Genomic DNA, 133815 nt, shown 5'->3' with positions numbered 1-133815 from the left:
AACTGACTGACTGACTGACTGACTCACGTATACTAATTCTAACCTACTTCCAGATGAGTTAGAGACTTGAAATTTGGTACACAGATAGCTTTCCACGTGTAACCACCAGGAAAATCCCGAAAAGTGAGAATTTTTCATTTTCAACCCCTCAAAAAAATTCCCAAAAAATCGCGCATTCTTCACCCCTGCAAGGCATTTTTTGTAAGCCCGATAGCGGGCGAACCGTTGGAGCTAGCTCGGATCTGACGGAAAATTCATGGTCCAGGAATGAAGTGAACTACAAAAAAGGTCTATTGACTTTTTACTCTATCTTCCATGGTTAAGCGACAAAACGCTCGAACATTTGAAATTCCAGAGATTTTTTTCGATAAAAATAATGTTTCAAGCCCGATAGCGGCCGAACCGTTGGTCGTAAGCTCAAATCTGATTGACCCATCAAATTAGGAAATTGCGCGATCTACAGAAAAGGTCCAGTAATCTTTTGCCCTATCTCGATTGGTTTGGCCGAAAAACGTGATTTATGTACAATTTTGTTGTAACTTTTACGCGAAACTTTTGTTTTTGGGGTCGATAGCGGCGAAAACCATTGGTCGGAGGTCAAAATAAGACTAACGTTTTATTTAGGAAATAAGATGACCTACAAAAAAGGTCCAGTGACTTTTTACTATATTTCCCTTAGTTTGACCGCAAAACGCGATTAAGTGAAAATATTGGACATTTTCGCCTAAAAATTTACATTCCGGGCTTGATAGCGGCTAAACGGTTGGTCGTAACTCAAAACAAATTTTAAACGGGATTTAGGAAATCACGTGATTCTACAGAAAAGGTTCAGTGACTTCGGGAGTTTGGCTGAGCGTTAGCTAAGCGTCAATAGTAGATAGGGACAGAGGAATATTTATTATGTTCACAGACACAATACCCTCTAAAAAAGGCCCAAGTGTGTCATTAACCCCCGGTAATATTAAACCCCCCCCCCGGGATTTCCTGGTATGACCTGATAACCTCCTGTACATTCAACCCCCTGATGTGTTAACCCCCCTGGTAACATTAAACCCCCCCAGGGAATTTCCTGCCATGACCTCATGTCCGAATTTTACCAGTCCACCAAATCTCTTAACCCCCCCCCCCTGGGGAAGATCCTGGTATGACCAGATAACCCCCTGGAGACTTATCCCCCGGTAACGTTAACCCCCCCTGGGAATTTGTTCATATGACCAGACAATATCCTGACGAAATTAAACCCCCTCTTGTCTTAACCTCCTTAACATTAATCACCCACCCAGGGAAATTTCTCGCCTTGACTAGATAGTCTCCTGGTGATATTAAACCCCCTGTTCGACTTAAAATACTGCCTTGAGGTCGGTTTTTATTATGTTTATACTAAACAATTCAAGATAGCTGACCCGTGCAGACTTTTCTCCCGAGCTCATTTCTGGCTAAACCATAGGTCGTAGATCAGATCTGAGGGCAACAATCGAAAGACAAAATTAAATTTCCGACAAGAAAGGTCCAGTCACTTTTTGTCATATCTCTAACGGTTATCTAATATATATACAACCGCATGTGTAACTGACTGACTGACTGACTCACGTATACTAATTCTAACCTACTTCCAGATGAGTTAGAGACTTGAAATTTGGTACACAGAATAGCTTTCCACGTGTAACCACCAGGAAAATCCCGAAAAGTGAGAATTTTTCATTTTCAACCCCTCAAAAAAATTCCCAAAAAATCGCGCATTCTTCACCCCTGCAGGCATTTTTTGTAAGCCCGATAGCGGGCGAACCGTTGGAGCTAGCTCGGATCTGACGGAAAATTCATAGTCAGGAATGAAGTGAACTACAAAAAAGGTCTATTGACTTTTTACTCTATCTTCCATGGTTAAGCGACAAAACGCTCGAACATTTGAAATTCCAGAGATTTTTTCGATAAAAATAATGTTTCAAGCCCGATAGCGGCCGAACCGTTGGTCGTAGCTCAAATCTGATTGACCCATCAAATTAGGAAATTGCGCGATCTACAGAAAAGGTCCCAGTAATCTTTTACCCTATCTCGATTGGTTTTGGCCGAAAAACGTGATTATGTACAATTTTGTTGTAACTTTTACGCGAAAACTTTTGTTTTTGGGGTCGATAGCGGCGAAACCATTGGTCGGAGGTCAAAATAAGACTAACGTTTTTATTTAGGAAATAAAATGACCTACAAAAAAGGTCCAGTGACTTTTTACTATATTTCCCTTAGTTTGACCGCAAAACGCGATTAAGTGAAAATATTGGACCATTTTCGCCTAAAAATTTACATTCCGGGCTTGATAGCGGCTAAACGGTTGGTCGTAACTCAAAACAAATTTTAAACGGGATTTAGGAAATCACGTGATCTACAGAAAAGGTTCAGTGACTTCGGGAGTTGGCTGAGCGTTAGCTAAGCGTCAATAGTAGATAGGGACAGAGGAATATTTATTATGTTCACAGACACAATACCCTCTAAAAAAGGCCCAAGTGTGTCATTAACCCCCGGTAATATTAACCCCCCCCCGGGGATTTCCTGGTATGACCTGATAACCTCCTGTACATTCAACCCCCTGATGTGTTAACCCCCCTGGTAACATTAAACCCCCCCAGGGAATTTCCTGCCATGACCTCATGTCCGAATTTTACCAGTCACCAAATCTCTTAACCCCCCCCCCCTGGGAAGATCCTGGTATGACCAGATAACCCCCTGGAGACTTATCCCCCGGTAACGTTAACCCCCCCTGGGAATTTGTTCATATGACCAGACAATATCCTGACGAAATTAAACCCCCTCTTGTCTTAACCTCCTTAACATTAATCACCCACCCAGGGAATTTCTCGCCTTGACTAGATAGTCTCCTGGTGATATTAAACCCCCTGTTCGACTTAAAATACTGCCTTGAGGTCGGTTTTTATTATGTTTTATACTAAACAATTCAAGATAGCTGACCCGTGCAGACTTTTCTCCCGAGCTCATTTCTGGCTAAACCATAGGTCGTAGATCAGATCTGAGGGCACAATCGAAAGACAAAATTAAATTTCCGACAAGAAAGGTCCAGTCACTTTTTGTCATATCTCTAACGGTTATCTAATATATATACAACCGCATGTGTAACTGACTGACTGACTGACTCACGTATACTAATTCTAACCTACTTCCAGATGAGTTAGAGACTTGAAATTTGGTACACAGATAGCTTTCCACGTGTAAACCACCAGGAAAATCCCGAAAAGTAAGAATTTTTCATTTTCAACCCCTCAAAAAAATTCCCAAAAAATCGCGCATTCTTCACCCCTGCAGGCATTTTTTGTAAGCCCGATAGCGGGCGAACCGTTGGAGCTAGCTCGGATCTGACGGAAAATTCATGGTCAGGAATGAAGTGAACTACAAAAAAGGTCTATTGACTTTTTACTCTATCTTCCATGGTTAAGCGACAAAACGCTCGAACATTTGAAATTCCAGAGATTTTTTTCGATAAAAATAATGTTTCAAGCCCGATAGCGGCCGAACCGTTGGTCGTAGCTCAAATCTGATTGACCCATCAAATTAGGAAATTGCGCGATCTACAGAAAAGGTCCAGTAATCTTTTGCCCTATCTCGATTGGTTTGGCCGAAAAACGTGATTATGTACAATTTTGTTTGTAACTTTTACGCGAAACTTTTGTTTTTGGGGTCGATAGCGGCGAAACCATTGGTCGGAGGTCAAAATAAGACTAACGTTTTATTTAGGAAATAAGATGACCTACAAAAAAGGTCCAGTAACTTTTTACTATATTTCCCTTAGTTTGACCGCAAAACGCGATTAAGTGAAAATATTGGACATTTTCGCCTAAAAATTTACATTCCGGGCTTGATTAGCGGCTAAACGGTTGGTCGTAACTCAAAACAAATTTTAAACGGGATTTAGGAAATCACGTGATCTACAGAAAAGGTTCAGTGACTTCGGGAGTTGGCTGAGCGTTTAGCTAAGCGTCAATAGTAGATAGGGACAGAGGAATATTTATTATGTTCACAGACACAATACCCTCTAAAAAAGGCCCAAGTGTGTCATTAACCCCCGGTAATATTAACCCCCCCCCGGGGATTTCCTGGTATGACCTGATAACCTCCTGTACATTCAACCCCCTGATGTGTTAACCCCCTGGTAACATTAAACCCCCCCCAGGGAATTTCCTGCCATGACCTCATGTCCGAATTTTACCAGTCACCAAATCTCTTAAAAACCCCCCCCCTGGGAAGATCCTGGTATGACCAGATAACCCCCTGGAGACTTATCCCCCGGTAACGTTAACCCCCCCTGGGAATTTGTTCATATGACCAGACAATATCCTGACGAAATTAAACCCCCTCTTGTCTTAACCTCCTTAACATTAATCACCCCACCCAGGGAATTTCTCGCCTTGACTAGATAGTCTCCTGGTGATATTAAACCCCCTGTTCGACTTAAAATACTGCCTTGAGGTCGGTTTTTATTATGTTTATACTAAACAATTCAAGATAGCTGACCCGTGCAGACTTTTCTCCCGAGCTCATTTCTGGCTAAACCATAGGTCGTAGATCAGATCTGAGGGCACAATCGAATTAAATTTCCAACAAGAAAGGTCCAGTCACTTTTTGTCGTATCTCTAACGGTTTAACCGCAAAATGCCCTCAAAGTCAAAAGTTTTTACGAATCCGGAAAAAAATCTATGAAAAAGGTCAATTTTTAAATCCCTTGTCATTTACTTAACACTTTCACTGCCGCCTCCTAATTTTGACAACTTTCTTACACTGCCGCCCATTTTTAAACGATTTTTAAATATATATAATTTTTTTAACTAATTATAAGAAAACCATAGGACTTACATTTTTTTAAAGCTAAGTTCTTCCTCTTTCTACACAGATGCTCATGCATAAATATTTTCAAACAGAAAGTCTTGGTTGAAAACTTAAAAACATAACGTTTTTTGTAAAAAATAAAAAGTTGACCAAAAAACATCACCATGTACTAGTCTGTAGCATAATATATTTTTTATTATTTTTTTTCTGTATTTAGAATTGTCATTACTAACACTATAGCTACACATGTTTACAATTAAAATTTACTTATGCTGAAATATTTTTTTTAGTGTGGAAAGTCTTGAATAATAAAAAATAAAAAAATAAAAAATAAATAAAATAAAATAAACAATAAACTGTAAAATTCTGTAATAAACCAATTATTTACAAAACACAAGAATAAATGTTTTTATTACTAATTTGCTTATATTTGTTATTTGAGTAAAAATACAATGTCAACAAACTTACTTGCATCTCCAAGAAGTCCATCAGTAGTAAAATCGGGATCATTATCTGTGTCATCTTGGAATAAATCATCACTTTCACTGTCACTTGAACATCTGAGTAACTCTTCTAGAACTTGATTGTCTTCAATACTGTTACGATTCATTGTATTTACTCACAAAACAATCATAAACAAACGTAATAGCAAGCAAAACAATAACGACGCAGACGACGAACTACGGTAGCAGAACGACAACAAATAGCCGACGCCCGACGCGAAGCGGTAAACAAACCACTTTTTTTTCCGATGTTACAGATGACTGCCAACAACATTTCATAGATTATAATACATAGAGTAAGAAACAAAAACATCGAATTAGCGAATGACTATCAATGCCGAATTTCATAGTCGTTTAAATGAGTTTTTATTACTGTAAAAGTCGGCGCCGTCAAATGACGTTGTCGGCAGTCTATAGAACTCCTTGCGCGACGTCAAATTACGTTGTCGGCAGTGAAAGTGTTAATGTCCGGACTTAACCAGTCACCGAATTCCGCTTATCCCCGAATTTGCAAGCGTTTACTTTGGGGGCCTGGGGGCGTAGCCCCCAGCGAGCCGAAGGCGAGTCTAATATACTATACAGCTGCATGTGAAACTGACTGACTGACTCACTGATATATAGATACAAATTCTAACATAGTTCTAGAAGTGCTAGAAACTTGAAATTTGGCACGCAGGTACCTTTTGCCGTATAACCAATAGGAAAAGTCTGAAAACCGGGAATTTTTAATTTTAAACGCCTCAAAAAAATTAAAAACCGTTTGAAACTGGTTAAAAACTGTTGTAGTTTTTTGCTTTCGAGCCGTCTAGCGACTAAACCGTTGGCAGTAGCTCAAATCTAATTTTTAAGGGGTTTTAGCAAATTTTATGATCTACAAAATGGGCACATTATACTTCCCTGCATTTCTACCCGTCCACCCGAAACATGCTCTCAAATTCGAAAATTTTGTCAAATTTTGACGATTTTCGCTTGTAGATTTTTGTTTGAGGCTCTGTAGCGTCTAAACCGTAGGTTGTAGCTCGGATCTGATGAAAAATCGTTAGTGGGGAATGAAGTGCTCTACAAAAAAGGACCAGTGACTTTTTACTCTATCTCGATTGGTTTGGCCGCAAAACGCAATTAAGTGAATTGTTTTTGGAAATTTTCGCCTAAAAATTAACATTTCGGGCTCGATAGCGGCTAAACGGTTGGTCGTAGCTCAAAACAAATTTTCAATGGGATTTAGGAAATTGCGTCATATTCAAAAAAAGTTCAGTTACATTTTGCCCTATCCTCAACGATTTGGCCGCATAACGTGTTTTAAAGTATTGATTTTTTAAGTTATACGTGAGATTTTGTTTTCTGAGCTTTACTGTGGACAAACCCTTAACTATAGTACATTTTTAAAATTTAATTTTAATACAAAATCGCGTTCTACAAAAAAGGTCCAGTGAGCTTTTGCTCTACCTACATCGGTTCGGTTAATAAATGTCAATATTTAGTAATTTGTATGACCAGGTAATCCCCTGAGTAAATTAAACCCCCGCAAAATTCATAAAAACAGCCTAGTGCAGTCTTTTGTCCTATGCTCTGTACTGCCTAAATCGTAGCTCAAATCTGATGGCATAATCGAAAGACAACATTAAATTTCCGACAAGAAAGGTCTAGTCACTTTTTGTCGTATCTCTAACGGTTAAGCCAAAAAAATGGCTTTCAATTCAGAACTTTGATTAAAACTGGAAAACTCAATTTGACCATTTTAGGTGATTTTAAGATCTATTCGACCACAATTTGTGGGAATTTGTCCAGTTTTGTATTTTCTGGTCAATAATTCTTCCCCAGGAAAAAACCACGTATTCTGATAACCCTCGATAATGCTAATCCCCCTCTCTGGAATTACTCCTGAGTAAATGAAACCCCCTGATCAACTTAATAATCTGATAAAGATAAAAAATTGTGTGCAAATCACACCGGTTCCTGATTTAGTTTGTATTACTATGATAACGACTAGTATAACGTCTATTAGCTCACATCGCGAATTGGCTGAGCGTCAACGAAGCGTCTAAAGTACATAAGAACAGATTGAAGTTGAACTATGTTCACAGACACAACAACCTCTAAAAGAGGCCCACGTGTGTCTTTAACCCCCGGTAACCTTAAACCACCCACAGGCAATTTTCTGGTATGCCCAGATAATCTCCTGAATAAATTAAACCTCCTGATGTGTTAACCCTCCTGGTAACATTAAACCCCCCAGGGAATTTCCTGGCATGACCGAATTTTACCAATCACCATATCTCTTAACCCCCCTCCCCTTGGGAAGTTCCTGGTATGACCAAATAACCCCCTGATGTCTTAACCCCTGGTAACATTAAACCCCCCCCTGGGAATTTCCTGGCATGACCTCATGTCCGAATCACCAAATCTCTCTTATCCCCGAATCTGCAAGCGCACATCATGGGGGCCTGGGGGCGTAGCCCCCAGCGAGCCGAAGGCGAGTCTAATATATATACAACCGCATGTGTAACTGACTGACTGACTCACTCACGTATACTAATTCTAACCTACTTCCAGATGAGTTAGAGACTTGAAATTTGGTACACAGATAGCTTTCCACGTGTAACCACCAGGAAAATCCCGAAAAGTGAGAATTTTTCATTTTCAACCCCTTAAAAAAAATCAAAATGGCGGACGCATTTTCTCCCCGTGTAGACCTTTCGTAGGCGCTCGATTGTGACTTAACGAAGCATCCTATCGAAAAACGGAGCCCACTTACAGTATTCTCCTTGAAAACTCTCTACAAGTTTGCAATTTAAACTTTTGCTCTATCTCTTAAAGTGTATATACAGGAGGCGCGAGAAGTTGAAAAACGTATTTTTTGAAAATTTTCAAAAATTTCTAATAAAAAAAAACAAATTTTTAGAAAATAAATAATAACACCATAAGATGCATCGTGAAATTCTACACCAATAAACAGTTTGAAGTGTCTCAATATGTTTACCCAATCCCGAGAAATAAATAATTTTGTGATATAGTAGATAGGGACATTGCGAGGATGGGTGGGGGAGGGGGGGGGTTAACGTAAAGATAGTCCTAGGTTAACTTTTTTGGTGTGTCGATAGATAGGGAAAAATAATTCAGAGGGGTGGGGGACGGTCCAGGGGTGGAAAAAATTTCGTCATTTTTTCGATATCTCTTACCGTTTACGAGATATTTGCAAAAAACTGTCATTTTTTGCTATTTTTTCCACCCATCTTCATTCGCGTTTTCCAAAAGTCAACAGCAAAATTCAGTTGCTGCTTTCCGAAGTGATAGTTTTTGTGTCGGGACAACATTAGGGATCCTAGTGAAGAGAATTGATGGCCTTAGCGACTTCTGTACGGTAACGTAGGAGTTGATATCCCTAGATGTCTATGAAATCCAAACTTAACTTTTACGTTCCTACTCAGTCTATATTGACTACTTGAATAGCCGTACTCTTAAACTTGGCTGAATATTTTCGGTTTTATACTAGGCTTTATTTTTTTGTTGTTTTCCTTAATGGATTGACTGTTTCAGTAAAAAATATATTGTATTTTACGTTTAAATAAAAGTTCACGTTCATCGTTCTTAACATCCAAGTGACTACTTCTATTCTACTTCTTTGCTTTCTTTTCTTTCTTATTACGCCATATTGTGACCAATTTTCTTACTTTTCTTTTGTGTTCTCGTTGTTTTTTATCTTATATCTTTTTATTATTTTTTTACTTAGTTAAAGCTTATAACTTCCTTTTTAACTTTTTAATATTTATTGAAATAAGCTAAATTGTAGATAGAGGCGGGCACTGTTGTTGACGTCCAAGTGACTATTTCTGCTTTCTTCGCTGTACTATTAGGCAACATTTTGCCCTTTTTTCTGACCGTTTCCTTGTGTTCTCGTTGTGTTTTTTGTGTTCTTAATTGAAGCTTATATTCCTTTTTAATTATTGTTTAATTTTTTTATTCCTTTTTATTTGACGTTTAAAAATGAATGCATTCCTCGAGGGAATGGTAAGAGAGGTTGAGAGTGGGGACTATCTTAGTACTGACCATATGGATAGGTTCGGAAGCATACTGGATGAAAACACTGAGTATCATCCTGTAAGCTGTTCGGCCATTGCTGCAATGGAAGGTGTTTCGGCTGTCGCTACACCTCACATACAAATTCTGTTCTCGGGGAAGATCGACGCCAGTTCTATCGGTCATTGGATTGTGGTCTTCCACGATGGCAGTAATTTGTATGTGTACGACAGTCTGAACAGTGCCCACCTCACTGCCAGACCAAACTAAGCTGCTCTCCCTTCTGTTCCCGGACCTATCCATCGTCTCCAGCATTTATTTCCCGTCCAAAGGCAAGAAAAAAACGGTTTTTGACTGCGGCGTATTCGCCATTGCTAATGCTACTTCACTTGCCCTTGGCCGGGACCCAGCCAAACTGCGCTATGATATACCATCAATGCGCCCCCATTTGGCTGAAATGCTGCGCACGGGTAGACTGGATATGTTCCCTACGCTATCAGTGTCCTCTCCTCCTGAGCCAATAATCAAAGATCCTAATTCTACTTGTTTAAGCATTGTCGAATCTTTACCGCCATTAGAAATAAGTACCATGTCCGTCTGTGCTCCAGTTAAAAAGGGGCCGGGTAGACCTAAAAAAGTGAAACGTGGCCGCCCTAAAACTCTTTCAACCACTAAGGAGGAGCAGATAAAAAATTCAAAGAAAAAGTACTCCTCAAACAATCCTCAAGTCAACAGGGACGCAGTGAAAAGATATACTGAACAGCATCCTCAAGTCAACAGGGATGCTGTTCATCGTTACACTGAGCAGCACCCTCAGGTCCACCGAGATGCTGTTCAGCGTTACACTGAGCAACATCCTCAGGTCCATCGAGATGCTGTTCAGCGCTACACTGAGCAGCATCCTGAAGTTCACAGGGGTGCTGTTCAGCGTTATACAGAAAAACATCCTGACACAAATTTACAAAAAGTACAAATATTTCGAATAAAAAATCCTAAATTGACAGAATTAAGGCACATTTCCAACATACTAGCACGACGTGTAGTTGAACATGGCCCAATGGCGTATTGGAAAATAGATAATTTAGTCTATATTAATTCTTACAAACTAAAAAAAATAAGTTTATGGGACGAAAACATTTCAAAGTGTCCTCATTGTCATGCAAGGCTGTTCGATGAAGAGAAGGATAGGAAGAAATGGTGTTGCGGTGAGGGATCTTATAAAGTCCATAATTTACCTCCTCTGGACGCCAGTTTCTATTCTAACCGTCTGTTCATCGAACGAGCCCGTGCCTACAATGACTTGTTTGCCTTCTGCGCTCTCGAGGTGACTGGGGGGTACCGTCATCCTTCAGGCCTCGCCTTCTTTAAGATCGAAGGTAAGATGTACCACCAGGTTCACAGTCTGGACGCTCCAGGTCAAAAGTTTAGGACCAAGGGAGGTGATGTCCAGTTTGTGAACCGGTGCCGCCTGTACATAGATGATGGCGAGGAGCGCAAAAAACATTGCCATGGGTAGATCATTGAACTCAGAAGTCATTGATGAAATTAATACATATCTTCTTTCCTGTAATCCTTTCATCAATGATTTCCGTAGATTGAGTGATGAGCCTTCAGTCACGTACCGCTCTGTTCTTGGAGATAGGCAAACAGGCATTGAAGTGCACGCTGTATTGAGCAATGAAGACACCATAACTGATCCAAGAAAATTGACCATCTGGAAGAAGAGTGATAGGCGTCCGTCTTCCGTTGACCTCTTTAGCCCCTTAATGGGGCCTATTCCAATATCCGTTGCTCTATCCTCAAGGTAATTTAGGGTGGCATATTGGGCGCTTAGACAACCACGGGGGGAAACTTTCACAATACAATTACTCTAGATGTCTCCTCCTCTCCGATCCCCGTTTCTCGCATTTCGGCAGGCTGTCTCAAGCATGGCAGGTCGAGATGTTCGCGAGGTACGAGGAGGAGCGTCTAAGATTTATTCGTTTCTCCCAAACGCGTTCTGCTGCTCAAAATTCCTTGAGGATAGGACCACTGGACGAGCTCCTTGAAGCTCAACGGGGTAGGCAAGCTGGTGGGCAGGTTTTAGGCGACATCACCCGCGATGAAACAGTCTTGGGTGAGGGTGGGGTGCAGGCTGGAAAAGTTTACCTCCCAAGTTCGTTTACCGGTGGACCCAGATACATGAAGGTACATTACGAGAACGCAATGGGCCTTGTGTCTCGTCTGGGTTCACCTACGTTTTTCCTGACGTTCACCTTCAGTGCTACTTGGGAGGAAAACAAGAAGGCCTGCCCTCACAACAGCGGGCGCAGTGACCCCTCAACAGCCTGCAGAATCTTCCAAATTAAACTTGGCGAACTCCTCCGAGATCTGCGCAGCGGAGAGCAATGTTTAGCCGTCCGGTTTACATCGTCTATGTCCATTGAAATGCAAATGAGGGGCCTTCCTCATGCCCACATTGTGTTTAAAATTGACGGCGATGGACCGGTACAGGCACGTGACATTGACTCCGTAATACGCGCAGACATCCCTTCGGAGGAGGAAGCCGCTGGAAGACTCAGGAAGTTGGTGCTGAAACACATGATTCATGGTCCATGTGGTACTGACCACCGCACCGACTTCCTGTGCTGGGACTCTGCAAAGGGGCACTGCAACAAGTTCTACCCCAAGCCTGCCTGCCAAACCACCCACGTGGACGAGAGGGGGTTCGTCCAATACAAACGAGACTACACAAACGAAGGCTTTATCACATCACGTAGGAGACAGATCAAAGTGCATGATGGCTGGGTCGTTCCGTACAATTCCGCATTACTGCTCAAATACGAGGCGCACATAAACTTGGAGCTTGCTTCTACTCGTCGCGTAATCAAGTACCTCTTTAAGTACCTCATGAAAGGCGGTTCTCTCCAGAACGTAACCGTCACTCCCCTGGGGAAACAAGAGGATGAGGTCGAGCATTACGTGACGAAGAGAATGGTGGGTGCCAGCGACGCATGCTGGCGTCTTCTCGACTTTCCTGTGTCAAAGCTCGAGCCCACCGTTGACTGTCTTCCCGTGCATTTAGAGGGCAAAACAAAGTGTTGTCTTTCGGCCGAGACAGCTCTCTGATGCAGTCACTCAAGCAAGCTCCAAGCTTATGGTCTACTTCAATCGCCCGCACCATGAAACTTTTGACAATGTCACGTACCAGACATTTTACGAGAAGTTCATGGTGCACACTAAGCGCCCACGTACTGCGGAATTGTACGAACACCCCGATGGCCATCACTTTGTAACGACTCGCCAGCGTGGTGAGAAGGTATGTAGGTTGATGTGGGTCTCTCCCAACCGAGGAGAACAATACTACCTTCGTATTCTACTTATGTCTACACCTTGCCGTGGTTACGTTGATCTTCTGGCTCGTGGCGGTCCTGGTTGCCGGACGTTTCAGGACGTAGCCCGCAATCTCGGCCTGGTGGAAGACGAAGAAGAATACAATCACGCGCTGCGCGAGGCATCTACGTTTATGACTGGACCTAGGCTCCGTTCCTTCTTCGTGATCCTCTGCAACATGGGAGCTCCCGCTGCTCTTCTGTGGGAGTCTTTCAAGAACCACCTTAGCGAGGATCACTTAGAAAGGAACCCTCTCGACCCTGAACTGGCGGTGAAACTTACCTTGATAGACATCGATCGGAGCCTCCGCCAGCAGGGATCGTGCTTGAAAGATCATGGACTCCCCTACGTCGAGGATGACACGACTGAGTTAGGTAGAGAGCTACTCAACTACGGCGAGAACCTCCAGCGAACCATCGTTGAGGACTGGGTGCCCAAACTCTCCCCAGACCAGCGCCGTGTGTTTGAGTACGTTCGCTCTCTGCTTCTCAACCCCCGTGACCGACGCACTTCTAGAATCATATTTCTGGACGGTCCCGGGGGGTTATGGGAAGACCTCTCTGATTCGTGTCATCCTTGCGTATGTCCGTGGTTGTCGACAGGTTGCACTCGCCGTGGCTAGCTCAGGGATTGCTGCAAGGAACATGGCTGGAGGAACAACAGCACATAGCATGTTCCGACTCCCTCTAGACCTAGGTCACGGCACAGGTGTGTGGAACATCACCAACGGGTCCCAGCGAGCAGAACTCATCAGAGCAGCACAGCTCATTGTGTTTGATGAGGCCCCCGATGGCACACCGCTACATCTTCGAGATGATCGACAGATCCCTCCGGGATCTCATGAATAGTAGTGTGCCATTCGGGAATAAGATCTTCATCTGCTCCGGGGACTTCCGTCAGATTGCGCCCGTCGTTGAGAAGGCTCGCACACCAGCTGATGTCGCGTGCGTGTCACTTCGGGCGTCACATCTGTGGCGACTGTTCACACTATTTTCCCTGACGACACCCCAGAGAAACTAGTGGTTCCATTGACTACTCCAACTTCCTCCTTGGAGTAGGCAATGGAACAATAAATCCTTTACTTTTTGGAGAAGGCCGCGAGAGAGAGTCTCTCATTCCCCTCACTGGGGTGAGATGCCTCACTTCTCTCGCGGACTTAATAACGGATGTGTTTCCTCCTGGTGTTCTGCGAGATCCTGATCTTTGTGCGAGACGGGCAATACTCTCAACTCTGAATGTGAACGTCAAGGAGATCAACGGTCGCATCCTAGACCTCATGGACGGGCGCATTCATGAGTTGAGAAGCGCGGACACCGTGGACAGAGAAGACGACGACGGGCTGGATGTGGACGTAAATCTCCTCAACCAGGCCACTGGCAAAGGAGTGCCAGATCACGTCCTGCGTCTCAAGGTCGGCTCCGTATGCTTAATCATGAGAAACTTAAATATCGGTGATGGACTCGTGAACGGCACCAAAGTCATTGTGACGGCGATCAGCAGCCGACTGATCACCGTCAGACTTATCGGCAACACGCAACCTATCGGAATTCCCCGGATTACGTTCAGGTTCGCGTTTGCCGAAGGATCGCCGCTCCGGGTTTGTCGCCGTCAGTTCCCCCTCATGTTGGCGTACTGCATGACTGGTCACAAGAGCCAAGGCCAGACAATTGAGTACGTCGGAGTCGACCTGAGAACGGACTGCTTCACTCATGGCCAGCTCTACGTCCTGTTGAGAGCAGAGTGAGACGTCCAGACGACATCGTCGTTCTTGTACCAGACGACAGAATAGTAGAAGGAGTCGCCTATGCAAAGAATATTGTATATGACGAGCTCCTTCTAAACACTGATTAAAGTCTTCGGCAGTAGGCTAGGGGATCTGCCACTTAAAAAAAACTCCCCGTCGTGATTTGACCTAGCAGTAGGCAAAGGGAACTGCTTTAACCAAAACTCCCTGATGATTTCATTAGCAGTAGGCAAAGGGGACTGCTTCACCAAAACTCCCTGATGATTTCATTAGCAGTAGGCAAAGGGAACTGCTTTACCAAAACTCCCTGATGATTTCATTAGCAGTAGGCAAAGGGAACTGCTTTACCAAAACTCCCTGATGATTTCATTAGCAGTAGGCAAAGGGAACTGCTTTACCAAAACTCCCTGATGACTTTATTAGCAGTAGGCAAGGGGATCTGCCAGAATAAAAACTCCCCGTTTTGTGTAAATATGTAAATAGATATGGTCTCTAAGTTTGCCGGCCTCCCCGTGGCGAGACTGGATACGCCAACCTCAATATCTGAGCGTTGGTAAACCGACGGGCAAACAACTGATTTTCTGTTCTTTTCAAAATTCCAAACACATTTTATTCTATATTTTTTAAACCACTATTCATATTCAACACACACAAAATCAACCATCTCTTTTGCTTAAAAACGAATAATGACAAATTAATTAAACAGCAATATTCTTTTCATCCTAAAAAATAAACCCAATTCTTTTACCTCAAAGTCAATTCACCATTCATTAACATTGTGTAAGTCATTGTGTTTTCATGCCATCAACCATCTGACATATTTAATCAATACTTTAACAATTTAACAACCTGTTCTACCATTGCATTCAACCATAAGTTATGCCATAAACATAACTAACTATTGCACTTAAAACCAAAGCTGATTTAATAAGCTACTTGTTGTTATAAATGTGTACATATACATGGTCTCTGCGTTTTGTGCATCCCTGTGGCGAGACTGAATACGCTAACCTCAATGCCTGAGCGTAGGTTAACCGACAAACAGCCAACTTACTTTTACTCATTTCAAAATTCATACATATTTTTGTACTGAAATTCCAACCACCCATTTATTCCATCAAAAGCATTTTCTTCATTTAAAACCACCATCTCTATTACCTTCAAATGATCAAATGCAATAGTTTATAATATCCTTGATATCAAGCTCATAAATCAGCCTCTTCACCTTTTTTTCACTGAAATCCTATCTTTTTCTCCCTACCTGAATATTGAACAACTACTATCTACCCCCAAATACAATTGAGTCTGATAAAATTACCCACTCTCAAAAAATTGCCTGATTTCAAAACTGTACTAATAGAAAATTAGCTAATACCTAAATTGATCTCGAACCCGAACTTAAAGTAACACCCCTAAGGGGGCCTGGGGGGCTCCCTACCTGAATATTGAACAACTACTATCTACCCCAAATACAATTGAGTCTGATAAAATTACCCACTCTCAAAAAATTGCCTGATTTCAAAACTGTACTAATAGAAAATTAGCTAATACCTAAATTGATCTCGAACCCGAACTTAAAGTAACACCCCTAAGGGGGCCTGGGGGGCGGAGCCCCCCGGCGAGCGAAAGCGAGTCTAATATATATACAACCGCATGTGTAACTGACTGACTGACTGACTCACTCACTCACTCACGTATACTAATTCTAACCTACTTCCAGATGAGTTAGAGACTTGAAATTTGGTACACAGATAGCTTTCCACGTGTAACCACCAGGAAAATCCCGAAAAGTGAGAATTTTTCATTTTCAACCCCTCAAAAAAATTCCCAAAAAATCGCGCATTCTTCACCCCTGCAGGCATTTTTTGTAAGCCCGATAGCGGGCGAACCGTTGGAGCTAGCTCGGATCTGACGAAAAATTCATGGTCAGGAATGAAGTGAACTACAAAAAAGGTCCAGTGACTTTTTGCTCTATCTTCCATGGTTAAGCGACAAAACGCTCGAACATTTGAAATTCCAGAGATTTTTTCGATAAAAATAATATTTCGAGCCCGATAGCGGCCGAACGGTAGGTCGTAGCTCAAATCTGATTGACCCATTAAATTAGCAAATTACGTGATCTACAGAAAAGGTCCAGTGACTTTTTTGCCCTATCTCTATCGGTATGACCGCAATACGTGATTATGTGCAAAATTTATGTAATTTTCACGTGAACATTTTGTTTTTGGTGTCGATAGCGGCAAAACCATTGGTCGGAAGTCAAAATAAAACAAAGGTTTGATTTAGCAAATGAAGTGATCTACAAAAGAGGTCCAGTGACTTTTTGACCTATCTACAATGGTTTCGACCGCAAAACGCGTTTAAAATGCAATTATTTTGTGATTGATACGTATAAATCTTGTTTCTGGAGTCGGTATCAGCCGATCCGTTGATTGGAGTTTAAATCTTTATCATTCAGTAACTAGAAAACTATGAGATCTATAAAAAAGGTCCAGTAGCCTTTTGTCTTATATCCTTTAGTAAGCCTGTAAATCGCTTTCAATGGTAAAATATTTATCGTGTTTTTTTTTACAAAATGCACATTTTGGTTGTTTTAGATTTTTTGCTACTATGATTTGTTCAATTCATTTTGGTTCCGGATTTAACAATTATTACTACGTTACCGAGTGATTACAACCCCCCCCCCCCAGGGAATTGGCTGAGCGTTAGCTAAACGCCAATAGTAGATAGTGACATAGAGAATGTATTTATTTTAACACACACAACAACCTCTAAAAGAGAACCACGTGTGTGTTAACACCCAGTAACAATAAACCCCCCCTCTGGAATTTCCCAGTATGACCAGATAACCTCCTGAGTAAATTAAACCCCCTGGTGTCTTAACCCCCGGTAACATTACCCCCCCCCCCCGGGATTTCCTGGTATGACCAGATAAGCTCCTGAGTACATTAAACCTCCTGAAATGTTAACCCCCCCGGTAACATTAAACCCCCCCAGGGAATTTCCTGGCATGACCTCATGTCCGAATTTTACCAATCACCAAATCGCTCTTTTCCCCACCAGTGCAGACATTTATTCCAAGCGTTGTACCGACTAAACCATAGGTCGTAGATCAAATCTGAGGGCACAATCAAAAGACAAAATTAAATTTCCGACAAGAAAGGTTCAGTCACTTTTTGTCGTATCTCTAACGGTTAAGCCGCAAAACGCCCTCAAAGTCAAAAGTTTGGGTAAATCCGGAAAATGAACCTATGGTATACATACGTCCTCTGACTTTGGTTAAAACCAAATTCTTCTTGTCTCCAAATTTCGCGAACACATAACTTAACTCTTCTACCACATCAATTGACTAATATTGTACACCACACATCTTTTGGCTGAGCGTTAGCGAAGCTTTACGACCCGTAAGATTCTCGAGAACGGATACATAAAGTTTGGAAACATCACGTCTGAATTTAACCAATCACCGAATTACGCTTATCCCCGAAATTAGCCAACACCCAAATGGGGGCCTGGGGGCGTAGCCCCCAGCGAGCCGAAGGCGAGTCCCATATATATACAGCCGCATGTGATACTGACTGACTCACTGACTGACATATATATACAAATTCTAACATACTTCTAGAAGTGCTGGAAACTTGAAATTTGGCATGCAGGTACCTTTTGCAATATGACCCGGAGGAAAAGTCTGAAAAACCGGATATTTTTACTTTTTAACCCTTCAAAAAAATTAAAAACCGGTTGAAACTGGTTAAAAAACTGGTGTAGTTTTTTGCTTTAGAGCCGTCTAGCGAATAAACCGTTGGTCGTAGCTCAAATCTAATTTTTGAGGGGATTTAGCGAATTGTCTAATCTACAAAATAGGCACATTAGATTTTCCCACATCTCTACTGATCAACCCGTAAAATGCTTCCAAACTCGAACATTTTGTCGAATTTTGGCAATTTTCGCTTGTAGACTTTTGTTTGAGGCTCTGTTGTGTCTAAACCGTAGCTCGTAGCTCGGATCTGACGAAAAAAACGCTAGTGTGGAGTGAAGCGATCTACAAAAAAGGACCAGTGACTTTTTGCTCTATCTCCATTGGTTTTGCCGCAAAACGCGATTAAGTGAAAACATTTTGAAAATTTTGCCCAAAAATTTACCTTTCGGGCTCGATAGCGCCTAAACGGTTGGTCGTAGCTCAAAATAAATTTTCAATGGGATTTAGTAAACGGCGTGATCTACAAAAAAGGTCAAGTAACATATCGCCCTATCCCCAATGGTTTGGCCCGCATTACGCGTTTTAAAGTATCGATTTTACAAGTTTTACGTGAGATATTGTTTTCTGGGTTCCGTTGCAGACAAAAATTTAGGTTTAGGCCAATTTAAAAATTTTATTTTAATACAAAATAATGCGATCTACAAAAAAGGTCTAGTGGTCTGTTACCCTATCTTCCATGGTATAGCCGTAAAACGTGATTATGTTGAAAATTTCACTTAAAAACTTACCTTCCGGGCTAGATTATGGCCGAACCGTTGGCCCTAGCTTAAATGTAAAATTTTTTGTAACTAGCTATTGATAGGATCTACAAATAAGGTTCAGCACCTTTATATCGTTTATCTTTCCGTAAGCCTGGTAAATGCTCTAAAAAGCAAATTCTTTGTCGTCAATTTTAGGGGTTTAAATCCTGCAACTACAATTAGTGCGATTCATGCTGGTTCCAGATTGACCTTGTATTAATACGTTAACGAGTGACTAAAACCCCCCTCCACATCGGGAGTTGGCTGAGCGTTAGTGAAGCTTCAAAAGTAGATAGGGACAGAGTTTTTTTATTACGTTCACAGACACAACACCCTCTAAAATAGGCCCACGTGTGTCATTAACCCCTTGTAACATTAACCCCCCCCCCGGGAATTTGTTCATATGACCAGGTAATATCCTGACTAAATTAAACCCCCTGATGTCTTAACCCCCTTTAACATTCTGCCTGATAGTGCTTGAACGGTAGGTCGTAGATCAAATCTGAGGGCAAAATCGAAAGATAAAATTAAATTTCCGACAGGAAAGGTCCAGTTACTTTTTTCTCGTATCTCTAACGGTTAACCCGTAAAACGCCATTAAAGTCAAAACTTTGATTAAAACTGAAAAATTAAATAAAATAGGTCCAAGATAATTCCGAATTCCGCTTATCCCCGAATTTGGCCAACGCCCGAAAGGGAGCCTGGGGTGTGTCGTTAACCCCCGGTAACATTAACCCCCCCCCGCGCAATTTCCTGTTATGACCAAATAATCAACTGAGTAAATTAAACCCCCTGATGTATTAACCCCCGGTAGCATTAAAACCCCCCAGGGAATTTCCTGGCATGACCTCATGTCCGAATTTTACCAATCACCAAATCTCTTAACCCCCTCCCCCTGGGAAGTTCCTGGTATGACCAGATAACCCCCTGACGTTTTATCCCCAGGTAACGTTAACCCCCTCCCTGGGAATTTCCTGGCATGACATCATGTCCGAATTTTACCTATCACCAAATCAATCATATAACCGAATTTAAGGCACTTACTTTGGGGGCCTGGGGGCGTAGCCCCCAGCGAGCCGAAGGCGAGTCTAATATATATACAACCGCATGTGTAACTGACTGACTCACTCACTCACGTATACTAATTCTAACCTACTTCCAGATGAGTTAGAGACTTGAAATTTGGTACACAGATAGCTTTCCACGTGTAACCACCAGGAAAATCCCGAAAAAGTGAGAATTTTTCATTTTCAACCCCTCAAAAAAATTCCCAAAAAATCGCGCATTCTTCACCCCTGCAGGCATTTTTTGTAAGCCCGATAGCGGGCGAACCGTTGGAGCTAGCTCGGATCTGACGGAAAATTCATGGTCAGGAATGAAGTGAACTACAAAAAAGGTCTAATGACTTTTTGCTCTATCTTCCATGGTTAAGCGACAAAACGCTCGAACATTTGAAATTCCAGAGATTTTTTTCGATAAAAATAATGTTTCAAGCCCGATAGCGGCCGAACCGTTGGTCGTAGCTCAAATCTGATTGACCCATCAAATTAGCAAATTGCGCGATCTACAGAAAAGGTCCAGTAATCCTTTGCCCTATCTCGATTGGTTTGGCCGAAAAACGTGATTATGTACAATTTTGTTGTAACTTTTACGCGAAACTTTTGTTTTTGGGGTCGATAGCGGCGAAACCATTGGTCGGAGGTCAAAATAAGACTAACGTTTTATTTAGGAAATAAGATGACCTACAAAAAAGGTCCAGTGACTTTTTACTATATTTCCCTTAGTTTGACCGCAAAACGCGATTAAGTGAAAATATTGGACATTTTCGCCTAAAAATTTACATTCCGGGCTTGATAGCGGCTAAACGGTTGGTCGTAACTCAAAACAAATTTTAAACGGGATTTAGGAAATCACGTGATCTACAGAAAAGGTTCAGTGACTTCGGGAGTTGGCTGAGCGTTAGCTAAGCGTCAATAGTAGATAGGGACAGAGGAATATTTATTATGTTCACAGACACAATACCCTCTAAAAAAGGCCCAAGTGTGTCATTAACCCCCGGTAATATTAACCCCCCCCCCCGGGGATTTCCTGGTATGACCTGATAACCTCCTGTACATTCAACCCCCTGATGTGTTAACCCCCTGGTAACATTAAACCCCCCCAGGGAATTTCCTGCCATGACCTCATGTCCGAATTTTACCAGTCACCAAATCTCTTAACCCCCCCCCCTGGGAAGATCCTGGTATGACCAGATAACCCCCTGGAGACTTATCCCCCGGTAACGTTAACCCCCCCTGGGAATTTGTTCATATGACCAGACAATATCCTGACGAAATTAAACCCCCTCTTGTCTTAACCTCCTTAACATTAATCACCCACCCAGGGAATTTCTCGCCTTGACTAGATAGTCTCCTGGTGATATTAAACCCCCTGTTCGACTTAAAATACTGCCTTGAGGTCGGTTTTTATTATGTTTATACTAAACAACCTACTAATGGTTCTAATATATATACAGCCGCATGTGAAACTGACTCACTCACTCACTCACTGATATATAGATACAAATTCTAACATAGTTCTAGAAGTGCTGGAAACTTGAAATTTGGCACGCAGGTTCCTTTCACGATATGACCCGGAGGAAAAGTCTGAAAACCGGACTTTTTTACTTTTAAACCCCTCAAAAAAATTCCCAAAAAATCGCGCATTCTTCACCCCAGCAGGCATTTTTTGTAAGCCCGATAGCGGGCGAACCGTTGGAGCTAGCTCGGATCTGACGAAAAATTCATAATCAGGAATGAAATGAACTACAAAAAAGGTCCAGTGACTTTTTGCTCTATCTTCCATGGTTAAGCGACAAAACGCTCGAACATTTGACATTCCAGAGATTTTTTCGCTTAAAATAAAGTTTTCGAGCCCGATAGCGGCCGAACGGTAGGTCGTAGCTCAAATCTGATTGACCCATCAAATTAGCAAATTAAGTGATCTACAGAAAAGGTCCAGTGACTTTTTGCCCTATCTGCATTGGTTTGGCCGAAAAACGTGGTTATGTGCAATTTATTTGTAATATTTACGTGAACATTTTGTTTTTGGTGTCGATAGCGGCAAAACCATTGGTCGGAAGTCAAAATAAAACAAAGGTTTGATTTAGCAAATGAGGTGATTTACAAAAAAGGTCCAGTGACTTTTTGACCTGTCTACAATGGTTCGACCGCAAAACGCGTTGAAATGGAATTATTTTGTGATTGATACGTGAAAATCTTGTTTCTGGAGTCGATATCAGCCGAACCGTTGATTGGAGTTTAAATCTTTATCATTCAGTAACTAGAAAAACTATGAGATCTATAAATAAGGTCCAGTAGCCTTTTGTCTTATATCCTTTAGTAAGCCTGTAAATCGCTTTCAATGGTAAAATATTTATCGTGTTTTTTATAAAATGCACATTTTGGTTGTTTTAGATTTTTTGCTACTCTGATTTGTTCAATTCATTCTGGTTCCGGATTGAACAATTATTACTACGTTACCGAGTGATTACAACCCCCCTAGGTAATTGGCTGAGCGATAGCGAAACGTCAATAGTAGGTAGTGACAGAGAACACACACAACAACCTCTAAAAGAGAACCACGTGTGTGTTAACACCCAGTAACAATAAACCCCCCCTCTGGAATCTCCCAGTATGACCAGATAACCTCCTGAGTAAATTAAACTCCCTGATGTCTTAACCCCCGGTAACATTAATCCCCCCTGGAATTTTCTTGCATGACCAGATAACATCCTGAGTAAATTAAACCCACTGATGTCTTAACCCCCGGTAACATTAACCCCCCCCCCCCCCCCCGGAAGTATCTGGTATGACCAGATAACCTTCTGAGTAAATTAAACCCCCTAAACAACTTAAAAATAATGACTCAGGGTTGGGTTTTTGTTATATTTACACTAAACAATTCACAATAGCCCACCAGTGCAGTCCTTTCTCCACAGCTCCGTACTGGCTAAACCAGACGTCGTAGCTAAAATCGGACACCAGAATCGAAAGATAAAATTAAATTTCCGACAAGAAAGGTCCAGTCACTTTTTGTCGTAACTCTAACGGTTAAGCCTTAAAAACGCTTCCAAAGTCAAAAGTTTGGGTAAATCCGGAAAATTAAACTACGATATACAAACATAATCTCTGACTTTAGTTACCATCAAATTCTTCTTGTCTTCTAATTTCGCGAACACATAACTTAAATGTTCTAAGATATCTATTGATTATTATTATACACCACACATCAATTGGCTGAGCGTTAGCGAAGCATAACGACCCGTAAGATTCTTGAGAACCGATACATGAAATTTCGAGACCTCATGTCTGAATTTAACCAATCACTAAATCCCTCTTATCCCCGAATTTTAAGCACTTACTTTGGGGGCCTGGGGGCGTAGCCCCCAGCGAGCCGAAGGCGAGTCACTATAATATATCATGCCCAGTAAAAGAAGTCTATGAAAGAGAAACTCAATAAATTAAGTGGCAAAGTAATGATGTTTTAATGAAGAATGAGATGACAGCTTGCTACAGTCTGTGGAAAAACGTTAAGTCTGAAGAAAATAAATTAAGATACAATGCTGCTCTTAAAAGATACAGGGATAATCTTAAAACTGAAAAAGCTAAGTGGTACAACAATAGGATTGAGGAATCTGATAACAAACTAAAAGTCATGGAATATAGTTAATGGTATAAGAGGAAAAGGCAAAACAAATTCTGAAAACATGTGCATCATAAATCAAAATAAACAAATATACCATCCAATTCAAATATGTGAGCACTTTAATAAATTTTTTATCAACATTGCAAATGAAATTAAAGATGATCTACAAGTCAATCATGATGTACATGTTCATGCCCAAGTAGAAAACAACCTCACACTTGACAGTTTAAAAAAAATTGATAGGTTATGGTTTATATCAAAACGTGTTGAAAACTTAGATTAATTTGGTTTAGAAGAAAAAGTTGAATTCTATGTTACATTTGTTTTTAGTAGCCCTAATACATCGAGTCAGTAATACAAAATTATGTATTTGTAAAACATTAATTGACCACTTTCTTATATGAAACCTATGTTAAGTAGGCTGTCATTATCAATTAAAAAAATATTAGTTAGAAGAAAAGTAGGTTTAAGTATTGGAAACAAAGGTTTAGCTCCTGTCTGTAAGTAATTTCCATTGTCATTCCAAGTGAATTCAACAAAAAAAATCTTTCACCCATGACTTAGATTTTTATAAAACTTAGTATTTTAATGGAAAAGACATTTCTTAGATACTTCCACAATAAATTTATTAAAAATAGGAAGTATCTAAGAAATGTCTTTTCCATTAAAACCCACCTACTTCCACCAAGGATACAAAGCAGAAAATGAAAAACTTAGTATGTTTGTTCTATATGTAGAGATAAGTAACGCCGCCTTTACCTTTAGGTGCAATTCACACTGAACGAACGTCGGGCGGAGACGTGGCACGGACTAGGCAGGGACCAGGCAGTTATGTGGTGTGTGCAATGCACACTGGCAACCACAGACGCGCAACAGTCGTGAGAAAACTTGTCAGTAGAGTGGTTATTTCCATTTGTTATTGTAACACTGAAGATAATTTGATTGTGTAGTAACCCTAGGCAGTACCTACTTAAAATAAGTCTCACAATTTATTACCACAAAAAATAGTTTTCATTGTCTGTTTAGTAAATAGTTTATAGATACCTTTTTGGTTATCAAAAGTTTGAGCAATTTTCTGCCAGGCCTGATCCTGCGCACTTCTGTTGCAGTAATCTGAACGACTGTTGTCGTTCAAACATGGATATTGTTCAACTTCCTCACAGAACTTTATGTTGAACTCGATGTCGTCTCGCATGGTAAAAAGGAACAGCACAACTAACCACAAATCACAATATTTTTCCTTCCGAACACAAGTGGCATGCCACTTTCAATACGCCACGACAGTTAGTGAAGGGACGTGGCGGTGGCGGAAGGGTGGCCGCCTGCGCCACGTCGCCTGTTTGTGCATTGAGTCATTTGTTTACATAGGAGAGACGCCGAAGGGACATATGTCCCTGCGACGTCTCCGCCCAACGTCTGTTCAGTGTGAATCGCGCCTTAGATTAGTAAACGCTTGAAATGTTTACCTCAATTAGTTTTTGAGTTATGGCACTTTAAAAGTTTTAACATCATTTTTATTGTTTTTTTTCTGAAGTTAAATGCAATATCTCAAAAAGTGAATGAGATAATCAATAAATCCTTTTTTTGCTAACTTTAAATTTCAAACTCAAAAGCTGAGGTAAAAATTCCAAATTTAGTGGTGTTACTTATCTCTACATATAGAACAAACATACCAAATTTCATAAAAATCTGAGGTGGTGGGTGAAATGGTCTGGTTGAACTGATGAGACTCACCTGCCATTTAACAATGTGAACAAATAATTTGTGTTTAAAATAGTCTTATTAAAATTCTTTTACTGTTGTTTTCAGGCTGTTTGAGTTCAGGAAAGTAGTTTCGGATCGAAATAGTTGTTTCAAACTGGTAGATAAAGATTATCCTGTTCAAATAGACAAGGTACGGTAAGTGTCAAGAGAGTCTTTAACATTGTAAATCTAAATTTGTGCTTTGCAATTTTATTTTAATAATCGTGTTTGATAATTCTGAGATATTACTGTGTAATGACCCAAACCTAATATGAACTATAATTCAAATAATATTGACAATTACATTAAACTAGGTATAACAATTTATACAGAAATTATGTTTTATTTGTTTATATAACAATTTCATCCTATTGGTAAAATTTCTTAATATTTAACTGAAGACATAATAATTATAAAGTGTAAAATTAATGTTTGCAAGAGCATGTAATTGCTCTTCTTGCAGAAGAAAGGTTTTGTTACTATAACTGCAATGTCCCTAAATATAATTCCATAAGACAAAAGCAACTAAAAATAGCCTAGCCACAGGAAATGTCAAACTTTTGTAATATGTGTAATAACAAATAAAGCTTAGTCTAGTAGAATTATATTTAGGGTCATTTCAGTTATAGTAACAAAACCTCTCTTCTGCAAGAAGAGCAATACATGCTCTTGCAAACATTAATTTTAGACATTCATGCCTCCAGTTTTTAAATACTTCAAAAATTTTAAGATTCTCAACTATTTATATTTTAGAGTTAGCTGCATTTGTATAAAACATTAGTCCAGAGATTTAAATCTCAATCATCAACATAATTATGGTACAAGGGCAAAATTCCAATATCCTCATCATTTGACTCTTTTAGAAACTGGAGCATTTGATAAAGGAATCAATCATTAAATAATCTGCCTCAAAATTTGACTTTAGAAAAAATATACAAAAATTTTTAGAAGACGAAGTTTTAGTTCTTACATCACTGAAAATGACATGTTACATGTTAATAGTTGCATTATGACATTCCATTATGGTAAACTTATGTAACAAATAAATAATAACATATAGTATGGCTGTGTTGTCTTAACTCCATATCAGATTTGTCATTGCGATAGATTTCAGGTTCTTATGATTTTTGGATACTTTTGTAACAATAACAACTTTGTATATTGATGCCTCCTTTATTGTAATTATAAATTTAGAAACATTTTAAAATGTGTTACAGTTTGAAAAATATACCAAAGCATAAAATAGTGATATATGGCAATCAATAAACAGTTATTTTACTAAATCTATTTGTTTTAAATTGTGCGTTATCCTAATAGCTCCTTTTGTGTTGTAATATCATATCTAAATTTCCTTTTTTAGTTGTGCCATATAATAAATAGGAGTGAACCAAAGAATAACATATTTTACTATGTTCTAAACTAAGAATTCTATAGATTTGTCTAATTCTGAATTGCATTAGACTGAAAATCTTCCTTTAACTAGGATTTAGATAAATCTGTTAACCCTAGGCTAATTGTGAGTTGAGGAGCAAGATATTAAGTACTGTAGATGCATATTTCTGTGTATTTAAATTACTGGCTGACCATGACATGCTGTATATTGTTGTATACTGTATTTCCACATATTTGAATGAGACAAATAAACATATTTATTACTATTATTATTACTATTAAATAGTACACCATAATATTAACATAATATAATATAAACATCAATTATATACGTTGTCATAAAAACCATCCATATTTATTGTGGTTAGCTCCAAGTTGTGACTTGTAGTTTTTTTTCACATTATAGCCTAGTTGAAATTTTTTTAAGTTCTTTGACAAAACTTGTGACTCAACAATGACATTGTGCCATGTGATTCATAAAGGAAGAAGAATGGTCCGATTGCCGTGTGATGGAGGGTCACTTCAGATCTCCTTTTGTTCACTACCTGCCAGGACTGTTGCCTGTCGAGTCTGAGAATGCTCACTTCCAGGTGATCCTGCCCAAGAAGTGGGCCAGTGAGTACTACAAACCCATATGTCTTCACATGGCTGGCACAGGGGATCATGTAAGTACACCCACACAAATTTCAAGAGAAAAAGTCATGTGCCCCTAAACTATGAATCTAGGCACAAAGGAATTAAAGTATGTATACAACCTTTTTATTTTTTAACAATAAACATTATTCCATGATATCTCTTTATAGAACAAAATCATGATGAACTTAGAATTATTAATACATTCATGACAGCGTGTACCCCATTGGGTTTAAGCGATCTTTTATATCTGCCATTGTGTATCCGATCGGCTTTATTTTGCCATGTAAAAGCTACTTGGAAGTTATATCATAAAGTTATTCCATATATTATACCAACACCACGTTTTAAGTTTGGATTATATGCCCATCAGGACAGTTCATGACAACAATTCTTCATCTAAAATGTTATTCTTAACACGTACACAACGGCGTGTACCCCATCAGGTATACACTGGGCTTTAGAAAAGTGCAATATGTGCCCAATGGGGTACACGTTGTCAAGCATATTCTGCTGAGTGTTTTTATTCTTTTTCTGTTTTGGTGGTTTGTTAAAAATGAGCTTGCACTTCAAAGAAATACCACAGACTATTGTATATCCCAATGGGTGCACAATTGCTTAATTCTTTAGATATATTAATTTCTTAGGTATCCCTTGGGGCACACCAAAAAACATATTGAAATAATTTTGTTGTGTGCAAAATTTTGAAACCTACCTACTTTTCTCGCTATACTTAGACATTTAACATTAAAAAAATGTATGTATGTTTGCCATTATTATTGAAATTTCAACAGCATAAAAATCAGGAAATTAGCTATCTTTGTTAATGTGTTAAATGTCAAGTCAACTTCTGAACTGACATTTGTTGGTGAGAGATTTTGCAGTTCTGCCCCGCCTATTGAGTATTTACATAGTTTTTCCCTCAGAGCCTTGAAAATATTAGGAGTCTCTTGCCATCTAACTGATCGAATGTCACTAAGAACGATTCAATTTGTGAATATTCGTCCTGTCTCAAGAGTATTCTTCTGTCATCTGGTTCTCTCGTTAGGCTTACTTTTGGCATGAATTCAGTGAGTCCAGAGATTTGTGACAATTGTTGGCCATAGTATGGGATACAACTTTTATGAAATTCTGGTCTCTGAATTGTGACGTGTTGTAATCTGGACTCCCTGGATGCCAGAAGAGATATTCAAAATACTATATTGCGGTATAAGTTTATCAATAATATCATAGACTTCCAATTTCTTATAGAATGTGTTTATTATCTTTGTAGATACAGTACCGCTCAAATTAATTGGAACACGAGGTAAATGACTATGATTTTTAAATGAAACACAATTTATTGACCACAAAAAATACAAACAGCTCCCTAATAATTAATATGTCCTCCTTTGTTCTTCATAACCTCTTCACATCATTTTGGCATTGATTCTATGAGTTTTTTACATATATTTTTTATTTTGTCATCATGGAACCATATTTTGATTACAGCAGTAATCATGGATGTTTTTGTTGTGCAATCTTCTTTAGCAATCCTTTTTTTTACAAATAGCCCATAGATCTTTGATTGGGTTTAAATCGGGTGAATTACCAGGCCATTCCAGAACTTATACTTTGTTCTCAGAAAAAAAATTCCATTTTTGCATTTTTTAGATGTATGGCATGGAGCCAAGTCTTGTTGAAAAATCCCATTGGCTTCTGGAAACATTTGCAAAAGGAGTAGAACAACTCTTCCTTGTAATAAAGTAATATATTTGTCTGAGTTCATCATACCTTCAATTGGAACTAATTGTCCTGACCATTCTAGGACATAACAGCCCCAAAACATTTTTTTAGGTGGATGTTTGGGTTGTCGAAGGATTTGAGCTGATGTCTCAGCTTCATTCCCACTTCTACGGACAAAGTTAACTTTATGTCCCCGAACAAAATAAAAGTGTTTCATCAGAGGAAAAAACGTTTTCTACTGTTCAACAGAGAACTTTTTGTAGGTTATAGCCCACTGCAAGTGTTTCTTCTTCATTGCCACAGTAAGAAGCTGCTTTTTCTTTGGTCAGTAAGCTTTTCACCCAACTTCTGCCAACCTTCTTTTAACACATTCGAGTCTACGCTCGAGCCAGACGCGAGCGCCATTGTTTAAACCCCCGGCCGGCGCTCGAGCGTGACTCGAGCACAGCTTTGCCGATTGATATAGGGAGTTGCTCGAGTGATATTCGAGTGCCGTCTGCTGCATTAGAAAGCCAGCTTTAATGGTTAGTTCAGAAAAATTTCGCTAGGCGCTACTACGTCATACCCGCTTGAGGCTTTTGTTTATCCACTGACGTGGCCTGGCGCATCGTCAGTCTGTCTACGACAACAATCATTTTTTTAGCATTTGAAATTTTTTTGGCAATTAAAATAATTATTTGTAAATATGTATATAGTAAATGCCTTTAAAAAAATTGAAATTACTTGTTTTATTTATTCAAAAGTTAGTTTTCAAGTAACACAAGACATGCAAGAGTTTTTATTTTTCTTCAAAAAATGTCAGTTTTGAATTTTTTTAAAAAATTAATTAGATTTTATAGGAATATAGTTTTACATATCAATTTAAAGAGGAAAGATAGAACTTTCAAGAAAATATAATATCTTATACATAATATTTAACAGTTTTCTAAAAAAAAAATCTGAAAACCAATTAATTTATGCAGACCAGGCTATAAAAACAGCAAATAGCGAGCCAGACTCCAATGTGTTAACCCTCCTAGTGGCGGTCATTTTTTCCTGTAGTGGCGGCATGTTTTAGAGCCTCGTGCAAGGGTTAAAAAAAATTTATTAAAAATATAAATTAAAAGTAATATATATAGAAGTATATATTTTTGTGTTCAGAATTAAACATATAATAATATTAGCATTTAAAGTTGGCCTTAAAAAAATTGTTACTAAACATTTTTTTCCATGAAATTCAAAATTTTCATTTTTTTTTTATTTGGGGGGGACCATACCTAGCAAACCAAGTTATAGTAAGAAAACTATAAAAGTGAGATAGCCATTTTGTGTCAAAATTATTCTAGTTTCAGAAAAACATAAGCATTATACAAATTTATGAAACTATAATAACGCTATATAACAAAAAGCAGCGATGCGCATAAATTGTGAAAATAGGGTGTATATGTAAGAGTTTGCTAATAAAAGTTTTACTAATACAGTTTTACTTGAATACATGTTATATTGCATATTTTATTACTCAGAATGAAGTAAACTGTACAGCAGCAGTAAAATAAATTCCATAACTTTTTTTTTGAAGAGTCAAAAAAAGTTTCATTTTGTCATTACTCAAAACTTTTGCGAAAAATTTTCAAACAGCAAAGTATAAAATGGTTTTCAAAGCTTGTATTATATCCAAATTTATAAATCTATGGTTTACATCTGATGGGAAATTTTATGTAGTTTTAGAAAACCATAAACTGTGTCTAAATATATGGAATAATACCAAATTTATAAAATAAAATATAACAATGCGTACCAATCAGAAAAAGTTCAAATTTACAATAAAAAAAATTCAAATTTACAATAAAATACACAGTTTTACAAAATATGTTAATATTTATTTACATCACTGAAAATTGATGAAATAGGTTGAATTGACCATAAGAAATCAGTATAAAAAAATTAATTACGTGAAATGAATTTTAGCCAAGTCATTTTGCCATAGCCTACACAGATTCGATAATTCATCAAACATATTTCAGTAAAAAGAAATTTATTTATTCTAAAATATATTTATTTGCACTACTGCAATATCTTAACAACTCACTACACACTAAACACGACACTAAAACACAAATAAAACTACTAAAACTTACTAATAAACACAACTCGTCACAGAAACAAATCAGAACGGCAGCGACAACATGGCGGTCACAATAAACTGCATCGTTTTCTTTTATGTCCCAAACTATGAACTTGGTACGTTGCAACTACAATACACAGAGGAATAAAACTCTAGTATTCCTTAGGCTTTTTCTTCCCGAATCCAATGGTGCATGAATCGAATCGATACGTTGCCGGAATATATTGTAATAAGTGATTATGCAAGGGAATGTTTCACCGACAAAATTTTGTTGAACAACATTACAGGATGGAAAATAACCGATAAAATTTTGTGGAACAACACTTGGAGGGTTAACAGTACTAACATGAATATTAACTCCACTTTTTTTTAATTTCTTGTGCCAAATTTACAGCCGACAACCTGGGGTTGATGTTACTATTACTAATTTATTGGCGATCAGTTTGAGGTGTGGTTTTTCTTTTACAACCACAATTTCCTATTCTGTTAGCAGAAAAGGAGCCAGTCTCATTAAATTGCTTAACAATTCGGTTAACAGTAGCTAGGCCTACCTTACATTCTTCAGCTATCTTCCTCTGAGACATATTTCCTTTAATATGAATTTTATCATCAACATTTTATTAGTAAATTTTAGTTTGTGTTCACCTTGAACCAACCTTGACCAACACCCTGACTTTAACCTTGAACCTTGATTCATTAATAATAAGTACGAGGGCTATTCGGAAAGTAGATTACGTTTTGGAATTAAAAAACTAACAAAGTATAGGAAACAATTTTTATCATATACATATGAAAGCCACACTTAAATACTACTTTTCAACATAGTCGCCATTCAAATTTAGTCACTTATCATATCGATGGATGAGCTTGACAATGCCTTCCTCATAAAATTCTGCCGCCTGTGTCTTCAACCAGTTTGTCACTTCTTGCTGCAGCTCTGTGTCGTCGTCAAAGCGCTGCGTTGCCAGCCACTTCTTCATTGTTGGGAACAAGTGGTAGTCACTTGGTGCAAGATCCGGGCTGTATGGTGGATGAGGAAACAACTCCCACTGGAATGATTCGAGAACTTCACGTGTGCAATTTGCTGTGTAAGGTCGAGCGTTATCGTGAATCAACAGAATTTTCGAGCTCAACTTTCCCCTACGCTTGTTTTGGATCGCTCTTCTGAGGTTGTTTAACGTTTGGCAATACCTTTCTGAGTTGATTGTAGTGCCTCGTTCCAGGAAATCAACAAGAATTACACCTTTCTTGTCCCAAAAAAACCGTCGCCATAACCTTTCTTGCCGACATCGTTTGCAAACATTTTCTTGGTTTGTGAGGTGAACTTGTGTGTCCCCACTCCATTGACTGCAATTTGGTCTCGCAGTTAACATGTTTCACCCATGTTTCATCGCCAGTTACGATGCGATCGAGTAGTGATTCACCCTCTTTGTCGTAAGCATCCAAAATTGTTAACGCTGCAGCCATGCGCTGGTTTTTGTGGACGTCGGTCAGGATTTTCAGTACCCATCTTGCACAAAACTTGTGGAAGCCAAGCTTATCAGTGACGATTTCGTATAACAAAGTTCGTGAAATTTGAGGGAAACTAAGCGAGAGTTCCGTTATGGTTAACCGTCGATTTTCTCGGACCTTTGCGTCAACTTTCTCAACAAGTTCGTCAGTCACTATGCTGGGTCTTCCACTTCGCTCTTCGTCATGAACATTTGTTCGGCCATTTTTAAACTTAATGACCCATTGTCGCACTCCACCTTCAGTGATAATGTTGTTCCCATAAACTTCACACAACTGCCGATAGATTTCTATAGGCTTACAGTTTTTTGGCAGTCAAAAACCTAATTACTGCGCGCACCTCACAGTTGGCGGGATTTTCAATTGCGGCAGACATTTCAAACAGGCACTGTGACTAGACGCGTTACAACACGAACTTCCCGCTAGCACGGCTGGATAGCCACTGAGCGGTGGGACGTCCTGACACCAAGATGGCCGCGCTAGTCCCGCCCCTGGCGGCCACAGCGCAAAACGTAATCAACTTTGTGAACAGCCCTCGTACATAATTTGAAAGTTTGATGGAATCTATTTATAGACTCCATTTGTTAATGTACATTTTGTGGTTCACTTTCATGTCCCACAATGTTTTTAAAAACTGTATAAAATTAAAACAATTATGCTATTTTAAAAATAATCAACTCTTTTTATAAAAGTAGTATCATTTTTATATAAAATATAATAGGAAAGTTTAGAAAAATTTGTTAGATTTTGTTAAACATTTAACTGACTCATTTTAACATTTTGATACATTTTTATAATGTTAAGAAAAATATTTACAAATTTTAAAGTAACTGTTAAAAACATCTGTAAATGTAAATATTAATAAAGAACATGCTTAGAATTTTAAAATCTGTCTTGATCCATAACTGTATTTTTAGCTTCTAGATCTATATTTATAGAGTCAATTAGGAGTATTATTTTGTAATTGATTAAAATTTTCATTGATTTTACTATTAATAATATTTTGACGACAATTTATAATATCTTGTCTTCATCTTCTGTGTCTAATATAAAAGACTCTGCTTCTTTTTATTTAAAATATTTAGAATTATGGAGCTTATACAATTAAAAAAAGTTATTTTTTAAGAAATTCTGGTTTTTATTTATCATCTTACAGATCTCAGTCTGTCAGTCTGCCACTCAGATATGTCACTGGTTCTGAACTCATATTCAGTATTAATAGTACATTACAGTTTTTATTTTTTGTACAAACAAACTAATATAGTACTATAAACTCATATTTAACTTCATAACCTTGGAGATGAAAGTTATATTTGTTATTAAATTTCTAAATATAATTAGATTTGAAGTCACAATAAACCAATAGTTAGACTTTTTATTTAGTGATACTTTTCCGTAGCAAGGCTATCTTCATCAGACACTTCACAAAATTTATCAGTAACTTTCACAGTTTTGTGAAGTGTCTGATGAAAACAGCCTTGCTGTCAAAAAGTGTCACAAAATAAAAAGTTTAATTATTGTATTTTTGTGATTTAAAATTGTGTGATAGTTAAAAAATGTAACACTATAATAATCTAGTTTAAAAATCAGTAAAAAAAATTAAAATTGGTTAAAAATTAAGATTAAAAAAAGATACAGAAAAATAAATTTGCTCACAGAGATGCTGCCACCTACAGAATAAATTTCATAATATTTTCCGGTACATTTAGCCTTAAATAATTGAGATCCTTGTTGGACCCTTCGTGGATGGATACAGTTATATCTGCTAATGACTGTGTCCATAGTGGACTATTTGTGGGTACATCCTATCAGTTACATTTTTCACAACTAGGTCATAAATATATCAGCAAAATCAGTGCAAAACTATACCAGTATCTTAAAAATAAAACTTCTTAAAACTCCAGTTATCTGAATTAATAAACAAAATATAAACAACAACTCTTAAAGCATGACAACTCTACTTTGCAGTATATAGTGAATGTCACTACAGTCAAACACAACGGATTTTCACTATAATGTATTTTTAATTCTAGTACAATCGAAATGATTTTTTGTGCTTCATGTGTTTAATAACTTATATTTTTTCATTGTGTTCAATAAAATGTGTTATTTTTGTTCCCATCCACTGAGTTGCTAGTAATTTACAAAAATTTCCTAATAATACCAAACACATGGCAGATATATCCAGTAATATTTCCGTTAAGTAAGGACTGGAGTTGAATATATTAGCATAAGTTTTTTGTCAAAAGAATTATTTGGTACAAATTTATTATCACAGAAAACGGTTTGCATTAAAATTTTCAGAAAAACGTGTTTGTATATAAGTATAAAAGTTTTTTTGCTCCAAGCCTAAAAAAACTAAGACATTTTCGCCAATTGTTGCTCGTATGTAAAGGGTTGAAAGTGTGTAAAAAGTCACAAGCTTTGGTTGACTATGTTTCTATCTTTTTTAAGTTATTTTGAGTACCAAGAGGACAAAATAAACTGTTTGATTAAACAAATAATTTAGTAACCAAGAACTTAGTAAATGTCTCTTCCTGCTTTGTATAAATTCAGAGGCGGACTATATGTAGTAGTTCTAGTTAAAGATGGTTAAATGTAACTCTCTTGTACTTCAGGTATGAACAGATAAAAGTAACTAGCTACATATAAGTTATTCTTGTAATTATATCTCTAATGAAGTTATTTATTGTTTTTAAGTACTTCTGGCGAAGACGTCAGCTGATTGCTAAGCCATTATTGAAGGAGGCTGGTATTAGCTCAATTCTTCTGGAGAATCCATTTTATGGTTTGAGGAAACCCAAGGACCAAGTGTGAGTATTTTTATATTTCAGAATAATTATTACTAATAGGGGACAATCATCACTACAACATTAAACAGCATGGTGAATTAGTAACAGAATCTCACACAATAGAGTTTATTATAAGAAGCGAAAGGCTGCATGTTCTATAATAATATACTTCCTCCTGAAAAAAGACAATAGTTTAGAAATCTTCAAATGTAAACTACAATCATTCCTCATAGAATTAACACCTTACTCTGAAAAATGTGTTTGCATTGTATAGTGAAGGCGTTTTTAGCTAATTTCTTTGTGTTATAAATAAAACATTTTTGTGATTTTTATACTATGAATTTTGGTCCTTAATGTTTAGTTTTCAGAATAACACCCTGTTTGTGAAATTTTGTTGTTAAAGAAACTGGTAAGTTTGGACATCATCTTGTATTTAATCAAAACCGAATGAAAAAGGATTTGTAAAAAGCAACAGTATCTTCCAGCAAGATTATTGTATGAAGTAGTAGATTACTTGTAGCACCCAATTATTGTATACAGTTTGGATTAAAGAAGACATGATGTTGGTACTCAGACGCTCAGTGCTACACAACGTCTCGGATATATTCGTGATGGGTGGCTGTCTGATAATGGAGAGTCTGGTTTTGTTCCACTGGTGCGAGCGGCAAGGCTTGGGACCTCTGGGTGTCACTGGCATGTCAATGGGCGGCCATGTGAGTATACTGTCCATACATAACATTAGTGATATAGGTGGCTGTCTGATACTGGAAAAACAGTATTATTAAATAATGAAATACTGACAGCTTTAAAAGGTGTTACCGTAATTCACATGTAATATTTTCCTTACAGTAGACCTTCAATAATCGAACATTTTCTTAACCGGCATGTTCTATAATCTGAGTACAATTCGTCAGCAATGTTTCTCGTGATTGCAAAAGAGGGAGTGTATGCAAGACTGGGAGTGGTGGCGATGCCTCATCTTTTCTGTCAAAAATTAAAATAAGGCCTGCTGTTAGTTTACCTAGCGTTTTTACAGTAGTACAGTATACGTTTATTTTTGTTGTGTATAATTAATTTTCATTTATATTATGCTGTAATGTATTAATTGACTGTGTAACCTGAGTTCTATGTTAACAATGGACCCTCAGTTGATTATAAAACTGTGTAACTAACTGTAGCAAAAAGTGGGTGATTATTCAGAGAGATGCACATGGAGAATAACTGATAATTTTATGTAACATTTATACAGTTGTACAATCGACCATTTATGATATTTTTTAAATAAATATTAAAAGTTTTTGAAGCCAGTTGAAACTGAACCTGGGAACAAGAAATCTCTTAAACAAGAAGAAAATCCAATCCTAGAAGAAGCTCTTTAACACATTCACTGCGGATGACAAAATTACCAGCGACAGAAAATGCGGGAATTTTTTTTTTTTTTACTTACCCAAAATGGAGTCAGGATAGCCGTAAGGGTTGTCCAAGGTATCCTGGAAGCTTCGTTGGCCGGAAAGGGTGACGTCATGCCCGTGCTGAGTCTGCTCATCATCCGCACCGGGTGCCGGTCCCCATGTTGTATGTGCTCGCAGCGCACTAGGTTTCGGCACAAACACTTGCGAATTACACGTATATAGTACATGAATGACACGTAGATAGTACATCAATTACACGTATTGGGGTGGGGTGGCTCACTGGGGGTGTGGGGGACGCCGTCCCTAGAATGCTGGTCCACCGCCCGGCGCTATTTTCGCATGACGAGCATGCTCGTCACCCGCAGTGAATATGTTAAGCTTGGTTCACTAACTAAGTGACCATCACACATCCATACCTGATGACATTCTTAAGGAAAATATTTTCTCCTAATTGCTAATAAAACAAAATAACAAAGATCTTTTTACATCTAATTGTAAAAAGTTAATTGATTTTTGTTATACTTAACCTAAACCTACAGTTCACACTCAGCCATGATACTTGTGGCAATCTTGCACTTCTTATGCAGTAAAATAGTATTTAGACTAAACTAGGAGACTTATCATTGCAAGTCTGCCGTTAGGCTTTATTATTTATTAATGATGTAAAGAGATGGCAATTAAAATTTTTAATATTGGTGTTATTGCGTAATCTCGTATACTCAGGCAAAGTTTAAACAATATATTTCAGGCCTGAAGCACTAAACAACAGATTGTTTACTACAACCAAGGCTCTCAATGATATGTCCCTTACTATAGCCATATAATAAATTTTAAAACAGAATAAAACTGATATTTTAACAAAAAATGTGACTTATTATCTTGAAACACAATGTAAATAGAAGTTCATCTGTTTGGTTTTGTCAAATTACAGCAGGTTGTTAGTTAAGAAATAACTGTTGAAGGACTAAGCAAACATGTTTTGGTTCCTGGTCTACCAGACATAGCGTGATTACAGAGTGTGACTATTATAGTTGTAAGAAGAGGTACACAAACAAAATCTCTTTTTAAATCCTCACAAGAAAAAATTCATACTGTGGTGAGATCCAGTGGCATCTCAGGGCAGTAATGCAATCTAGGTTTTCCATTTTAACTGGCCGATCTGTCATTAAAAAATATATGTTTTCAAACATTCTCCGACTTACATTCTCCAGTTTGCAGGTGCTGGGGAAGTAAAGTCGTATATACTATTGTTTAATGCTCTGAACAGTAGGAGGCTTCAACACAGTATCATTAACAAAAGTTATGTGGAATAAACACAGATTTATATTTTGTAAAGAGTTGAATAGAAAAGAATTTCCAATGTGAGACACCATCTTCAAATCAATCAAATAATTCTTTATTGTTAATTTCTTCAAGAAATAACATGGTGGCAAGCTTAAAATGCAATATGTTACAAAAGTACAACAAATTTGAGTCTTGCTTTACAAAGTCTTGTTTGAGTCCTTTACTAAATAAAAATATTCATTTAGGGTGTAGAAGGGTCGCTGCACCAGCCAGTCTTTGAGTTGATTTTTGAGTTGTCTTCTAGTAAGATTCTTCAGATCCAGAGGGAGTAAGTTGTAGATCTTGCGTCCAATGTAAGAGGGTTTCTTACTGTATTTAGTGGTGTGGTGTGTGTGTATCTTGACAGTGATTGATGAGTCGAACTGTGCTAGTGTTACTGCCAATCACATAATGTGATCATAACAGCTTATAGGATTAATAGTTCAACTTTTTAGGTAGATGTCAGAAATCTACCTATTGCAATCACCCTATGACAATTTCCCAGAGGTATTTTGCATTTTCTCCGATCATGACCCCCAGAATCCAATTGTGTGTGTGTTTGTATGGGCTTATGTAGTATAAAACAAGCTAGTAAAAACTATAATTGTCATAATTTTTAACCCTTTGCACGTCACTAATAAATCCATTAACTTTCCTATAACGCTATGAAAAGTTAAAGATTTTGATTCTTTAAGTTCAAAGCAAATTTTTATTATGATTAAATTATAAATGGTAAAGGCAAAAATAAAGTATAAAACAAGGTATTTATTGAGTGTATTTATTGTTAAAAATAAAAAAGAACAAAACTGATTATTTCAAATAAATTTCAATTTCATTGTAAAATGTAACTAAACTGAAAAGTTTAATTACATTTTACTATAAAACAAGATAAATATTTCAAACTAATCACAACACTAACATGATGAAGAATAATAACAAGATACATAGTGCATCTTTCACTCTTTTCTATATCTTTTAAGGTTTCAAGATGGCAGCCATTCAAAATTTGGAAAAGGAATGGATATATCTCAGTTATTATGTGTTATAGCGCAAAATAAAAATTGTTTTAGAATTTTCAAATTATTTACAATAATAATGTTTGTTAATACGTATTACTTGAAATATCATAAGATTTCCAGATAGCGGACTTACAAAGTTTTTAAGTAATATTTTATAAGAAAATATTAACATTACTGGAATAATTGTGAACATGATAACTATTGTAGTTCTCAATCGATTCAGACCAAACTTGGTACAGATATTTTAGTTGAGTTTGTTAGCCAGTCTTAACCAATAAAACGTTTCAAGATAGCAGTCATTCGCCATTAAGCACAATTTTTATCTCAGGTATTTCATAACATAAATTTAAATTGACACTTTTCTTAAAATTGTCAAGCAATTTCAAGGAACATGAACATGTACTTATTTTGCAATAACTAGCTTTCAAGATAGTGGCCGTTTAAAATTATAGAAGTATACAATTGAACCGTTATAAGTGAATATGTTTACAAACATTATGAAGGATTAATTGTAACTATATCAAGCCTATGTTTTTAGAAAGATTTATTTGAAAGAAATTTATATTTCAGTTAAATTACAATTCAACAATTATTTTCTTGTAGGATTTCAATATTATGGTGTTTTAAATGTTTGAAAGTGTCACTATTCCAACATTGAGAATTATTATCCCGTCAGTGTTGTGCGAATTAAACATCTAAAGTAATAATGCATCTTTAGTTTGACATTAAGAGATGAAGGCACATGTGAAATATTAGGCACAAGCTTATTAGGCACAAGCTATTAGGCACAATATAAGGCACAAGCTTTAAATATTGTTATTTAATGAATGCGTCATTTGGGCTTTTTGTAAGGAAACAAAATCTACCTTTCTTCTGTCTGAGCCGGAAGGGATATTTAAATCTGCTGTCTAACAGATTTTATCACTATAACACCTCAATATTGTAATAATATTAATTTTATAAATTAAACAAATTTGTTCATTTTCTTTTAAGAATTAAACTTTATTTTAGTAGAGTTTAAAAGTTTTACTATAAAAATGGTTATGTTCTATAGATTATACTTGGGTAAAACTATGAATTAAACCTATAATATCAACTATGATTTGTCATAGATGGCATCTCTGGCAGCGACAAATTGGCCCAAACCTTTAGCCCTTGTGCCTTGTCTGTCTTGGTCCACAGCCTCTGGAGTCTTCACTGAGGTATATATAATAAAAACATACAGTTTCATGCAGTTATTTTTACTTTGAATAAATAAATTATATATGTTATATGTGTTCATGAGTATATTTTAGTTGAAAAAAAATAATATTCAATACAGAAGTTTCAAGGTATTTTGTAACAATCATTTCAAGTTATAAAAGTGCACAAGCACAATAAATAGGCATACAAATGATATTTGTTATTAGGCATGTACATGAATTATTTTGGTAAGTAAACAAAATTGTCAAATAATTTTAAAATTGTTGCACTATTTGTGTTGTTTGTCTACCACAATTAGATATCTCAAACAAGGAAGATTTCATCCTCTTTTAACAAAATCCATGGATTATGTCTTTCTGCCTCTGTGAATTGACTTGCCAAGATGGTTTATTTGAGTAGAACTGTAATATATTTGGTTGTAGAAATTATTTTTTCATTGCTTTTTAACTAAATTAAATGTATGAAAAAAAAGGTAAACTTGATTTTCACTATAACTCTTTGTTTGGGATCACGTTTTTAAACATTAACACAAACTTCACATCGAATCTAGATTTATTTTGCAATCTCATTGTTATTTTCAATGTAAGTACATTATAATAAAATTAATTGTCATAAATTTGTATTTGTCATTTATAATGTTGTACAATGACATATTTTGGATGTTCTATGACTACAGTGTCTAAATTGTTAAGTCACAATTATGTTATAAATGCAAAAATACTATCAATCTGATATTTTGGGCAACATTTTAAGGCTCTGAATGGTAGGCTGAACAGTATTGATCTGTACAATTATTTCTGTTAAAATTAGACAGGGAGCCTTGTCTGTTACATTTACAACTTGTTTGATTTATTGTTTAACTGTTCATCATCTAAATTTGAGCACAATACAGTTGTAACTGATAACTTTATCAATAACATATCAACTGGACGCAAGGAAGAGTTCCCCCAGCTGGTTGAAATACTTCTATATGTTAGCTTGGACTTTGACATTTTCGACAAGTACAGTGTACAAAACCAGCTGTCCAATTCCACTGTTACCCTTCTGATCTGGTCAATATACCCTGCATAGTAAAGTTATCCACAACTTCAGACTATTAAAATTTTCTTTGTGGCAAGATTCTTCCTTCATCATAACCAAAATTATATTGACAATGCAGTAGTTTATTTAACCCGTATATACCTAATTTTGTAGTATGCAGTGACACAACGGATCACAAGCTAGATGAGATAACTGTTTTTAAACGTTAACAGTTAGCAGAAATGAGTTCTACAGTTAATGCACTAGTGTATCCAACCCTAGGGTCTGTTCCATCAATACTTAACGTAACAAGTTTGTTTTTCTCTTTGTTATTTAATAATATTAGAAATGTTCTAAATTCAAAGTACTCCTTATTTAATTACTAATCAATAGAGGAGGTTCCATAGTATAACATAATTTATTGATACTTCACACACCTGAATGTTATATAATATTTACTATATAACAGTTATTAACATAAAGGAAAAAAATGAATATGAAAATACATTTAATGTATTTTCATATTCAAATTTTATTACTACACAAAAAAAATACGTTATGTTGAGCTGTTACGTATCAGTAACAGACCAATACCAACACTGGAAAGTAAAATTCTTCTTTCTATTGGTTTAAACAGAATTATAACAGCCTTAGGCAGGTTTTACAAAAATTATCATAGAAACAATAACAAGGTGTAGGATCCATTAAACAATAACGAGTTGTAGTGTGTATTGACACATGAACATGTCAATGAAATACTTTCATTTGATAATGTTAATGCAATCACATTTTTTAATCAATAAATAACAGAAAATTCCCAGTCGATTGAGATTCTTCAGGAGGATCTGCTATATAGAATGTGTGACGAGCAGTAGGAAACTGCTGAACACTTGCTCTTTGACTGTCCTGCAATAGGAAGGGAGCGGTACGTGATCTTTGGTATTCTGGACAAGGGTGCGAATTTTCCCAGGAGGATTTGATCAGTTGTTTTTAGCGGTTTGTAGAACTGCTGAAACTGTAGACTGGTTGACATCATGGTATACTTTCGGGGTGCTCAAAAAGCCCTTGAGGCTTAAGTGCATGGCAATAGACTGCTCCACAGAAGAAGAAGAGATACGACAACAATATTTCACCGTAGGATTAAAATCACTGCTGACTCTCATTCGGTACCGCGTTTGTTTATACATTTTTAATTTGTAAAATAGTGCTGCGTTTTATTGTATTTTTGCATTGTAGCTCTCTCTAATATCACAGGAACATGTTTTCATTGTACAGTTATTATTGAGTAAACAATACAAAACTATATATATATATATATATATATATATATATATATATATATATATATATATATGTGTGTGTTTTAAAGAATTGTGTAGATATAAAACAACTTAAGCCCTTGTTAGTTTTTTTTTTTTTTTTTTTTTAAAGAAAGCCTGCATAATACTGAAAACAGTATGACTTTCCATATTTGCCATTAACCAATTTTACAGGTTTTATTTATTAGAGGGAAAGGACAAGAGTCTCTGCACATAGTCCTGTAAGTACCTTTGCACTCCCTTACTTCAGACTTTGTGCCTCAGAATCTGAGGCTTTTACAGAAGCCTTAAGATTTGAGGATTCCTGCTCTGTGCTATCCTTAGAGCTGAGGAGATAAGCCCTAGTAATTTTGTCTGATTTTCATGTGGTAAGATAGGTTAACCGTATATGTTCTGCTGTTTTTCTGCTTCTCTGAAGTCTGCAGTCATCAGTCTGGCTTAGACCCAACTTCATCAGATGATTCCTAAGAGGGCCATATCCTCTCAGCATCCCTAATTCTAGACGTATATCCTTCTTTGTTCCAGGAGTATTAACAATCCTTTTGCATAAGGAGAGATAAACATGTTAGATTACCTAAATCCTGAGGTCTTTTTCAAGGTTTCCAATCTAATCCTCTTTTCCCAATCATTTACTAGAGTTTTGCTGTAGGAGAAGGCTACTCTACAGCCTAGCTCTGGCCCTACCAGAAGGCTTTCAGTGTCTATCTTGGCAAGGGTGTCTGCGGTTTCGTTCCCCTGAATGCCTCTGTAGTCCGACACCCAGCCAAGGGTAACTTTGTTCCTCTTTGCTAGTTTCACTAGTGTATTCTTATATTCCCATACCGCTTTTGAGTCAAGGGAGCAGGCATCGAGCACCTTTAATGTTGCCTGTCTACCTGAAAGTACTGTTTTTTCTGCATCTATTGGCATCAATTGTATGATCCTTCTGGTGCTTAATTCTATTACCATGACCTCCTTTTGGAAGACCGCAGCGTGTTTTCCTAGGGGCACTGCTAATTTTGCTCCTGGCTCCATATACTTCAAGCCTTGCCCTAGATTCTAGGCGTGATCCATCAGTGTAATACTTCAGAACACCTTTAGTGTGGTAGGTCTCCTTTTTACTCCATTTATCTCTGTTTTATATGTTGACGAGATATGGTTTTTCAAAGGAGAATTTTGTAACTATACTCTCAAAAATGTAGGTTATCATTTCTGCTTCAGGGAATTCCTATATTATTATTACCATGTGTCCTTCTGAGGTAGTAAACTTAATCACCTTTTCACTCAGAAGTTTCATTGGATTGAATGCAGGCTGTCTTCTTCACTTCCCTGCCCCAGAGGAGTGTATCCAAATACTGCTCCCGGTGCTCCAGGAGCTCATTGCCCCAGTAATGCTTATGCAAGCCAGCCTTTGATGACTCTGTAACTTATTGGTTGCTGTATTTTGTTCTATTTTCGATCACCATACTAGAGCTGCATATGTGATTATTGGTTTTATTATGACTTCATAGATTCAATGTGACATATTGGGATTTAGTCCCCATTTATATCCAAAGAGTGTTTTGCAAGCACTAAGAGCCTTTGTTGCTTTGGATATAATATTTTTGATATGTAGATTTCATGAGAGCTTTTTGTCTAGAACTACTCGATACAGTGGGTGATCAATCTGTTCCATTGTCATGCAACAAGAGAACTCCAGATTATTCTTTATTGCACGTTCAGAGACAATTTTGTGCAATATTGTTTTACTTACAAAACAATGGAAATTCCAATGCTAATTATGAAATGGTAAATGGGTGATCTTCACGAATCTTATCATCAACAACATTGACCAAATCTTCCAAGATCACTGATAGCTGGCCAGATCGTGGTTCATCATGAACATTTTCCCGTCCATCTTTGAAAGCTGTCACCCACTTCCACGCTTTGCTGTCACTCATCGCATTAGGGCCATACACTTCACTTATCTGTCTATGAATATCTGCTGCTGGAACGTTTCTTGCTGCCAAAAACTGGATAGCTCATCGTATTACACAGTCAGCAGGTTGATCAGTTGTTTTGAACATCTTAAATTCGCACAGTAAACAGCACTCTACAATGATCTCACTGCAAATGGTGTCATTTTGTACGCAAGGCATGCTGGAAGTCAGCGCGGATGCACGTTTGTTCACCGTTCGAATAGTTACTGTGAAACGGACCTCACTTTCTGGATGACCCTTGTATTTATAGTTTAACCCTTTGAGTGCCAAGATGATGAAATTTTGCCACTAACTATTTTAGGACCCATTGCTAATATTTTCCTGTCTTTCTATATTTTGATGTAACATTATTCTCAAATTTCTTTCTTTAACATTCTGTGGTGTTAAAAATACCCAATCTGGAAAAAAATTGTAAAAACGTACAAACATCTAACACAGCGCTGTAGTCTGGTGAGTAGCAGATGACAGCCCACTCTGACATTCCTCTTACTTTGTTTTGTTTTGACACTCTCATACTAAGATTTTAATTTGTGATTTATAAATAATATGTTATTATTACGTTTTGTGCTGAAACTTTTAAAAATCGTGCTATTTTAAGTTTGTTGTACTGTATAAAACATTTCTGTTTTTTCTATTGCCTGAATGATGGAGCTTGAAAACCTTCGATCTAGTGAGGTTGACAGAGAACTTGATGGTGAGATATTTGATAATAATTTGCTTCATGAAACACACATGCAAGTGTAGTATTGTCAAACAAGTTGTAAATAGTGTGTATAAATAAACAAATGAGCATAAATATATGTTTGATTTTCATCTGCCGTTTTATTCTGTGTCTAGTCCATCAAAAGTACTTACTGTTTGGTGAGTAAATTTATAAGGTTTCATTCAAACTAAACACTCTTAACAGTGCATGACAGGTTTACGTGTATTTTCTTCAAACTGTCTTGGCTTATGAATTTTTTATCCTGATTGTAATCATAACTCTTTGGAATTTTGCACATTTGTTACAAGTAATATTTTCTTTGACAATAAAGTGATTCCCGTACTAAACCTGTTTTAGTTTTATTTGTAAAAACTGTAATAAGACTCATCAAATTAAAATTTTAAAATTTGTAAAAATGTCATCTATTAAAAATATACTGTATGAGTAAGTTTAATAACTATACTGTAGCCCAATAATATATATTTTGATATACTATATGTCAATTTTCTATGGAAACAATCCTGCAACAAACATTTCTACTATGATCTTTACAAAGTGGATCTTTACCAGGATAGGCAATGTTATCGATAAGTTGAATATAATACTTGTAGCAGAAAGTTCCATTATGGTACTGAATATTTGGTTGTGCCAGTTAAAGGGTTAAAACAATGTCTTTTGTTTCATCAAAGTTATGAATGTCTAAATAACCAAACCATATAGAAAGCAAAGTGTGTTTTCTAGCTGATTGAATATATTAAAAAACAAAATAAAAGTAATTGTTTAGTATTATGTAATTTTTATGAATAAAACATACTTATAATGCATAATATATCTACATTTATTATTTCTATCCTTAAGTATAGTAATAATGGGTTTTGTGTTCTAGGGAGTCATTAGTGGTGCGATAAACTGGGAAATGCTGAAAAACCAATTTCAGTCAGATGAGATATACAAGGCTACACTCCAGAAAATGGTTTCAATTATAGAAGATGTAAGAATAAGCTAAAACTAACAATTTCCCAACATATACTGTAGTATTATATTTATTTTGAATGTGTAAGAGTTAATGTGTAGACAAATAAAACTTGCACAATAACTCTTTGTCATAGTTTGACGTTGTATGAACACTGCACGTCACGACCTCATTATGTGGTTTGATGTTCATATAATGCCATCCATCAATGTATCATGTGCTTCCATCTTGGAGAAAATAACAAACTATTTCAACCAAGTAATAATTTGAGAACGTTGTGGATAAAACAATGTGTTGCTGATCTGTTTTTGTTCTCATTATTTTATTTGTCTGAATATTTATGATATTCAGAAGGCTGTTATCAGCTGATTGTGTAATGGCAGCGTGAGTAAACAAAGCGGCGTGATTTGTTTACCAGGATGTATTTGCTTTGTGGATTTGATTGTTCATTATAAGAGTGTTGATTTTAATATGAGATTTTAATTGTGTAATTAGTTGTAAAAATGACAACAAGGGACAGTGAAATTTACTGCTGGGTGGACTATGATTCTAATTAATTATAGTGTTAGTATTGATATTTACTATTCTCAGTTGCAAGAAACAACAATCTGTGAGAAAATTGATGCATATGACATTCTTGGATGCTATTCATGTAGGCCTACAGGTTATCAAGTACCTGTACTTATGGATGGTAACAATGGTATTGTTAGTGAACATGAGTTTTTACTACTTAGGCTTACTAAAAACGAGTTTGGGTAAGGCCAATAGGGCCAAATAATGGAAACAAAGGCTTAGAGTTAGGGCAAAGGGATACCATGGAAAAAGATACATATTATTAATGCCATAACAGGCTTAACTTTAGAAATGAAGCCATGCTTCTAAGAATACCACACCAAAATCAACTTTTAATAGTTAATAAATATGTTACCATGCATGTAAAATAATTTTACAAAAAAATAATTACTATGCATTCATTATGAAATTACTTACATATATTTTTGTGAAAAGAATCATGAGTATTTAACCAAATATAGCTAAGGTATTGATTGTATTTTTACTAAACATCTTAGTTATTGTACCAGATTTGTTCAAAAAAGTATTGCCCTAGAGGTTATCATGTACAGTATAAGTAGCACGTCAAAGGGTGGAAATAGATCAGATACTGTTTTAAAAAGTTCTATTAACTGCATGCAGTATTTTGACACATTTTATATTCTTGTGAGATTCTGTGATATATCTTTGTTTCAACCTTCTTCATTCCCAGTCATACTTAGAACCATTATTATTCTCTCTATCAATTGTGGGAATTACAGACTATTTAGTTATCTAAAATCGTTTATTAATTCTACCATGAAAAAGGGATGAAATCAACAACATGCACTTGAACCTTAACAAAACAGTAGTAGATACTTCTGCTTATAAAACTAATCTTTTATTATTATCTTATGAGATTAGCAGGCAGTAGGAGCAAATGAGATAAAGCAGATTGTGATGTTTTTATAAATTAAAAGTTGATCTTCTGTAAACATGTAAGCAGTGTTGTTGCAACAGTGAAAAGCTGAACTTTCTCTTTTGATGTGGTCTTCTTTACATTGTATGCTCTAAGAGGAAAATTTCATCAATATTATGAAGGCTGCCAAAATAGCTTAACATGCACTGTTCAAAAGATATAGAATTATACTTTGAGGGTCTAGATATACTCACCATAATATCTCTCTGCACGCTTGATGTTATCATGTACATTTTTAGATCCAACTTATAATAAGGACCATGAATGAACAAGTACTAATGAACTTGTATTCAATTTTCAAGCTCATAATATTGCGCTAATTGCATAGAAACCATTGAATTGTCTTTGGTTCTGAAGAACCATCCTGTACTAATATTTTAGGTGGCAATTAGAATTACAGAGGGGCTGTAATTCGCTTTAAGACGACGAACATCCATGAAGAACACATTCTGCTGTGACTCAAGGAAACGATTGGGTGCGTGTTACGATCCAAGAGGACAGACACTGCACTTATAATGACTGAAACTTCTCTAAGGATTATATTCCAGTGTGAATTATATTGCATGATATTTTTTTAAGTAAAAAAAAAAAAAAAACATTTTCTCGATGGGTACTTTGTGATTTGACATACAAGCAAAATGATTAGTGTGTGAGAATCAGCCAGCAGATCCTCCAACTGCTTAATAATGGTGGTGATCAGATTCTTTCCAAAATTGTCACTGGTGATGTGATATACATACTATTTTATGACATTCCAACTTTATGAGAGAGCCACCTATAGGTGTTTGAAGACGAGTCATCTCCCACTGACAGTGGTCAAGAAACAACGATCAGTGAAGAAAATAATGCGTGTTGTATTCTTCAGGAGTACGAGACTGGTGAATGCTATTAACCTTATAAGTGTCAGTAAAAAAGTCACCAAGCAGAGGTTGATTTTGGTGTCCAGGCAGAGGTTCACAAATCTTCTCATAGAATAAACATATCAAACTTAAACCCTGTAGTGTTATATATTGTTGTAATCAGCAACAATTTGATTATTCTTACAAAATGTTTTTGAATTACTTCTATTGGTTGCAGTGAGACATTGCCAGCTGCTCCCCAGACCTCAACACCATATATCAATCTTGAATGAATTAAGGAAAAATATAAAACTGGGAGTAGTTCGTCATTTAAGAGATTTTGTAAAAAATAGAATGTTCTTATGCTCTTACGTAATTGTGCTTGTAACTGATTTATATATTGTTTCCAAAAGACATTTTCATCCAAAGTTACGCCTAAATATTTAACATGTGCTATCTGTTTAATTTCTGGGAAAAGGCAACCTTGAGTTCTGGAACAATTAAAATAAGTGTGAAATTTCAGTGTATCTTGAAAGTAAAACTTTTTAAGGTCAAAATTTACAAAATTAGTTTTATCTGTGTTAATTATCATTTTGTTACTAGTAACACCATGAGCTTAGAGTCTGTAAATCTGCTTTAATATGTTCCCAAATTATTTGCCATGATCATTGTACGTATCGAAGAGCAATATCATCCGCAAAAGCTATGATTTTTCCAATCAATAATATAATAAATCAGTATGATTTATTATATTATCTAAAATAAAAATAAATTTTAAAAAATGCTTAAAAATGTAATAAAAGTACAATAAGAAAATACAACTGTTTATTTTTTTAATTTTTCTGAAAAGTTTATCAAAAACTTAAGATGTACTATTTTATAATCAACACTTTTTGTTTAAAGTTCCAATAATAATTACAAATTCCATTACACTTCCATACAGTAAAAAAATGCTTTGTAGCAAATTTTATGTTTAAAAATAAAATATAATATATGTGTATGTTTATTTTAATATGTCACATGTACTAATCAAATTAAAAAAAGAATTAACACCATTTTACAACACCGTAGTGGCAGCAAACAACGTGAAGATCTCATTCTGAATTGAGTTAAAACTATGAAATATATTTTTGCATAACCTAAATGTTACTTTTTATAAAATTTATTACAAACATAACAAACAACTAAATTGGATTTACTAAAATAATTAATTTCCGGGATTGCATACAAAATTTTGTGTTGATATTATGTATGACACTATTAATTTAAAACTAATTAAATTACAAAATAACAACAACAATATGGCCAAGCTTCCACCAGCTGCTAAAAATGAATATCTGAACTTAGATAATTCCTACATGGTTCAAGTTCAAGTAAAACACTTTAGCTTTTAGGAAGTGCAAATAAAAAATCAGAAGTACACATTATATTTTATTTGTGAGCTGAATTATGACTGATAGTATTTTTATCGACTGGTAGTGTAAACTGCACTAAAGTTAAACCTTATAGATAAAAAACTATGAATTGTACATAAATATGCTCAAATGACAATTTCTTCAACAATAGTGAACAACAGTTTCATGATAATAATAGTGTCAGAACAAGATTCTATGACAAATAACCTCAGTGGCATTTTCCAAACTTCAACAATTCTGTTGTCATAGCTAGAAAAGCGGTGGGAAAATAGGAGGTCACAAAATGTTGATTGTTTTTGTTACATAGCCAAAACAGTATCGGCCAATAATGTTTTACATATGAAAATGAAAACTTAAAATCTCATCTTTTCAATGGTGTCTTGTGTTATTTTGTTTTGAAACTTTTTTTGACCATCAAATCTGGAAAAAACAACCCATTACATCAGCCACTGTATGAATCATTTTCACCCAATAAATTTTGTCGGTTGCCACTTATATAGGATTGAGCTGGAGGGATAAAGGACTGACACAGCAAGTTGGCAGATTCTATAATGCTTACCAGAAGTTCTTCAGAACTTTAACATCATTTAATTAACACCTCAACAATGCTTCTTACATAGTGTTGCAAAAACTCTGAGAGCACTCCCCCTTCTTTACCCGATCCCACTATGTTTGACTTCAATCTGAGGAAACTTTTGCACTGTCTTCGCTTTACTTTGGAAGCTAAAATTGATTATGAAACATAGACATAACTCTTTAACCCATTGCGGATCGTGAAAACGGCGCGCGCGCGGGCCTTAGAGTACGAATTAATCCGTATTGCAACGCAGCACCCGCAGTGTTTGCACGCCTACCTGCCTGCTTAGCGCGCTCGCTAATTATACATGTTTTGTTTGTTTATGTTGTTATTTATGTTATATAAACATTATACAGATCATATTAGACAAGTATATTATACTAGAAGTATATTCAAGTATATTCATAAATATCCTCGGAAGCACTACTTTGAGCGTTTTTATTGATATTGAAATGATGTTGAAATAGAGTTTCCACATCCGGTGGTGTCCCAGGAACAATGTCTGAAATAGTCTGAACATCTGAATCATGGTCACTAGCCCGCTCGTCACTGTCAACATTAGTATCCGCGTAATTATGAAAACTTGGACAAATACGCGTGATAGAACCATCTCCATCCTCAATAACACTATCGATATCACTTTCATCACTTCCACTTTCTAATAATAGTCTATCTAATTCAGATGATTGTAAATTGTCACCCATTTTATTTACGTACACGCACACGAGGCAAAGGAAAATAGAACGCCACGACTGTACGCCTCAGACAAACAATTTGTCGCAAATAATAACGTTATTGACCGATAACGAGGGGAGTATTTGTGGACGAGTATCAGAGATAAGATAGGAAGCCAGTCCAGGAAAACTGACTATAAGTATCTCCGAGGCTTATAACAGCGATAAGCGTTCAAAAACAAATGAGTCATCCGTACCACGTCATCCGCGTGAGAGTCACGTCATTGTGCTTTTGGTCCACGCCTCGCTCCGCGTCACCCTCACGTCGTTGATCCGCAATGGGTTAATTAACATGATCTTAGAAAATAATAATGGCACGTGGCACATTAATGCCTGGTGCTGAAATCCAGCCCCTCAAGATACATTGTTCAGTGTAATTAACGCCTTTTACTGCCAGTTATACAGTAGCTTTTAGAACTACTTCTAAATTAACCTGAACTGACATTCATTCTTTTTTATTCAGGATGCTTTCAGAGCAGGCCAACAGTTTGCGAAGACATTCGAACAAAGTATAGAAAAAATGAAAGAAAGCCCTCAAGAACTGCAATCAAGCAAAAGCACTTTGATAAGTGAAGAAACAAAAGAAACTGTATTACAGAAACTAAATAGTGAAGCGGATAAATATGACAAAACAGAGGTAGGTATATATAGTTTGAAAAAACGGTATAATGTCACAATAACTTAAACAAGTAAAAGAGGACATTAGTATCCAATAAGTTTGAGGTTTTTTTTCTGAGGAAAAAGGACGGTTTGTCTCCGTGCTTAGTCCTAAAAGGACCTTTGCACCTCCCTTACTTAAATTTGTACAGAAGCCTATCAGATTTGAGTGCTCTTGTTCTCTGATATCCGTGGGACTGAGGAGATATGCTACCAGGAATCTTTTCAAAAATTTTTGAGATGGCAGGACAATCTAACCAAATATGCTCTGCTGATTCCTCCACTTCTCCACAGAGTCTACATTCGTCAGTCTGGCTAAGGCCCACCCTCATAAGATGTTTCCTTAGGAGGCCATGTCCTGTCAACATCCCTAATATCAGTCTAATATCCTCCTTACTCTGATCCAAGAGAGCTGCCCACCCTTTAGCGCAAGGAGAGATAATTTTGGATAGTCTTAATCCTGAGGCTCTACTCCAATTACTGTTTGTTATCCTCTTTTACCAATCTTTAACAAGAGCTTTACTGTTGGAGAAAGCTATTCCGCAGCCTGGCTCAGGCCCCGCTATTATGGACTCCGCTCCCTTTTTGGCAAGGATGCCTGCTTTTTCATTTCCATGAATGCCCTCATGGCTCGGCACCCAACCGAGTGTTACTCTGTTATTCGTAGCCAGCTTTGCTAGAGCATTCTTACTTTCCCAGACTGCTTTTGAGTCAAACGAACAGGTATCAAATGTGTTTAGTGCAGTCTGACTGTCAGAAAGTATTAAGTATTTTAATCCTTTCTTCCTCATTTGTATGAGTCTTCTGGAGCATGAGTCTATTGCCATGACTTTCGCTTGGAAGACCGTGGCATGTTTTCCCAGGGGCACTGCTATATTAACTCCTGGTCTTTATATTCTGTATTCTGTCCTAGAGTCAAGGCGAGAAACATCTGTGTAAAACTTCAGGACTCCTCCATCGATAGTGACAGTATATGGTTTTTCAAAGGAGTATTTCTTAACCATTGCTTTTGACACATTGGTTAGCATTTTGGCCTCAGGAAATTCCTGTATTAATGTGACCTTCTAAGGAAGTAGTATTTATTACCTTTGTTCCTATAACTTCATTTCACTTAGAGCTTCGGGAGTGCCGATGGCCGAGTGGTCTAGAATGTTGGACTTTGGGTCTGATAGAGATAGCGCAGGTTCGAATCCTGTTTGTTACCCTTGCACTTTTTATCAGTACCATCGACCTTACACTGTATCGACTCTCCCCCTTATTCTGTTTGATAAGATCCTCGTACAGGTCAGTGACCCATGAGGACGGATAGAATAAGGCTTGAAAGGGGATCAGCTTCTCCTTTTTTTTTCAATCGGGGATCGGCTGTCTTCATCACTTCCTGCCCCAGAGGAGTGTATCCCAGGATCGCTTCAATTGCTAGTGTTGGACAAGAGTTCATCGCTCCTGTAATGCTTAAGCAAGCTAGCCTTTGAAGACTCTGTAGCCTCTTAGCAGCTGTTTGTTCTGCTTTCGGCCATGACACTAAAGCAGCATATGTGACTATTGGTTTTATTATAATTTCATTGATCCAGTACATCATTTTGGGTTTCAATCCCCATTTAAATCCAAAGAGTCTTACAGGCTCCAAGGGCCATTGTCGCTTTGGATATTATGTTCTCAATATGTGAGTTCCAAGTAAGCCTCTCTTTCAGGATTATACCCAGATATTGCACTTCCTTTGTTTGTTTTATTATAATTCCTTCCAGGACAGATTGTGTTAGCTGGCACTTTCTTTTCCTGGTAAAGGTTACCATATTTGTTTTAGATGGGTTGATCCGTAGACCTTCCCCATGACACCAGTTACTTATGAGATTTAATTCTTCTTGAATTAGACATTCCAGCGTGCCTTTGTTTTTTCCTTTGACCATAAGCACTAGGTCGTCCGCATAGCATAGTAGCTTTATTCCACTCTTCTCTGCTTTGCTAAGAAGATCATCTGCCACCATCGCCCACAGAAGAGGAGACAAAACTCCCCTTTCAAAAAACAGCCTTTCCGGACCATGATTGTGGCAGATTCGTCTCCATGCTTTGCCTTCACTTGTCTGCTTTTTAGGAGGGCTACTGTCCATTTGACTACATCTGAGGAAACTCCAAAACGTTCCATAGCAGTCTCCATGGATTGATATGCTACTTGGTCGAAAGCTCCTTCAATGTCCATGAAGACGCTGACTAGGGCTTCCTTCTCATTGCAGGTGTTCTCCACCACTTCCACTAAGCTGTGGAGATCAGTGGTAGTTGATTTACCTTCTATATAAGCATGTTGAGTGAGACTAAGTGGGTGAACTAGTAAGGTTTCATCCCTAATATGTCTATTTATTATTTCTTTCCAAGGAACACATAAAAAATATTCTCTTCATGCTACCGTGAAGGAGGTTAAGCTTATGGGCTGTACTAGTTGGGTTAAGTTGGATCCCTGTCTTTTTTCTGCACAAACATCACCAGTGCTGTCCTCCAGTTTTTTAGAATATATACTAAGGCATAAGTGCTTCTAAACAGAATGATTAAAATATTTAATAGGATGTCCAGCCCCTCTTGAAGGGCTGGAAAAACTCCATCTGCCCCAGGAGATTTAAATGGCTTGAATGATCTTATTGCCCATTTAATTCTTTTGTGTGTGAACAGTCTTCTAGACCGCTGTCTGGCTTTTGCAACTTCTCTACTGGATCTCCCCTTGACTAGAGAATAAATATCCTCATTTCAAGTCAAGTCACACCCCGAAAATGCGTCTCCAGAAGCAGTTCTAAGGTCTCCTTCCTGTTCACTGTAAGGTCTCCGTTGGCCTTTACTAAGGACCCCATAGGGTTAGTGTGATCAGTTTGGAGAGTTTTTTGAAGCCTGATAGCCTCTGGTAGGCTGTTTATATTTTTACAGAAATTTCTCCAGGTTCTTCTTTTGTTCTTTCTTAACAAACTGAACTGGATCTCTCAAAATAAAAACTTTTTCATTTTCCCATCCCAAAAAGAAAAAAAAATCATAAACAAATAATATCAACCAGAAAAAAACTACTTGATACTAAAAATGTGGCACTGCCAGTACAGAGACATCTCTTGATACTGTTAGTTTTTTACGATATATGTACTGTAAGTTTGAGGTTAGTATTGTTCTTATTTTTTTATATTCCATTAATCATATATTGATTGATCGTTAAGGGTTTAAGAACTTCCTGAAGGATTGTATTTAAAAAAACCAAAGATTTTATATCTCTTAAAGTCCATGTACAATATAATATTACTAGCAGTGATCCGTATCTTCGCATGCAATTTCCTGTTGAAAAACAGAGACACTATTTGGTCCCTTGCGGTATGAGATCCAAATCCATCATTTGGTGGAGATGCCTGCCTACAAGTTACAGTGGTTTGTCAGGAGTGGTTAGTGGAGAGAGAAGCTTGGTGTTTTCTGAGATTGACTTCTTTGTTATTTCTTGGCCTCATTCAAGAAATAAGTTTGTGGATTGTTAGTAGTGAAGTGAGATTCAGTCCATATGGCAATTCAATTTTCTAGTGTAGAGTTAGTGCTTGACCTGTATTATATTCAGTACAACAACATTCGCTTCTGTCACCATCTAAATTAGTTGCTATTTTGTTTTTGTTTTTAAGTCAAATCTAATAATTAAAGTTTGGTGGGGATTTGTTATCTAATAATTTTTTTATTGCTACCCATTGTTTTGCTATTTATTTTGTATATTCTTATAAATTATCTTGTTATCAGTCTATAGTTTATTTTGTTATTATATTGTAATTAATGGTGTTGTTGTTGAAAGAAAATAAATAAATAACCATGAGCATATTCTTTTTAAATGACTTTCTAAACACTCCTAAGAGAAATTAGTCACTGAAAGGTAGATCCTAATCCATTTTAGATTTAAATTTAAAGAACAGTGTTTTGGGACCCTGAAGTAGCATAGTGAAACAGTTTTTACAAGTATCTAAGAAATAATTTGAATTTTTCTCCAACTTTCCATTATGTTTGATTTAATAGCTCCAAACGATTCCAGTAAAAATTGAACAATTTTATGCCACAGTGGAGGAATTTTAATATCAAAGTCCTTAACTGTCGAGTAATTCATGATGGTGCTCTATGTAGTTTAGAAATGGAAGTAGCCATATTTTAGGTACATATTATGTTAGATGGTTAACAACTTATAAATCTTAAGTGAAATTTCTTATAAATCTTATTTTAGTCTTTGCAATGGTTTTTAAGCGTTGATTCACTGAAATTTGAAATCAATACTGGGCCCTAATATAAAATTGGAAGGTACCTGGACATTTTCTGGAAGGCAAGGACTTAACACTGTCGTGACCTATAGGGAAAGGGGCAGCCAGCTTTGAAGAACCAAAACTATTATAAAAACTCTGAAAAATTCAGAACGTCTTCCTTCGGCGCTGGTTACAAGGGAAGATCGCAGCTAAACCTCTTAACTGAATAATCTAGCAAGCAACAAGTAAAGACCCGTAATCAAAACAGTTGCAACTAGCAAAAAGGTTAACAACTTAGCAATCGCAGAAGACAAGCCCAACTGTGGCCGAGAATAGAAAATTACCCTATTTGCCTCGGCTCAGCTACTGGTCAGACCACCAGCCAACAAAAATAAAAGTGGCAGACGCCACATCTTTGCGCGTGTATGAACAACTGTGGTTCGAAAGAATTATATTTCCGATGCCAAGGTTGAATTTGCCTTGTTTCCCTGATCAAGAAAATACGTACATGCACAGATGTGAGAAGTCTTAATACATTCATAAAGCGACTACTTTCGGCTATTGTAATTTGATTTCAGTCTTAAGATATTTTTGGTGCCACAGTTGAGTTTATTTTGTTGCACAAATCAAGAAGGTAAATAAACATATGCAGCTCTGAGAAACCTCCTTTTCTCAAAAAACAAATATGGTGGATTTTACCTAGGTAAGACTTCTCAGATCTGTGCATGTACCTACGTGGTTGGTTGAGGAATGCAGACATTTTGTGACCTGTATTCTGTAGTTCTGTTTTAATAATTATTAGTGTTGTCTTAGTTTTTTTATTAAGTGCACGTTTTAGAGTTAGTGAAGTTGACACACAACATGGTGGTTGTGATTCTTGACAGGCGTGTCACAACGCTTTGGTATGATTTGTTTATTATAACCTAGTTTGTAATTATGTGTTAGGTTAGTTATTTACCTGAAGAAGAGATCAGATTGCAGATATCGAAATAGTGTTACTGATTTTTGTTTCATGTCCGGACAAATCCTGTTTCTTTCACAATCCTTCCATCGTCAAAAATAAACTTCAAACTATCGTGGTGGTGCTGACATTGAAAATAATTCTTCAGTTGCAAAACACTTAGTAGGTGTTATGTAGGCCACCCATCTTTCATCACCTTTGAACATTTTGCTTAATCCTTATACACGGTTTTAGTCTGCACTGTGACTGCTACTGCGAGAGTTTATTGAACAAACCTGGAGTAAATACATAAAGGTTTAGTGAAACCTCAATATCTTAGTTAGTTTTAGTCAGATCTTTATTAATTTTTCACTGAATTAAAATTATTATTAAAATTTCAAAATGAAACACAATAAATGTAATATAACAATTTTATTACTTATTTATATTTGTAAGCTTATATTTATTTATTACTTTCAAACAATACAATTTGTTGTCTAACTAGAGGTTGATATCACTTCCCTAAGCTGTTGTTCTGACAACTTATCATAACTTTCAGATAACATATCACAGTATCAAACACTTCATCGCTTTGTTTATTCATGCTACCAGCTGTTTTGGTGTCATGAGTACCAAAGATAGTTATCATTGGTATTTATCATGAGTACAATTTTCAATAGTTTATAAACATTCAGTTTACAGTCTCATAGAGAACTCTCTGTGAAACCTGAAAGAACTCCTTTTATAGTAAAAAAAATCATAAAGCATCTCTTCACTTTAAATTTTTGGTTCTTTTGCTAAAATTGTAAAAATCTATTACATATGTTATTGCTTTTTAATGAACTTTTGTTTATTCTATAGGTAAATGTAGGAGGATTGTTTAGACTGAGTGTCCCAAATCTAAGCAAACTGAGGCTGATCAATGTTGATGACAGGAACGTGATGATGCAAAGTTTGAATGAAATAAAGTCAAGTACAAAACATTCAGGTAATTTTCACTTTTAAATCTCTGATGTTAGCAATTTACTTATATTCATTTACAAGCCTTTACAATTTTTAGAAAAGATTTGAAAATCATGTTTTTGTTGAATATCATAAAGATATTTTTATTAAATTCAAATACGAAATATGGTTTTTATCATTCTATACTTAACCGTCGAAGTGGCATTTGGAAATTATATCATACTTGAAATATTTTCGAGTTGGCCTAGATGGCCTTGGTCATTGTCAAGATACGGGATTTATCTTTGAAATCAATAAAGCCTCTTGAAATTCAGGAATGTTATAAGTAAAGTAAGAATGTAGCTTAATGAGCGACCCTGTGGCTTATATACCATAATCAAAATATACAAAAATCTTTTAAGCTATTAAAAATATGGCGAGTGATAAAATCTTTTAATTTACAATTACATTTTCCAGTTTTGTTACTGATTTGATATTTGAAGGCAAAATTTGTGAATTATTCAGTTGAAAATATACAAAAGTACACGAAAAATATTTTACTATATACATTTGAAAGTGACGCTAAAATACTATTTTTCAACATAGTCACAATACAAATTTAGGCACTTATCGTAGCCCTCAACTAGTTTTGAAATTTTAGCAATACAAAATTCTGCTGCTTGAGACGGTCTCCCGCAATTCATATTTAATCACTTATACACATTTTAGTTTGAACCAAATGTGAATTATGTTTAGAGAGTTAAGTTTATAGTTTTAGTTATCATATTAAGCACATATAGACAGTAAAACTTGTTCAAGAAATGTAATATTGAGTTTAACCCTTTGAGTGCCACGGGTATTTTCCGAAGGCATATGCATAAAGTGCCACGCTGTTTTTCGCATATTTGTAAGCTTTTGGGAAAAAAAGGCTGTTGTAAAATAACTACCAAACAGATTTCCATAATTATGTTGTTGTTTTTTTTCGTATTAAATGCTGAATATAATACATATCGTTACAAATAAAATTTGATTTATAAAAATATAAAAATTTCAGTATTTATAAAAAAGTTTTTACTTTTGTATAAAAAGTTAAGTTTCGACCTAATTTGTGTGTATACGGTATTTTTAAGATTTTTTTTTTTTTTCATTATACCACGATAAAGGCCATATGATTCTAAATAAAGTCCATGTGTAATATCTTATTCTAGAAATTTTAAAAACATGGCATTATTATGTATTAACCCTTTGCATGCCAGCCCATTTTCCAAAAGTACTACCTAGAAACACCAAGGGCATTTTCAGCAGTTTTGCAAGCTTTCACTAAATGTATCATAACTTTTTTATTTTTTTAACAGATATTGATGAATATTTTACCATTATTTTGCTTATGAAATTCCTTGTTCTGTTGGTAAATTTTAGTTGCATAAATGTAATTTAAACTTATAAAAAAGTTAAAAATTAAGGGAAAAAAATTTAAAATTTCCAAAAAAAACATTTTTTTAGCACAAATAAGGTTTCAAAAAAAATGTATGGTGATTTCCTGTTATATCCTAGTAAACTATATCTAACCCTTAAACCTAATTACAAAATTTAAAAGCCTACCTTATATAGAAGTCCAGTTATGATTTTTTTTTCACTAAATGTGACACGGGCACAGTTTTTATAATTTGCAATGGACGTTGTATGTAATGTTACACTATAATTCACAAATCAATATTTGACACTATACAAATCTGTACTTTTGGATTATACCAACCACGACCACTATGAAGAACACAATAATATAAAATTTATAGATATATTATAAACAAACATTGTAGAACGAAAAAACAACTTTTTAATTACAAAATTACAAACTTACAAAGGATTATCAATTGTTAATGAGGTCAGATTCGCTTAAAACTTTTTTCAATGAACTTAGAACATTATAAAACGATGTATTTGAGTAACAGAACTAACATTCCATCAATCAACAAGCATTTCCAGGGTATTGTGATCGGTATTGTGGTCGCTGTTATTTTATCTTTCTCGAGAATCCTGATTACGGCAGGCCGCGCGGCATCACATGAATTATTTAAGTTTTTTTGCACGGCACATAATTGCCTTTCCATTACAATTCAATTTATATTTCTGATCAGCCCATCTAGAATTATTATTTACTGATAGATACTATCTAGAGGGATGTTTTTGTTTTTCGTTGACATCAGCGCGAGCTTCGGAAGCACCTTCGGCCGGAGGCACTCGCATTTTGGGTGGCGGAGTTTGATCAAGAATAATAACAAGTTTTGTGTGTTTTTTCAATAAAGAGTTTAGTTTTTTTTGTTTGGTAATGTTTGTTTTTGTTGAATTTTTGTGTTTGGGAGAAATGTAGGGGTAAAATACGAAAGTACAACAAAGCGAAACGGGCGGCGAGACTCTGCAATCACGTTATCTACTACACCGCTCGACTTTGACCTCTGTCTGAGGATGGGGAGGGGTTTGCGATAAGGACAATTCCTGTTTTATACTGACGAAATATTGTTCTACGCTAATCTAGTAATCAGTAGAAGCTAAATGTCAACTGTCTGAGGATGGGGAGGGGTTTGCGATAAGACAATTCCTGTTTTATATCGAAGAAAATATTGTTCTACGCTAATCTATTAATCAGTTGAAGCTAAATGTCAAATATACGATTCATGTCTGGGTGTGGTCTGTATAATCTCAAAGTACCATGAATCTAATAAAAGGGGCATAGTAAAAAAATGCCCTTACAACAAAAGTAATGAGAGAATTACAAATGTAAACAACGCATAGCAACACGAACGTAACCTCAATCTCGACCAAACAATTCAACAGCTGCGAAGCTCAAAATACGACCAAACAAACAGTCCATAGACGAATTAACTACTTTGTGGTTGCAAAGCAACTAAATATCGACTATCGATTAGTCAAATTTCGCGGCAATAAGATGAACTATAAGAAATTACAGGCGAAAAAACGTGACGTACCTATATTACGGGGCCGTTGGCGATTTTCAGTTGAGTAGCCGACGGCCGTAATACCGGTACGTTGGCATGCAAAGGGTTAACAAAAAGCTGCCCGGTACCGACATTTTATAAACTGTACTTCATTTGTCAGAGTTTAGAAATTACTTAGTAATGATGTAGTTTACCCAATAAATCTAATAAAACATTAATACAACACAAATAAATATGATTAGTACATTTTAGAAAACAAATACTTGCTAACATATTTACATAAAAAGTTTACATTTACTAAATAATAACCCTAATAATATTTACACTGAAAATTCACGTTTTTCGCTTGAACACAACTCAAATCATACATTACTTTTGTAAAGTGAAATACAGTATAAGTTACTATTTTATTTTGTATTTACTCAAAATGCTTGGTTATCGGCACATAAACAACAAGAAAGGCCGTTATACGCAACACGGTACTAGTCCGCTACGTCGCGTGACTAGAAGACAGAATCATCGTACAGGTACTTATCACAGCCCACTATTTTTGTGATGAGTTTTCCTTATCAGAGATCAAAGATAAAACTTCATTATACATTCCTTCTTCCATAAATGAATCGAAAAATACTCGATGAGTCATACTTCCTATCTCCAAATCGTCTCCAAATAGCCACACGAATGACCTGACATTTTCGAATAATGAAACGTTCTAATAGTTTTTGATTTAATTGATTGTCCATAATAAATTTGTAAATTCCAAATAATAGGTTAAATAAAGTCAGTTGTTTTAATACTGTAATTTTATTTGGTCCCCGATAAGAAAAACTCGTCCAAAAATAGTGGCTTCTTGATAAGTACCCAAACAACATAAGTTTCACAGATAAAATAGTAGGGAAACAACGTAAAACTCGTATTTATTGATAGTTTGGAACCTATTGAATACAGCCGTCTGATTATTTGGCCAAAATAATCTTGTACTATATAAAATATTATCGAAATACGAAACGTCAAAATTGGCGACGCTGTGGCACTCAAAGGGTTAAACACAGAATACACAGCAAAGGCACATATGATTTTGAATTGAATTGAATTGAATCATAATTTATTTCCAATTTCGGTACATGAAATAGTGTACAAACTAAAACTCAAACTCCTTAAACATAAACAAAGAGTAACAATGTAAAAATTAAGCAGTAATTATAAGTTATTTAATAACATACAATTAAGGAATCTATTTATATAACTAGCTGTACATTCGTTAGTAGTAACAGTTAATTTATTTTAAGAAGTTGAACTCATTAATAAAAAATATTAGTGACCTAGGAAATAAGCCTACATGGGCCTGTAGAAAGCCTGTGCGTAGGCTCGAGTTGCTGCCATAATACCGTGGATGGATTGTAATTTGTTGTCTTTATTCAATATAAATTATGCGAACTACGTGGTGCGCTCGTCGCGCGCGCCCCACACACACACACACACACATTTCATGAAATATTGTACTAATGTCAATCTTAGCGAATAATTAAAAGTATTAAAATTTAGGATGGTGTATTTCCAGAATCAAGAAGAAACGGCAGAGATGATCCATTTAAACACAACACAACACCTCAATAGTAATATTGTAATGTGAATTATATTTAAAATTTCCTTAATAAAAGCCTGCACCATAATAAAAAGGTAGCTGCTGCGTTTTAACTCTTTTCTACACCCTGTGTCCAACACTATGGTGCCAGTTGTTTTTGTATGAAACATTTATTGATCCGTTTCAAAATCAGGGAACAGCTGGTGGTCAGCAACGATATGGCAACCCTCCTCAAATGTCAATGGTCTAATTTTTTATGGATAAACTTCTGTTGATAAACTTGTTTTCATGAGGTACACAAATATATTTTGATATTTCTACCTTGTTAAATGTTGGAAGCGCAGTCAGGAAGTTGCATAATGGTCTGTATTCAGATCAGAACATTAGCGTAATGAAAGTTGAGATAGTAATGCAAGTTGTAATTTGCCATACAATATCACTGTATTTTTGTTAAAGCAAACCTGATATAATTATTTCTTGTGATTGTAATTTTTATTGGAAATATAAATCCTTTATTTAGTTGTGATACCACAAATCTTAAACAAGTATTGGACAGGAACTAAAATAAAAATTTAATTTCACCATCTAGTTATGCAATTTTCAAATTCTTGATATTTAGCCTTCAATTTTAAGATGCGTGCAATTTGTTTTGTTTCAGTTCAAAAGATGAACTGGCGGGAGCATGAAGCTCTCCACTTCATGCGAGGTATTATGGATGAGTGTACACATCTGCGCAACTTCAGTGTGCCTGTGGACACAAGTCTGATTGTGTCGGTCTGCGCGCGAGATGATGGATATGTGCCACGTGAAGGAGTTACCGATCTCACTGACATATGGCCCGGTGCAGAGGTGCGCTACCTGGAGGCTGGTCATGTCAGTGCGTTTTTATTGCACCAGAAGTTTTTCAGGTGTGTAAATGATTTTATTAAAAAAAACTATATTATTTCTTATACTGTTACCATCTTTATTTACTTATTTAATTTGTATTAACTTCTTTCTTTTCAGCTCCAAGTTTATTTAGCAATATAGTTGCTATCATCATTCATGTCCCACCTTATCTCCATTGCTTTGGCTGCTTCGTTTTTCAGGGGTTTTTGTTACAATGCCCCAATTGTGCGATTCCGACACTCTAACCCTTTCACAACCATTTCGATCAGACTCACCACCGAGTCTACTGTTGATTTTCCTGTTCTGATGCCAAACTGATCTTCAGAGAGTTGGTTGTGTTTGCTAAGAATACAAAGCATTCTAGTCAAAAATAGTTTTTCAACAATTTTGCTCATAGTTGGCAAAATAGAGACAAGCCCCTATAGATATTAGGAGTTTCTATGCTCCCGACTCCCCAGTGTTCCAGAAACCCCTAGAGATTTCTGAGTGCGCCACTGCTTGGAATAGACTCGTGATAACTACAATTTTTGGTTTGATCGTCCTGGAATTTTTAAAATATGTACTTGAAAAATTTGGGAGTTGTACAGGAATTTCATAATTGAAGTTGGCTAGACACTCTGTAACTGCATTAGGATCATATCTCACCTACATGATAATTAATATATTTTGAGATATGTTTCTTGCAGAAAAAGATTAGGTGGTACAGTATTTTGAAAGTGGCAACAACAATCCAATAATATTAAAAAAATGTATGTATAGTAATAACATGTCCATTGCAACATATGTGTAGTTTTTCAATGCCAGAAGGTTGTGGAAAGACTACAACTATATAGGAAATAATGATCTTAATTTATTAATTCTCTAAAATACTAGCAGTATGAGAATTTGTTTAAACATAATTTGTGCATTTATATCATTTTATAGTATTTTAAATATACTTAGCACTCTTAACAGGACAGTTGGTGCTGAAGAAAGCATAGTATGTTAAATTTTTATTCCTGGCCTATAAAATTAAAATTCATGTATTTTCTTGTTTCAGAACTGCAATCATTGATGCCTTCAACAGATTAAGAAATAAGTACATGTTCAAGATGTAAGAAATACACAGATATGTATGTACCTTGTCATGCAAACTTTTGTAGTTCTAATCAACATAATCCGGATCTGCATTTCAAAATGTAATTTAGTGCCAAAAAATATTTTCTATGAAATAGATATTTTAGTTCACTAAAATTCAAACTGTGACTGATTGTATGTGATAAAGTTCTCAAATATGCTGTCACATATCCGTATACAATATGCAGCATAATTATTTGTATATTTTTGATGTTATATAAAAATATAGACAAATTTTATCTATGCCTATTTCTTTATTTTACTTTCCACCAGCTCAAAACGGTTTTAATTGGTATTCAGAAACATAAAATTGTATAGCAAAATGAAAATAACTACGACTTTTTCAATTTTTTCTCAAAACATGGCCTAGATCTGTGTTTATATTGAAAGCCTTACCTATATTTGTCTCAGTTTTTTTCCCATAAGTTTACACTAACCCTTGTTACATCTTTCAGTCTGATATAGTTTGTAGTCCAACACCTTATGAGTACAGTAAATAAAAACTGAACCACATTGTGTTTTGTATTTTTTAGATGAAATAATTTTTATTTTCTCATAAAGTAATGTCTAAATTGTTTAGTAGCCTAGATAGCCAAAGAGAACATCATAGTAGAACTTCCTCCACTTATGATATATGGTTAAATTCAGTGAAACACAGCCAACCTTTGGTAGTCCTATGTTTTCGGAAATTCGAGAACTTCCTGGCAAAGTTTTATTTATAAAACTATGATAATTTTTTTTATTTAACTACATGCACAAAATACTGCAAAACATGTGTCAGTAATTAGTATATTTTTACTGCTTATCAGATGTTATCCAGAAATAGACTTATTTGAGTTTGAAATTCAGCTTCGACACTTCACTAGTCACGATATTGTGATTTTTCATTTGTATTTTAAGCACTTCTGTTGGTTTCATTCATTATTTTGTAATGCAGTACTTTGAAAATATCATTATCAAGAATCATTGATATCTCGATACTGCTAAAAATCGAGGTATAGAGTTTCAAAATCAATTTTATTCATATATATATATATATATATATATATATATATATTTAATGAAATGTATGAATGCAGTAGTATTAATAGCTTGGATATGAAAAATGTGCTTCAAGCTATTCCATACAGTTGCCTCTTTAATATTGAAAAAACAAGCATGAAAATTTCCACAATGGCACAATTGTATAACAGTAACAGTTGTATTAAGAGGATATTACAAAAATACAAGAAAACTTTGTGAAAAAATACTTGTTTGTAAATAAAGAGTAGGTTATTATTATGAAAGTAAAAAAGAAAGTTATTTTGAAATAGTGTTCTCTTGAGAAAAATTTGTTATTATTTTGAAAGTAGGACTGATGTGAGACCAAATTAAACAAGAACTTGTCTTATGAAGTTACAAAATCCTAAGTAAAGTGATCAAATTTGATTCAGTATGACTTAACTCTATTATAGAGACAGCTAACTGCAAAGGTTGGTGAATATTTTCTATTCTGTTGTATACTTTTGCACAATGAAGCCTTCAACATGGATTAGGCATACAGATATAACAACAATGACAATCATAACTATGCCCTCTTGGAGAACATATCACTGGATATTGTAGAGGCCTATTCACTATCTACTATCAAGCAGATAAAAGAAAATAGGAATCATTTTTATGTGGCAATAGGCAATATATAATATATATATATATATAAATAGCAATAGCCTTATTTAATTTCAATAAACATTGAATCACAAAAAGTACTTGCTCCGCCGGGAGTCGAACCCGGATCTCTCACTTGCCAGGTGAATGTGCTACCATTACACCACAGAGCGCTTACTTTTTCCGAATCAATTATTTTGTATTTGGCCGTATCTGTCACATATGCGTTTAAATAAGCAAACTAACATATGATCGGAAGACCAAACACCTGTCAAACGACTTTTATCACAAATCACAAAACACAGCAAGTACTTTTTGTGATTCAATGTTTATTGAAATTAAATAAGGCTATTGCTATTTATACAATTTAACGTAAATAAAAGTCGTTTGACAGGTGTTTGGTCTTCCGATCATATGTTAGTTTGCTTATTTAAACGCATATGTGACAGATACGGCCAAATACAAAATAATTGATTCGGAAAAAGTAAGCGCTCTGTGGTGTAATGGTAGCACATTCACCCGGCAAGTGAGAGATCCGGGTTCGACTCCCGGCGGAGCAAGTACTTTTTGTGATTCAATGTTTATTGAAATTAAATAAGGCTATTGCTATTTATACAATTTAACGTAAATAAAAGTCGTTTGACAGGTGTTTTGGTCTTCCGATCATATGTTAGTTTGCTTATTTAAACGCATATGTGACAGATACGGCCAAATACAAAATAATTGATTCGGAAAAAGTAAGCGCTCTGTGGTGTAATGGTAGCACATTCACCCGGCAAGTGAGAGATCCGGGTTCGACTCCCGGCGGAGCAAGTACTTTTTGTGATTCAATGTTTATTGAAATTAAATAAGGCTATTGCTATTTATACAATTTAACGTAAATAAAAGTCGTTTGACAGGTGTTTGGTCTTCCGATCATATGTTAGTTTGCTTATTTAAACGCATATGTGACAGATACGGCCAAATACAAAATAATTGATTCGGAAAAAGTAAGCGCTCTGTGGTGTAATGGTAGCACATTCACCCGGCAAGTGAGAGATCCGGGTTCGACTCCCGGCGGAGCAAGTACTTTTTGTGATTCAATGTTTATTGAAATTAAATAAGGCTATTGCTATTTATACAATTTAACGTAAATAAAAGTCGTTTGACAGGTGTTTGGTCTTCCGATCATATGTTAGTTTGCTTATTTAAACGCATATGTGACAGATACGGCCAAATACAAAATAATTGATTCGGAAAAAGTAAGCGCTCTGTGGTGTAATGGTAGCACATTCACCCGGCAAGTGAGAGATCCGGGTTCGACTCCCGGCGGAGCAAGTACTTTTTGTGATTCAATGTTTATTGAAAATATATATATATAATGTATATATATATATATATATATAATGTATATATATATATAATGTATATATATATATATATAATGTATATATATATATATATTATGTATATATATAATGTATATCTATATATATATATATATATATATATATATATATATATATATATATATATATTTATATGAAATACACAATTATATCATTATTATAATAAAGTTCAAAATTATTATATTTTTAACATTTCAAGATACAGAAGGGTTTTACTGAGATATTTATATTTTTCCTTGCTTAAAACTCGTCTAATGTTAAAAGTAAACAAAAAACCTTGTTGCACTACTTAAATGTTAATTTCACTATTTAAAAACTTATGGTAGTTCATAATGGTTGGGTTATTACTTCCACTGACGTAGACGTTTGCTGGTGAAGGTATGGTTTGTAGTAAATAAAACATAATCACACAGAAAATGCTTTATTTTTACTCCACTTGGAAATATTCTGTAAGTCTCTGCTTCATTTAGGAGCATATTGAAACAGAAAAGCAGATGGGGTTCTGATGGGTATGAATCTTTTCTCACCATCTTTTGAAATTACTATAAAGTACTCTCGACCATTGATGTTAACTTTAGAATCTTGTTTTGACTTGTCTCCAGCAAACCTATAACAAAAAAATAATACATTGTTCACTCTGATAAAATTCATTATAGAAGTGAATAAGGAGTCAAAATGAGGATTAGGGATACCCCTCAGCAATTAGTAACCTTTAAAAATACTAAGTTGAAAAATCCTTTGATAATGAATAACCTTCAGTAAACATATTAAATAGTTGATTTTTTATAAGGTGTTACTCTAAAGCTTGAGATGTTGGAAAATAAATATTTTTACAACGGGTAAGTATGCACAAGTCCTTACTTGTGCATACATTTAATGTTTTGAGTGCTCATTAATATGAATTACGTACAACTGAATAATATTATAATCAGAACTTACTTATGAAATAAACTACTGAAAATGGTCAGCTTCATAGTATTTTAACATTGATTTACTTTTTCCATTAGTGATTGTGTACTGAGATCCCGGAAGTTGTACTTATAACTGATTTATACCATGCATGCATATTTACTTTTTATCAACATCTGCCTCATACAATCAAATATTTTTTGTACCATTAAATTTTTTTTATATTTAAAGTTTTATTAGTTCTTATTTAATTGTAAGTTAATTAATTAAATGTGTTCTACATTATTTTCTATATTATTGATATGTTTAGATAACTCCATTGCTGTATTATGTATGTTCTCTCAAATATTCAAACTAAGTCTTCTCTCGCTTAAGTAATTACACTTATCACCCACATATCTTAGACTTAAAGAGTAATGTATGGTACTGTACTTGGATGAGGGATTGTTCTCCAAAGTGATGTCCAGAGGCCAGGAGTGTTGAGGGTGGTGTGGGGCAAAGCAGCGACGCCACACGAGCTCAGCGAAGAACACAGTGAGAGCAGTAGAAAAGCCAGACACCACAACAATGTAAGTAGTCCACAGGTCAGAGTTACGCAGTTGCCGCTCCTTACTGCCTAAGTTGAGTGGACATATTGTCGCCTCGGGCAGCAGCTCTTGCACTCTGTGCTGAATGATCCCAGACTCCACAAAAGCTAGCAGTCTGTAAATTACATAAAATCATAATCATGTAATCACATGATGATGTTAATCATGTTAATTATATGTAACCTACAATTAGCATTTCTGAATTTGAAAGGTTTTATATGAATCACAAGAAATGTAACTATACTCCAATTACAGTAATATCATTGTTTTAATCTGTAAATACACTTTTTAAATATGTATCAAATAAGAAAGCTAAAAGAATAAATGTACTCAACTAAATTAACAAACAAAACCCCTAATATCAATACAGTTTCCTTAAAAGTTAAATGTAGTAGAGAGCAAAGTATTGGTTATATACTATGGAAATTTAGACAAATATACCTTATATTTTTAATTTTCTTTTTTAATTAACAAGCAAAATTTGTATTAAAATCTGTTTTAACGTAATTTATTTTTTAAGTGATTGTAATGCTTTTTATCCAATGTAATTAAGTAAAGGTTATAATTACAATCAACACAAAGACTAATTTTCTTCCAGAATTAAATTACCATACAGCTTTTTTAACTAGATAAGATCTAATAAATTTATTTTTAATCCTTTTTTAAGTCTCGTCAGGACGAAACTAGTAGTGAATTGGAGTAGTTCATAAATTTATTCTAAACAGTATTTTACCATATATTTTAGTCTGTTTGATTTTATTCATGATTTTATTTTTTTTTTATTGATTTTATAATTTTATTTTTATTGATATTGATTTGTGGGAACTTTTCACTGTATATATATATATATATATTTTTTTTTTTTTTCAACTGATTGTAATGTATAGATATGTGAATAAATTCAATTCAAATCAATAACTATTAAATTAATAAATACATCTGTATGCAATAAAGGCAAAAATGAATGATGTTTATATGTTGTGTAAAACCAAAATGTGATTGAGGTTTTTGGCTTCAATCTTTTTCTATGATCATTGGTGACAAGACCTGCATAGAAAAGGATCTTTCAGATGGGACTGAAATAACAGGTAAACAAATATATTTTTTCTAAAGTTCACAAATCACGGGTTTGATATATTTGTAAGAGGCACAAAAAAGCAGAGGAATTTATCACCTTTTTGGCATGGGCAGTTCAAAAAACCAACAAACAATAAATTGCAGGAAGGAATTAAGACTAGTATAGACTAGTCTGTTAGAAGTTCTCAACGCAGATAAAGTATTCCAATACTAGGGTGTTTTTGAATACACCATATTCGATTCTTTTAAGTATTCAATTCTCCCATCACTAACTAACTGAACTAAACCAAGAAACATCCTGACACCAAAATGGCCGGGATAGTCCCACCCCTAGTGGCTATAGAACAAACAAGTATGACGGGACATGAAACAAAAGTTTTTCCCATGCAAAACATACACCCATAGCCCGCCAAAAGAAGTAGTCACTTTAAAATGATTTTTATTTATGAAAACTTAAATAAATATAAAATTTCTTTTGAAAAAAATGGAGTCGTTCTTCTTTCTCAATTAGGAATAAATTATTATTTTTCCATTGAGTTAAGGTGTTAAACCTCAATATTTATGTAATTAAGAGTGAATTTAGGAATGAATTAAATCTCCAGTGCAGTTTAGGCAATAAATGAATTTAGGTTGACTGATTCTTATGAAGAGTCTTAAATTATTCAGTGGCAGAGGATATGAATTTTAAATCATTCAACAAAAACAATGAGCTTACACAGGATCAAAAAGAGAAGGCAAGATACTAGTCTTGGGATAGGCGAAGGCCAAGTTCCGTGAGAGGTATGAGCCTTGAGTCAACACGTAGGTACATCTGTCTTTCTCTTCTGTGCCCTTGAGAGTTTTGGTCATGTAGTCTTTGAGCAGAAACAACTTAAGTCTGCGGTTCTCCTCCAGGTATAACCAATCTACAACATTCATCAGTTCACCACGTTTTGATACACACCACATTATAATAAACACATGCTGTGGTCTGGGTTGGGATGTTACTGAACATATTAAATACGTGTCCAACAATTTACTATAAGACTTTTCATAACATCAACTCAAATTACACATCAATCTTATTTGATGGGTTATTTCTTGTTTATTATATAGAAAAAATGTTCAAATATTAATGAATTTGATATTATACTCAAATTAATGAAATAAAATATCGATATAGCAGGTATTTTATTATAGTAAAACAATAACAATTCCAAAATATAAGAATTGTTTAAATTTAATTTTTAGTAAGAAAAATATAACATGACAGCTTTTAGTCTAAAAAATAAGGTAAAATGGCAAAAACAACCATGTTATATTGGCCAGAAATTGCATATAATGTAAGTTACATGAAGAATTATTTGGATCATGGACATTATTTCTAAATAATGTCGGTATTTAAAGACAATATCGTTTTTAAGACAATATCGGTAACAAATATGAACACACTAAAGCTGTAAGTCACAATATAAAATAACGTATCATAGCTAAACTTTGGTATGAGTTTTCAGAATTTATTGAGTAATAGGAACTATTAGTTTTATAATGACAAATATGTTAATTATGCATAATTTTTGTTTATGTAATTAGTTTAATGTTATTATAGGTATAAAATATACATTGTGTCAATATGACAACATTCAGTGTACAGTCTATATACTTTTATGAATAAAGTTATTTTCAATTCAATTTGATACTCAATCAAGATAACAAAGCAAATGATCTGTGTTATGGTGGCATGGTCTTTGGCACCATACAAACAGAATGAAGTACAGTGCATCAACAGCTGACATTATATATATATATATATATATATATATATATATATATATATATATATATATATATATATATATATACTAACTAATATTGAAAAACTTTCCAATTTTATCAGGGAACAGATAAATCTCTCCATATATATTAGTATATAATGTAAAATTGTTAAGTAAACCATTCTGCCATAATTTGACAGAAATGAACATACCACACGTTCAGTGTGGCCTTTGCAGCAAGGGGTGGTCTGAGATGTTAAACCTCTCTTAGATCTCAGAAACAATATATATTTTATGGGATAAAAATATTTAATGAGGCAAACTTTTGTAACTAACACAGGATCCCCATTTGACCATAAAAACCTGATCAAGCCATGAATTTTGTTTACCAACCCTTTTATTAAGCTGTAAGTTACATTAAAAAACCATAAATGTCTACAATTTGCAAACAAATAAATGAACATGTGTCCTCACTGCCACTGTGTTATTATGTTGAAGATGGAGCTTATATTGGCTATTGTTAACTTATTACATTTAAACCATTATTTAATACTTTTATTTTTGTGAGGCCTTTCGATAGCAAGGCTATCTTCATCAGACACATCACAAAAGTTTCTGTGTAATGAGTTAACTGTATTATTAGTTGGTTACAAAGTTGTGAATGAAAATGTTTTTATTTTTTAGGCTGAATTAGGGCTGTTTGAGTCCTATATTCCTTAAAAGTGATCAAAATTGGTTTTGGTCAATGAAGTCTGTTGTGACTGGTACTTAATAAAAAGGTTTGAAAAACAATTTTTATTTTCTACCTCTTTATATACGAGGGGGTACCAAAAAAAAAAAACCGGAATTATTTTATAAAAATTATATATTATCAAATTTTTTACAATACGACCTTATCTCCTTCAAAATAATCTCCATTACAACTAATAAACTTGTCCCAACGGTATTTCCATTGATCAAAACATTTTTTGTAGTCATCTTTAGAAATGGCTGCAAGCTCGAGCTTCGTTTTTTTCTTAACCTCTTCAACGCTGTCAAATCGTTAACCTTTCAAGCCTCTTTTCATGTGTGGAAATAGAAAAAGTCGCATGGAGTGAGGTCAGGTGAGTAAGGTGCGTGGGGCAGCGGAACCATGTCGTTTTTGGCTAAAAACTGCCTAACTGAGATGGCTGTGTGTGCCGGTGCGTTGTCGTGGTGGAAGAACCAGTCTCCAGTCTGCCACAAATCGGGTCTTTTCTGGCGAACTTTTCGCTGAACCGAGCTCCAAGTTAACCCACTACTCTCTGATAGTTACTCAATTGTCTGTCGACGGTCGGTGAGCACAAGTTCACGAATTTTCACAACATTTTCGTCCGTTCGAGAGGTTGATGGACGTCCAGAACGAGGTTTGTCTTCAATCGACATGTCGCCATTTTTAAATCGAGCGAACCACTCGTAGACCTGAGTTTTCCCCATAGCATCATCTTTGTAAGCTGTATTGAACATTAAAATAGTTTCTGCAGCATTTTTACCAAGTAAAAAACAAAATTTCACAGCTGCACGTTGTTCACTTAAACTTGCCATGACAAAAAAACGAAACAAGAACAAAACAGGGATAGCGAAAACAGTCACTACGAACGAACAGAATGCACTAGGACAACGGAACTGGGGTCACTGAGCTCGCAATGGGTTGCGCGACACACGCTTAGCGGCAGGAATGTGTACGACACGCTGCCGGCTGCCAGCAATACAATTCCGGTTTTTTTTGGGTACCCCCTTCGTATTTAAACGTTTTTTTTATCAATACGGTTTTCATGATATCTAAACTCATTGTGTATATAAAACTTGTTCTATAATATTTGTTTTAATAATTGTTTTTTCTTTATTTAATATGTAATTAGAACATACCTTCTGCAACATATTGCTTCACTTTCACCTCGTCAGCAGTGTTGATAAAATGGCCTAAATTACGAGAGACAGATCGCTTCAGCACATTCAGATCACCATCATCCTCTGTATTCTATAAAAGCCATCAACAGTTATTTTCTCATGCTATTTTATGTACTTAATTGTATGTCCAATATTAAAAATATTATGATTGGTAGAACTATTTTTAAAATTACATTAGTAATTTGTATCATAAGTTACCCAATATTTAAATGATAACATGGTGAACAAACATTAAGAAATTAAATTTCACATTGTATGGCTAGAAAACAATTTTGGGAGGTATAAAAGGTACATGGGAGGAATATGGAGATAATGTATGTTGTGTAGTATTCATGGAATCTAGAGATCACAATAGATTTTAGAAGGTTAAACATAAATTTTGGTGCTTAATGAATATGAAAAAAAAAACTTTAGATTTTGCATTTTGCACAAAGATTAAACCCATGGATTCCTTTGTAGCAGACCTGATTGACCAACATAAAATACCTACCATAACAGCGTACTCTATGGGTCCTCCCTCGGCAGCAAACCACTGTCGACCTGTGCGTGCAATGTCGTCCACATTCTCTATCGGCAGAGTGAAGCGAGACAGAGTGAGGAAAGCCGTCAGATTAGCAGTGTAGAAGGCAGTCAAGATCATTATGAAAATCCACCAGGTGGCAAAGAGTAGGCGAGTTGAATCTAATAATTATTTGTAATATTAATAAACAAAATGTGAAAATAAACATATAGTTTTATTTACAGAAATCATAAATATTAAAGTTTGGATAGCTACTTAATGTATAGTTATTTTATAATTGGTCAGTTCAGGCTATATTTTCCTATTGAATATGTAACAGCACAAAACCATTTGATGGAAGACTAAAATAAAATTTAATATTGGTAAGTAAAGTTGGATTAATTGTCTGTAGACTTGTAAAAATCCTGAGTTAGTTCAATTGTTAATCAAACTGCTGACTTTTGAAAGACGTTCCCAAATGTCTGATACATATTGACCATGATTCTGTTCATTGACAATATTATTTGTCTCTTCCTGCTGTCTTGTGATGCAGTTTGTTGTAATAAGTACTGGAGGACTAGGATTCACTGATATTTGTATGTTGTTAATTTTTATTGGGTATTTTTATCGGTCATTGTGGCAAGATCATGTTACTTTAGACTTTTACTAGCAGAGTTTAGGTATACTCCTGACATCCCAACATTAGAAACTATACCATTTGGTAACCAGAATATTAATACTATATATTTTAGATAGGAAACTGTAGGCATATAACACAGACTAGAGCTTACACAAGCTGCCTGTAGTTAACATCATTTATACTAGTGGTATTTTGTTATGTTAAACAAAAATATTCTATTTTCAATATTTTGAAGGTTTTTTAATTATCACAATGTGCAGTGAGTACATAATCATTAAGGTTGTTTTTGAAAACCCAGGATTTTAAGACTGGGTTTCAGTATTACATAATCTAATGATACTTTGAATGCTTCCAGAAAATAAGCTTCAGCCGCTCACTTTTGGTGAAAAGATGCTGACCAATCACTTTGGCACTTGATACAAGACTGACACAAAGTATATTTTAGTATTTGCCTTATTTTATGTGGACATTAACTATCCACAACCTGTGCCCTATCCAGTACTTTAGACAAGGGTAGCTACTTAAATTTGAATTGAAGGTTTAATGAACAATTCTTGAAGCCTGGATTTTCTAAAGAGTTTTGCTTGGAAAGTTGGTCAGAGGTGAGTAGGGGAAAACTGGAAGAACATGGTCCAATGAAAGAAGAAATTTGGAAAGAATTAAACAAGTTTAGGCACAAAGGTAGGCAAATTTATCAAAAAAGCGTTGACGGACTGTACTTAAAGTGGTACAATAAGGCTCATGAATGAAAAATATAATATTTACTTTGTAGTTTTCTATTTAGATTCATACAACTCACGTCTTATCTGAGTTGTTAACACATCTTTCTTTCTAAAATTCTAAAAAATTGCTGTTAATATTTTTTTTATTACAAGCTCTTATTTCAGTTTGATTTTTTTCTTATATATAATTCATTTGTTAATTTCAATGTTTGTACCATCATTTGAGAGAAAATATTTATTTGCATTACAATCTTTAACCCTTTGAGTGCCATGGCATATTTTCCCAAGTCATATGCATAAATTGCCGGAGCATTTCCTTCTGTTTTGCAAGCGTGTGTGGAAAAAACTATATTAAAAAAACTATTCAACCGATTTGAATAATTTTTTTTTAGTTTGTGTGTTATAAAACAAGGTATTTTTTCCATATAATATTATAATTTTATTTTTATTTACACAAAAAGAATATAGGTTATAACAAAAAACTAAAAAATGAAAAAAAAATAAATTTCAAGTTTGAACTAAAAATTTTATTTATACAATATTTTTTTTAATTTTTTTTAGCTATACCATATGAAAGAGCATGAAAAACTGAACAAAAATCATGCATAATATGGTGTGTTACAGTAATATTTAACCAGATACTGCAATATATACAAAATACAACAAAAAGTAATTTTTGTTCAAGTTTGTCAAAAGTTTAGAAACAATATTATAACTATCCTATTTCACTCAATGAAGTAAGACGACTGTAAAATACTAATTATATAAAAAGTATATAAAAATATACACAGGCCTACAATATAACCTTACTTCTATAACCTTACTTCACCTAAAATCAATAGTTTGATTGGAACTTGCGTTTTACTTCATCACCAATCCAACAATAAAATATACGTCACTAAACACGAAAAAAGAAGTTTATAAATGCATTGTAAGTTTTACTGAACACAATTGCAGAATAGTAATAGCAACAGTTTTCAGCATAAACACACGAAACTAGCACAATGTAAACACACAACAAACGAAACTGTGTAGTTAATGGCAACAAGTAGCAGCTGACCAACTATTGCGTCATCTGTTTTTTTTTTGATGGCAAATAACTACAAGGGGGCGGTGAACAATAAAAATCAATCACAATCGATTGTTCGAAACTTGTAGATTGCCGTGAAATAAGTTATTTGTCAAAACAAAAATGAATTATATGTGATATTAATTAAATACAAATCGTCTACTGGGTAGATGCCGGCAATTTATGCACATTTAACAACATCTACTATGTAGACGCTGCGGCACTCAAAGGGTTAAGGAAAGTAGCAGTTTCAATCTATTTAAACCTGTGGTAAAGTTTATCACACATGTTTTAATTTATAAGTACATTCAGTAGTATCACTTTATAACATAACAATTAACTTTTTCAGTGTAATTATAACTTTAGATCTGGATTTTGTTCTGTGTAATGGAGTTAGGAGGAGATAAAAAACCAATAAACCATAAACCAATACCATAATAATAAAACCAATAACTATAAACTGTTATTACCATATTGAATAATTTTTCTCTCTTTGGCAAGTGTTTCAACAACATCAGTTATGTAGTTTTTAACATTAGTCTGTAGTTATTATAGTAATAATAACAAGAATAAATAAATTGTAGCAATTATGTTATTAAAGACCATTAGTGTCAACAGTCACTCATCAACTAGAGCTTTGTTGTGGCTGATGAGTTTGGCTGTTTGCTGTATACACTTTTATTGTAGATAGACACAAACAGCAAGGTTTATTAAGAATATTTGTTTACTAAATAGATTGTTTTTAAATTTCTTTATTTAATCCTCCTGAAAATAATATAAACTTTAATTTTTTTTTAATAGTACGAGCTTGGAAGTATGTGGACTCATTGTTGTCTATAACTAGGGCGTGTATACTGTGAGTGTGCTTGCAGTTCACGTCAAGGTCTGTCCCTCCTAAAGATTCAAAATTCATAGCTAACGTATGATAGCATATCATATTTTTCAATGTTATTTCTCTTCTTTAGGGGTACTTCAAACCAGCTAGTATATTTTGAAATAAGACAATTAGTTTTATTGTGAGACATTTTTTATTGTGTGTATTTTTATGAATAATTTTCACTTAAATAATTGAACCCATTAGACTAATCTAAGAGGAGTACACAAGGTTTCAACTTTAGGTAAGGTACACAAAACTTAGTTTAGGTTATGTACCTAACTCTTCATGTTATTGACTTTTGTTATCAAGAGGACAAAAAGAGAGATTTGAATAAAATAGTTAAAAATATATTTAATGACAATACACTCTTAAGCCTTAACCTAACAGTTTTTTCTGAAATGAACATACCTAGGAAATTCAATTTTTTCAGTAATAATTTTGCAGTGATTTTAAATAATATTGTAAATTATATGTCTCATGGTAAATTATAATGCAATTTTTAGTTTTTAATACATGTAGAATATTTTTATAAGTAAATATTAAGTAAATTATATTATAGTAATTATAATTATTTATAAATTAATTGTTAACAAAGTCAAATAAATATATTTTTTGTTACCAGTTTAATTTTTTTATGCCTAGTAATATTTTTGTCTATGTTTATAAAAAGTATAGTATTGTACAAAAGTTTTATGACAAAATATTATTCATAAAGTTATTTAATATGGGCTACTCAAGTAATAAAGGCTTAGGGCTATCCACAATCAGATGTTTCATTTGTTTTGTTATTTTATATCCAGAAATGTTAGAATAGGCAAATTTTGAAAATAAGTGTTGCTCGATCCTCAAAAAAGATCAATTTCTTTAAAATTCACTTTTATAGTGCTGAAACCTAGCAGAAAAACTAAAACTAAATGCAATGTTAACCAACAAAATGACACCACCCAGTTATTCTATTGCATGTACGGTGCTGCACATTACGCACCAATTGTATTGAATGGGTTAAAATTGAGTAATTATGGGAATAAAGGAAGATTTAATACTACATCTGAAAATTAACCTTGAAATAAAATATATCTAAAGTTAAAATACTAAAATAATATGGAGAACAGTAAGTAAGTAAAATTTGCATAGCTTAAGGCAAAAATCCAGTCATTAGATTCAAAGTTTATGGAGTATTCAATGAAATTAATGAGTATTTATATCATGCAGTATAAGATTATACAGTTCCCCAAGAATATAATCTTTTTATGCTTCAGTATATCAAATCTACATTGTTATTTTATAATGCATGCTCTATTGAATTGTGGTAAAATATAAAAAATCAGGATTTTTCTTATCTTAATGTTAATTTTATGTAACTTTTTCATAAAAACATCATTTATGTTTCAGTTCTTGACACCAAATTCAATTTAATTCTGTATGGAGTATGCAGATTATTTAGAACAAAATTAGGTGATTGTAAAGAAAGGAGGAAGAAACTTAATAATACACAGGTACTCTGATCGATAAGTGTGCTGTGCTATCAATACATCTGTTTTTATTCCATCACTTGATTGTGTTTACAGGACAGTAGAAATGTTTGATTTTCCCTTGACCACCCCCTCTACCAACCACGCTTGAAAATAGTGACCTGGATAAACAATGCCAAAACTTCAAGACAGATTTGTTACTTAGCTCGATTGATTGTTTAAAAATTTCTAAGAATTGTATGTGATTACATTTCTTGATAAAAAGAAAATAAACAAATAAACCAAAAAGAGTGATGTCCACTTTTAATTTTAAAAGCATGCTCACACAATTGTGTGCTATATTGTGTGTGTGTTTTTTTGTTTTTTTTTACTTAAAATGTGAAGGAGACTTATGATTTATACCCAACAACTATGGTTTTTGTCTTAAAGCAAACTTTACAAATATAATTTATAGGCTTGTATATGGTTAAAATTGCATAAATAACATATGCATAAGCACCTCTTAAAAAAGATTTAAATTTGATTCTGTTTTAAAATACACTTAGAAACATTCAACACACTCCTTTTCCAAATGTTCATAATGGTTGATTCTGCCACAAATGGCAATAACATTAATTTTTTAACAATTGAAAATTGAATTTCCTATCCAGTGGTTGTACAAAATCCTACGTAATAGACATGTGTATATGCTGGATCTCGCAATCTAACATCTAAATAATTAATTTATGACTCAATAAGATAATTGGAAGTGTTGATATACCAGTGACTGGGCTGAGAGTGGATCCTTGCTTCATGAGTGCTCCGTAGACAAACCATACGCAAGCTGAGAGAGGGTATACCTTGATAGTATTATTGTCACATATACGGACTCTCAAGTACATCACCAGGTACATGACCGGACCAACTACCACTAGAGAGAGGAGTATCAGAAGCCACACCTGCACATACAATTGTAACTTGTAACAACACTTCCATCACTCAAAAAGTATTTTAATTTGTTATGAGTTAATATATATTTTTAATTAGGTTCAGTTCTGAAAGCTTTTACAAGGTGGTGCAGATGAAGGGGGAAATGTTAAGTTGTTGGTGTGCAATATGTGGGGGAATATGTCACTCAGAATAGTGGTAACAAACCATAGTTGATGTGGAATGGTAAATTGATGCGGTAGTGTATGATCATATTATTATTATTCAGAACGCTAGGTTGATATTATTGCCCTCCAAGAAACTCATCTTAGACAAGAAGGGAAGTGCAAGAAGTGATATTCCTGGATTCAGGCAAAGAGGTTACTTCCCTAACTTGTGCTTTTGTTTATGTGACTGATCTTTAAAGCCAATTACTGTAGGTAAGGAAGTTCTTGGTATTTTGCCACAATCCCAGCATAGACTTGTTATGATATTTTGGTCTGATCATTTCCACTACCAAGATAGAATTTCAACAAGGCAGACTAGGGAGACTTATCAGTCCTGAGTATAACATCAGGTTCACTCCTCCTACTGCAAATAATTACGATCATTTCAGTAAGTTAATCCTGTCAACATCTAAAATGTGCATACCAAGGAGTTTCAAAAAGAATACATTCTAGGGGTCATCGGAAGTGTAAAGAGCCATACAGTGAGTTTAATGGTACTCCGTAAAAATGGATTAAGTGAGAAACGAGAATTGTTCCCTGGCTGCTAAAAGCTGAATCATGAATAAGCTAATAGAGCTAGTGTATTTAAAAAGTGACATTTAAAAACTCATTTTAAACTTTTTAGGGTAATATAAATTTGATAGTGATATCAGGTTTCAGGCATGTCATGCACTTGAGTTGGTAGTAGAGAATTTGTGAAAATTGGTGTGATGCATGAATACAAAAATTGTATGTTTGAATGTTATTGTGACAAGAACATAAGATTATAATCTTAGTTTTTGTCTTTTGGTATTCAATCTTAATTGTTGACGGCAATAAAAAAAATGAGTTTGAGTTAAGATGCACTAATTTGATTGGAAGGAATTGTTTTAATATACAGCTTTTTTGTTCAGATAGAAAAAGTGTATGGAGTTTATATTATACAGTAAATTTTGAATATAACTAAAAAAGCAATCAAATATACTTAATTTATCAGAGTAAAATCTTAAATATCAAAGTAATATGCAATATTTGTTTAAATTGATTGGCTAGTAGTAATTTCCAGATTCCACTAAAAAAGCACCAATGCCCAAAACATTTAAAAACTCGTCATAAACTAAAGTTCACACCGTCCTTATGAAACAATGTCAACCTATGCTAAAGTCAATTACTACCTAAGAGCAAATGGCAAACTATAAAAAATATTGCAGGAAAGTACTTAAATTGCTGTATTTATTAAATGGCAATAACAAACAATACTTCAATTCAATTTTTCAATAGTGAGGTCATTAATAGAAGATTTAAATGGATTACAACTCTTAAGCAAAAGATTTAGTGTTTCATTATTTTCATACTTTAATTAGCACCATATCTTTTGAACATGGCACAGGTTTAGAAGTTGGGATTATTCCTGTATTATTTGTTGAAATATATAACTCTCAAGACTAATTCCTCAATCAGAATATTAAAACAAACTATTGTAGTATTTACCTCAGTGTCAAAGGGTGCCAATAGACCAGAACCAGTGGCTGACTCTTTGGGTCGTTTCATTAAAACATAGTAATCATTTTGTATCATGTCCACTCCCCACAGAACCATCCGATGACTGCCAGGCACCACTGGCAGGAAGGCAGCCGCCATGTCCACTTCCTACCAGGAAATGTTATAAGTTATTTTAAGTTAATACTAAGTCATGTTTAATAACAAAACATATTGTATTATCATAAAGAAACTTACTCCTTTGTAAAGCATGCTGAATATTCCTTCATGCTCATTACCAAGAATATTTCTCTGGGGAGTCACTACTTGGTAACTGAACCCAAACTTTTCCTTCAGCACTTCCACCATCTCTGCTGCTATTCCCTCCAACTTCAATTCAGTGCCATTCATGGACACTCCTGACAATGGTAGATCCCTCTGAAATAAGCTAACAATTAATTAACAGATAAAGGTATACATGGAAAGTGCTTGAATTATCAGCTGATATTAAACCTAAGTGTTGTCTCTGTAATTAGTAAAAATTTGTTATAACATTCACAACAGCTAATTTATGAACTTTTTGATATGACATCAAATTTTTTAATAGTAATGATCAAAAACCTTAATAGTTTTTTTAACGTTAAACGTCTAAGTATAATGAAAAAGTATAAGGTCTTCGCAATTTTTCACAAAACATTATTTTAATATGATTTACAAACATTATAAACATTTATAAGAAAATGCTTGACAATGTGTACCCTCTCGAGGGCACAACAATTTTCTAAAGCCTGATGGCTACACATTGCTGTGAACGTGTTAAGAATAATTTTTAAACCTATGCCAGATGTCATGTCATGCTGTGCATATAATACCAAACCGGTGGTATTGGTATAAGACATGGAATAACTTAGAATAAGACATAGGATAACTTCCAAGTAGCTTTTACATGGCAAAAGAAGAATTTGGTACAGTCATATCAATATAACAATGTATCAAATAAAGTTATGTTTACCGATTTTAAGGAATTTAAAATAATGACTTTCCCATAGCTATAAACTTAATACTGTTAGTCAATGTTAGAGAATCTCTTAATTACTACCCCATTAGTAAAGATACAACTATTTTACCAGATATAATCATACTCAGGACTTAAAATCAGTAAAATTGGAAAACTATAAATAGTGGCATTTGTATAAAGATTAAGTTCTTTAATATATGCTTATATATTATAAGATGTTTGTTCCCATAAGTGAGTCCAATCATTCTTTTAGTCTCCACTAATGTTATTGAAACTATTAAAAGAATTGTATTTTCATACGAAAAATGTTAAAAGGCTTAGGTTTTTTTAAATGCTTTTCCAGAGATTCACCACATTTAGTTATATATTATTCTAATTACCTATTTTATACATTAAATTTCCAGTAAATTGATATTTTGTATATAACCATACAACAAATTCCTAGATTATTATAGAAATGAAGGTAATAAATATAAATTACTGGCAATATTACTCTGCTACAAAAATTTACTTCTTCAAGAGAAAGAAATTCTAAGTTAAGTATAAAATGTTGTACTAAATTACCAAGTATCTAAATTTTTACAATTATTAGTTTTTGTACCTGCACATACAAACATCCTTGGTGTCCTTGTGATCTTAATTTGTTTGACCCAGTGGTCTGAGAAGTGAAGATGGATAGTTAGCAATTAGTACTGTATCACTTATTAAGAGTAGTTAACAAGCCTTAAATTGAGTAGTATTTTACAAACATTATCAAAATTTCATTTAAATTTTTAAGATTTTGAGTTATTATCTTAAAAATGATATATTAAACTGCATTATGTATAAATTTTACTAGTGAACTGTCTAAAACCTTGCAATTATAAATATTGCGAAATCTGTTTTAATATGAAAATATAGGAGTAAAGGGAATCATAATTAAGTTGATAAAACCTCATGTTTGTTTTGAGTTTCCAACTCTCATAGCAATTGTTTTCAAAAGTGATTTTTTTTGTTATAAGCTAGGAACATTGTTTTATTACCTGTAATGTAGCAATTTTAAGTCTTTTGCCCAAAAGGAGTTCTTTACGAAGCTGGTCATCACTTTTTAGCGTGCATTTAAATATATCTCTGGATGATTGAGTCACAGCTGAAATAAAAATTTCTATAAGATTTCTAACCAATTTAAAACACTGACATGCTTTCAGTAACTTTATAACTATGAGTAGATATGAATATTTTATTCTAGTAGGAATAAAAGAATTGGATACACAAATAGTCAATAGTCAAGTGCTATTCATGAACATTAAGAATAGAATTTGTGTCAAAATTGAATTAAAAAACAATAAATACGTAAAAAAGAGGGTGTTATAAAGAAAATGCAATTAATTGTGTATTGTGTGATTATATATTCAGATTGAAGTTCTAGTGAGAAAATTAGTTATTCAACCAAAGTCATTTTCACATGATTATTGTATTATTTAAAGCTATGCATATCTTACTACCAAAATAGAAGGATTACAATTATAAAGAACCAATTACTTGGGTAAGGAGTGGTGGTGGTGGTGATGTTGAAGCGATCAGGGGGGTAGTTGGCACATAGGCCAGCCAACAGGATGTTCACTAAACCTCTCTCCATTTCAGGATTACCTCATGATTCTGAAACTTACCATAAACATATCCTGTTAAAATGATTTAAATCTTCACAATTAATATCAAATATGAAACTGTATTTTGTATAAACATTTTGATTACAGAACACATTCACTTACCTTGCTCTTTTTGGAAAAGAATTTACATTAAAACAAATCAACTCATTATTTTTTTCGTTATAAAAAAGTGTGTACAGTCCTATGTGATAACTATTTTTAATATCACTATTGAATGTACCTAATGCACAAGTGAGTTTTGTTGACTAGTCCTATGTATGTCCTGTTACTAATTTCGGTTATATGTTAGCATATATGTTTTTGCTCTAATATGCTGTGATAATGTTATCTTTCATATAGATAGTATAAAAGAGTATTGTAATAGTGCAAAATATTCATTTTGGATTCCCTGTTTTTAAATATCTTTGTGTTTTCAAAACAACACAAATACTCATCTTCATATTTCCAATTCAAAAGGTGAGTCCTGAGATACCAAGTTTTGAAAAAGCTCATTTACCTCCTGACACAATTTTAAATTTAATGGCCATTCCAGTTCATCCACTAAAAAAAAATAATTAACCTAAATGTTTATAAGGGAATAATGTAACAAGAGATTTTTTTATTACTAATTTTGGCATAGAGGATCGTTAATTTAGATTTTGATACATAAACTGCTGTTAATAAATATTATTTTACATAATATTTTTTTGTCTGTTAGGCTGAGAACTAGCTTTTACTTGTTCTGAGAGATTAGAAACAAAGAAATACATGTACTAAAAACTCAATACTACAATGAAAAGACAACAAACTAAGTGCCTAGTCTTATTTGTTATACATGAATATTCTACACGACACAAAAATAGCGCCATTATTTACCAGTTGAAATAACTGCTTCATTATTTGCTTTGTTCTAAATTACAATTCACAGCTCAGCAGAATTTCCTTCCTCAGATATGGCAGTCAATATTTTGTGTGTTTATATGTGTTTCTTTACATGTTTTCTGTTTAGGAATACTACTCAAAATATACTACTATTAAATATACTCAATTTTGATATTCTGTAATTTTTTTAATGAATATAAATAATTTAATTAAGTAATAAAAATGGTAAACTGTCCAATATTAGCTTTAAATATTCAAACAGTCAAAAGATCTATCTAATTATACAATGGAGAATTATAATATAAAACATTATAACAAGTTTTGAAAAATTGGTAATTTGTATTGAAGCTACAGAGGAATAATAACAAACAAGGTGTATTAAAAATCGATTTGTTAATGTTTTTTGTGGGACAGATACTTTAACATGCAGTTCAGTTACTATACTGATGAGACGCCAGATATGAATGAGATTCTGAACCTGGAATCAAGTAATATACAGAATAAAGGGCTATTTAGGAAAACTGTATAATATATGTCAAGTATTGCACTTTGAGTTAATGAGGAATAGGTTTTAGTAACACTCACACCTGTCTGCACTCAGACCGGTTTTTTTTGGACAATTTTGCCTGGGCCCCGCAACACGTCTATTTGAAGGGACTGTGTCAACGGACGCACGGTCGCAGAACGGGGGCCGGCCGATATATCTTTTCCGGGTCCCGGTAAAGCTGAGTACGGCCCTGGTAACACTGAAATGATTTTCAATAATGACCATTACAAATCTGAAATGCAGAAAGCAGTCCCGAGAGAGAGCTGGGCTGGTGGAGTTTTTAGTGGGCGCGAGTTCCTCTGACCAGCGGAATATGCTGACAGTGCATAATTTTCTCTATCATAAAAAACCTATGTAAATCTCATTATCAAGGTAAGGTTGACGGTCACCCTGTTAATCACAAAATTCTGGTCTTGCTACTAAGGGATAGAATGGTGAACGGACGTAATGACCATAGAGATCTAAGGTTTTAGAAGACCTTATTGTCATTAAAAGTGCCCATCTGTGTTGAAAGTCTGAAGCTGTTGGAATGCCATTGGAGGACCTATATCGAGAAATTGTATGCAGTTGGATGTGAAGAAAATTTCCAAGTGATCATTATTGAATATTTGGGTTCACTAACTATCTAGGTGATGGTGTCTATATCACTGCTCTAATCATATCACTGTTGGATACCACAAGCTTGGTGAAGAGAATGGTTGGGGATGGAGGTAATGATTTCTTCTAATATCCATCACAGAATTCAGGCTTGAATAAATTTCATCAAGTAGCTATGGAAAAGTATTAGGTGCACCTTAGAGCATAAGGTCATTAATCTTATAAAAGTTTATATCCAGATCAATACCTAAAAATCTTCTTCCAGGGTTCAATTTGCCATCTGATGTATAATAACTGTAGTATTGTGATATAACCAAGTCAATTTTTGTAATGGCTACTATCTAAGTGTGTTCATAAATATCAATAAACAAATGTTATCAAAAGTTGTTTCCAGTTGCCCAAAATATCTCAAAATATTGTATGATTTTTTATTTTAAGGTTGAGTGGAAGAGGGAGGTATAACAGTAATAATTCCACTTTTAAAAATAAAGACATTTTTAATTTCATTCGTATTGAGAATCAGTTGAAATAAAACATTTTATAAAAATGTGTAATACAGCATTTGTTTTTTATTAATAGAAATTACAACAGTTATTTTGTCTATATTTGCATTATATTTATGCAAGTAGCATGGGCCCATTTATATATACAATATATTTAAATTTGTTAGATTACAGATGTAAAACGTTTCTTGGAAATTCCATTATGGGTAATGCAAGAGACAGACTTCCCTGAATTTTGTGGATACCCAGTACATGCACAAGTTATGACTGAAAGTGTAAAAATGCATGTACAGTATCCAACTATTAAGATAATTTATAATATTTTAGTATTTCAAAAAGGTTTAAGAAATGTTATTCAAATCTCCTATGGACACAATTTATGCATTTATCCTCAATGGTGATAATATTATAGAGTGCATGGTAAGGAACTATTCCTTAAAACTTGTGTTTGAGAAACTTAGTGACTTAATATTGTCTTGGTTAATCTAATTTGAGAAGTAACAAATCGTCATGCTTTGCAATAAGAAGTCCTCATATAATTCAGTATATTAAGTTTAGTTCTGTTTTTAATAAACTCATATTTTTAAACTCTCTTTACATTATGAGCTTGTAGTATATTATTTTAATACTTTTAAATACAGTAGTTGTTACCATACTTAAGAAACTACTTGTTTAGTAGAACTGTACATATCTTTCATATTTAAAGTTTTAAACGAATAGACAAATCAAACTAAAGTTAACAATAACTTGATTAATTGTCCTATTAAACTATTTATTAAGTTGGCGTTTTATTTTTAATCATAATTATTTAACATTTTCGTGTTAAATTAATATTTGAATAAGAGCCTTTATGCTATGTTCACTTAATTAAAAAACTGATTTTCTTTAGTCTGTAGATTTATTATTTGACTGTGGTAAAATATTAATGAGATAATTCAATTTTATGTTTTGGTTTGGTAAATAATATTCATCTTATTGAATATTGTTATAGAAGTTTAAATATGTTATAAATACAAACAGCATAATATATTCTTGGTTTTTGTTAGTGTTAACAAATTCCATTAAGAGAATGGTGAACAAACCTGTAAGAATCACTCCTGAAGATGTTTTGTAAATGAAGGACTTGTCAACACTAAACGCGGTTGATAGTAAGTGTTCCATTAGTTGCGATTGTCACTCCCTCCCTACACTCACCACCCCTTTCATATTTGACCCCCACCACTCTATCCTTCACCCCTCAATTACTTACTCTGAAATTGTGGTATTCTGTGTGCTGCTTATATATTAGTTTTCATTTATATATTTTAAAATTTTCAATATTTGCATAAAACATTTAAATAGTCATCTTGGCAAGACTCTTAAATGCGCGGCAATAAGACTCTTAGATAACTTGGAACCGTAACACAATATATTTTGATTGGATATTATCAATCTGTTAAACCAAAAGTTGAGTTTGATATGTCTCTAAAGTGACAATAAATAGATTTGCCAACTGTCTTAATTTTGATTAGTTTCAAAACCCACAATACAGAATTTTGTGTTATGAGTTGCCAAGATTTGCAATGGAATGTTATTAAAACATTTTAAAACAAAACTCTAAATAAAAATATGAAAATTAAAGAAAACTGGAATATTATCTATTTGAAAAAATGAAAACAGCTTCTGCACAAGATTCTCCTCCTAGATTTTAGTGGATATTAAATGAGTCATATGTAAGGAAGACCTAGCCAGTTTGCATCATACGTTTATAATACCTGAACAAGCTCTTACTTTTTTAAACTTAATTTTACCCTTCCATTTGTTGATTATTGTTTGATATTGTCATTATATTATTATTGTTACTTTTTGATGTTCTTAGTAAATTAATAAACTTAGTTAACCTTTTGGAAATGTAAAATATGGGATACTACACATACTGTGGGAATAAAGAAATAAATTGCCAATATTTGTTTTATTTACAGTTCTATACTTGGAACTTTCATTAATAAAATTACTAAATATGAAATATAAAAAAAAATTAGTACAATGTAAATTTGCCTGGCTTGTATGCTGCATTGTGATTGTGTATCAAACTTCTGAATAATCATATCTTTACACACTTACATGTTTCTATCTCTATATCCAATTTTTGTGTGATGGTCAATGTGGTTGTTGGATTATTGTTGGTATCGTTTATATAGCTTTTTTTAAACTGTAAACTTGTTCCATGCAATTTCAAATTATTTATTAAGAATAGTGATATTTAAATTACTTAAATTTTCACCCCTCTGTTATATTTTAAATTAACATTTATACAAATTTTAAAAATTGTTATAAATTAAGATTTTAATTTTGTTATTTTGACCCATTGATGTGTGTGCATGTGCGTGTGTGTGTGTGTGTGCGCGTGTGTGTGTGTGCATGCATGTGTGTGTTTTTTCATTCCATTGATTGTGTCCTCTTGTATAGTGGAGTACAGAATTTCTATATGACTAAGAAATCAGTTTGGTGACATCTCTGCCAGAGGGTGAGTGATGGCCTCAGCTCTTGGTATTGATTGGTACCTTGACACTGTTCTGCAGCACACTATAGCACGTCTGCCTCTCTTATCACATCACCTTTAGGCATAATACTGTATAAATAGGTCTCATGTATTCTATATATTTGTTTATATTTACTTACACTTACTTCTTTTTATATTTGACCTTGAATGGAGACCAAATATTTTTTATAAATATTCAACATTTCATAAAAAAATCACCTCACTAGCTATTACTGCTAAATTAGAATTATCAAAATAAAATATCCTAAACCTAAATTTAATTTAAACTTGCTTTTAATTTATTTATTTAATTCAAAAGTAAAATCTAATTAAGCTATATTTATAATGTGTTTCATGACTTTTACCTGAAAAGCGTGTGTTATACAACACAAAACAATTTCATCATACTGATACTGTAGAAGGGTGTAGTAATCTAGAGTGGATCAGTATTGAACTGTTGTGCATGAATGTAATTGGGGGAATAATATAGTGTATAGAAGATACATGGATCTATCGCATGTCTAGATATGTTTACTCTTCTTATGTTATTCTGTTGTAAAAACGACTGCTCTACTCACGCCATCGAACTGCCACTCTTGTGTATATGAAATTGTGAAAACTCTCCTCCATGCATATAGCAAAATATAACAAATATAATATAGTACACGTTAAGCAAAATTAAAAATTACATTGTTTTTAAATTCAAATACGTCTAACGCTTAATACTTATTAAGAAAACCAAATAAAATTCATGAATACATAAAAAATTTGTTTTAGTGTGACACTAATTGTCCCTACTAAATATAGAATAATAAATACTTTTAAAATTCTAAAACTAATTTTTCATAGTTTATGTAACTTTGGGTTATTACAAAAATTCTATAATTAGCCCATAAAAATATGTGTGTATAGTATTGGTAATACTTTTTCAATCGCATTATATGAAACACTGTAATACTAATTAATTCCGGTCAAGTATTGTAGTATTAATATTAGTAGTAGTATTAGAATGGTTAGTAGAGGGTGGGTTAATACTTAAGTACAAAGTGACTATCAGATAACTGTTTTTTAATTTTTAGTTTTAACAATAAAACATGTTAAAATAAAAATTTACTGTCCTATAATTTTAAACTGCGCTGTAGGGGAGGGGGAGAATATATGTATATTAAGTGGACATATTCATTTTTTCAACATTTTGGAATAATGCATTTACACTTTTTATTGACAAATTTGGATTTGATGTCGAATTAATTTCAGTATTGTTTTGGGCAGATAATCTCTACACATACTCTTTTGATTTGACCTAGAATTTTATAACAATGAAACCACATTTGAGTAATGTTCCTATCAATCGTAACAAAATCCGTTTATGTAGTATTAAAATATCAGCAATTGTTCCCTATAGAAATTTTTTGGTATTTTATTACGTGCTGTAATAAAATATCCACTATGTTAGTGTAAAATTTTGATAATATCTCCATAATATTATTTATTGAAATTTTCATGATGTTTATACTTATCTTTAAATAAAAAATTACAAATGTTAAGGTTGTTTCCAAATCGTTTTGATAGTGTAAAAGTGGATGAATTTTTGTACAAGAAAAACTATTACAGCTAACTAATAAACTCTTCAAAATTTACTGCTACACGCTTACTTATAACAATACACTCAATCCCAATTGTAGTATTAAGAAACAAACCTGACTAACTGCAGAAAGTAATAAACAATCAAATGATCATCTGTAAACTACAGAAAAGATAAAACAGATTAATTATTTTTCACTTACAATTAATTATTTTTTACACTTTACAGTTAAATTTGCTTGAATAAATCACAGCAGAAATTGATTTAGAGAGAGAGATGAAGAAAGATGCCATTAAAATCTAATAAATCACACAGTGGTGGGATATTATAAAGATGGTGGAATCTTACACCATCTATATCAATGTTTAAATTTATTGAATAGATGAAAAACTACAAAAATAATTTTCGGAAACAGCTGAAATTTTATAACCATCATGAGCAGATTGTCCATGAGTTATAGGTAAGTTGCATGAATATGGTTTTGTTATTATCAGTTCTCTAATCAGCTGCAACCATATACAAGTCTCAGTTGCTAGGTAACCACCCTTGTTTGCATCAGCTGTTCGGGAGGTTGGAGCAAAGATTGCATTTCATTGCCAATACCAGTGAATAATATTATGATTTATATTGTTATGTCAACTTTATCTCATGCAGTGCAAATTCATTTTTTAAGACAACTACCTAACTAAAATTAAACTGCAAAAGTACATTTTATTTTAATTTTTACTTCTCAATTTATAAAAATCTAATATTTTGTTTGTGGTTATTTTTAGCACAGATTGTTGGTTGGGAGCATAATGTGAATAGTGAGTACAAAAAGATTTAATGGTTAACATATTTCACATGTTACATTTCACAAAATTCAGGCACAATTTTGCTGACAGTAATTTATGTTTATTTAAAAACCTCCAATTTTATAGTAGTAGTACTTAAATTAGTTATATAAATAATATACAATCAATTATCTCAATTAAGAACACAATGTTGCCTCTTTCAAGACTACACACATTGGATGATACTTGTACAGTGGATTTAAACACTTCTCAATCACTCTATCTTGCAATTGAAAGTTTAAGGATGTAATATCACATTGAAATTAAATTGAGACAGATTTGTTTCTAAAAAGAAAGATTAACTTACAAAAATCCATTGTATATAATACATTTTTTTTATAATCCAAATTTAGTTCAACAACTTTTTGTTGGTTATGTCATAGAATTAAAAAATATAGTACAGAAATTCATTTATTTGTTTACGTAGGAAAGGAGCCTGTAGGTTGTTTATGTGTTATCATTCAAGTAAAAAAACATTTTATTTTATTTCATAACAAATTATTAGTACAAAAATTTTAACATATTTTGATAAAAAGGAGATTAAAGAGAACAATATTAACAAATAATTAAAATATTAATTACAAAGCCTAATGACAGAGTAAGTAACTGTGAGAAGCCAGCAAAAAATGCATAAAAGTTCATGTCCTGCCAAATTTGGCTACAATAAGAGCTTCCTTAAATTTAATTTGTAAAAGAAAATTGTTCACCTTATGGTTAAATATTGATACAGAGGTAGCTTCGAATATTTTTAAATAGTTAAAGCTTTTACATATATTTCAAAGTTTTTATATTCTGCATTATATTTCTAAACATTTTCTATGGGTGGGGATAAAGACTGTGCTGTTCCAGGAAACATTAAATTATAATATTTATATTTATAACTTGAAATAATTTTAATAACTAGTGTGATGAAAGAAGGGGCGTAAAAAGGAGAATCTATAGGATACTTTTAGCTTTTTCTCAAACTTGTTCATAGACATACTCTTGTAAGTAATAAAATGTGGTTCAAATGCTGATCTGGATACTCCTTCCCAAACTAAATAAAAACATCTGGACATAAGCAAAATTTTAAAAATCTTGATTTCTTGTCTGTTTAAAACTTTGCTTAATCTTCTGGGAAAAGCATATTGTTTTGAATAGATGATAAAATGTACAGTTGAATATTTTTATGAATCAATATAAATTTGAAAAATTTATATATGTGTCTGCAGTAAATCTGTGTGACAAATATAATCATAGAGTAGAAATGTGCACTGTTTAATGGATAATTTATCCAATTTCATTGTATTAATTTATTAGAAAATTGTTTTGTTATCTTTAAAACAGAATTTATCTAAGTTAGCTTAATAATATGTAATAAAGATTTTGAGCAAAAATATTGATTTATTTTAGAAATATAATTATGAGAGGAGCCAGATAAAGTACCACCTGGTTTCTGTTTTGCTGCAATCTGTATGACAGAGCTATATTTTGGAAACATCAATAACCAATCTCTCTTGTGCTACTGCAAATAGTTCCTAATTTTGCTATAGTGTGCATGTCATTTTTTCTGGCAAATTACGAAGATTTTTTCCCTATAAACTATTCATAAATATGAATAAGTTAAATAGAACTTTGGTTGTTAGTACAACTTGTGTGGTAGAACTAGTTATTTGAGGGACAGCAAATCTGTACTCGGTGTTGTTGTACTGTACTTACATCACATGGGTAAAAGTGTATTTATTGTATTGTAAGTTTTATCTATTTTAGGTACAGTAGATTAAGAAAATCTGATAGCTCATGACATTATATGCTCTTGGAATTTTGTTTCTTAAAATAATTAGATCTGAGAATACTTCCTGATGGCTCCATATTTCATGACTCTGGGAGAACAAATAGACATGTCTCAAGACACATCAGCCAACGACCTGTTCTCCGATGATGATGATTTGGTTGATGATGAGTTTCCCTCGGTACCAATCATTCCAATTCCTGACATCCTACCAGTTGATAACACCTCACTTCCACAGCTATTGGTAACTTAATACATTTAATTGTTCTATTTAGATATTATGTAGAATGCTTACTGTAGATCCCTAACTCCTCAAGTAATGAATTAAGACCTCTCCAGAAGGGTTAACTTCTGGCTGACTTACACCTTCTAGTTGAACCTACCTACACTGAGTACAGCAAAAACTTATGTATCACCTAAATCTGGGCAAGCCAATGGGTGTTCAGGAACAGCACCACATCATTAACAGCAAATTTTCAAGATATTGGGGTAAAAGTTGAGTTGATAGATCTAGTCTATTGTGGAGGATGACTGTTGGACTGGATGGAGCTCCCTTAGTGTTAAAGGCTGTTGCTAGCCTAAACATGAGAGAGTACCTTCCTCTACTCTTTTTGACTAGCTGGAAAAGAGTTAACCTCCCCTTCCTCCAAGGTGACATGACTGAGGTATAGAGATTCCAATCCCTCCTCATGGATCTCGATAGGAGGAAGCCCCTCCCACCACCTTACCTATCCTAAAAGTCCTGCCTCTCTAGAAGTAAACACGAAAGTCCTTTAAGGACCATTTGCAATGAGAGGTTTCCAAAAACTTTCTAACCTTAGTTAAAATCAATTAGAGTAAATGTACACTTCAAAATTTTGTTTTGAAATTATTAAAAAACTCATTTTCTAATTAATACTAATTACTACTTTACTATTTAATATTTCAATCATTTGGGTAATTTACTTTTAATACATTTTAATTTTATTAGAGTCATTATATCAAACATGAACAAAAGTTGTGTATAGAAGATAAAAATAATTACTATCTTGGTTGCAATAATAATAAAATACCTGAGTTGTTCATATGATTAGTACATTGTTCAACAAGAACCACAACTGAATCTTGAGTATGCTTCACAGCGAGACTTCCTAAGCCTCTTACAGTTACTGGTAACTGTTCTCTATTGTTTCATCAACACTAGTTGAGAATAAGAATGCATGTTTTTTTATAGTTCATGATGTTTTGATGATTGTTTTAATGCAATTATTTGAAACAAAATATAGTGATTTTACAATATTGTTATGTTGTTATATAAAAAACAGCTATTAATCAATTAAATCTTAAAATTATTGCACATACTCACTGTATTTGTGCAGTAATTAAGCCAACCTTTTGTCTATGTTTCTCAATTTTACTTCAATAACAACCAATGCTCCAAGTATAACATAATTTTCCTCGTCAAAACACAGAATACTAATTTGAATTCTATTTACATTCAATGTAGTACAATCCAAAAGATATTTAAAAATATGTATAACAAACCACAATTTATCCTCAAATTCCATTATATACTTAAACTTACAGTGTAGGACCAAACGTGATGTATTTGAAACAAATTTCAAATACATCAATTTAATTTTAAATGTTATTATGAGTTCAGAAATATATTGTTTAGATGGTTTGAAAATATAACTGTATTTATTTATAAAATTGTTTTAAATATTTTTATCTCAGAATTCTGGTTTGTACATAACTGGGTGTATTAAAGAAACAAATCAAATATCAATACAAAAAAATGGAAGTATATGTTTTGTAAATGTACAGTTTATACAAATATATTCTGTATTTCTGGAGGTGTTCAAAGTCAACTTTTATATCATGTACATATTTTAAATAAGTCTTATAAACTATTATTTATGTCATAATGCACTGAAATAAATAAAAAAATAATTACTTCAGTTTTTAAAAATAAGAAAATTACACAGAGCAATAATCGAAATGATGACATCTGCGGCAACTGTACAGCCACCAACTGACACATAACAGAGCAAACTAAAAATAAAATAAAATCTTACAAAGACTAATAGTATAAGAAGTTTAATTTTTCTTCTTTGTAACCATAATTATATATCTTACCAGATATCGGATAATATTTACTCCAGAAAAAGTTGTATGAATGAAATTATGTAAATGCATCGCATATGTTGTGTTTGTCTGGGGGTAGAAAAATCAGGACAATTGGGAACAAGATAAGATATAATGGCAAAAAGACAAAATTTGTAATCAGTCCGAACAAAGTTAAAGTTTTTGAGACTGACTTGACTCTTGAGGTCATTCAAAACCAAAGACTAACAAACTTATTAAGTTTTAACATTTGTAAGTTCAACCCAATTTTATTGTCACTTGTAAGGTAAAACGACTAGGAATAATTTTAAATATTAATATAAAATAAATTAATAAAACATTTTTATAATAATTTAGTAAACTGCTCACACCAAAATAGTCCGACAACATATGAGATATCGTTGCCATATCGCTGCTGACTAGCATTCCCACTATGACGTGCTATAGTCGCTACTGTTTGTTTGATTTATGTGTTGTCTAAAAAACAGATGAATGAAAACAAAACATACATAATATGTTTGTTCATGGTAATATCTAATGATGTTTGTTTATTGGAACAAATGTTCAGACGGATCAGTAATTTTTCATACATGAAAACTCATAACAGTGTTGGGCTGTAGTTGTAGAGGGAAGGTTGAAACAAAACAGCCACCATGGGAATATTTTGGTGTGGTTTGCTCTACTACTTACACCAATTAGTCTGCTAAACTCTATAGTCCAATCAAGGTTGTTACATAATTTGTTTGTCTTTGAACTTATTGGAGAGGGCTTTACAAACTCACATTTGCACCTATTGCAGACTCAGACTTGTGGCACTGAGGACTACCATGAGGTGACCTCCATAAAACTGAAGGTAATATCAGGCCAAACCAGTCTGCAGCGATTACACATCTACTTGCCTCACCTGCACGAGCTGGACTTGAGTGGTAGCCATCTGCAGACTCTCAGGTACTTAAATAGATAGAATAATAAATAGAAACATAAACAGGTAGATAAATTAAACCTTTTCATCAATACTGTATTTGACTGGTTAATTAAGATAAATGATGTTAGATTTTTTAATAGAGTCATTAGCTTAAGTTAAAAGTTACTGTTTATTTTACATAAGAATTAATTTGGTTTCATGTAGCAATTGTATATAAATGGTTGTTGTATATGTGTATAGTGTACTGTGTGTGTTATTGAATGCATGTACATGCATTGTGTAATAGTGAATGTGCTTAAATAGCGCATTGATCTTTCTATGACAGAAGTTGTTTATATGTTTATAATGTTCATTTATTTTTTAATGTACTATGTTTGCTGTGCTAATGTTTAATGTGCTATGTTTTTTAATTTGTTTGTTGTTTTTTTTTATTCAAATTGTATAAAGAGGATACTAATTGTTATGTTGTTTTTAATGTTAATATTGGATAATTTTTCCCTGACATTATATGGAAAAGTAGTTAAAGTTATCTTTATATTAGTAAATTTTTGTATTCTTATTTTTAGTCCATTTGTAGTTTCAGGCACCTCGGAGAGTGGCCAACATGTAATCTAATGTAACTGAACTCAAAAAGTACTGTATTAAGTTTATTTTATTTTGTTAAACCTAATCACACTACTGGAAATGTGATTAGGCTATTCCTAAGAGTTTATTTTTGTAATGTTTTTGTATTATTTGAAGGAATAAATCATAATTCTCACTTTGGAGACAATCTGAAAGCCAAATTCTGTAGAAAATTTAAAACAATTCAAAACTCTGTATTTAATCTAAGCTAGGACTATCTAGTCCCTTCTTCCAATTTACCAGTTTAAACGATATTTAAATGTAATAATAATATTGAATATGGTACACTCAATAATTTAACAAAATTAAACACTGAATATCATTAAAATGTTATTGTTCATGTTGTAAGAAAATGTCTTTCATATATTTATTGACAAAAAAAAAAGAATACAAATTAAACTAAATTAATAACAATCATTTTTAGAAACCAAAAAAATTAATTGTTTTGAATTTTACTGGTTATTCAGAGCCTATCTGCCAATATCTCAGGCCTTTATGGACTGAAAGAAAAAATTATAACTAGTAGACCAAATACAATCACTATAAAGTTTGTATTTGTTCTGTGAAAACTACAAAACTTTATTGGCAAGGGTTAAGTCTAACTTTGGGCTTATTAATCTAGTTTTTGTTTTGTTTTTATTTGGTACAGTTACAACACACATTTTCATAAACTGTGTTCTCCTCCTATTCAGACCACTTGGCTATGGGCTGGATAGTCTCCGTATCTTACGAGTGGGCCGATGTTCCCTCCTCAGCCTAGATGGACTGTTTGGTGTAAGTGGACTCTTGGAGTTGTACGCCCCAAACAATGCAGTTTCAGACTTGGGGCTGTTGGCTACCTTGCCTCTACTCAGAGTATTGGATCTTAAAAGGTAAATCTACAAAGACAGCCGAAGCAAACTAATTAAAGTTACCTTGCAAAGTGTTTTAGTTTACAAGTTAATGGATTTTTATTGCTGCAAAAATATATTAAAGCCAATTAACTCTCTGAAATAGATAAAGAAGTGTCAGCTATAACCATTGTTCTATATCATAGTGTGTATAATTGCTGTATTATAAAATCATACAACTATACACAGTGGATTCATCCAGTAATGAGAATATTCTATTTGTATTTTGTTCCTGTGTTCAAGCTTTTGACAATGTAATAAACAGTTTTTAAATCATTCATAGCTATAATTTGTTTAATTAATAATTTTAATAATAAAACCATACAACGCTATAGCCTCATGAAATTGATCAGAACTTGTAGGTTTAAAATTTCTAAACACTTGTTTAACACTAAAGTTTTAATGAAATGCTCTTAATTTGAAAAATGTTTAAACTTACAACAATTAAAGACATGAAAAACACCTCTTGAGGTCCTCTAGAATAAGTCGAGTGTGATGGTTGTAGAGCCATCACATTAAAGCTTGTGATCTTTTATCACTATACATTTTAATTCAGATTTAGTGGGATCGGATTCTTTTACTATTAGATTGTCAAGTTAATGTTATTAACTTGCTTATAATTTTCTTTTGAATGTTGTCAGCCTTAATGTGGCATTTACCAAGTATTAAGATTAATCACTCTCATATTATGTGATCTAGGTTAATGATATTGTTATTTTTACATTATAACATGGTTAGTCTTATTTCCTGCCATTTGGCACAATAGTGATACTTTTGTTTTGTTCCAGCTCAGTAACGTTTTTGTTCAAACACAGCCAAAGCCATGTTCTTGTGATTATTTAAGTATATGTTTGGTGATGTTCGTGTTTGCATTTTTTCATTAGCACTGAAAAGAAAGAAAGAAATTTATTGGGGCGAAATAAAGAAGAATTATTATATCACTGATTCAGCAGTGATAATATATGCTCTTTGTTTATTATTTTATTGCAGTCATAACTTCTTAACATGTATCACATACCTATTCTTGTTATAATACACAACTTAAATATATTATAGCTTTACATTCATATAGTTCAATATGAGTAGAAGTAGAATATATTATTATTTCCTCAAAATACAATAAATATTTACATGTGATTCATTTTACATAGAAAAAAATTAAAACTCAAACGTCTCGTTGCTATGTTTGTTTTAGGCTACATAAGCCCTACTTAAGAATAAAGTTAAATTAAATTAAATGTTAGTTTAATTTGATAGTTTTAAAACAAAATAAAAAGATCTGATTACTATGTCTGAGGAAATAATAGGGCCTCCAAGGCTAAGCCTGTTTGGAGGTTCCATCAATGTATTATGACAAATGGTCTACAAGAATCCAGCTTCAGAATTACAAAAAAATAAAATTCAACTTCTCGCTCAAAAACAGTACCTTAAAGTTTGTGTTTAAAATATGGTGCGATCTCCACCAAAACTAATGTGGCTAATGACCAAATTTCTTTCTTTGGGAAATGTTCTGAATAGATTTCAAGAAAACCTAGGTTATTTCCTTAACAGTGTAAACTGGTTCTTGGCTTCTAGACTATAAATAAATTATATGTATATATGCATATATTTAATTCATTTTGCTTTATATATGTATATGCTTTAATAATTTATAAATATACCATTTTTAGAGAATATATTGACATTTTTGTACCATCCTCAGAAGATGAATTTTATTTTTAAAACAATATTTTTTGGGAAATTTTGAAAAACTCTAGAACTAAAAGATTTGGCATTTATTATTTCCACAGTAACCAGGTTTCAAGCCTGCTCCAGGTCAGTTTCCTGTCCCTGTGTGAGGAGCTGAGAGAGTTGACACTAGCAGATTGTCCTGTGTGTGAGCTGCCAGGCTACAAAGCTTCCATCATCACTACTTTACCTAGGCTTACTCAGCTGGATGGGTTTCTTTTGGCTGAGGGAGGTAAATAGATATGCTTCTTTCATTGATCAAGTGACTTATACAGAGTGAGTTTTATGTCCTGGCACACCTGGATATAATTTTAACGGGCCAAGATATATACGTGAAACCTTGACCCTACCTATTATAACATATTTTTTTAATTTTTCAAGTTGTTGAAAAATTTCCCCCCCTTTTCTAAAGGGAGGTAAAGGGGGGCAACTAAAAATTTTCAAATACAAACCCCTATCATGTGACCCCTCATTTTAAAGGGAATAAAAAAAGAAATCCAATAATGCAAAAGAGGTCTCTACGTTTATTGTAACATATTTTATGACAAATTTACAATTGAGTAAAGGGGGGCAACTAAACATTTTCAAATACATACCCCTATCATGTCTGAAGTTTTTACACACGTCTAGCACACTGTCAAACAGCCGAAGGTGAACAGTTTGAACACCTGCTACATTAAAACAGGTAACTGTTTTTAGAATTTGCGTTAGTGTTGACTCATGTTATGATAAACAAGACGAGACAGTTACTGATTTTATTATTTTAAATTTGGCATAAAATCTGTTAAAATAAACGTAGAGACCTCTAGCTTGCATTATTGGATTTCTTTTTTTATTCCCTTTAAAATGAGGGGTCACATGATAGGGGTTTGTATTTGAAAATTTTTAGTTGCCCCCCTTTACCTCCCTTTGCTCATTTGTAAATTTGTCATATAATCTGTTAAAATAAACGTAGAGACCTCTAGTTTGCATTATTGGATTTCTTTTTTTATTCCCTTTAAAATGAGGGGTCACATGATAGGGATTTGTATTTGAAAATTTTTAGTTGCCCTCCTTTACCCCCCTTTAGAAAAGGGGGGGGAATTTGTGACAACTTGAAAAATTAAAAATATATGTTATAATAGGTAGGGTCAAGGTTTCACATAGATATCTCGGGCCGTTTAAATTATATCCAGGTGTGCCAGGACATAAAACTCACTCTGTATATTAAGATATGTCCCAGTGAGAGATCAATTACCATTGCAGAAGCAGAACTGAGTAATGTAACAATTGGACCATTATACATTTCTAAAATTAATCCAACAAGCCTTTGTGTTTGCAAGGTGAGTCTTTAGCAAATTCATGTGTAGTAAATAACCAAACAATATCAATTAGACTACAATTTCATTAGAGTATAAACTAAAAATAAACAAAAATTACAGGAAATAAAACAAAACTATGAATAGTAAAGTGGAATAAATAAGTGCTACACAATTGAAATTAATCTTATTTTTAACCTAAAAGTAGACAAAACATACAGTTTTTCATATACTTGAAGATGCAACTAGTTCTTTCAATGCATTAATTAAATAATGATGATTATTGCCTTAGTTACAACAAACGTGTTTTTTGACTGTTTGTAGTAGTCATTTTCAGTCGTGGAGTGACAAGCACTTATTTAATAGCGCAGTTTTCAACATAAAAGGCATATCATCACACAAAGTTGGACTGAAATGAGAAGCCCTTTCTTCTGAAGAAAGTTTTTTTTGGTCTGTGATTCTTTCTGTCATGGTGGGTGCTTACTTGGGAAATCTCTTCCTGGAACAGCTTCTCTTTTAGGTATTGTGGTTCCTTGTATGCAAAAAAACTTGTGTGTCATGTAGCACATCAGCAGCTTGCACACTATCTCCTTATAGGTTATGTTGACAGTCTTTCAGGAAGGTAACACGATAATCAAACTATCTGAGATTAAAAATGAATTTGATGACAGAGTTTTGGAGCTTTTGAGTTCTGGCAATCTCCTCATTTGAAATGGTGTTGCTATAGGCAGAAAAAAACAGCAATACAAGACCAAATTGTCTAATTACATAATCTTTGCAGACTGTGCAACCAGTGTTCTAAATCTATACAGGCCCCTTAGTCTCCTAAAAGCATGTTGAATGATGGCATGAGCTATGAAATCAGAAAATCTGAGATCGCAATCCAACACTGCTCTGAGAGTTTTCGTTCTGTTGCAAAACCAAATTATCGCTGCCATTCTCAACCGCTACAACACTCTCACTATAAGTCTGTATCAGATTTGGTAAATCAAGTGGATTTAGCCTAACACATTCACATCAACGTGTACCCCGTTGGGTACACACGATCTTTCTTAATTCCTGACGTGTACCTGATCGGGTACACACCAGGCTTTCATAAAGCCCGTTGTGTGCCTGATGGGGTACACATTGCTATGAATTTCCTTATTGATTTTTATGTTTGCATGTTTTGGTGATTTGTTACATTAGCACTTAAATAAATACCTCAGACTACAGTGTACCTCATTAGGCACACAGCTGCTTAATTTTTAAGTTAAATTAATTTTGTAGATACCGATTCCTTGAGGTAATTGGAGAAAAATTTAATAAAAACATATTGAAGTAATTTTTGTATGTGAAATTGTGAAGCCTACATTTTTTTCTCGTTGTACTTAGACGTTTAACGTAAAGAAACCAATTATGGTTTTTGCCATTGTTATTAAAAATTTGATGGCAAATACAAAATTTAGGAAAAAGCCATTGTCATGAACATGTTAAGCACTTTGTCGGCAGACCACATTGGATCTCATGGTTAATTTGATTTGAATGCTTAAGAATAATCTAACAGTATCAAAGAACAGTATTTTCCTTTAACCTTGACTACAATTACACCACTAAAAAGATGGTTGTAGTTAAGTTTATTTCTTTGTGGTGCTTTTTCTTTAGTCATCTTTTCCTTTTCAGAAATTATTTCGGGCACATTTATCATAGACATTCTTTACTTTTGTTGTACACAACTTTCAATTTTTGTTAAGTACAATTTAGATCACATTATTCAACCACATATCTTATTAGTTTCTATTTTGGATTACAAAGTCATACATTAGAATAAGAGTTTAATAATAAAATCAAGAAGCTAGGTATTTACATCAGCTTAGCGAAATGCATCTCTTCAGTTTGAAGACCCAAAAATGTCAGTCATCCACTTACTTTCTGTAAACCATAACATTACAAGTTTTTAACACAATCATATCTGATATTGGTGTAGAAATCTGTACAACAAAGTAAGTAAAGTAATTTGTTATTGGTTTTATCAAAAGTATTAGAGAATTTGACATTGGTGCCACAGATAGAAACCAGAAATGAGATACCAGAAATGATAATATCTCATTTCTGGTGAGCTAGGGATGCTACTGCAGCGCAAGAGCTCGCTGAAATCAATTCTAGTCACTGATGTTTAGGTAGATTTTGTATACAAAATCAGCCAATTGCAATCACCCTCATAGTAGCACTACATCGCTCTGCAGGGTATATATGAAATGGTGTAACATTGTAGCTGACTAGTTCCAAAACATTGGATTTCTTCCAGAGAATATTAATTTCTAAACTAATATTTTCAACAATTGAACAATGTTGTTACCATGGTAGTACACATTTAAAAGTTCATTCTAAGTTCAAAATTGAGTCAGTAAACACCATTCAATTTTCTGTCCCCCTTTAAACTGAAATTTGAAAAAACCCCTCATGCTTCAATGTGTTTTATGGCGTGATGGTCAGCAATAGAGAAGATATTGACAAGTCGAACAGTCCTTCCCCATGTGGGCGTAGTAGAATTTGCCACATATGGCACATAGTGACCATAGGTGATTACATGATTCATTGGAAAGAAAAGAGTGCAGTGGGGAGAATGATGCTAAAATAATCCCTGTGTGTACATAATACTTTACTCACAAAATATATTTATATCACAAAATCACTGGTTGCCAAACATCACAATTCCTTGTACAACACCAAGTCAAGAAGTCCTGGAAAGTCTTTGTATTTTTATATCCAGGCATAATTTGAAGAGAAGTACTGAAATCAGCAGCTACGATCATCCATAGTATTCAAACTACTATGACCGCACTTCTACATCTAGTGCTGATATCAGCAGCGACAAATATTCAAAGTATCCACACTTCTACAACTGCAAGAAGTGCCAACATTTGCACGTACATGCAAAAACTTCGCATTTCTACTTCTAGCCATCATCTTCAAGTTATATACTTCAAAATTATGTCTATGAGTTCTGTCAATCTTGGATGTAGCACAAGACATGGGTAGCAGAGGGTATATTTTTCAATTTTTTATTGCAAAAATTACATTTGAATATACTATTAAAATTAGTATTTGTTTGATAGCTATTTTCTCAAACTCGGTTCATACAGCTTAAAATCTTGCTTGTTAAATTTACAGTAATGGTATATTTGGCGGCAAATAATTTGAATGAATTTAAAATTGACATGTGGGATTCAATAGAAAGCTTAACATTTTGATTTATTACAAGAATAACTTCTAGGTTTATATCCAAAATTTTTCCACAGAAATATTCACTGAAGATGGCTCTAAAACAAGCTGATTAGTATTTATTAGCTACAAGTCATAGTTCAAAAACTACAAAAGCAGATCAAAAGTTTTCCAACTAAGGTATAAAGAAAACGGCTCTGGCTTATCTATTAGCCTGACTCCTCATTTCATCTCTCTAAGAGAATGCACTCCTAATATCACTTCATTTTGTTCAGTCTGATTTCTGCAGCTGCTCACAAACATGGCAGATTCCAGTGAGTTTAAAGCTGAATACTGTAGTGTAATAAAATGTTTATGTAAAGAGGGGAGTTCTGCAAAGGAAATTTATGAAATAATGACGAAAGTGTAAGGTGAGAAATACTGCTGTCCTTTGTTTCCTAAAATAACTCAGTGGTTCAATAAGTTTAAGCATGGACACTGAAACTATAATATGACCCATGGTCAGGGAGACCTTTTACCTTGACTGACCCAGATCATGTTGTCCATGCTAAAACTCTTATTACGGAAAATCGGAGAACTTTATCTCTGAAGTTGCTATTGAACTAAATGTATCATATAGTAGTGCATTCATGATAATTAATAATGTTCTGGGCGTATCCAAAGTGTCAGCCAGATGGGTTCCTCGAAACCTCTCCATTCATAATCATCATATGAATTCCTCTCTGGACCTTTTACGCCTCTATAAAAATGACCCAGAAGACTTCATGGCCCGACAAGTCACTCAAGACGAAATATGGCTTTATCAATGTGACCCTGTAACCAAGCAGCAGTCCAGTGAGGGATCCCCACCACAGAGGAAGTTCAAAACTCAGAAATTAGTCAGAAAAGTGATGGCCACAGTTGTCTGTGATTCCAAAAGTATACTGATGATTTATTACCTTGACAACAGAAGAATAATGACAGGGGAATATTATGGCAAACTACTCTGGAATTTAAAAAAAGCCATATTGGAAACGAAATTTAGAGATAAGGGATGATCAGCAAAGGTGTTCTGCTGTTGCATGACAACATTTCAGTTCATCGGTCTCGTGTTGAACAGGCTGCCTGTGAGAGTGTGGTTTCGAGCAGCCCAACCACCCACCCTACAGTCCAGATCTGACACATAGTGATTATTTCCTGTTGCTTAAAGGAAGGAGATTAGAGGATTTGAAGTCCATGAAAACTGCTACAGAACAGTGGTTTGCAGACCAGAAGGATTTTTTTTAAGAAAGCATAAGTAGTCTTCGGAACTAGTTGAACAAGTGTATTCAATTAAGGGGTGATTACATAAAAAAAGTAAATTAGTTTCTTATTTTAAATATTTTTCTTTATACCTTAGTTGCAAATGTTTTGTTCATTGTATTGCAGGATTATAGCTCCGAAGAAGAAAATAAATAGGACTCTCAAACAAAAAACAAAATTATTTGTCTTAACTTTGAAAAGACTTCAATCAGCTCCAAAAAAGAATTTGCTATGCATAATCTTGAGTGCAGCATTCTGAAAATTTGAGCTCCATTTCAAACAATGGTACCGTACCAAAGATAAGTGGACCAAGATCTAAGAAACACCACACAAGACGTTATTGTTAAAAAAATAAAAAATTGTTGCATAGTTTCTTGTACTTTCTGAATCACATTGATTATATATTAAGAAAATATCTGCTTGGAGTCTATGAGTACTATAAGAATCTAAATACTTTCTTTCTTTTTTATATACAGCCTCAAGTTTCTTAAAAATTATATAAGCTTAGTTTTACAAGTAATTATCAAAATCCTCTTGTGTTCAGGGGCATGTTTTTGATAATCAGCTCACTTTAGCATCCTTTTAAGATCTCATGAGGAGGAATAGTGGGCACACTATATCTCAGTCACCTTGAAAGAAAGGAATGCCGGTTCTGTTCCAGCATCTCCAGTCAAAGAAGGCAGGGGACAATACTTCCTCATGACCATCAGCCTTTAACACTAAGAGAGCTCCACTCACTCCAAGAGTCATCCTGTGTAGTAGATTATACTTATCCATCCATTCTTCCATTACAATATCTCGACATTGGCAATAAGTGATGTCCTTTGATGGAGTTGATTTGTTTACATCCATCATGAGTTGCCTGCATAATTTTGGAGGTAAAATAAAATGCAGGACGGTTGTTCAGCTTTCAACTGTATGAACAGAAGGCTGACAAAATTGCACCTGTGTCTAAACTAATTAAAATTTGTATGGATCATGCATTTATGTACATAATGTTAATTTTGCTAATACCTCTACAGATACAACTGCAGTTAAAAAAAACTTGGTTGTATAAACTTCAAGATGAACCATTTTTAAATAAATTATGTAAATGTAAAAGTTTGTGTAAATTTTGATGCTTAACTTGGCTCCCAATACACTCTCTGACAGGCTACTATAAAATCTGTGTATTGTATTGTTAATTTAAAATATATTGAACTAAATACTATGTAAAAAGAACATGGGTTAAAGTTTGCAAAAAAAACTTAGTGAAAAGCATATTATTTATCACAATACAAAAATGAATGTTAAGCTTGCTGTACAAATCATCAGTGCAGGTGTTGCTGAAGCAATTTAGTTTCTAATATCCACACAGAACCTGGAATTTGTTAAAAAGAAACCCACTGTTGAATTGAGTTATAGTTTGTTTGATTTCTTCAATAGCAAATACCTGAATGGAAAACACCTAAACAACCAACCTTTAAGAAAAAATAAAGAATATATTTGTATGTTGATGGATAGGACTTACCAAAGATTTCTCTATAACTAAGAAATGGTGAATTTAATAAAACTATGAACACTTGTATAAACTTATATATATATATATATATATATATATATATATATATATATATATATATATACACATTTGTCCATTTAGGGCAGTTTAATGTAAGAATCTGCATAGTAAATTAGGTGGATTAGCTCAAGGTTTTGTGAGAAGAACTATTAAATGTTAAAGCCTTATTTGTAGAAACTTGGTATAACGTTTTTGTTCATGTATTAGTGAAGTTTACTGGCTTTACTCTCAGACATAGTTATACTCGTACGTTTAATTTGTCATGGTAAGTTCTTTATAAAATGTAGGATTTTTATTTTTAATTTCATTCTACATTTATAATTCAAAAAAATACTTGTTGGAGAAAAATATGCTGCTGGTTCACTTATGGTATATTTCTTTGTATAATTTTTATTTAGTATACAATTGGTGTATCTATTCCTGGTACCTTATCATATTTGAAAATTAATTCACGTTTACAGTTGTACGAGGGGGTACCCATAAAAAACCGGAATTATTTTATAAAAATTATATATTATCAAATTTTTTACAATACGACCTTATCTCCTTCAAAATAATCTCCATTACAACTAATACACTTTTCCCAACGGTATTTCCATTGATCAAAACATTTTTTGTAGTCATCTTTAGAAATGGCTGCAAGCTCGAGCTTCGTTTTTTTTCTTAACCTCTTCAACGCTGTCAAATCGTTGACCTTTCAAGCCTCTTTTCATGTGTGGAAATAAAAAAAAAAGTCGCATGGAGCGAGGTCAGGTGAGTAAGGTGCATGGGGCAGCGGAACCATGCCGTTTTTGGCTAAAAACTGCCTAACTGAGATGGCTGTGTGTGCCGGTGCATTGTCGTGGTGGAAGAACAAATTTGGCAGCAACCCTTTTCAGTCCTAAATCTCCTGTTAAAATTCGCTGAATCGAGCTCCAAGTTAACCCACTACTCTCTGATAGTTCCTCAATTGTCTGTTGACGGTTGGTGAGCACAAGTTCAAGAATTTTCTCAACATTTTCGTCCGTTCGAGAGGTTGATGGACGTCCAGAACGAGGTTTGTCTTCAATCGACATGTCGCCATTTTTAAATCGAGCGAACCACTCGTAGACCTGAGTTTTCCCCATAGCATCATCTTTGTAAGCTGTATTCAACATTAAAATAGTTTATGCAGCATTTTTACCAAGTAAAAAACAAAATTTCACAGCTGCATGTTGTTCACTTAAACTTGCCATGACAAAAAACGAAACAAGAACAAAACAGGGTTAGCGAAAACAGTCACTACGAACAAACAGAATGCACTAGGACAACGGAACTGGGGTCACTGAGCTCGCAATGGGTTGCGCGACACACGCCTAGCGGCAGGAATGTGTACTACACGCTGCCGGCTGCCAGCAATACAATTCCGGTTTTTTTTTGGGTACCCCCTCGTATGTTTGAAGTTTCTTATTGATGGTTTTTGTCTTTTAAAGTAATGGGAATCTTCTGGACATTTCTCAACGTTATATATAATAAGTTTATAATGTTTTAATTCAATACTTACATAAAATGAAGAATTTCCTTTTGGCATATATAATGATATTGCAGTTGAGGATATTATTTAAACAATACCATAATTGTCATCAGATTAGTTTTGTTATTATTTATTAAGTGGTATGTACTAAGATCAAGTATAATAATCTTCAACCTCTTTCATACCATTTATTATTATTGTGAATGATGCTGAAGGAAAAATTATAATATTTTGAAAAAAGTTGAAAACACAATTTTTTATTGTTGATTTTGTTGCTGGGAAGGTTCCGATTGGTGTCAGGAAGGAAAACAGTCAACACCTGACCAGTCCGACGATGACAGAGAGGGTGGAGCTACTGCTTTGTCCTTGGAGCACCTTGGTATACAAAGTAAGAACTAGTTTTAATAAACTTAATACTATGTTAATGTTTTGTTTGTTATTTGTTAATTGTTTATGGAATGTTCAATGGAACTTTGAAATTTTAAAGATTATTCTTAGGTTCCCATTATTATCTATAATTTAAATGCTTTTTGAAAGTTTATAAAATACTTGACCAAGTATTAATTATTATTTGATTACTTGACAAGCAGTTGGTTAGTTACTGATGACCACAATAATGTAATGATACATGTTGGCTGTTGTATTGAAGCAAGCTTGAATAAAACATTCATTTTAATTGTTGAATATCAGACAATAATGACTTTATGTCATATTCTACAAAATAAACAATACAACTACATGATATTTGGTACATCAGTTATTCATAAGAACTTAGTGTTTCAGGCTGGATCATTAGAAGAGTGCCAGATTGGTATTTAACTATTGCCAAGATTTGTTCTGTTACTGGAGAAGAGCTCAAGTACATTGTTTTCTCTTTTGTAAATTTCTATGGAATGAAACTTGTTAGGAAGGACGAGGTGAAATTTTAGAGAAAAAAATATTTTGTCTAATACGTCTTTGTTCCTTTATTTATTTGATTTAATTAAAGTGAATAGGACCTCCCTAATTTGCAGAAAATCTTATCAAACTTGATTGAGTGGAAAATTTTGTTTCATATAAATTTTGGTGTGAAAAGAGTAGTACGTAATCTATCATCATTATGGTAATTATACTTATACCTCATGTTATGTGCAAACAGATATTGTGAAGACCATAACCTATTATGTAATATCTCCCAAAGCATCATTAAGATCAGAGATAACTATATGAAAGAACCTCAATCAAATTTTCCCAGCCTTGGAATGGGGTATTATACATCAGCTTAAAAGGCATTTGTCAGTCTCAAAATAGTACTGAAAATATAATTAATTTTACTAGAAACACTAACTTGTCTGCCTAATGTCAAGATAGAGAATACATTAGTTTTGCTGATAACCAGAGGCCAGAAATTTGTCAGCTTTAAGGAAGTATCAGGAGTACATAAGCTTTGCCAGAAACCTGTCTTGCTCGCATGACGTTAAGATTGAGTTACAACAGCTTTGCTGGCAACCTTAGATTGCTAGACTCAAGACCGTATTGGGAATACACTGGATTCACTAGCAATCCTGTTTACAACAAAATACTATTAACTGCAATCACCAAACATTAAAAACTTTGTAACATTTAGTTAAGAGATTAAGGTCTAGATATTCTTTAAATATGTTATGTACTGTGTTAATGTTAAAAACCAATTCTTAAAACGTTTTAAAGGTTACAAATAAAAACAATTCAATCATAATTGTAATTTTGGTTTGGCTTTAAAAGGATTGTTCCAATCATTTTAGTATTTTTAGATAAAGCTGAATATGACCTCAATAACTATATTTTGTATAATAACACTAAACCTATGAGTGGAGGTAGATACAAGAGGTAAAAATACAAACCATTTTATATCCATACGTTTTAAAAAATGATAGAATAATATTTAAAACAATTTTTAAATCAGATTGTATAATTTGTGAAATGAAGATTCATTGAAGGAGGAACTCTTCTTATTATAAAAACAATTTCATTTTTTTATAAAAGAAAACTCACAATAGTCCAATAATTTTAATTTTCTTACACTAGTAGACTGCAAGAAGAAACAAGAAAATTAAAATTATTGGACAATTGTGAGTTTTCTTTTATAGAAATTAATAGAAAATTAAGATTACTAATTTATAATTCCTTTAAAATGTACATAAACAGGTACCCAAGAGCTAGAAGTTGATGACAGGAAATGCCGCAGACCTGCAACTGCATCTGGAACACCATCAGTTAACACAGCACTCGCATTGCCTATCAGGCCATCTACAGCTGTGCCCAAGAAGAAGTCACCTCTTTTTACTAACAGTGTTGGAGGTAATGGTGTGCTTAAATCTAAGTTGGTTTTTGTGCTTAAGTTGATAGTTACAGTTTCTATGACCCAAGAAGATTTTACTTCTGTGAAGATACTTCTAGGTAAGCTTCTGGGAAATAAATGGAGGAGTTCCCACTACTTTTTTTTATCTCTCCTTTCCTCTCCCTGGCCAATTCCTTCTTAGAATTATGTCATTGCCTGTCTGTTTGTGTGATAACTCTTGATAGAAAGGTCTTAGAGACTTAAAACTTGTAAGAAAAAGTTTTTATCCATTATTGTTTTGCAATGCCATTGCTTCTTCTTGATAAAAAAATTACTTCTTGAAGGCCCCACATCAATTTCACAAACATGCGAAGTTAATCAGTAAAAGTCAAAGAAATGGATTTTAAAGAATTGATGACTGCACGGTCTAAGACGCCGGGCTTTGGATCTGAGATAGAGATATCGCAGGTGCAAATCATCTCTGGGACCATAGTACTTTCTATCAGTACCATAAACCTTGGCCTGTTTTTACTCTTCTCCTAATTCTGTTTAATAAAATCCTCCCACAGGCTAGTAAGCAAAATAAGGTTTAAAAAAGGGGTCGACATCTCCTTTATTAAGAATGACTGTTTAAATATATATCTCAGAAAAAAGCTCACAAAATAAAAACAAGACAAAACAAAATCATTAATACTTCTACCTCCGTTACGTCATGGATAACATGATTAACCTACCACCTCAAACAAAATTGAATTTTGCACCACTTTTAAACTACATGTCATCTTTATTTTTCAATTAAATCAATTACAGAACATAACTGGGATAGGATAAACAAGGCTTCATTGAGACTTATAAAATTATATGTAGTTATTTAAACAATTAAACTTTAAAACACAGCCAAGAACATTCTGCCTAATTACATAAAAATCTCAATGATCAAAACTGATTATTATGAGTGAACACATAAGAGAACTTCATACTGGATTTCTATTGCTCCTTGTTAATTTTGTCAGCAGTTTTGGCCAAGTAATATTAAGATGTAATATTTTTAAAATATATTTATTTCATGTTAAAATAAAATTGAAGTGGGAAAAAACTGCACATAGTATACCTTCATTCTCATAGAAAAAACACAGCAAAGCCGTTCATAAGTACAGAGCTGGGTTATTGCAGGCCATATTTATATTTTTTCCAAAATCAAATGGCAAGACACTGTTCTTCCCGTTGTCTTCAAGATCATCCTGTCATATATAATATCAGCGACTTTAATAACCATCAAAGTCTTGCAGTGACAAACTAAGTCAAGCACCTGTTAAATGTAGAGGCCTTCAATCAATGTTCAGATGTCAGCCTGGATTGAAATCTGCAAAATAACCAGTGACATTGTCAATGCTATTTTTCACTATCACAGGTGAGCTATGTTAAGCAAGTAATGAACAATGTTTCTCAGATGTTTCCTCCAGAAGATAATTTGATTTTTTAACCTTATTAATACAGTACATACATAATTGTATCTCATTTATAATTTGGTGTACCACATTTGGCACTATCTTCATATACCAGTTTTAATTGTTAGTGTTCAGATGTCTCCATATAGAACAAACCATTTCCATACAAAGCTGTGTCTAAAGTAGACTTTTTGAATATGTAGGCTAAACATACTTCTTCTTACTTACCAACTTAATAATATAATCTAATTTTATACATGATTAAAACTACATTAAAATACATACCATATTTAAAAAACTTTAAATAGGTATACTTTGTTAAAGTGTGAATATTTAGATTAGCTCCACTTTACGTACTGCTTATTGCAGCATCTGAAATCTGAAATCAGAATCAGAAGTTTTATTGGCCATTAAGTATTCCAAAGATTACAATAGGCTTCGTCAAAAAAACATTGTTTTTTTCAGCTTAATTCTAGTGATATAGTATAAATATATACTTAGTTTCCAGTCATATCTATTATAATAAATATATAATAAATACTTAAATCTACTCAAATAAATAAAACATAAAAAAACACAAAAACACACAGAGACATGGAGTTAAAATCTAAAATTTAAAATAAATATAATAAATTATGGAGTACCCTTATATATATATATATATATATATATATATATATATATATATATATATATATATATTTGTTATTTACAACATATCACATTTCATATACTCCTCAACACTGTAAAATTCCTTAAGCTTAAGCCACTCTGACATGTTTGATTTAAATTGTTTGAAAGGTAAAGCTATAACAAAAAGAGGAAGCTTATTAAATAGTTTTAACTGCTGGTATTTATGGCTTTTATAATATTTATCTAGCCTTATATTAGGAGTTATCTTTTGATCTGGTATCATACTCATGGAGTGTACATTGTGTTTCAAATCTATCTTCATTTTCTTTTACATATATTAGGTTATAGAAAATATAAGTACATGCCAAGGTCATAATTTGAAGCCTAGAAAAATGTTGTCTGCAAGACTCCTGGTATGATAATCCAGCTAATAATATTCTAATTGCTTTTTTCTGCCAGACAAAAACGTTTTTTGCTGTACTGGAATTACCCCACAGTCGAATGCCATAACACTAGTGGCTATGAAATAAGCCGTTGTACGTCATTATAAGTGTTTCTAAGTTTACACAGTACTTCAATTTTCTTAGCAGGAAAATTACCCTAGATAAATACCCTAGAAACTAACATAGACTTGACTCCTTGAATTTGGAGTCCATGTCTGTTGAAGATATCCAGCAAGACCGAAACAGTTGAACATCTTGACAATACTTCTTAATGATTGTCATGATTACAATACACAACAACCCACCAGCATCACCGGAAAAATGAGATAGGGGACCTAACAATGGTTGACAACCATCCTAGCCAGTCTACAATGAAAACGTTCAAAATATACTCTTGGACAACACAATAAGTTCTTAATTGTTTTTGTGTCACATCATTTTGACATCAGAGACACCTAGGTTTCAAAATAATTCTGTCTGGTTTTCACAGTTGACAGTGTAATCTAGAAGAAGAGGTGTTCTCATTGTCTCAACATGTGTACAATTCAGTGCACTATGATGTTTTAGACATGATCTCAAAGCATAGTGGATTAACTGAGTTTTCCACACTTAAAACAGCTATCATGGGAAGGGTTGTTTTAATGGGGATATTGAGTTTAGCTCCATTTCACCTTCCACAAGTGCAGCGTCTGAAATCTAACATTATCACAAAATTGCTTTTGCATTTAAAACTGTACAGATTGCCACTTTTACAAAGACACTGATAAGATTGCCCAGAAGCACTTCTGTGCAGATATATTAAATTGATTGGATGATGATAAATATTTCTTGGACAACATAATATTTTCTGACAAGTCAACTTTCACTTAAGTGGCAAGGTTAAAACATATAACTGTAGAGACTGGGGTAGTGAAAATCCACATGAAACATTGCAACATGCTTGTGTCAGCCCTAACCTGAATGTGTTTTGTGAATTGAGCAAGAAGAAAATGTAAGTTACTTTTTCTCCAAGAGAGAACCATCAACGATAGAAGGGATAGTGTACCTGGATTTGTTGCAACAATTTTTGATATCACATATCGATGAGGATGACCAAGAACAAAATGTTTACTTCATGCAAGATGAAACACCACCACACTATCTGACTGACATCTGTGAAGTTTTCAATGACCGCTTTCGAGGTCAATGGATTTGGCCAATTGCAAGGCCCCCGTGTTCCCCAGACCTGACACTGCTAGACTTTTTCTTCTGGGGCTTCATCAAGGATATGGTGTATGTACCTCCTTTGCCTTTCATTCTACCAGAGCAAGAATCTATACCATCGCTGAGCAAGTTACACTTTCAATGATAGTGCGAGTTTGGGAAGAAATTGACTACCAATGGGATGTCTGCAAGATAATCAACAAAAGCCGTATTGAACCTCTTTAGTTTAAGGAAAATAACTTGAAGTGCCTTCCTTTAAAACAACACTAAAACTAAGACTGTACCTTTTTTGAATAAGTTTATATGAATTTTCAAGAATTTTTGAAGAATAGAAGAATTGAAGTTTTAAAGTCCTTTTTGAAACACCCTATTTGTAGAAGTGATGCCACAGAGAGGACTAAAATAGTTAAATGTTTTGCTACCAAGATATTCTGATTTTTTAGCCCTTTAGAAATTATGCTACAGGCGCTTATTGTGCTAAAATGTTTTGAATCATCGTACTCTAAAGTATTAAAAAAGTTTTTATTGATTTGTGCTGTACTCTGCATACTGGCTGCTAAAAAGTTAAGCGCCTAACTGGTGTAAGAAAAACTCTATTTCAATCTTAGATGGAAACTTCAAGCAAAATTGGCTGAGTGGATTGATTTTTAAAGGTTTATTACCATTAGGACCATAAACATTATTGGTTTAGTGCTAACAAAAAATAAAATTTCCACAAAATTTACCTGTGTATTTCTACACCAAAATTACTTTGTCAAAAGTGGTTAATAGATTTGGTGATGCTCGATGCCAGTAAAAAGCAAGGACTTATGAGGACAACTATGAGTCACTGTGTAAAGTGTTACCAAAATACAGGACGAAAAAATGTCATGAAAAGATGCTGACAAAATAACCAAACAAGTGAACATACACTGTAATAAATGCCCTGGAGAACCACACATGTGTCTAGATTGCTTAAAAAGTGAACACAAGTCAATTGGTGATTTAATTATAAACTTTTGATAGTTAAAATTGTAACTAAACATTAATTTTATTTTAAAATTTAATTTTGTTGTACTGTAAAAGTATTGTTTTTTTGTTTTGTTCTATTTTTAGTTTGTGCTAACATTGTGTAATACACTAAAGAATTTTTTTTCTTCCCGAGATATATCCATAAACAAAGTTGTCCAAGTGGTTTTAATTCTACTTCTTTTAAACATGTGATATTCTGGTCTAGATTTTATGATAAAAACTACAAAAAAAAAAAAAAAAAAAAAAAACTAAATTTCCTTGTATCAAAGATTTATTGTTTCTAATAAACAATAACAATTTACTTATGTACATTAAGACCTAACCGGTTACTAGTTTAAAGGCATCTGATTATGTTCCTGAGTTGATACATTGGCATCAAGGATGTTGTAGTTCCACCAAACTAATCTAGAGCACTCCATTGTAGTCAGTTGCTGAGAAATGGTGTGCAGAAAGGTTGCTGGTCAACGAGTAACCCGTTACTCATAACGCACCAGGTTATGTTCATGCATGAGTAACAAGTTACTCGTTTTGCAGCCAAGTAATTTTCTTAGTATAACAACAACACAGGGAATGTGTTAACTATGTAACCAAGTAATATATTCATAGAAGAAATTTTGGCTTTTAGCTGATCCAGAAGGCTTGTCTGAATCTGTGAGCAAGCTGACGTCAGGAGGAGTTGTGTGTGGCAACTTAGCAGCAGCCCTTCGTGGTAAACATCGACAACACAAGCCTGCCTGGACTCAGGTCAGATGATACGAAAATTTAATAATTTTTTAAGTAAAATATCAATACAAACTTAAGAGTGTAAGGAAAATTGCTCTAAAACATTTTAACAATTTACTTATAGCACAAAATTTAATGCTTTTAAGAGAATATATTTATATTGCCAAGAAGTAAATAATGTTGCAAATGCTGCATGTAACTATAAAACTATACGAGGCAGAATATAACATAGATTAAATGTCAAAGTCAAAGTCAAAGTCAAAGTCAAAATGTTCTTTATTCATATACATCAAGTACAGAGATAGTGTCAAAAATTAATAAACCTAATTGGTGACATAAAACATTTTAGAGTAGAATATTAATGTCCAGGGTTGGTCATTTGGTAAAATTCATCAAGTGTGTAGATGGCCTGGTGTGAGAGCAGTTTATGGAGTTCAGTCTTTAGCTGTTTCCCCTTCTTCGTTCTTATTTCTATCGGTAGACAGTTGCTCAGCTTTCTTCCTATGTAGGATGGTTTTTTTTCATACTGTGCAAGTGGTGAATGGGCAGTGGATACATAGTTGAGTTGCGGGTGTTGTAGTAGTGCAGGTCTTCAAGCCTTGATAGGTTTTTCTCTATCAACATATAAAATAACTTCTTGTATGTAGAGAGCGGTCACGGTCAAGATCTTTAATGTTGCAAAGACCTCTCTGCAGCTTTCCCGGAAATGAAGGTTTGCAAGTATTCTTATTGCTTTTTTTTGAAGGATTAGAATTCTGGTCATGTTAGCATTTGATGTCCCTCCCCATACAGCTAGACCGTATCTTATATGTGCCTCAAATAGAGAGCAAAAATAGGCAGTACGTGCTGTAGTCAGATCACCAATTTCTTTAACCTGTTTGAGTGCATATAGGCTTGAGTTTAGTCTATTGCATAGCTGGTCAATATGGGGTGTCCAGGATAAGCTTGAGTCAATTGTAAATTCCGAGGAATTTGGTTTGTTCAACCAAGTTAACTTCTGGTGAGCAATTAATTTGTCCTGTTCTTCTCCCAAACCCTAATTGGGTAGTTTTAGAGGGGTTAAACCACTAAGTCATTTCCATCACAATATTGATATGCCATGTTGACCGCAATAAAAGCATTTACACTAAGGTTTTCAGGTGTATTGTTGTCAAGGATTAAGGTTGTATCGTCAGCGTACATCAAAGTTTTAGTATATTCATGTAAGTATTGTGGAAGGTCATTAATAAAAAGAATAAAAAGCACTGGACCCAGCACGGATCCCCTGTGGGGACACCTCTATGTATAGCATGGGTTGTGATCGGAATGCTTTAGTCACCCCTTTTTCAGTAGACTTTAGTTCGACTATTTGACTTCTGTCTTTGAGGTAGCTTTCGAACCATTTCAGAGCTGTTTCTGTTACACCAAGTGCTTTTAGTTTCTTCTGTATGAGGTCATGACCCAGGCAGTCGAAAGCCTTACTCAAATCCAAGAAGATAGCTGTAGTCAGGTTGCCTTTTTCTATGCTGGTCAGTCACTGATTCTATCAAGCTAATCATTGCTGTAGTTGTTGACTTGCCATTGACGAAGCCATGCTGAGAGCTGCTTAACAGGTTGTTCAACCTGCAATGTTCTAAATAGCCTGACGAGAACAATTTTCTCACAAAGTTTTGAGACAGTTGGTAGTAAATGAAATGGGTCTGTAATTACTTAATTCTGATTTACTGCCAGTCTTAAATTTAGGATAGATTTTTGATATTTTCAGTGCTGAGGGAAAGTGTCCTTCGTTGAAAGATTTATTGAAGATATCAGTAAGGGGGATAGATAAGTTCTTCTGCACAGTGTTTTAGTATTTTTGTGGATATATCATCAATACCGGCAGAGTTTTTTGATTTAAAGTTTTTAATAATTAATCTTAATTCCTCTTGAGTTGTGGGTCTTAATGAACTAAGTTCATTAATTTGAGTGCCTATGCGTTCAGCTGGGTTCAATTGGTTTTCTATGAGAGTTTTTATTAAGGTTAAATTGTGTTTTTTGCCATGTTGGCAAAGTAGTTATTGAATTGTTCAGCGACTATAGATGTATCTTCAATAAGCTTTCCATCAATGGTTAGTTTTTTAGTTCAGGTGAGCAGTTTTGTTTTTTTGATCGGACAGTATTTATTGTTTCCCAGATTGTTTTAGATTTGTTTTCTGAGTTGAAAATTTTACTAGCAATAGCTTGGCTTCTCAGAGTTTTCAGTTTTTGGTCATAGGTTTTTTTGAGATCCATTGCTTTGTTTTTATCCTCAAGATTTCCTGTAGTTTCATACTCGTTAAGGTGAGTTAGGAATTCATTCTTGAGCACTAGTGCTTCTTCAAATGAAGAATGTAGTGCTAATTCACTTTATAAAAACTGTAAGTACATATATATACAAGATGAAGTAAAGCAGATAAATAAATAAATAAATAAAAATGCCTTTTATTTCCAAGCGTTTCTCAGTACAAGACTGTTTTCAGAATAACTTAGGTTAATCATTACAAATATTTAAAATAGGTGCAACAAACAATATTTAACAAGTACACACTAAATTTAACAGTAACTAAATAATGAACTAACATAAACTACGTGACTATTTTAATAAAAATCCTTTACTTTTATTCTAAACGAATCTAGTTTTACTAGTTTGAGGTTTTCGGGGAGGTCGTTGTACAATTTTGGGCCGAAGTAAGAGAAGCTTCCCAACCCAATTCCAGGTTCACTTTTGGAAAGTGTAGCAAGTGCGTGACATGACAGGTTCTGTATTTTGAAACCTCCTCCCGGGATGAGAGCCTCCCGCTTAAGTACTGTGGCTCTCCATCAGACATAACCTTGTGAATTAAAATACAGGTCTGTATCCTGCACACAGTTTCCATCAGCAATAGGCCAACAGCATCGATAAGGAGAAACATGATCAAAGCGTTTCAATTTGAAAACAAAACAAATTGCGGAATTTTGAAGCTTCTGGATTCGCTCCTGGTTTCCCGTTGAGATACTGTTGCCATAAGCAGGATAACAATAGTAAAACACAGAGAACACGAAAGCCTGCATTAATTGCAGCCTTGCAGACTCCGGCAGCAGATCCCTAAACCTGTAGAGACCCCTTAACCTGCCAATGGCATGCTGGATGGTATAAGTGACATGGTTGGAGAACGTAAAGTCCCTATCCAGCACTACGCCGAGAGTCTTCATGCTGTCACAAACAGCCAAACTCTCGCCACCGATCATGACTCTCAGACCCCTGTCACTTAGGGCCTCTACAAGGTTGTGTGGGGCAAGATGAATCACAGTGCACTTGCTAACATTGAGTTTGAGGCCATTGTCATGCGACCACTGGCTGATTCTCTCTAGATCAGAATTAATCCTCTGAAACGCCTCTTCATTGTTGCCAGGCGCATATGACAAGTGCAATTGTGAGTCATCTGCATACAGGTGTACTCCACTGTTTTGCACACATGAAGGAAAATCTTATGTGTACAGGTTGAAAAGAATTGGGCCCAGACAACTTCCCTGAGGTACACCTCTACGTTTAAACAAGACAGCAGATGCCTCAGCTCCCAACTTTGTAATCTGGCTCCTATCATCTAGATATGATTTGACCCAATCTATTACACTTTTGTCAAATCCATAATAATGCATCTTCGCCACCAGCAGTTCATGATTTATTGAATCAAACGCTTGTGAATAGTCAAGCATTACAACTGAGCTATATCTTCCTTGGTCTCTTTCATCGATCAGATCACTGAATAAGTTTACCAGGGCAATGCATGTGCTGTGGCTTTTCCTAAAACCAGATTGTGTTGTTGGCTAAATGTTTTCTCTTTCCATATAATTAACAATTTGTCTTGTTACAATTTTCACGAGAATCTTCGATATTGCGGGTAATATCAATATGGGTCTTAACTGTTCAACACATTTAGGGGCTGCCACCTTTGGCAAAGGGTGTACAAGACTAATTTTCCAGTTTTATCCAGACTTGTTTATCAGCCCAGCCTCTGCCCCTTTACCTTCAAAACAATCGAGAGATACTCTATACCAGGGTCCACATCTTCAGTGAGTGTGCACTGTTCATACACAACACCGTCTTTAACGTAAAGGGCCACTCCACCACCAGCTGTGTTTCTTGAAAGACCTTGCACTCTGTCTTTTCGGTCCATGCGCAACATGGTTTATTGGTGCAACAAGATTATTGATTTATTGGTAACAGTTCGTAGAATTGTTACCAATATTCATATTATGTAGCGTTCACCGTGTGAGAAATTTGTATTCATGTAATAGCACTTATTACATCACTGACGATGGAAGTGTAGGAATTATTTGGCATTCTTTTGTTAACTTACTGTGAAATGTATTATTGAAAGGTGTCTAACATTTTGTTACTTCTTTTTGTTCAGGAGATTTTTTGGAACTACCGAATAATAAACACAGTTCATGTATAAACATTTATGAGGCATTTTCAAATAATCATGAAGACTACCTTTGATATATTAGTTCTTCTTATTCTAAGTGGCAACTTGTTGACAAGCAGTTGACTCATCTGTTATCTAGACTTAGTAGAGGATGAGCTCTTATCTAAAGTGCTTTTGTTTATCTGATACTGATTGGATGATATGATCAATGCCAGTGATTCAACAAATATTCTTGAACTTTTCTTTTTTAATTCTAAAGTTTTATTTCTTTAAATAAATAAATAAAATGTTCCAAAAACATGGAAAGTGTAGTGGAAAGTTTACTATTGTGAGCTTTTGGTAAAATATGCAGGAGTTTGTACATGGCTACTAAGAATTTTTAACTTTTTAATTGTTTTAATTAATTGTATGATAAAACATTTTCAACATCGTATTACCACTTGGCTAGATAAAAAAATAGATTAAGCTGACTCATCTCTGTTCTCAGTGAATATGTGAATAGAAATGTATGATTATTAGTATGACTATGGTAGCAGCTGTTAAGTACCCTTACATATTCAACAACAGTGTGACTAAATCGTCTTATTACTCTACTACAGTTATCAAAGCATACTTTTTCTAAGAGTGGAATGAAAGTAGATGAATCAGGTTGTTCTAATATAATTATTAGATTTACAGAAGGGCAATTATCTAAAAATGCCATTTGTACACTAAATTTTATTTTTTAGCTTAAACGTTAAATTTGTAATTAAAATCTTATTCTTGGGTATCAAATTAACTTGGTATTCACAGCACTAATACTGATATGACATTTTGAAATAAGAATATTAGTTTTAAATACTGTTTTTATAAAGTAGTAGTATTTGTTGTGTCAAAAATAATAATATTGTTTATAAAGAAACCAAAATGGCTTTGGAGGACATATATGAGGTATGTTGAAAAAGTAACAGGACATTTCATTTTTTGAAAAAAAAAATTATTTATTAGTCCACATTAATGTAGACATCTTCGAGATAGTCCTCATTAGATATTATGGAACTTTGCCAGCACTTCTTCCAATCCACCAAACACTTCTCAAATTTGATCTTTGGGATAATCTTTAACCCTTTCAGCAATGAACTTTTAATGTCATCTATACTTGTAAAACAATGGCATGAAAAGAAATTAGAAAAATATAAAATAAAAAGTAACATGGAGCCATGTCTAGAGAATATGAAGGCTGAAGTATCGTTATAATACTGTTTTTGACAAAAAATTCACGAATAAGATTGCATTGTTATGGTGCAAAAGCATGAATTTTTTGCCACAAACCCGGGTGTTTTTTGAATAGCTTCATGCAAACAATATTGAACTTGTAGTGCTCCTTATTGACCGTTTAACCTTGTCGCAAGACTTCTTGATGCACTATGCCATTAAAATCGAAGAACACAGTGAGCACAACCTCATGATTGATTGCACTTGTCGTGCCTTTCCCAGTCTTAGTGATCCAGAATGTCCTCCACTGGGATAATTGTCTTAGTTTTGACATCATATCTGTAAATGCATGTTTCGTCTCCTGTTATCAAATGGTAATTCTGCATTGTTGTTAATATCTTTAAGTGACTACCATTTGCTGCTGTTTTTGTTCAAAATTCAACAAAAATTCATTTTGGAATAAATTTTGCAGCCACACATTTCATATTCAAAAAATAAAAAAATTGTAATGTCATGAGCCAAATGACCAAAGCCATCAGTGATTTCTCTGATTGTAATACAGTGATCATTCATAACTACTTCTTCCACTTTTTTCATGTTTACATTGGTTACTGATGTGCTGGGGCATCCTGAGCATTTTCAGTGTCTTCACATCCATTGGAGCATTTTTACCACTTGCAAACCCTTGAATTACTCATAGAACTATAGGCCTTTATTAACATTTTCCACACTTTATTTAATTTTTTACACAAAATATGATACAAATCCTTCGATCAATTTTTTTAACAATGAAAATAGTTGAGTTAAAAAAAAAGACATCTAACCTTAGTAGCTGCCACTGAAAAAGTAAACAATGAATACAGTTGGAAATTTTAATATATCTCAGGGGCATAAGTATCAACATAATAAAATAATTTTGACAATTGTACTATCCAAACCCACAAAACATTAAAATTTCCATTACTTTTTGAACACACCTTGTGTACAGTATTCTAAAATATGACAGAATTGATCATTCCACTCAAAGTATAAGTGGAGACCAGAGACCAAAATAACAAGTAACTAAGACCAAGTTATTAGACAAAATGCACATGTAGTGGTACCCTTGTTTCAAAATATTCTTACTCTTTTTATCAACCTCTGGAAATACAACAATAATCTCAACTTCTAATTCAATTTGTCTTTGCCACTGATAGGAATCAGAAAAGAACAAGATTGTTCATAGAAATGGCCTGAACATGCCTCCATCATACACAGAAATTGAGAAGATAGAACCTGAGAAGAATGGAGCTGGAGATTCTACCTCTCGTCCTCTGTTGGCGGCCAGTCGTCAGTGGCGAGAAGCCTATCATAGCTTCCGCAAATCTCACAAGTTGGTATTTGTTTAAGAATGATCTTTGGCAGTATGTGAAGCTGTGGTAGAGACTAGCACAATTAACCTTCATTATTGTACTGATACATAATTACATAGGACATCTTGGAACGGTGTATTAGTCTTTAATCATGATAATCTTAATACTCTACACACAGAGAGTAATAGTATATGATAACAGTTTATAATAATGTATAACAGTCTAACCCACATTATCATACCGGTACAAATTATATAAGACACCTTGGTATGATGTATCTTAAGTCATGATAATCTCAATACTCTAAGGGCAGATGTGAATTATAATAGTGTATGGCAACAGTTTAGAGTTCAGAGTAACATAACTTTACCACACATAAAGTAGCTATGGTAGGAAAGGTTGATTCAATTTGAATGTTGAATTTGGCTCCAGTTCACCTTCCTTTAATTGCAGTGTCTGGTATCTGATGCTGACTAAGATTTGACTCATGGAATCTGGAGTCATGTTTATCTGAAGAGATACAAAGAAAGTCGGCCACGAAGAAGTTCAAAACAAATCTTTACATTGTTTCAACATCAGAGACATCCATAAATAGGTGAAGTGGCAATCTTATTGTTTTCTCAGGTGAACAGTTGAGTCCACTACAATGTTTCTGAATTGACCTATAGGCATGGTAGAGCAACCGAGTTTTCTACACATAACGTAGCTATGGTAGGAAGGGTTGATTCAATTTGAATATTGAATTTGGTTCCAGTTCACGTTCTTTTTATTGCAGCATCTGATATGTGACACTGTCTCAGACTTGACTCCTGTAATCTGGAGTCATGTTCTTCAGAACAGATCCAAACAAAGTCGGCGACGAAGAATTGAGTGAGACAGTGACAGATGCGGCACTGCAATAAAAGGAAGTTGTGCACCTGATGAGACAATGAAACTGCCACTTCACCTATTTATAGATGCCTCTGATATCGAAACAATGTAAAGGTTCGTTTTGAGCTTCTATATCACCGACTTTCTTTGTATCTCTTCAGACAAACTGATGAGTCAAGTCTTAGACACCAGACGCTCCAATAAAAGGAAGGTAAACTAGAGCCAAATTCAACATTCAAAATTACTTTACTGCAGTCCATTTCATATTCATAATGCAGTATGGTTCACTGTAGAATCACGATCTTATCAGGCAGGCCTATCAGTACTGGCTCTTAGCAGATAGTATATTTTGTTTACCAAACGATTATTTGTAAGCTAGAGTTCTGAAATTTTGTATTTTTGTAGAAGTATTTACAAGGAATTTTTTATATGATTATCAAGAATATAATTTATTGATTTGTGTAATTGTCTGTAGCTTGAATATGTAAGTTAGTACAAATAGTGTTATTTTAGTATTGAGTTAAATGTGAAAGGAAATTTGAAATAGAGTTTTCAATTTGAACGTTTTTAATTTAAAATTATTGTTTCAAAATGTATGGTTTAAATTAGAGGTTTTAGCAAGAAACTTATAATGGATATTTATAACTTTTTATTAGAAACACTTTTTGTTCACCACAACAATATCTTTGTCAGAGGTACAATCATTCAGTTCAAAATGTAGTACATGAATAATATACTACATTTATTATGTTTTATGAGGCATCAATGGATTTCAAGGCTGAGATTGAGATTGTTTATTTCAAAACACTCTTTGAAAAAGAAGATACTGATGTCTTCTTTTTTCAACATATTATGGTGTTGGGGTCTTGTGTAATAGTGAAATGAGTTAACACAGAACATATAAGAGGTATCAGTTTTGGTAGCTATAGAACTAAATTCCAGATATCCAATACATCAATTTAACTTAGGCTCTTAATAATTTGTAAGCCCTTAACCTTGTTATTATCCACTATTCTTAGTGCTAATGAAATTTAAATATCATCAATTCATGAATTCTTAATGGCAACTCACATTTAATTAAAATTGTGTAATTAGCAACAGTTGCCATAATACTAAATTTTGTGAAAAAGGGATTGACTACTTCCTGAACAATTATAATAAATAAATCATTGCCACAAGGTATTTTTCCAGCTCAACTTAAAATTGCTAAAGTGTATCCAAAGTTAAAAAAGGGTTCTGCTACAGAAATAAATAGTTACCCCAATCTCTCTTATACCAACCTTTTCAAAAATGATTGAAAAGATTATCTTGGAGCAGCTCCTACACTACCTTGAGTAAAATAACCTACTTAATATAAACAACATGATTTTTTGAAAGCCAGATCAACAGCTACTGCTCCAAAACAAATTGTAGAGCATATTATATATAAACTAAAAGAGGGTTGTATTATTACCAGTTAATTTTTATATTTCATCAAAGCTTTTGACTGCTTTAATCACAGCTCCCTGGTTAAAAAAAATAAAATCACTACGTATAGCAGACTGGTTCCACAGCTACTTAACTGACAGGAAACATCTTGTTGAGTTGAAGGATACTATTAACAATCTAACCGAAAAGGCACAATCAGAACTACTACATATACAGTGAGGAGTACCTCAAGGCTCAATTTTGGGACCAATACTATTCCTTCTATTAACTAATTATATGTCCACTCATTTATCAAGAATCTATGAAACAGTAATAGATGCAGATTATTCCATGATTACACTTGTAGAAAAAACTAAAGAAAAAGTATTAATTAACACAGAAAGAACTATCACTAAGACTAAAGAGTACTGAGTTCCCAACCACTTAGTCTTAAAAGAAAAAAACAGTGCAGGTAGTATCCATAGCTAAAAACAATAATACATAAATTATGTAGGAATGCCTGGCATTGACTAAACCTAACATAGTAATTGATACAGTCTATTTTGGAAGCCACATGTGGATCAGCTGTGCAAAAAAAACTCCATTCAGGAATCTTTCTCATACACAGACTCAAGCAAGTATGTACTCCAGAGGCATTATGTAAATGAAGAAATGGTCTATTAGCTGCATTATTACAGAAATGTCATTTATAGTCATCTCCTTTTTAAATATCCCATTCTTGAGATAAGGTCTTTAGAATATATTCCCATATCCAGATCAATTTTCAGTGTGGAATTGCCCCTTCATGATTACAGGGCCCACCAGTAAAGAAGATAATAGTCTACCGCTGGAGTCCTGGATTGGACACATGCATTATTTTGCCACAACTCTCCCCTCATCACTCTCACCACAGGGGCTAGATTGTTAGGCCCACAAATAAAAAGATGCCCCCGATAAAGAAGGTTTAGAGATGAACCTTATAAATTAAAATGCAAATAGTCATATTATATCTAAAGTTCATTGTTTAAAACAAGGTTATGCAAAATTTACAAACTTTACATGAACTACTCACCCAACACGGTATGAAGGGAGCTGCAACGTTTTGATATCAGGCACACTTTGTCGGTTGGTAAAGATAATACTGATGAAAGTAAATCAAATAATACAAAATAAAAATCCAAGTAATTTGAAAGCATAGTTCTTTCTTTATGTATTAATAAATTACTGTCCATCCAAAGTGCAGTTTAAAATGTTATTACAAATTTTCAAATGAAAGTTTCATTGTTATCTGCTATTGTTACAGAGAATTAATTTGTTGTTTTCTAGATCATGCTGCACTGTATAGGTAGATTTGTAGTTCATCTTTATGGACTCTGGTATAAAAACTATTCTGTGATACTTCATAGATGTGCTGTATAAAATAAACAGAGAGAAATGTTATTTTCTTGCATTGTCTTGTGACCTTTCTACAATCTTATTTTTCTGTCATTAACTTACTGCAGCCTATATTAATTTACTGTCATTATTTTCAGAGAACAATGGAAAAAAGAAGAGGAGGAAGATGGTGCTTAGTTTTATTGATGAGTTATCGTCCATTGTTTTAATTTTGTATTATTGATGTTATTATTTTATATTATGTTAATCGAGGTACTTCTTTGGCTGTGTTTACTAAACCTTTGTTGCTATCGTGAATGATATTTAATCCTGAAATACAATGTACTGTTCTCTAGTAATAGAACAATAATTTTAATCTTTAAATTATTTATATAAACTTATTGTAGTTATATGTTACAGTGAAAATACACTTATTTTATAAATAGGTATTCTATTTTTTTACCCATATTGTGTTTCTATGCATTTTGAATTAAAAATAATGTCTAGCTATCATATTCTTAACTATAGCAATCCAAGAACCTCTATTATTAAAATAATTTCTTAAGTTTTGTACAGCATTTTTAGGTATCTAGTACTATTATTTTATATACATATTTGGTATCAATTAAAAGCTTTTAAACTCTAAATATGCCTTTTGTGGATTTGAAGTAGATTAAACTGTAGGACTCTACATCTAAATTTTATACAACCCCTTACCATCATCTAAATTTCCAATGTTATTCTTATGAGAGTAGTATTTTTGTTTACTGTAGTTTAGACAATTGATTAGTGAAACGCATGTATTGCTCAGAAAGGTAAACTAAAACCCAATAGCTATCTTAGCATCAGCTAATTGGTTATAACATCCACTTATCAACTTATCACATTACTTATTTATGATGGTTCACACTCTATATCACTATAAGATTATCTTATAAGAGTTTAGGTACTTAAAAATATTATTTTATTTGTATATTGGTATAAATTGAAAGCTTTTATACTCCAGATGTGTCTTTTGTAGATTTGAAATACATCTGACTTTAGGGTTCTGCCCTATAGGCCTCAAAGTTTATCTTAGGAGAGTATTTTTGTGTATTCTAAAATTGCTGATTTCTAAAACACGCATATGTTGCTTAGGCAGTTGCACTCAATCCATTAAAAACATCAGATTATAAAAGAAAATGTGCTTTATTTACTAAACTTTTAGAAAAATTAAAATTTGGTAATTCGTGAGAAAGTTTTGTGTTTATCTTTTTAGTGTGTCAGAGTGTTCTTTTGGTTTCTTTAATTGCTACAAATAACCTCAAAGACACAATGCATTTTGTTGAAACTGTTCATTTTTATGAAATTCAATTTAATGAACAAAATTATGGATGTTTGTTTGTAAGGTGCTAAGAATTTATTCAGTATTAGACATCATTGTACATCAAATAGTTGAAGGAATAAAACAGATGAACCGGGTACTAACAAGACTCAATGAACCATTCGCTCCGTGACTACAATAATTAGTGGAAACAAATGATCACTGTGAGCCCTTGACCATTACAAATGGAATCACAAAGCAATATGCCTACACCAGACACAAAGTGCAATTTATTTTATGGTAGAAAACACTACCAAGAGGACAGTGGGTCCATTTTGCACTGAAGGGGTTACATACTAGTTACATATATACAAATTGATACTAAATGGCGATCCTATAAAAACTTATTTTTATTTATTGATTTCTGACCTAATTATCTTTCTTTCTCACTTTCTTTAAATTAAATTAAATGGCATATAATGATTATCATACAAAATTCATGAACCCTGGGCACAAAATAAAATACCTCCATAGTAAAGTAATATAGGAGACTTGCCCATTTCCTTGATATGAAACACAACCTTTATTCCCATAAAAATTACAAGCTGCTTGTATAATTTAACAACAAAAACTCCTGTGTAACTTGAAATTTTAAAAAGCTTTTTTTTAAAAATTAGTATTTCCATGACATTAGCGGTAGAATAATATGAAATAATATTCATCTGCCAAAAATAATGCAATTGAGCTTTTTAAGATAAGCTTCTAAGGGGTAAAACTGAAGCCTCCCGCACAGACCTGAAGTCTGGCTGTATTTAACCTTGTAACACAAATAGTCATGAATAGATCCTATTTTTGTTGATTGTGTATAAGAAAATTTCTTATCACTTAATAACTACTATTAGTTATTACTTATTTCATATTCCTTTGCTTGATTACTCAATAACAACTTTCTAAATTAGCTATGTTTACAGGTTTGTGATTTGAACGTATATTGATCAATATCAACAGTTAACTTTCCCATGAATTAGGTAAAAAGACCAGTAAATTAAAGTCTGCTGCCCAAATGGCCCTCAGTCATGCCCATAAGATGAGCTAAGTTCAGCTTAGATAAAAAATATTAGTATACAAAGTGATTTAGACTTTGTAGATTAGAATATTGTAGGAATTTGTGTTATTAACTAGCAGTGTTTAAAATTTATATTAAGAACAAAGAATTGACTTGGAAACATAAGCAAACTGTAACATTCAAAGAAACCTCAGCCAGCAAAAATCGAACACATATAATATGGTTTTGAGATCAAACATGCAGGACAAAGAGCCTTTTATCCCTTCTTCCCAGCAATGGCCATACTTCCTGAGTTTTAGTTTCAGATGCCTGCCACACTACCACAGGAAGTGCCCATATTGACATTTCCTCAGTTTTTCACCGTTGTTGGTAGGTTACGGACATATTATTTTACAGATGAGGTTTTCAGTGCACTTGTTTTGTGCAGTGACATGATTCGTGCTTGCTCCAGTCACATTGAACCCCAGGTGTTTGCTTGAGATTTCCTGGCGTACAATTTTTTAAGCTGTTACCCATAACTTTAGTATGTCCATCACCTCAAATTTACTAAATTTTGTATTTTTGTACAACCTTAATAGGTCTTATGGACTTTTGACATCTAATGAAGAGTATGGAGGATTTTAAATCCTCAAAATGTAATGTTCTATTTTTGTAATATATAATAATGGCAAATGTCTGAGGTCCTTTTATCCTTTCAAATCATCCATTATACATAACAAACAAGAAATGGGAGTAATTCACTACTGGTATTGGTGATGATTAGTGTTTGTGTTTTGTTGTTCCCATGTTTTCCGTTTAATATAGAATTTAGTAATTGTATAATTTTGAACAGTAAACCATGCAACTCTAATAGCCAGATCTTTTCATTGATAGGATTTGTCAAAATAAAATCTAAACAACTCGGATTATAGTTACTATCATATACTACTGCTTGATAAACTACTAGAAACATTCTTTTCCCTGCCTTAAAAAAAATGTGCTGTTAGTATCATTGGAATCACAAAATGATATAGCTATCTAGTTAATTACTGTTTATTTTTCATACAACTTTAATAATTATCCCTTACCCATCCTGTATTACATCACAGCCACTATAATTATGCACAACAATGGGAAAAAATGTACGCTGATGACTTGCAGGATACATCATACTTTGTACAGTTTATTTTACGGATTACATTTTTTATTATCAAAAGCTAATTTACTTTAACTGAATTGTTCCAAAATCCAATGCCTTAAGTAAGATAGGAGTATACATATGCATAATATACTGATAGCAGTGTTTTATAACCACTTTTAAAAACAAAAAAAGATCAGATAATATGTGAATGAATATGAATATGATGGAATTAAGACTTCCATCAATGTAAACTTTTAAGAAAGTTGTAGTTTGTGTAGAAATGAGATGTCAGATCTACAGCTATTTGCTGTAAAAATTCCTGAGAGATAAACTTGTTCGTGTGATTTCTTTATGATGAGAAATGAATGCAGTAGTATCATTGGCACATTAGAGTGTTTTATGTTGTGTATAAATCATTGATATAAATAAAAACAAAAGTGGTCCCAAAATAGAGCCCTGGGGTATCCCTAAAGTAATTATTTCATATTTATAAGATGATATCCTGTTCTCAAGCCACATACTACTACTTCATTCATTATTGTCTCATTACAGCTGTTGATAGTGACAGTGCATATGGTTCATAGTGTTACTTGACTTAGTCAACATGCTGCTGACAGATCCCGGAAACAGTGGAGCTAACTTGCCATTTCATGTGGTATGGTCTAAAACTTCTTATATGATTATAATTCTCTCTTTCACATTGATTCTCTTGTTCATAGCAGTTCTTCTTCCAATTTCCAGATCTCCATACTCTTATTTGTTGCAATATACCGAAAGAAAGTAATAGATTAACATTATTATTAATTTTAAGTGGTTATTGCACCCAGAAGTAAAACTCTGTATGTATGTGAAACCTTCATATTAGTAAAGTTGTTCTTGTAGACATTCACTATTACTCATGGTCTTACTTCTAATGGTTGATGGTGTTTATGCCAGAGTTGCTAACTGACAGTTTCTAAGTCTCAGTTGACAGTGACATGAGCACCTTTTTTTTTAGAAAAGGTTCAATAAACTAAATTTTTAGTTTCATCCTATCCTCATTATTCCTGCGTGACTTGGCATTCTTGGTCCAATAAAATTAAAAGATTTCCAAGTGTCTTCTGTAAATAAGTATTATTCTGTATTATACAATCTATATTCTGAAAATGATATAAGTACTTAACACTTTTTCTAAGGTGAATATATTAAATTTAATTCTTACATATATCATTGTGGAGGAAATGTATATTATACTTTTTTAAGACAATACATTTACTCGTATTACTACCTGAATCATAGACGCCCTACAAGACATTTTAATTTCCTAGACAAAATCTTTACAAATAACAGAAGTTTATGCACTGGACGAGTGCATTAAATTCCAATTAAAAAACAATTGTATTTTAAATTCCCCAATGCCACTGGCTGTGTGTGTGTATTGTAGCTAATGTTTGCATAATATACGATTTATAACTGGCTATATTTATAATAAAAACTATACTGAGACTTGTCAATGTTTCTTTTTATGGCAATAAAAAGAATTGATTGATTGATTGACAAGGTTAAGCGCATGCCAGACTTTGGGTCAGCATGGGAGATAATGCATTTGTCTCATACGAACAACGTCATGGCCCAGAGAGCGACTTGCTATGGACCGATGTGTACAATTTTTAATATCAATGTAGAAGTAGTCAAGGTGGAGTTTCACAAATTTTTTTAACCCTCTAACTTAACTTGTTCAAAAGTTATTATGTTTACAGATAGATACAAAGTTCATCATTAGCGGTAGGATAGATCTGACTAAACACTTAGCCAATGAAACTTCATAGTGGCTAACTATATATATATTACGTAAATATATATACATACATACATATATATATATATATATGTACATTTAAATATTAGATTATAGATTTTAGTATAAATTTTCTTGTATATAATCTGTACACAAGTAGACAATATATTTAATTTCTTACTGGATGAGCATGTTACCATTATACCACAGAACAGTGTTCTTATTTTTTACGATAAAATTGTTTTGTATTTGGCATGTAACTCGTTTTTGTACAAATTAGCATGTCTGAATATCACAGATAATGCTTTGGACTCTCTTAATCCATAATTACTCCTCCCCCAACTTTACCCATCCAGAATATCCTTTCATTCCTGAAGAAGTGCAAAGGTCCTTTTAGGACTAAGTGCAAGTTCTCAGCTTCTTGTACTAAGAACACAAAAAAAAAGAATGCACTATACAGAAGTTTGTAATCAAAAAGGAATATATATATATTAACAAATTAAATTATAGTAAAATAAACTTTGGGATATTTTAGGTATCTATTTTAGATATCTACTTTAATTCATTTGCCTGTATAACATACACCTAACTTAAGGTTACAAAAAAGTCAACTTTATTCTATATGCATATGATTCAAATTTTAAAATTCCAGGAAATATCAAATGAGCACAATTAACTATTCATTTTATAAGTATCAAATGTTAAACATTATTTTTTAATTTTGAGCTTAGGGTTAATTTTTTTATTTATATAAACTTTACACTTACGGCTTTAAATAAAGCCAAATAGAAAATCTTCAGAAATGTTGGCATTAATATTTTATGAGCTTTAAATAAAATATTAATTACAGTGAAATTTTAAAACTTAAAAACATTTGTAATAAGAAATAGTTTGTTAATGTTTTAGTAATTTGTCAAATAAGATTAATTTTCTATTTGAATTACCAACCATTAATCAAGAAAAGCTGTTTTAGGAGCTAAAAATAATGACACTTTTCTCACTATATTAATAAAACTACTATGTTAAAAAACGATCCAATAAAAAAATATAAAACATGATTTGCTGCACAATAATAATACTAGGTTGAATGAATAATTTGTCAGTAAGCAAGCAGTACTGGCTAAAATTCTTTAAGAAAAAAGAAACAGTTGCTGAA

At 33.7% G+C, this 133815-nt stretch overlaps 3 protein-coding genes across 5 annotated transcripts; 2 read left to right on the top strand and 1 right to left on the bottom strand.

Annotated features, from left to right (window-relative positions):
- Positions 1-25400: 25400 nt before the first annotated feature.
- Positions 25401-65118, top strand: LOC124357414 (protein ABHD18). Of its 3 annotated transcripts, none has more exons than XM_046809198.1 (10): positions 25401-25546; positions 27270-27452; positions 35459-35571; positions 36125-36263; positions 40417-40506; positions 46394-46498; positions 52019-52192; positions 58249-58375; positions 63530-63779; positions 64799-65118. In XM_046809198.1, exons 2-10 carry the CDS (start codon positions 27297-27299, stop codon positions 64854-64856), a joined length of 1212 nt encoding a protein of 403 aa, XP_046665154.1. In that variant the 5' UTR covers positions 25401-25546; positions 27270-27296; the 3' UTR covers positions 64857-65118. The 3 variants fall into 3 exon arrangements, with proteins under 3 accessions (XP_046665154.1, XP_046665157.1, XP_046665155.1); XM_046809199.1 differs by having other exon boundaries at positions 25447-25551; XM_046809201.1 differs by lacking the exon at positions 52019-52192.
- Positions 65119-68315: 3197 nt separating this feature from the next.
- On the bottom strand, positions 68316-88366 carry LOC124357413 (glutamate receptor ionotropic, kainate glr-3). Its single transcript, XM_046809197.1, has 11 exons — positions 88294-88366; positions 84576-84698; positions 84077-84183; positions 82295-82474; positions 82049-82207; positions 80206-80383; positions 74657-74847; positions 74125-74236; positions 71199-71388; positions 69252-69521; positions 68316-68517 (listed from the first exon to the last, which is right to left on the bottom strand). Exons 2-11 carry the CDS (start codon positions 84670-84672, stop codon positions 68373-68375), a joined length of 1629 nt encoding a protein of 542 aa, XP_046665153.1. The 5' UTR covers positions 84673-84698; positions 88294-88366; the 3' UTR covers positions 68316-68372.
- Positions 88367-91887: 3521 nt separating this feature from the next.
- LOC124357412 (leucine-rich repeat-containing protein 56) lies at positions 91888-127941 on the top strand. Its single transcript, XM_046809196.1, has 10 exons — positions 91888-92123; positions 93974-94165; positions 96827-96975; positions 98269-98448; positions 100257-100426; positions 109314-109418; positions 111197-111349; positions 116693-116811; positions 123587-123762; positions 127552-127941. Exons 2-10 carry the CDS (start codon positions 93992-93994, stop codon positions 127589-127591), a joined length of 1266 nt encoding a protein of 421 aa, XP_046665152.1. The 5' UTR covers positions 91888-92123; positions 93974-93991; the 3' UTR covers positions 127592-127941.
- The last annotated feature ends 5874 nt before the right edge of the window (positions 127942-133815 follow it).

Source organism: Homalodisca vitripennis, chromosome 3 (genome assembly GCF_021130785.1).
Source record: "Homalodisca vitripennis isolate AUS2020 chromosome 3, UT_GWSS_2.1, whole genome shotgun sequence".
NCBI classification, from domain to species: Eukaryota; Metazoa; Arthropoda; class Insecta; order Hemiptera; family Cicadellidae; genus Homalodisca; species Homalodisca vitripennis.
The sequence above is the reverse complement of the archived record's forward strand: the minus strand, read 5'-3'. Positions and strand labels throughout refer to the sequence as shown.

Bases quoted from the DNA above. Each gene is read 5' to 3' on its own strand.
- LOC124357414 (XM_046809198.1), top strand. From the start codon at position 27,297: ATGGAGGGTCACTTCAGATCTCCTTTTGTTCACTACCTGCCAGGACTG. The intron at 36,264-40,416 runs GTGAGTATACTG...GATTTGTCATAG, and splicing joins GCATGTCAATGGGCGGCCAT to ATGGCATCTCTGGCAGCGAC. The intron at 63,780-64,798 runs GTGTGTAAATGA...TTCTTGTTTCAG, and splicing joins TTGCACCAGAAGTTTTTCAG to AACTGCAATCATTGATGCCT.
- LOC124357412 (XM_046809196.1), top strand. From the start codon at position 93,992: ATGGCTCCATATTTCATGACTCTGGGAGAACAAATAGACATGTCTCAA. The intron at 94,166-96,826 runs GTAACTTAATAC...CACCTATTGCAG, and splicing joins CCTCACTTCCACAGCTATTG to ACTCAGACTTGTGGCACTGA. The intron at 100,427-109,313 runs GTAAATAGATAT...GTTGCTGGGAAG, and splicing joins GTTTCTTTTGGCTGAGGGAG to GTTCCGATTGGTGTCAGGAA.
- LOC124357413 (XM_046809197.1), bottom strand. From the start codon at position 84,672: ATGGAGAGAGGTTTAGTGAACATCCTGTTGGCTGGCCTATGTGCCAAC. The intron at 80,384-82,048 runs GTAAATACTACA...TTGTATGTGCAG, and splicing joins TGGCACCCTTTGACACTGAG to GTGTGGCTTCTGATACTCCT. The intron at 74,848-80,205 runs GTATATCAACAC...AATAATTATTAG, and splicing joins CACTCTCAGCCCAGTCACTG to ATTCAACTCGCCTACTCTTT.